Source organism: Spinacia oleracea, chromosome 4 (assembly GCF_020520425.1).
Source record: "Spinacia oleracea cultivar Varoflay chromosome 4, BTI_SOV_V1, whole genome shotgun sequence".
NCBI lineage: Eukaryota > Viridiplantae > Streptophyta > Magnoliopsida > Caryophyllales > Amaranthaceae > Spinacia > Spinacia oleracea.
The window spans coordinates 15689336-15832340 of NC_079490.1; the positions used below are offsets into that span (position 1 = coordinate 15689336).

Below are 143005 nucleotides of genomic sequence, written 5' to 3' on the forward strand. Positions count from 1 at the left end.
GACTTATCATTAAATGCATACTTGGACCAAGGGCATTATATTATTTCCTTCAATATATACTATATAACCCACCCACCCCCCCACCCCACACAAATTCCCAAATTTCTAACCACTCTTATTTCTCAACAAATTAAAAACCATGGAGCTTTTCCTAGATGTTGCTATACACGAATTAGCATACGAAGAAAACACCGCGAATTCATCCAATAAATCGTTCGAAACACATGTTTCGCCTATCAGAATTTGCGTAATATTGAACATGATTGCTAATGTTGCTAATGGAGCAACCCTTGAACAACTTTTCCAATTTTTAAATCTTTAAAGTGTCCATGATTTCAGGGGCGTGACGAAGCAGTGAGGGGCCCTGTGCGATTTTATGAAATTGGGGCGCTAGTTAAATAATTAAAAATATATAATGACGGTATATCCTAACACTTATAACGCTTTGAACTTGATTTACTGTTCACCCAATAGTGGAATACCCACATTACCCTCATTTTATGCTTTATTTTAATTTTTGTCTTATTCTTAATAATAGTGGGCAACCATTTTTACCCTCACTCCTCTCCGTAACATGTGTCCATCTATTCTTGATCACCTTATTAACTTATTTTCCATCGACTTTTGTCCTCACTTTTTGGGTTACATGCCTCCCTCCTTCTCTGGTAACTTACCTATCTTCTTCCTCCTCTCCTCTTCCCTGTCATGGCAATCTGCCATCTTTCTCTTCATCGATTTTCTTTCTCTCCTTCATTGTTCGCTCCCCTTCACCCTCAGAGTCTCTGATCATCTGAATTGTTCGTGAAGGAGACAGCTATATAATGGAGCCATGGAGGCGGTGATGTAGAAGGTGCGTCCGTGACCGAGGTTTTGCTATCTCTTTTCCTCAATCATCAAAATTGTTCTAATTTCGTAAGTTAGTGTGTTTAATTCATCAATGAAGCTGCTTTGTTTGGTCGATTTCCAATGGAATTTTGCCAGATTTATTGATCATGATGGTAATATTATAATCTTTGTTAAGAGTTATCATATTAAGTGGTTTACATTCAGATTATGAATTCATTGCGATGTTATTGTAGTATTCGTGGCCCTTTCTGTTAGTTTCACGGAGTTCCTCAAGAGGGGGGGTGAATTGATATTTTACGTATTTATAAAAATTAAACTATACGGAACAGAAACAGTAAAATATGCAAGCAAGATTTAGCGTGGAAAACTCTCTAGGCCCAATAGAGAGGAAAAAACCACGGCCCCTTTGGGGACTTAAACACTTTCACTAATTAGGCAAAACAACTTAGTTTCTTTACAAACCTAATCTACTCGGGCCACAATCTGCCAATCGCCTCTGATTGCAGATGACTAGGAACAACCCTCTTTGTTCCTTCCCTTATGGAAACAGTCCCTCAACTGTTCCAACTCACTGATCTCTTGTGAGATCTTCTCTCCTGCTCAAGTAAGCCTGACTCAGGCTTAACTTACAATAACTCAACACTTTAATCAAACGTATAAGAATTAATTAACTACTTAACATACGATATAAGACCAAGTAACAAATACTGCTCTATATGGGAACAGGAACAGACTTCTTCAAAGATTAAGACTTTAAGGATGATACCTGAAAGCTTCCGGTTGATGTAAATAAGTCTGATAAAAAGTTTAGCAAAGAACAAAGGTTGTATTTATACGAATCCAAGTGTTTAACCTAGATTCAAATCCAACCCAGTTTATGACTCTTTTTAATAGATAGATTTTCGCAAATCTTACTTCAAACGCGTTTTAGGAAAATCAATCTTTTCGTATTTTGAGAGTTATATGTTAACTCAAATTCAAGAGTATAACTTCAAACAGTTTTGTAAAATCAGTTTAAAAACATTTGATGTTTATCTTTTTGTAAAAGCAAAACTGTTTTATTTCGTTTCACGATATAACTAGGACTCTTCAAAATACTCTGTTCCCATACTAAGCATGTACTAAATTACATTGGTCTTATACCTTTCGACCCTTATAGAATTTGCTTGACTTAATCCTTGATTTAATCTTGCCACGTACTTTGAACTTAATTACTTCAAAGTTCCCTTGCTTGCTTCGGTTGTTGCATTTGTCCTTCTTTTAAATATTAACCTGTTCCTGACATTCTCCAAAATAAACTATTAGTAGAAGGTTAGCTTGTCATCATCAAAACCAGGAATCAACAATTTCCCCCTTTTTGATGATGACAACCTTACAACTTGATAGGAGTAAATAACTTAAGGAATGAGATATGTAACCTGACAATCCAGAGTCAAAAACTTAACCAGGAACAGATGAGTCGCTTGGGTGGTGAACCCAAGTATAAAAACAAATATAATGGAACACAAGTTGTCCTCTCAATATCTTCCCCCTTTGGAATTATCAAAAAGGGAGTAGGGAAAAACGCAGAACCAAAGGAGAAGAAGAAGAAGGAGAATATAGGAATCATATTACCCTAGCAAGCAGATAGTCATCATGCAGCTCAAGTCGGTCAACGATTTTGACCGCACCCCTGCAAGCAGAACAAGATAAACGCAACATATAGCACAATACAAGCAAAAATTCTACAAGTCAGAGTGGGGCAACTATCAGAACGTAGGAAAAGCGCACTAATGAGCATTAGTCATAAACTTGGCGCATCCAAAAACCAAACCAAAAAAAAATTGTTTAAAGAGCCAGCAAAAACAAAATAAAATGTTTGATGGACAGCAGATTATATGGGGTAGGATAAGCAAGGATTTTGTAGCAGGGTCAGGTTTGGGGAGATCCAGGAGCAGCATCCTCAGCATGTGTCACCTCCTCGACGATCATGTCAGCAAGGCGTTCTGTCATATCATTGAAGAACTCTGCCTGGTCCTGCTGCATCTTGTGAATGAGCTCCTGCAAGAAGTAACAGCTGACAACAGAACCACATTGTCCAGCTGCAGTTGATCCACTTTAGCCACCAAGAGTTGCACTGAACCGTCTGGAGAGGGAGCAGCAGATTGGGTTTCACCATCTTTGTCTGATTCTGAATCCTCGACCCTGTAGACCGGAGGAATTCCCTTGGAAGAGCTGGCTAGACGGCTACTGCGACGGATAGGCTGATGAGATGATGTGGTTGGAATGTTCTTGGGAGAGGAGGTGGCTTTGATTGGACTTGCCTCCTTTGGACATAGGTCAACAGGAACACCCTCTGTCTGACCCTCTGTCTCATGGCAAGGAAGTGGTGCCTCCTCTTTCGCAGCTGATAGTTCATCTCCCTCATCAAGCTCCTCTTCTGCTCCTTCTAAATCATCCTCCTCCTCATCGACATCTTCTTCTCCCTCTTCCTCCTGAGGTGTAGTATCTCCCACATTCGTCTTACCAACACAGACGACTCCATCCACTACCCCCAGGCTAATCCCATTCAAGCAAGCTTTGTTAAGAATATGGGCAGGGGTAAGAGGTTCAGCTGAGTAACGAGTAAGGTCAACCCCAACTTTTCTCATAATGAAGGTGAGAAGAGACCCATACCCAATCATATTGTTCTGAGAGATGGAGTGAGTGAGATGGGAGATAAAAACGACAGGAAAATTTATTTGACGCTGAGATTCGAGGAGAAAGATGTAGATCAGATCTAACCTGCTTGCCAAGGCACGCTTGTCATGACGCGGAACAATACCTCGTCGGACCACATTAAAAAGGACCTTTTGAAAAGGAGTGAGGACAGACTGGTTGAGAGCTTTTGGGTGTTTCCCTTGACCACCAAAATATGAGTAAACTTCCTGCATTGTTGCACCCCCGAGCTCAATTGGACCCTTTCCCTTGTGATAGACCTCCTCCCCTAAAACTGGGACTTTGAACCAAGACCCTAATTTCTCAGAATCGAAGCTAAATTGTTTCCCATTGACTTCAGAACTACGAATTCCCTTGTTATTGACAAAGTTTGAGCAAAATTCCCCCATTGCTTCTTCTTCTCAGCTGGAAGATGAGGTTCCCCCTGAGTCAAAGCAGCAACTTCCTTCTTCAAGACCAGTTTCCGTTTGGTGGAGAGTTTTGTAGTTGATTTTGTGGCTGGTGGTTTTGGTGTGGGTTGTTTGGGAGGCATCGTTTCCGGATAAATGGCTTGAAGAGGTATGACGGTGATGATGGGTGTAGAAGGAGAAGATGAATTTGTAGGGTTTGGGAATTGAAGTTTGTAGAGGGTCATGATTTTATAGGCAGGGCTGTTGCGATTTACTAGGAGAGATAGGTGAATTTTGAATTTTAAAATTGGGAATTTGATAAGAAGGAGGGGATGTACCGAGATTTTTATAGGCGGAATGATTAGAATGGGAAGAGTTTTGGTGTTGGGAATCGGAGTGTGGGAAGCGTGTTTAAGTGAGTAAATATGGAATAGTAATGCATGCACCAGATTTTGTAAGATTCGATGAATCAAATTAATTGCTTTCCATTCATTTTTAGAATTCCCACTTAGACCTCGAATTGAATGCAAGTATTGGGAAAAAGTGCGATTACCTTAATAATGTGCAGACGTGGCTGTGGTAATGCACAGCTGGTTTTTGCAATCCGAACCTGGTTGTTAGTCCATTCAGAAAATATGGTGCATAACAAAAAAATGAAGAACATGTTTTTTTTTTTTTTTTTTTTTTTTTTTTTTTTTTTTGATATTTTCCAGTGAGGTTAGAAAATGTTAAGGACAACCGGTGTTATTGTATTCGTATCATACCGAGTTCTAACCTGAGCTTGTCGTGTCTGTCCCTGTTAAGTGGTTTGGTCAAGATGTCAGCTACTTGATCTTCTGTGGGACAGAACTCAAGTTTGACTAGTTCCTTTTCCACATAATCTTTTAAAAAGTGATGTCGAATGTGAATGTGTTTGACCCTTGAGTGGTGCACTGGGTCTTTTGATATGCAGATTGCACTTGTGTTGTCGCATAGAATAGGAACACACTTTAATTTCATACCAAAATCTCTAAGTTGTTGTTTGATCCATAGCATTTGGGAACAGCATGAAGCCGCAGCTACATATTCAGCTTCTGTTGTGGATAAAGCCACTGTGTTTTGTTTCTTTGAAGCCCAGGAGACTGCACATGCTCCTAGGAATTGAACCATCCCTGATGTGCTCTTTCTGTTTACTAGGTCACCTGCATAGTCAGCATCTGTGTATCCTTTGAGATCAAAGTGATCATAGGTAGGGTACCATAGGCACAAATCGTCTGTTCCTTTTAGATATCTTAGAATTCTTTTGACAGCTGTAAGGTGAGATTCTTTTGGATTTGATTGGAAGCGGGCACAGACACCTACACTGAATGCAATGTCTGGTCTGCTTGCTGTAAGATAAAGTAGGGAGCCTATCATACCTCTGTACCTTGTTTGGTCTACACTCTTACCTTCTTGATCCTCATCCAGTCTCGTAGTTGTTCCCATTGGAGTGTGGTTGCTCTTAGCGGACTCCATTCCATATTTCTTGATGAGATCTTTTATGTATTTCTGTTGATGTATCATGATCCCTTGTTCCGTTTGCTTGATTTGGAGGCCTAGGAAGAAGTTGAGTTCTCCCATCATGCTCATTTGAAATTCTTGCTGCATTAGGTCAGAGAATTCTTTGCATAGATCTTCGTTAGTTGCTCCAAATATAATATCATCAACATAAATTTGAACGATTAGTATGTCTGTATTTCTTGACTTAAGGAACAGAGTTCTATCAACCTTACCTCGATTGAACTTATTGTCTAGCAAAAAGTGTGAGAGACGTTCATACCAGGCTCTTGGTGCTTGTTTCAGTCCATACAGTGCCTTATCTAGTTTGTAGACATGTGCGGGGTATTCTGGATCTTCAAAGCCTGGAGGTTGTTCCACATAGACTTCTTCCTTGAGATTTCCGTTTAGGAAGGCACATTTTACATCCATTTGATAGAGTTTGAATCCCATATATGATGCAAATGCTATTAGTATGCGTATTGCCTCCATTCTGGCAACTGGAGCAAAAGTTTCTTCAAAGTCTATTCCCTCTTGTTGGTTGTATCCCTTGACAACTAGTCTGGCCTTGTTCCTGGTAATCGTAGCATGCTCATCTTGTTTATTTCGAAATACCCACTTGAGACCTATTACTCGATTGTTCAGTGGTATAGGCTCAAGATGCCATACTTTATTTCTTTCGAATTCATTAAGCTCCTCCTGCATAGCAATGATCCAATCAGAATCAGTTAGTGCTTCTTTGTAATTTTTAGGTTCAATCATGGATAAGTAAGCATAGAAAGCACAAAAGTTTTTGAGTTGGGATCTGGTCGTGGTTCCTCGTCCAAGATCACTGATTATTTGGTCAAGGGGATGTGAGCTTTGATGTTTCCAAGGTCTGGGTTGGAAAGGTGTGTTTGTTTCCATAACCGACTGTTCAACTTGCTCATTTGTTTCTGCTTGATCTTCGGCTTGTGCTGGTTCCTCTTCAACTATGTTATTTTCAGAAGTTTCTTCGACTTGGGTTTGTTCTTCTGTTTGGGAACTTTTCCTTATCTCTTCGTCTTCTGTTTCTCTAGTGAGTCCTAGTTCGAAGTTTCCATCAGAAGTTGTACCTGCAACATAGTTTTGGGAGTCAGTTTCATCAAATATAATATGTATACTTTCTTCCATGCACATGGTCCTTTTGTTGAATACTCTATACGCTTTGCTGTTTGAGGCATATCCTAGGAATATTGCTTCATCACTTCGTGCATCAAATTTTCCCAGTTGATCCTTTCCATTGTTGTGGACGAAACACTTGCAACCAAAGATTCTAAGATGGGTTATAGAGGGTTTTCTTCCTTTGTACAGTTCATATGGAGTTTTGTTTTTGATAGCTCTAATTAGCACTCGATTGAGTACATAGCATGCCGTATTTAGAGCTTCGGCCCAGAAACTTTTTGGAAGTCCACTAGCAATCAACATAGTCCTTGTCATGTCTTCAAGAGTTCGGTTCTTTCTTTCTACAACACCGTTTTGTTGAGGTGTTCTGGGAGCAGAGAAGTTGTGATCTATTCCTGAATCTTTACATAGATCATCAAATCTTTTATTTTGAAATTCTGTACCATGATCTGATCTGATGTGGACCAGCTTATGATTGCTTTGTCGTTGAACCTTTGTGGCGAAAGACAGAAATTCTTCAAACGTCTCTTCCTTGTTGGATAAGAAGATCACCCATGTGTATCTTGAGAAGTCGTCTACAATAACGAGTACGTACTTCTTTCCGCTTCTGCTTTGTGTCCTCATTGGTCCACACAGATCCATGTGGATCAGCTCCAGTGGTCTTGTAGTGCTGATTACCCCTTTTGATTTAAAGGACGTTCTTACTTGCTTTCCTTTGATACAAGCATCACAGACTGATTGTTTTGCAAACTTTGTTTTTGGGAGACCTGTGACTAAATTTTTCAATTTTAATTTGTTCATTAGAGAAAAGCTAGCATGACCAAATCTTTTATGCCATAACAAAGGATCATCTTCAATAACACTGAGACAGGTTAGATTGGAGTGAGGGACCGAGTTGAGGTTAACCACATATGTGTTCCCTTTCCTCTGTCCCTCTAGGATCACTGTCTCTGTGTTACTATTGATGATCAGACATTTATTTGAGAAGAATTTTGCATAATTGCCTTTGTCACAGAATTGAGAAATACTTAATAAGCTATGACCTAGTCCTTCAACCAGAAACACATTATCGATGGAATGAGACTTTGACTTACCAACCTTACCAATGCCAATGATGTTACCTTTCTTATTGTCGCCAAAAGTCACAGTTCCACCTTCGTAGGTCGTGAGTGAGAGAAATCTATTTCTGTCTCCAGTCATGTGCTTGGAACAACCACTGTCTAGGTACCATGTGTTGTTCCCCCTCACTTCGACCTGCATGAAGTTTTTAGTTAGAGTTTTTAGGAACCCAGCATAGCTTGGGTTCCTTACTTGGAATCAAATCATTTTTCTTTACCCATTTAGTTTTGGTGAATTCGATGTTCTTTTCCAAGTACTTTTGGTTTTTCGGGCAAGAAACTCTATAGTGACCGATTTGACCACAGAAGGTGCATACTATGTCACTGTATAAATCTACTCTGGTTTTTCTAGGATGATGCTTTTTGTGGTTAAAACCTAAACCTTCTGTGCGTTTGGTTCTAGCTTCTTCTATCCACTTTGGTGTTCCCTCTATTTTGTGTCTGGTCCTTTTAGTCAATTCACTTTCTAGATGGGTCTTTTCTTGGTGAATTTTCACTAGTTCTAACTTAGCTTTTTCTAGTTCTTCTTTATAGAGTTTCTTGGTTTTGGCTATTTTTAGGTCAATCATATCTTGTTTTAGCCAGGAGTTTTCATTGCGTAAGGCTTCACACATTTCTTTTATATGAAGGTTTTGATCAAAGAGTTTAAAGAAACGATTGTCAATATCTAAGTTTGAGTTTCTGGTCCATTCCAACTCCTCTGTGAGTTTATTGACAATGTCTTGGTGTTTCCTGTCTGAGTCTAGTTTTTCTTTTAGGAGATCCTCATAATCACTAGTGAGACAAGAAAGTAAGTCAAACAGTTCTACTTTAGACATGGATTCAAGCCTACTTTTAATATGAACAAGACTTGCCTGGAATTTATCAGATTCTGAGTCGGATTCTTCATCTTCATGTTCAGCTACAAGACACAGGTGAGCAATTTCTTCGTTGGGTTGTTCTTGTTCCTCATCAGAAGAAGTATCTCCCCATGCAGCAATCATGGCTTTCCTTACCTCAGTTTTGGAAAAGGAGTTTCTGTTGTCTTTGAATCTGTCTTTTGTAGTTTCCTTTCCCTTTCCTCGTTCTTGATCCCATAGAGGACATTCCCTAATGCGATGTTCCAAGTTTCCACACTTATGGCATCCAGTGTCAGTTTTAGGGAACTTTCTATTTGGTTTGCTTCTGTGTTCCACATCTTTGTAGTTCCTAAACATTCTTCTGAACCTCCTAGCAAACAGAGCTGTCTCTTCATCTTCTTCAGAGTCTTCATCATTTTCGGTTTTTAGAGCAAGAGCTCTATTTTTGGTGTTCTCTGAAGGTCGCGCGTTTAATTGAAGTTCATGAGTCAGGAGAGATCCAGCCAGTTGTTCCAGGTTAAACTTTGTGAAGTCTTTAGTTTCCTGGAGGGCTGTGACTTTAGCCATCCAGGGATCTTGTGGTAGACTTCTTAGAACCTTCCTGACTTGTTCCTCAGGAGTTATGATTTTGCCAAGAGAGTTTAGTTCATTGATAATGTTTGTGAAGCGAGTAATCATGTCTTGAATCGTTTCAGATGTCTTCATGGTGAACAGCTCGTATTGGTGCATTAAGAGATCAATCTTCGATCTTTTAACTTCGTTTGTTCCTTCATGAGTAACCTGGAGCAGATCCCAAATCTGCTTTGCGTTCTTGCAGCCCATAACTCTGTTGTGTTCATTTGGACCTAGTCCACAATGAAGGATTTTGACAGCCATGGCATTGAGTTCAAGCTTTTCATAGTCGGCTTTGTCAAATTCATCAACAGGTTTGGGAACAGTTTCTCCAACGGAGTTCAGCTTAGTGACTTGGAAGTCTCCAACTTCAATCACTCTCCATACTTGATAGTTTTCAGCCTTAATAAAAATCTCCATCCTGTTTCTCCAGTAGGAATAGTATTTGCCGCTAAACATTGGAGGTCGTTGTGTTGAGTATCCCTCTTCTAGTTTCTCCGTAGTGTTCATAGCTTCAGAATCGTTTTTCCCGTCAGCGTTACCTGCAGTTTAAAGGGTTCTGGCTCTGATACCAATTGTTAGTTTCACGGAGTTCCTCAAGAGGGGGGGTGAATTGATATTTTACGTATTTATAAAAATTAAACTATACGGAACAGAAACAGTAAAATATGCAAGCAAGATTTAGCGTGGAAAACTCTCTAGGCCCAATAGAGAGGAAAAAACCACGGCCCCTTTGGGGACTTAAACACTTTCACTAATTAGGCAAAACAACTTAGTTTCTTTACAAACCTAATCTACTCGGGCCACAATCTGCCAATCGCCTCTGATTGCAGATGACTAGGAACAACCCTCTTTGTTCCTTCCCTTATGGAAACAGTCCCTCAACTGTTCCAACTCACTGATCTCTTGTGAGATCTTCTCTCCTGCTCAAGTAAGCCTGACTCAGGCTTAACTTACAATAACTCAACACTTTAATCAAACGTATAAGAATTAATTAACTACTTAACATACGATATAAGACCAAGTAACAAATACTGCTCTATATGGGAACAGGAACAGACTTCTTCAAAGATTAAGACTTTAAGGATGATACCTGAAAGCTTCCGGTTGATGTAAATAAGTCTGATAAAAAGTTTAGCAAAGAACAAAGGTTGTATTTATACGAATCCAAGTGTTTAACCTAGATTCAAATCCAACCCAGTTTATGACTCTTTTTAATAGATAGATTTTCGCAAATCTTACTTCAAACGCGTTTTAGGAAAATCAATCTTTTCGTATTTTGAGAGTTATATGTTAACTCAAATTCAAGAGTATAACTTCAAACAGTTTTGTAAAATCAGTTTAAAAACATTTGATGTTTATCTTTTTGTAAAAGCAAAACTGTTTTATTTCGTTTCACGATATAACTAGGACTCTTCAAAATACTCTGTTCCCATACTAAGCATGTACTAAATTACATTGGTCTTATACCTTTCGACCCTTATAGAATTTGCTTGACTTAATCCTTGATTTAATCTTGCCACGTACTTTGAACTTAATTACTTCAAAGTTCCCTTGCTTGCTTCGGTTGTTGCATTTGTCCTTCTTTTAAATATTAACCTGTTCCTGACATTCTCCAAAATAAACTATTAGTAGAAGGTTAGCTTGTCATCATCAAAACCAGGAATCAACACTTTCCTTTTCAAGTAGGATATTTGATTTACTAATGAGCTATTTTTCATTCTTTTAGGTGTTGTATTGCCTTCATTTACATTGGGAGATGGATTTGTTTTAGATAAACTCCCTTTTGTATCTCTTATATTAGATATTGTTGCATGTTGTGGGTTTTTAACTTTTTACAAAGATTCCCCTGAAAAAATAAAAATCTAATTGGTGGTTTAATAAGGGGCAAAATCGCCAGTTAATTTTAGCACAGGATAACCACACTGTTGGCCACATTTTGAAATAAAAACGTCAAATCATTTTGAGGGTTCCGTCTTAATTCTGTGTTATGGGATAAGGCAATTTTGAAAATAATCTAGCTTGGAAATTGGGGCCATTTTGATGGTTTCGGCTTCTGTGTTATGGGATAAGAAATTTTTTGCCTATTCTACTAGGATGGATAGTAAGGAGCTCAGGGAGTTTGGTTAGGAGGGAGATAAGAAAGGGTTGACGGGACAATTCTTATTTGAAAGTTGTGGTTGCTTTGAGATTACCTAAAGAGGTTATTAGTATTTAATGGAAGATCTAATGCTATTGATGATTTGAACAGGTGGGTTTTCAAGCTGGTCCTTGGAAAATTCGGTTATTGATCGACCATTTTGTTGTTGGAGTTGTTGTCTGCAGCTCCATAGAACAATTTATTTTAGCTCTATTATTGTATTGTTGTACAAAGACAATCATTTATCTATTTCGTTGACTTCATTGTAACCCTTAAGTCCTTAACCGGTCGCGTTCGATGATTTACCTGTGTATGAGATGACGTGAACCTTAGAATCAACCTACATGTTCTCATGAATAATTTTTAATCTACTTAAAGCATTGAAAACATTAGCATACTAAATGTTATTACTAGCTAATGAGTGACTGTGTACCTTCTTTATTTCAGGGTAATGAAAAGACAGTCCCAACCGTGAAGGAGATGCTTCGTATTAAACATGTCTTGGTCGAGGTAGGACTGAAACAACGCTCTCCAAGGGAAATGCGCTCTGGTGGTGTCTTAAACAAGTTGCATTAAAAGAGGTGGCGTTAGAGGGTGATGACGAGGAGGCTTTGCCGCTTTGGGGGTTGCTGTCGAAGAGTAAACACTTTCAGAAATACCTCCTTTTTGTATGTGTACAAGCTCATGATCAATATTGAGACAAGTAGTACCAAAACCATGCACGTCTTTTAAGAGGCGGCGTTATAGTTTAATGTCGAGGAGGCCTTAGAGGTTGCGGTCGAAAAGTAAACGCTTTCAAATATTTCTTCCTTTTGTATGTGTGCAACTCTGTTAAAATCAATATTATGTATGTGTAAAACACAAGTAGTACCAAAATCATTTACATTTTTTGTACCAACCATTTTTTATGTTGTATAACTTTAGTGTTTAAACTACCTTATGTGATGGAGTCTTTTTTAGAGGAACGCAACCCTTGTGATTTTATGTCCTAGAAATAATCATCAACTTGTTGGATCACTTGTTACTTTTGTATTAGGGATTTCTATACAACCTATATTAAATAACTAATTATGTTTCTTATCCTCTATTTTATTCATGCTTTTAATGGAGTATTTTAATAGAGTAATTAGACTCATGTTTTGCATAACATTTCGGGAAATAATTTTTTATATCTTGGGGGATCGTGCGCACTAGCGCACGGTCCAACAACTAGTATAAATAAAAAAGATTTACTTGAATAATTCAATATATATAAGAGAGAGAGAGTGTGAGAGAATTCGCAGGGGAGGAGGGAGGAAGAGAGAGAAAGAAATTCTGAAAATTGAGGAGTTGGGGGAGGTCATTCAACGCGAGTAAATTACCATTTTACCCTTACTAATTTTGAAATTTCGGGTAGCTTTACAGCCATTAGATTCAATTGATCAACGGCTGAGATTAGTTCTCAGTTCTCATCTTAAGGGGTGGTTCTCACCAGATCCTGATTATATATCTATATATATATATATATACTTCGTATTAGATTTCTATTTTCAGTAGAAAAGCATTTTAAAAATTAATTGGGAAAGTTATTTCTATTTTGGAAAAAAAAATACAATTAAAACCAAGTGCAATTGGAATTAGGAGTTTTATCTTTATTATCTTTTAAACAAAGACACTCTTGTCTTTTTTCATCATTAAACCATATCTTCAAAACCTATAAATATAGGTGATCACCCTCAAAATCCCTCGCAAATATTCATTAAACACAAAAGAAAAAATCTTATTTCACTTCTCTGCGGTCTTTTTTAGCCAAAGATCCCTTCTTCAAAGTTATAGATCTTGAAAAGCTATTGAATTTTTCCTCAAGAATCGTTTGATTTCGAGTTACCTATTAGGAACTATGGCCGTTTCAAAATTATTGCCAAATCTTTCACTTATTGCCTACACAATGCCTTTGTACTTTTTTTCTTCATATTATCTTATTGGTTTCATTACTTGCAAATTATGCAATGACTTACAACTTTACCAAAAAGTCTCAGTTTAATGTTTAAAACAATGACTTACAAGTTACAACTTTACCAAAAAATTTCAGTTCAATATTTAAAATTGAGGATGTGAACGATATGTCCCAACTTCGAATATCCCGTCCACCATTTTGGAATTTGTTAAAAAAAATTTTGCAACTTTGCAAGATAATATTTTTATCTATTCAAATCCCAAAATGTATTTTTCTTTGATTTTCTTGTTCAAAATTCCAACTCCTTCATTATTCATATGAATCATATGTGAAGTTGATCCTCCCATAGTCCCATGGCGTACTCATTGACTCTCGTCTCTTAGACTTCTTGAGCCATTTCCCTTTTGATGTTCTCCGTTGCTCGTTGTTTCACCCACCTTCTACGCTCTGAACTCCTGCACCCCATCAAACACTCCCTAATCAAACTCTTCTCACAATCAACCCCACAAGTTTCAATGTCGTCCGAAACCCCAGAACAATTAAATTCAACTTCAATGGAAGAAACCCAATTGGCAAATGACCCCAAAACCCCATCAATCTCCCCTTACCCGACTCCATTATCCCCACCATTGCCCCTAATTTCCAAAGAAATCGAGCTTAGCAGAGCCATGTCCGCTTCTTCTAAGGCCACCACCTTTTCTCTTTCCAGGGATGACGTTATCTTTGAGGATCAATGGTTGCTTGTTGTCAATAAACCCTTTGGGATTTACTGTGAGACTGTCTTGTTTTCTGTCCCTCATCTTCTCCAACAGTCTCCTGGTTAGTTTGTTATTCTCTTGAATTAACTGGTTATTTATCTGATTTATTGAAGTTTTGGAATTTTTTATCAGATTTATGAGTTTGTTATTGAATTTTGTGCATAACCTAGTTGCTACTTGCTGATGTGTTTGTTAAATTTAATTTAATTTCTGCATCTTTTATGCTAGGAAAGGCTTAAATTAGGGATGTTTGATTGGATTCTATATTGTTCTATACTTATTGAGATATTGATATTTGCGCAGCCTGTTTGGTAATGAATTAGAGGAAATGGGCATGCAAAATTGTGCTTAAACTAGGAGGTTTTATCTATTTTGATGTCAATGTATGTAACATGTAACAAAGAAATTTACTGTCTCCGTAATTTATAAATGTGGATAGTTGTGGGTGTATTAGGGATTTGAAATGAGAGAAGATGATATCATGTTTGCTTTAGGGGATACATTACCTTGGAATCTTTGATGTTTGAAGTGGTTTTAGATGATATTATGGGCTTTTACGCGTCTTATCACATTTTCTATGAATTTATGTCTCGAAAAAGGTGGTCTGTAAAGTACCGAGGAAGGCAATGATGACCTGAATTTTCGTTCATCGGAGAGGATGGTTATATTATATGACTACATTAGATTTAGTATTTTTCCCACCCCCAATAAAAAACATTAAAAAAATTAAGACAGATCAGGTGGATCGTTTAGTATCAAGCTTCCATGGGTATAATAATTGTCTTGAATCTTGATGTATGGGGAAAGGCTTTGCATTAGTTGTTGTTGGTGTTGTCATAAATGGCTGACAAACTTAACCTTCAAGTAGAAGTTAAAATTATTGGCAGTTTAGCATGATGGAATTTTGAAATTTGGAGAGAAGATCATAAGGCTGCATTTGGAGTAGGGTTTCTCTGAAAAGGCTTTCCTTTGGACGTGGATACCTGATAGTCTGATACTCCTGAATGTTTTGAAACAGGAGTGTTACTGATGGTCTTAATCTTAAAGAGGTTTGACGTGTGGAAGATTATCTTCATTAAAACTTGGTTAGCTGACTTAGCTCCATCAAAATTTGGTAACATGCTGGATGTCAAAAAAGCTCCAATCAGCTGACAAGTGATAACATTGAACAATAAGTTTTCTGTATGGCATATATTAGCTGCTAACCTGTATATCCGCTACATTTCATGATTTGCATCATAACTTTGTGTTCCATTGTACTGCGTGGTTTCAGATTCAGTTGAAGCTTCAGAGTTCCACCTTGCTAACAGGCTGGATCGTGATACAAGTGGTGTAATGGTTATAACCAAATTACACAAAGTAGCTGGCAAGCTTGTCAAGGCCTTTACTGATCACAAGGTCCAAAAAACTTATATGGCTCTTTGTGTAGGTTCTGCACCAAAATGGGACAGGATCAGGTTGCAATCTGGCCATGGTAGGTCTAAATATGGTGCTTGGCGTGTATATGCTTCATCAGTTGTTGGACGGAAACTACCTGGTGGATCTGCGGTGAAGCACATGGAGACTCTTTTCGAGTTATTATCAGTAAATAGGACTGTCCATTTTATAGAGCCATCTAAATGTGCAAAAGATCAAGAAAAAACTGTGGTAGTTGAGGAGAAATCATCAACAGATGCTAACCAAGGAAGGGATGAGATATTGGTCCGAGCTTTTCCAAAGAGTGGAAGGACACATCAAATCCGGCTGCACTGTCAGTACCTCGGAATGCCTATAAAAGGGGATGTAAAATATGAAGGTGTCTGTGAATGGAAAGGGGAGATTTGTGATGGCCATACCCTTCATGCAGAGAGTTTATCATTGGAACACCCAGTTACTGGTCTTCCAGTCAAATTTCATGCACCATTGCCTCTCTGGGCAACCCAAGCTATGCAATCACGATGATTTCACATAGGGGTGAACCAAGTCACACGCCAATATGTTTTTCGAGAACGCCGAGAGATGGTTTGATTGGGACATTTGGATTGGGAATGTGCATTTAAGTTCGGGAAGTGACAGTTCTTATAATCTACTTATCGTGGACTGAAACAGACTTTGTTTCAATTCCTACAACTTGAGCTGTTGAGATACCTTTGACTTGGTCTGCTAATCTTGTTTCTGAGTTCCAATTGATTTAACGAGTTGCGGAATCATACTGAGTTCTGGTTACTCTAAGAAACTACTCAATCTCTGTTTGGACATAGAAATGAAGCTTCTTTGTGGGAGAACTGGATGTTAAAGAACTTTTACGCAAACTCCCAGTTCGAGAATTAGTGCAAGAAACAAAACTGGCATTTGCATCTAATAGTAAACATCATGCAATTAGTCATATGTGGAAATTGGAATTGCTGCTTGTACATTCAGCACTTCTTATTGTGGCAATCAGTACAATCACGTTTCCCATCCTTTTATGGGTTGCTTGCTTGGGTGGTCTTTGCTGGTAAAAGCTTCCCTATTTTGATGGCTTCCCTTCTCATGGTACAAAATTCAGGTTCTTGGTTCTTCTGCTTGCAATGATGATTAGAAGAGGATGGTGAAAATCCAGTGTGTTGGAAGGTGTTTTCCATATATCATCCAGTATGTAATACATAACTTTTATTGTTATAGACTTATAGTGATTACAGCCACATGTGATCTTTTGAAGCAAACTTGCTGTGTTGTCAATTTTAATATGTAGGTGGATTTCGAATAATCAGTTTCAAAATAAAAGTTACAGATGGTTCAAGTTATTGGAAATTATAGGGCACCTTATTTGAGGTCTTTGAATTTTCAATTTTGTTATCTGAACTTTGAACTATCTTGTTTGAAAGTCAGCTCTAATTGGAAGATGTTGGCACTGTCTGCTGCAGAAAGCGGGTAATAAATGGACGGACAAATCTTCATATTTGGACCACCATTCAACAAAAGTAAGCTACTGTAACTCAAAATTTAGGTCTGTATAACAACTTGTTTGAAAATCCAACAATTATTCAATTGTTTAGCTTGCATTGATTAGTTGTTCTTTGATGTTGGGATAAGCTACTAAGTTTTGCATTTGGTTGTGTCAGCACACATGGAATAAACAAACAGGAGAGCTAGCTCCCTGGATATTATATTGCTTATCAGAAACTGCTAACGTTTAGAAAGTATGGCTGTTTAAAAGGAGTCTTAGAAGTTAGAACATATGTAGTATATATTATGGAGTAAATAATAATGAAGAAACCTAATCAAACTGGCCACTGTAAAGAAAACCAAAATCTATTCTATATATTAAAAGGCGTCTATAAGAAAGTATACGTAATAATGAATCTTTTACCACTAAGCTATTACATGTTTCATGTTATCATTGCAAAGAAAATATAAGTAAATGTGAATGTTATTAATGGAGTAACCCGGGGCATCGCCCGGGCCCAACAACTAGTTACTCATCAATACCTGTTTTTCCACCTATCAACTATCAACCCAATGCACCAACTAAGGAGGGAAAATTCACAACTGTAATACGGAAATGCAAAAAAGGAGATGAAAGAATTAGGCAGTCACTCAGTAAACATTAACTGATTTCATTGAGGATTTTAGTAAATATTTTTACGTATTTTTTAACACAAAACCACTGCACATCCCACGGCACAGTATTTCTCCACGTTTCATCAAAGAAGACTTCTGTACTTGTTTTTCTACTATGACCATACACATATTTCCTTGTTCTGTTGCACTAGTTCTTTGACTTCTTTCAGCTAAACTTGCCTAACTTTGCGATTCTGCTGGTTTTGGTTTGATATGTTGTTAGGAAATGTCTAATGAATGAAGCTTTGTCTGGCTATTTGTTTCTTAACTTCGGTTTGATATGCTTGGTATATCTGGTCAACTGATTGAGAAATTTCGAGTCGATTTTATATGGTCATTTCATGGTATCATATCTCTAGAATTCACCATATCCCATGAAAATTACTTATGTTTTAAAATCATGCAATGAACAATGAATACATCTTTATCTCCAATAGACCCTAGTTTACTTATCTCCAAACTTCATTTCTGTTCAGGAAATATCTCCCATATTTATGTCTGTTTTTGGTACTGTCCTTATGCTTGGTTCTGTGAAGGACTTCAGTCTTGAAAATCATCTATGCACTAAAATTGAGGGTCATATGTGCAAGTCAGACCTTGCCATAGCTATTTTCAGTACAATTGCATTCACACTTGGGCACTAGGATTCCCTGGAATGAAGATGGCGATGCATGCCAAAGTTAGAAGCAAGGAAAGGCATTTATAATGCTTTCAAATCTGATGCGGTAATGGGATTCCTTCTTGCTGCCAATGGACTTCTAGTCCTGTATGTCTCAGTTCAATCGGTTTGTCGAGGTTTTACTATGGCAACAATTGGCAGCGATACGAAGAGTCTATTACTGGTTATGGTCTTGTTGGTTCATCCATGGCTTTGCTTGGAAGAGTTGTGCTGACTATGCTGGTAAAGTTGAAAGAAATCTCCCCAAGGGTGGTTCTAGAAATCCAGCTGTAATATGTCAGTATCTCACGTTTGTATTACGGTTTTTCCATCATCCTAGACATTTTTCTTCTGAATGAATGACGGCTGATCCCAATAATATTTTCAGGTGCGACAATGTAGAAGATATTGCTGGGTTGGCCTCTGACTTGTATGGATCCTGTGCTGAACCTTCTTGTGCAGCACTCTTTGTAGCATCAATATCCTCCTTTATGCTTCATCTTCACGGCTATGTCCAATCTACTGATGATCAGCTCCATGGGAATCTTACTCTGCTTGATAACCACACTTTTTGCAACTGACATGTTCAACGTCAAGAGTGTGAAGGACAATAGGACATTGAGCCCTCCTTGGAGCGCCAACTTATTTGAGTATCGGCTGCTCTCATGACAGTTAGACATTGCCGTGGGTACTTTGTTCACTTTTTCTCTCTGTTCAATTTTATGGACATTATGATTGTGAAGATCCGGCACCTATGTTACTTTTAACTCTGGTTGGAGGAAGGTGTCGGATCCTCCGATCCTTCGACATGACTTGACACCCAAATATATAGTGCCCTTGTATGAAACCTAGTACATCTAGACTTCTAGAGTGTTAGAGGAATGTCAGATCCTCCGATCCCTTGTCGGACACGACACCCACATAAGAGGCTGAGCAACATAGTCCGTCACCTTGATGTTTGGTGTGGCAGTTGGCTAGTGTGCTGGGCTCGCCATTTGTTGAGCGATGAAGTACTGCAGGAGTAATGCTTATCGATCAATGAGTCAGTTTTCATTTTGAAATTGTGGTTTATGCTGAATTCGTTCATGTTAATTCTAGATGGGATTGCTTACCCGTACCCAGATGATCTACTTACGGGGTAGCATGTGTAAGGCTGTAAGGTCTTGGCCTAGCCTCATCAAATCCCAGGTATGAGCATGCCCTTCCAACTTCAAAATCTGTTCATATCAGCCTTCACCCCATACCCAGAATACCTACACACAAAAAGATAGGATTTGCATAATTGCATGTTCTAATAATTGTGTTAAACTATTTTCATTGTAGGTCATGTGGCTGAGGTATTCAGGACAAGAGAACAAACAAATGCGATTTTGGTTTGGTTTGGTTTGGTTTTGGGTTATACTTATATTAGGCCATCCGAATACGCTATTGCAGTAGCTATTTATGTAACCGTCAACGGCTGGTGTGTATAGGATTGCAATGGTTATTTGGTTATGCTCAGCTCCGTTACTTTACTGGCCTTACTATTGATGTTTATGGTCCCGTACACCCTTACTCCATTGCTAAATTGGTGCCATGGGATCGGGAACTGATGCTCTTGATTCTGCTGGCATGGGTTGCTGTATACACGCTTCAGAAGCAGGAGGTGCATAATGCAAAGAGATACATCATTACATTGAGGTAAGCATTTTGGTATCCTGGAAGATTTCTGAATATTCACATTGATTATTGATATCTTAGGAAAAGAGTGAATGCTTTTCTTATTTTACAGTGTGGCTTTCAGCAGGCTGGTACTACGGATCATGTCAAAATGCTGGGTCAGAAGGGTCAATCTCACACAAGGCTGCAGTCATTGGCAACACCATTATAAACAACCACCTTCGGTCCTGCACTAAACATCCTCGTCAAATTCATGGCAGTTTATTCGTTCTTGCTCCGGTGGAAGTCCGCAACTTGTCAGCATGTATATCGAGAAGTTAATCAAGTTGCCTATTTCATTACAATTGTGAGCCATCATATTTTGATCAATATTGGGCCTTGTATAATCTTGTACAACTATGAAATAAACTAGGATTAAACCCGGGCTGTTTTTTTTGGTTCTACTACGAGGAGTTCCCACCGCTTTCGGCGAGTGGACTAATCTCCCGCGGGAGTTTGTGTGGGTACTTCGATAGGCAGCATCCCTCTCAGTTGAGGTTTTTTCTATTCCCATGGCTCGAACTCGAGGCATTTGTTAAGGAACAAGAGACCCTTGGTCTTAAACCCGGGGTTGTTGATCATCACATAAGTGTAATTTGTCCTCTACTCATTTAACAGTAGCAACCAAGTTGGGAGTAGTAGGTAACTTGTACCCGTAATTAAAAAAAACAGATAAAAACGGAAGTGCAGATCATTCGCTTCTTCAGCTGGTTTTTTTTACTGATACCATGTCACATGTCACATGTGTGTTCTTACATTTTGTCAAGCCGAAAATGGTAAACTACTACTCCACTACTGGAGTACGGAGTAGGTTTTATTCAGACTTAAAATAGAAGTCTTATGAATCGAAAAAGAGAACGATACGAAATAATCACCAATAAAAAATCACAGTTGCTTTATTTAGAATTCTTTCATTTTTTCTTTGGCTTCAAACTTAAGCATCTACAAGACTACAAATGGGCATGTTCTCAATATGTAAAGATTGTGGGCCGTCATCATCACGGTTCTACCAAGTCTACCATGGAAATTTCAAATTAGTTATCACGTTTGAGGGGTAAACTATTGTTTAAGTCGAATTATGTATAGTTCATCCCGTTTTTATAACTGCAATCTGTTTTATTGACACACACTTTGAAAGTAAACAAACAAAAGAAATTAACATCGGAAGAAGAAATTGAACCGTTGTGGATTACAGAACGGAAAAATACATACTTAACCTAATCCAAAGTCGACTAATTAAAAATTATTTAATCATATTAGCTTCCATGGATGAGATCCTATGTCCCCCACATACATTTACAATTATTTATGATCACAATCCCTTAGATGTGCACATGCGCAACTCACGTGATGATTCTTAATAAAACCCTTCATCCAAAACAAGCAAAACCCAAAAACCCAAATGAGTGGCAATTTCGCTAAATAACACGAAAGCCAAGGGCAAAAACTGAAATCAAGACCCCTTCAGTTCGTGAAAACTCCCAATAAGAACCTGCCACGTCAATCCAGTGACACTCATTTCCAACATGTCAATTCATTATAGGTCCACGTTAGTAATTAATATCCTATTAGGACTAACCAAGTGTAAAATCAATACTCGTTAGAAAAAGTCTAATCTCTCTTGTTATATTTAGCCTCGATTTACTACTGGTCATTTGTACATTTCTCACCTTCCTCAGTTTCTCTCTCCTCCCTCACACTCTCCTCGGAGTTAGCTGCAATGGAGCTTCGGAGTCGAAACCCTACCGCTTTCTGTCTCCTCCTACTACTCTCTCTCTTTGCTATCGCTTCTGCTAAAGTGTTCTTTGAGGAACGCTTCGAAGGTATATCGCACTACTTCGCATTTTTCTGTTCGATTCAATTTTTCGATTTGGACTCTGGATTTGAGTTTTTAATTTTAAGTTTGTTAGCCATTGATTTCTGATTAGATTGATTGATTGATCTTAATTTAGCTGAATTTTAATCCGGATCATGAATTTTATTGATTAAAATGACGATTTTTTATCACTAGAATTTAGCTCGATGTTGTGTTGATCATACACCATTCCAATTGTATTTGATTTAATTATCAATTTGATGTAATTGATGTGGTTTTTGATACGATTTCGTACGGATCTGCTTTTTTGTGTTTCTTAGTTGTTTGAATTCTTAGCAGATCCGTGCAAAATGTGATCTATTTACTGTTTTTCGCTGTTGACCGTGCGATTTCAGATTTCTCAGTGAATGAAAACGACTAATTGTGAATTATAAATTACATATTAGTCAAAGATTTAGGATCAAGCCGTCACCGAGATGTCCTTGTCTCGTATCCATGAAGAAATGACACAGAAATGGTGTATGTGTGGAGTCTGTGGACTACTGTTGTACCGCCTTTCGATTTAATAGGTTCATGTATTTTAATTTAAATGATTGTTTTGGCCTCGTCCAGTGATGCTGATTCCTTATACTGGAAGTGATTGCTACACCATATAGAACTCTGTTTAATTGTAGTCTATACTTGGTTTATCTTAACTCATATCAGAAGGTGTTGAGGATCTGAGTATTTAAGTTTAAAAGAAGAGTCTGAGTAACATTGTTTGTAGTTCGTCATCATTGTATGTAGATAAACTTCCAAGCTGATTCAGGTCTTAGAAGACTAGTAGTGGAAATTTGTTTCCCCCTGCAATCCTCGTTTCAGTTGATTGATAGGCTGTTAGCCATTAACATTTGGGCATGTTATTTCTCACTTTATAGTACACGGGATTAGGATTGTCTAGTACGGAGTAATTCCTTATAAGAACATGAAGTTTAATGACAAGCATGGATATGATATTTTAGAGGTGTATTGAGTTAAGAAGTTTGCATCTCAATTTTTTCTTTTGTATTGATCTCATTTCTTTTGGCTGATGAAGATGGATGGGAGAATCGTTGGGTTAAATCTGACTGGAAGAAGGACGAGAACATGGCAGGAGAGTGGAACTACACCTCCGGCAAATGGAATGGAGATGCAAATGACAAAGGTAAACTTGATGATTTCTTTACCAGTATATGCAAACGTTTGATTCTTGAATTTTGCTACTCGATGTTATAACTTATTTTACCCATATAATGCAGGTATCCAGACTAGCGAGGACTACAGATTTTACGCTATCTCTGCTGAATTCCCAGAATTCAGCAACAAGGACAAAAACCTAGTTTTCCAGTTCTCTGTTAAGCATGAACAGAAGCTTGATTGTGGAGGTGGTTACATGAAGCTACTCAGTGGTGATGTTGACCAGAAGAAATTTGGTGGGGATACTCCATACAGGTAACTATATCTTCCAAGTTCCAATGGTGAAGGATTGTGCTTTTGCAATCTTGATTTTACTGATTTGAAATGTATAACTTGTTGGCGTTGCAGCATTATGTTTGGTCCAGATATCTGTGGATACAGTACTAAAAAAGTCCATGCCATTCTTAACCACAATGGAGAAAACCACTTGATCAAGAAGGATGTCCCTTGTGAGACTGACCAGTTGAGCCACGTCTACACTTTCATTCTTCGCCCAGATGCTACCTACAGCATTCTTATCGACAATGAGGAGAAACAAACTGGTAGTCTATACGATGACTGGGATCTCCTTCCTCCTAAGAAAATCAAGGATCCTGAAGCTAAAAAGGTATCTGCTTTTTGAGCAAATCCAATTCTGTTTTTTCCGTTCCGTTTGGACAGGCTGCTGAACATTTACACTAATTGCTTTGATGGTTATTTGCTTTTTAGCCTGAGGATTGGGATGACAAGGAGTACATTTCCGACCCCGAAGACAAGAAACCAGAGGTAATCATATCATTTTTCTGCTGATTCTTTTATGATATTGGATGAAAACGAGATTGTTGAATTTATTTATCCATATTGGAATGGTGAACTTATTATTAGTCTATTGTTTTAACAGGGTTATGATGACATCCCAGCCGAAATTCCCGATGTTGATGCCAAGAAGGTAATGTGAATTTATATCTGTAATATATGTTCTGTCAGACTCTGCAATTGGATACGGCTGACAGCCTGACAATCTTACTTGTCATATGATTTTCAGCCAGAGGACTGGGATGATGAGGAAGATGGTGAGTGGACCGCCCCGACCATTCCAAACCCTGAGTACAAGGGTCCATGGAAGGCAAAGGTTAGTTTGTTTTGTTTTCTTTGTGGAGTTTGTTTTATTTTCAATCTTCTACTATGATTATTAGTAAGTCGCATAGCATAAGCATATAGTTAACAAGTTTTATAAATTGGCTACAGAAAATCAAGAACCCCAACTACAAGGGCAAGTGGAAGACACCCATGATTGACAACCCAGGTGTGCACTTGTTTCCTCTTATATATATTGATGCTTGATTGCCCCTTGCCAATTTTCCCGCACAGAAAGCAGATGGCTGACCAGAATGCTTTTGTTTTTCAGATTTTAAGGATAACCCAGAACTCTATGTTTACCCCAGCCTCAAATATGTCGGTGTTGAGTTGTGGCAGGTAACTGCACTTCTCGTTGAGTTTTGGTATTCGCTTAAAGCTAACAAGATAAGGATATTGATAATGTGTTCCACCTTTCTTCAGGTGAAGTCTGGCACACTCTTTGACAATGTCTTGGTCTGTGATGATCCCGAGTATGCCAAGCAGCTGGCTGAAGAAACATGGGGCAAACAAAAGGATGTAAGTTGGTTTGTTTTTCCTGTTAGGAATTGATTATTTCCAATCTTCCAATATCTGGGAATTTGAATTATTCTGACATTGTCTTGCATGTCTGTTGCAGGCTGAAAAGTCTGCCTTTGAGGAGGCAGAGAAGAAGAGAGAGGAGGAGGTATGAGCATCATCTTTTTCCCTGATTTTTATTTTTGGTGCTTATGAAGCTTCTTGTACTCTCCCTAGTGACATCGCTTTTTGAGTCCCCTTCTGCACATCTTCTGTTGGTAACTTTTAGTAAAGTGGGATGGGAGGAAGGGGATAGTGATACATCCAGTTGAAAATTATTATACTGCTCCAGTTAATTTTACTGCCCGTCATGAAAATAAACACCAAATGTTCTGACTCAATTTTAATATCTTAAACAGGAAACCAAGGACAATCCCGTTGAATCTGATGTAAGTGCCAAATCAAAATTCTCTGCGGTAACCTATCAATTTCTTTCTTTTAAAAAAATGGTGGCCTAAACCCTTGTCTTTTAATGCTTTCTTCAGGCCGAGGATGAAGATGAAGCTGATGCTGACGACTCTGACGCCGATGCTGATAAATCAGATGACAAGGATGAGGACCAACATGTAATGTCCTCATATTGATATCTCTCTTGTGTATTTTGCTTAACAATGTATTATGGCATTACTTTCTACAAGAATATTTCCTAACTTTGGTCATTTTTTGTGGTGTGTTTTACAGGATGAACTTTGAGGACGGGAGCAATATGAAGTCTTTAGATGAGAATTCTTATTCAGCCTCATTGTTCACTAGCAATTTTCTCATGTCAATTTTTAGCATAGGTTTTTGGTAATAGGTTAAAAAAGACACCAAAGTGAAAAAGCCTGTATGACAGATTGGTTTATCTCAATATTAGGCTTGTTTGGTGGATAATAGCAGAAGGCCAACAAAATTCCCAGCTTTTCCTTTAACAATTTAAACATTATATAGAGATTCTGGAATGGCAATTGAGCTGAGTTACGACTATTTTGTTGCATTTCTCTATAACTTATTGTTGTGCAACTCAATTAAAAAAATCACAATCGTATAAAAGGACTATGGACACATGCACACAACCCTTGATTAGCTTATAAAGCGACAGCATTGGTTGCGAATAGGCGGGGGCATTTTATTTTGGCATCTTTACGACTAGAACAGGGCAGCTCGCATTTTGAACGCAGTGATGGCTCACACTCTTCATTATCGCCCTGAAATACATTATACGTAGTGTTTTTTAAATAAAGTATGGAATAGAAAACGAAGCATGTTTTCCATAGTAGAGTATAATTGAAGTAGTACCTGGTGAACTGACCATAGCCGTGGCATCCCATGACAAGCAAGTCAGCCTTCAAAACTTTCACCATCTCACATATTACATCCCCTGGATCCCCTTCTTCAACCTTCGTCTCGACCTTCACCTGAAAACCGAACTCACAGGGGAACCTATTAGAGTCAAGTCAAAGCGATTTTGACAATAGATGGGAGATATTGTTGCGAATCTAGTATCATTCGAGGAAAGATTATATATTCCACCTTTTTAGATACTTAAGAGAGTTTAGTTAGAAGAATAACTCACTTCATGCTGTAAGCAAAGCTTCTGAGCCCTCTGTAGGACCCAACATGCCATTTCGTTGTCCCTCCTATCTAGTGATGATAAAGCATCATGGGAGCACAAATATGCTGGATTTTCAACGATAACAAATACAAACTAATATCAAAACATTCCCCTCAAAAAAATAAAATAAAAATAATATCAAAACATACTCCCCTACATATTCGATAATAGAATACGAAAATTATAAAGGTCGCAACATGCGACATTTCAGCCGTGTCACAAGGATGACATGTCATGCTCATGTGTCATTATTTAAAATGGAAACTAAAATGTTTAACTTATATAACCTATTATACATATTATAAAAAAAAGGTAGAAAAATCTTATTATTCTAATTTGTTTCCTTCTTTATATCGACTACCTTATTGTGCGCATAGCCTACTGTTCGGGCCCTCCCTGTGGGACCCACTTTATACACAAATTACCAAGATACCCTTTCAGGGAAAATTACTGAAAATACCCTCAAACACAAACCTCTTGATGGGCTCAGACCAGAAGTTAGGGGCCCATATCTCAGCCCCCTACAGGCCCAAGATTCCATACCCCTACACTTGCCTATATTTACTAATAATGCCATCCTGCATTACTATAAATATGCTTCACCTAATCATTACTGAGGTATGCAATTATTCCCACACTGACTCTCACACTACTTTCTCTCTCTACAAGAACTGACTTGAGCGTCGGAGAGGGTTTTCTCGGGAACCCCCCCGAGCCAGTTTACGTTTGCCGTTTTTGTAGGACAAACCACAACCGATTGGAGGAAAACGACAGCCTGGTTGAAGAGGCTTCCCCTATTTTCACACTTAGCATTTTCTTCGCAGAAACAGTTGGCGCCGTCTGTGGGGAAGTCAACTACAAGCCATGGTTAACACTCGACGAACCAGGCAACACTCCTCCTCTCATCGATCAGAGTCCCATCCCAACTACGTGTTGATGCCTACTTCGAGGAACGGAGATGATCACGATGGTGATCAGGACCATGAGAATCAACAGCCCCATGTCGAGGGTCACCCTGAGAACTTGGTCACCCGAAAGGATCTAGAGTATTTGGCTGCTCAAGTCAATGAGGCTATCCACAACCTCCAAGGAATGGGAGAAGGACCTTCAAGGAAACATCCAAACCACCCTACCAGCTCAAAGGTGAGCACAACATCTCATACCATCCACAGGGCACAGTCCCGAAGTGTGAAGGACAGGCTAGGTGACAGGGGTGGGGCACAGCCTCGCCCTCGCCAATCAAGGGCCAGCCAAGATGCACGCCGGGTAATTGAAGATCGACAACTGCACAGAGGAGACCTTGATGCTCGAGACCTCTTGCACAGAAGGCGCCTCGAACAAGCCAGAGAAGCCATCATGAATGATAGGATCACCCGAGGTCTATCCCCCTCTAATGCTAAGACTACGGCCTCCGCACGAGACCACCCCACTCCTTCAAGACAAGTCAGACCGATCGAGGTCAGCTCTCGAAGGACATCTCTCAGGAGGCACTCACCTTCTCCTATAAGGAGATGTCACTCACCCTCTAGCCGGGCTAGAGGCCGTTCCCCCAGGACAAGGGTTTCACCCCTCGATCAACAGCCAGGGGCTCATTCATCTTCTCATCGCCCAAGGCATCGCTCACCCTCAAGAATAGGAAGGATCCCTCCACGCCGTGAGCGAACATACTCGCCTCTCCCAGAGAGTAGAGGTAGGCATACCTCCCCAAAAGGAAGATGGAACTCCCCTCCACCAAGAACTGATAGGCACAGACATACCTCGTCATTGCAAGAGGCTCTCACTCCCTTCTCCCAAGAAATAATGAACACCCCCCGCCGAGACAAAGTGAAGGTCCCTACCATCGAGCCTTTCGATGGAACTACGGATCCAGAAGAACACATGGCCGCCTATGCGGCTCAAATGAACGTTCAGACTGGATGCGGAGCTACTTGGTGCAGGTACTTTCCAACCACCTTGAAGGGTCTTGCCCTTATATGGTTCAACAAGCACGTACCAAAGGGAAGCATCAAGAGCTACAGTGAGCTTGAAAAGGTTTTCATCAGCCAATTCGCGGCGGGTCGGAGGCACCAAAGGACAAGTGTCAACTTAATGGCAGTCAGACAGGGAGAGACAGAGACCCTTCGCAATTATATTAAGAGATTCAATGAAGAAGTCCTAAAGATACACAATCTCAAGGACGAAACCAAGTTCGCAGCCCTCTTGGCAGATCTTCAGCCAGATGACTTCAAGTTTGAATTGGTTAAGTCCGGGGTGTCCAACCTCGAGGAAGCAATGGAGAAGGCCCAAATGCACATTCAAGCCACATATATTTGTAAGATCAATTGGGGTGGTGAGAGTGGAACAAGGCAAAAACAAAAGCCAAGACCTAACGGCGGCCACGACCAAACTCAGCCCTCCCTCAAAAAGTCGGTTATGGTTGATGACCATGGTGGGGATCAGAGGTACAACCGCAATAGGCGGGAGATTTACCTTGATCTTAAAGGAAAAGACATCCTCCCTAAGCCACCTACAATCCGTACGCCCGAAGCAAAGCGAGACAAGTCACTTTGGTGTGAGTTTCACCACGAGTGCGGGCACACCACAAAGAACTGTAAGGAGCTGAAAAAGGCACTGGATCACTTGGCTGACAAGGGCAAGCTGAATAATTACTTAAGGAAGAATCCTCCCCCAAAAGCAAAAGCCAAAGAAAAGGAGTCTCTTAGTGATGATACGGGAGACTACATTGGAGTGATAGCCGGAGGCTTGGCAACAGGAGGGTATGTGAGCAAGGCGAAGGATAGCTTATGGGCACTGGAACATCAAGCCCTAAAAGTGGCATCGGCTTCTCAAATAGCCCCGGTGATGACATTTGGTGGGAACACTAGCCATCCAATTCAAGAGTCCCATGACGATCCGCTGGTCATCGAGATGAAAGTCGCTAACTCAACGGTAGGGCGAGTGTTAGTGGATAGTGGATCATCCGCCGACATCATTACTCTAAAGTGTCTAGAAGGGCTCAAGTATTCCAAAGATGATCTGAAAACCATCTCCCAGCCACTCATTGGATTTGGAGGTCAAGCCGTCCATCCTCAAGGCACCATCAAGCTACCTGTCAGGTTGGGTCCTAAAAACAAGGGAAGACGGTTGTTGGTAGACTTTCTTGTCGTGGACATCTCCCTACCATACAACATCATCTTAGGCCGACCTCTACTAAGCAAAATAAAAGCCGCAATCTCTGTGTACCAACTTCTCATGCAGTTTGAGTTGGAAGATGGCTCCGTGGGAAAAATCTTTGGGGATCAACAAGTGGGCAGGCGATGCTATGTTAACAGCCTCAAGAGAGGGACAAGTACCCCCCATCCACTGGCCAAGAAAGCCAAGCCAGAAGCCCCTCCCTCGCCCATGGAACGCCGACAACCTTAGAAGGTTTTATGTTCAATCTCCTAAGAATTTCTCCCTTTCTCAAAAGTACTTAGTTTTATAGCTCACAGCCATAGTTTTCAATGATGAAAGTGGGGGTAAGATACATGTAAGCCCGCCATAGGCTAAATAACATCCCATCATTGTAAACAAAGCTTTATATCTTCATGGCAATAGTAAAGAGCTCGACCAGTAATATTACTTAGCAAATTCGTTTCTAGAATGTTGTAAGTAGAAGCCAAACGTTGTCCATGCAAGCGCAGCACACGTCAAAAGGAAAAGACAAGCCAAATTCAAGCACATGAACTCATACTTAGTGAAATAATCTAAGTCATTTTCAAGAATAGCGCATCATCGTTCGCCCAAGCATGGGGCTCATTAGTCCCTTTGGAGAACAACAGCCCATTCCCATACTTAGCAAAATAATCTAAGTCATTTTCAAGAATGGCGCATCATCGTTCGCCCAAGCATGGGGCTCATTAGTCCCTTTGGGGAACAACATTCCCATTCCCCCCGGCTCAGGGGGGACCAGAAAAGGCCCTTCGTTTTCCCCCCTTCGTCGGGGACCCGGCGAAGAATTTCAGCCAGCCCCATACTTAGTGAAATAATCTAAGTCATTTTCAAGAATGGCGCATCATCGTTCGCCCAAGCATGGGGCTCATTAGTCCCTTTGGAGAACAACAGCCCATTCCCATACTTAGCAAAAATATCTAAGTCATTTTCAAGAATGGCGCATCATCATTCGCCCAAGCATGGGGCTCATTAGTCCCTTTGGAGAATAACAACCCATTCCCATACTTAGCAAAATAATCTAAGTCATTTTCAAGAATGGCGCATCATCGTTCGCCCAAGCATGGGGCTCATTAGTCCCTTTGGAGAACAACAGCCCATTCCCATACTTAGCAAAATAATCTAAGTCATTTTCAAGAATGGTGCATCTTCGTTCGCCCAAACATGGGGCTCATTAGTCCCTTTGGAGAACAGAAGCCCACTCCCATACTAAGCAAAATAATTTAAGTCATTTTCAAGAATGGCGCATCGTCGTTCGTCCAAGCATGGGGGCTCATTAGCTCCTTTGGAGAACAACAACCCATTCCCATACTTATCAAAATTTATCTAAGTCATGTGCGGAAAGTAGAAGCCATGGCACCATAAGTAGAAGCCATGGCACCGTCATGTGTATGACAAGTAGAAGCAGAAGCCATGGCACAATCATGTGCGGCGAGTAAAATCCACGACACCATCATGTGCGGCAAGGAGAAGCCATGACACCATAAGTAGAAGCCTTGGAACCATCATGTGCGGCAAGTAGAAGCCATGCACCATAAGTAGAAGCCATGGCACCATCATGTGCGGCGAGTAAAAGCCACGACACCATCATGTGCGGCAAGGAGAAGCCATGGCACCATAAGTAGAAGCCTTGGCACCATCATGTGTGGCAAGTAGAAGCCATGGCACCATAAATAGAAGCCTTGGCACCATCATGTGCGGCAAGTAGAAGCCATGGCACCATAAGTAGAAGCCATGGCACCATCATGTGCGGCGAGTAAAAGCCACGACACCATCATGTGCGGCAAGGAGAAGCCATGGCACCATAAGTAGAAGCCTTGGCACCATCATGTGCGGCAAGTAGAAGCCATGACACCATAAGTAAAAGCCACGACACCATCATGTGCGGCAAAGAGAAGCCATGGCACCATAAGTAGAAGCCTTGGCACCATCATGTGCGGAAAGTAAAAGCCATGGCACCATCATGTGCGACTCTCTCTCACGCACCGCACCCGACATCGAGCGACAAAACAACAGCCACGCCAAGAGAAAGCATCAGCCATCATCCTACCCACGTACATACGGCGGAAAAAAAAAGGGAGCAGCCACGCCGAGAAAGGAACAGCCACGCCTGCCATGACCTTCCTCCGCCAGCCTTCGCCAAAAAAAAAAAAAAAAAAAACAGGAGCAGCCACGCCGAGAAAGGAACAGCCACGCCTGGCATGCCCTTCCTCCGCCAGCCTTCGAAAAAAAAAGGAGCAGCCACGCCAATCGGCGCCTCTTGCCCGATTAACAAAGAGCAGTCACGCCGAGTCATAACAGCAGCCACGCCGCTCAACCATTCCCGCGCCCTTGGCGGAAAACAAAAGCCAAGCCCAACCTTGTGCCCGCGCCCTTGGGGCGGAAAACAAAAGCCAAGCCCTGCCTTGTGCCCGCGCCCTTGGGGTGGAAAACAAAAGCCAAGCCGAGCCTTGTACCGGCGCCCTTGGGGCGGAAAACAAAAGCCAAGCCCAGCCTTGTGCCCGCGCCCTTGGGACGGAAAATAAAAGCCAAGCCGAGCCTTGTGCCCGCGCCCTTGGGGTGGAAAACAAAAGCCAAGTCGAGCCTTGTGCCGGCGCCCTTGGGGCGGAAAACAAAAGCCAAGCCGAGTCTTGTGCCCGCGCCCTTGGGGCGGAAAACAAAAGCCAAGCCGAGCCTTGTGCCGGCGCCCTTGGGGCGGAAAACAAAAGCCAAGCCAAGCCTTGTGCCCGTGCCCTAGGGGCGGAAAATAAAAGCCAAGCTCAGCCTTGTGCACACGCCCTTGGGGCGGAAAACAAAAGCCAAAGCCCAGCCTTGTGCCCGCGCCCTTGGGGCGGAAAACAAAAGTCAAGCTCAGCCTTGTGCGCCCGCCCTTGGGGCGGAAAACAAAAGCCAAGCCCTGTCTTGTGCCCGCGCCCTTGGGGCGGAAAACAAAAGCCAAGCCGAGCCTTGTGCGCGCGTCCTTGGGGCGGAAAACAAAAGCCAAGCCTAGCCTTGTGCCCGCGCCCTTGTGGCGGAAAACAAAAGCCCAGCCGCGCGCGTCACACCCATACCTCTCTCAGCACAAATTTGAAGCAACCGCCCAATGTGGAATGTCTCAACTAGGCATGACCTTCGCCAAGCTCACAAACATTGCTAGCCAGCCGGGCAAGCAACCCATGTATACGTAACAAAAGCCGGAGGGCTGAGTTCATTCCGCCAAACTCCCGAGTCTTTGACCAGAACTCGCAAATTTGGCGTGGGGCTAATGTTCGGGCCCCCCTGTGGGACCCACTTTATACACAAATTAACAAGATACCCTTTCAGGGAAAATTACTGAAAATACCCTAAAACACAAACCTCTTGATGGGCTCAGACCAGAAGTTAGGGGTCTATATCTCAGCCCCCTACAGGCCCAAGATTCCATACCCCTACACTTGCCTATATTTACTAATAATGCCATCCTGCATTACTATAAATATGCTTCACCTAATCATTACTGAGGTATGCAATTATTCTCACACTGACTCTCTCACTACTTTCTCTCTCTACAAGAACTGACTTGAGCGTCGGAGAGGGTTTTCTCGGGAACCCCCCGAGCCAGTTTACGTTTGCCGTTTTTGTAGGACAAACCACAACCGATTGGAGGAAAACGACAACCTGGTTGAAGAGGCTTCCCCTATTTTCACACTTAGCATTTTCTTCGCAGAAACACCTGCGTATCGCTATATGTACCAATTAAACTCCGACATGTAAGATTACGACAACTAAATATTATCATAACTTGCGACTTTTATCATCACTCGATAGAATGTACCCAAACAATTAAGAGAAATAAGCTTTTAAATTGACTAGTCCCTTTAAATTCTAATTGTATTTTGTACCAAAAGAATACGCTCAGTTACGTAGTTACTTTGTTAGCTAGTGACCTTTCGTCATAATGGCATGATATTAGTATGATACCCACCCATTGGCCCATTGGGCATATTTATGAAGATTGCAATTCGATCACTTGTACGGATGGCGAAGGTGGCCAAAGAGAGACGAAGTATTCGATCTACATTGTAGAGTTGTTGTCAATCCCCCTAATTTAATGAGCTTTTTGCTATATATTGTTTCTAAACAAAATTTATTAGCTTTAGTGATGATAATTTTTTGTTTAGTTGATGGTAACATGAAACATTATTATAACAAGTACGTAGTAATGGAGTAACTTATTTCAAAAAAAAAAAAAAAATCACTTATAGGTTTAGAAATATTTAAAAAAAGAAAAGAATTTTAGGTTTTGAAAGATGTTCTACCTACGAAGTATGTTGGTATTGATTATTTGATTGAATTGGTTATGTGGATGTCAACTAAACTAGTTTAGTTAGTAAAATTTCGAGGAGTTACTTAAAAATTGGGTTGAACCCCGTCTACACCATTTATCGTCTTACACTTTGTACATCTTTCTGCACCCAATGGCTAATTTCCTAAGGAAAAATCATCACGAAATTCGGATGACAAAAGTTTCTATTACTTCGATGGTCCATTAAACGCACCAAGAAATAGTTTAATTCTGTTCATTCGATCAAAATGATGAAATATAACAATTACTTTTATCAATTAGGAAAATTTGGTAATATTAATCCAACCTTTGGCCGATTTTCTTTTATTAATCCCACCTACGACATATTTTTTAATAATCCCACCTTTACTACCCGACGACTTTTATTGGGCCTAAGTGGCCGATAATCGATGAAAAAGTCAACGAGATGGTGATGAATTGATGATGATGACTGAATATATCGAGAGAGTACTGCCATGTAGAGAAATAATGCCGCTTACAACAGTTTTATGACCTGTTGGGCCCAATAAAAGTTGTTAGGTAATAAAGGTGGGATTATTAAAAAATATGTCGTAGGTGGGCTTAATAAAAGAAAATCGGTCAAAGGTTGGATTAATATTACCAAATTTTCCTATCAATTAAGTAGCAAAAATATATCCATGAATTGTATTTGCTAAGACGATGATGAAATATAAATACCAGATTTATCCAAGAAAGGGTACACAACAGTGGGTCGCTTGGCATGGAGAAGCACAAGGGCATCTTGCAAATTTTGCGGTTGTTGTTGTAGGATGATGTTTTTAAGGCACCATGTCAAGGCGTACATGCTCTCTTCACTCTCATCCACCGCCACTACTATCTTCCTTGCCTCGCCGTCTGCAACCACGTCACCACCACTACCCATTATTCCAAATTTCAACTTAATTCTATAGTACTACTGCTAGTGGTGAATAATAGTGATATGTTCTTTTTTGTTGGTGTTATGACAATATAGTTGAGGAAATGAGTTTATATAATATAGTTTTGGAATATGTATGTTGTACATACGTCGTTGGCACATCAAAGCAAATGGTTTTTATTTTTATTTTTATTTTTCTATGTTTTTTTGTTTTTTTAGTGTCAAAAGACGCAGAAACTTAGGTTTTGTTTTAATGGTTAAGACAGGGATTATATATGTGTATAGCTCATAAATTTATATTTTCTTTTTTTATACGGATTTTTCATGAAATACCCTTCAATTTTCACGAAATTCACCAAATGCCCCTCAACTTTCAGAAATTCACCAAATGCCCCTCACCTTTACTATAATACTCAAACTACCCTTACTAATGACGCGCTGTTAGTCTGCCGTTAGCCTTACTTTCTAATTCACCAAATACCCCTATAATGTAACTTATTTCACCAAATACTCCTATATTAAAATATAATTCACCAAATGCCCCAATGTAAAAATTACCTTCTTAAAGCCCAACGGCTGGATTTTGGGATCGACCTGGTACGGTGTATGTGCTTATTACAACTACAACACAAGGACTCAACAAGAAGCAGAAACTACAATTAACATCCTGCAAATCTGCAACCATCACTACAACAGCAAGCATGAAAGAAGCAAACTTAACCAGCAAGCTTGCATCCTACAAGAGCATCACATAAGTAGAAAAACACAACAAATGAGCAAGCTTGCATCCTGCAAGAGCACCACAGAAGCAGAAAAACACAAAAATTGCACAAAGCAACCAGACTACACACAACAGAAGTCTGCAAATCAGACTGCAACAACAGAACCTGCAGCCATCATACACCACAACAGAAGCCAGAGAACTATAGGAGCAAGCAGAAGCAGCACCAACAAATAAATCACCAACAAATATTATGATTATAAAACAAAGTAACCGGGCTTACTCTCAACAAATAATTACGAAAATAATGAACAAAACCAAGTATGCACAGCAACAAAGGTCTTCATTAATTTAGTTCGAAGTCTTCCAAATAAAGCCATGCTCAAATTAAAAATACAAACTATCATTTAGCACAATAATTCTGTCATCTTGTTAACACTGTCACACTATAGGAGCTTCCAATAACGGAACATTTAAGTCAGACTTTCCATTGACACGTACTGAACCTAAATTTTCGATCTCCAACCCTGGTAAGAATCAAGAACAAGTTGATAAGCTTTCCTCCTGAACTTGAGTAATGGATGTCATAACAATCAATAAAGTCAACATTTTAAAATATTATTATTAAGGTTTTGATCCAGTTTCAAACCCAAAATTTGTTAACCAAGTCAACTTGCTATCCACATCACAAGAAGGAATATTGAACTAAAAAGCAATGATCTTCTTGATAGATCAAATTTAGCTCAAAAAAATTAATCAGCTCATACATTAAGTGAATCGAGTTATCGTTTTAATTGATCATAAATGAATCAAATTCATGCACCAATTTGATTTCTAAAAGCCTTAATTACTCCTGAAATTGCAAAATTAGAGCTTCGGAACCAAAATTTACCCCTCAAATTGCATAAACCAATTCAATTCAACAACACCTAAAATTCAACGCGCAAAACATAAAAAGTGCCTAAAAATCAAGTCAAATTAGCGGACTAACTAGATACCACACCATCAAACTCCATGAACTTAGATAATTATTTAAATTCCAGAAAATTTACAACAAAAGTGAAATAACTATGATGCAAAAACTGAACGAAAATGATTGAGCATTTATAAATGAAATTTACCTCAATTTTCCCGAATAAATTGAACACTGAAATGTTTCGAGTTCTAGAAGAACAATTACAGAAGTGAACAAATAAAATTAGGGTTCCGAGATTCGAAGGTTGGCGGTGAATTTGGGGATGAGAATGAGAAATTTGGCAAAGTTTCGTAGCCACGTCGCTTTTGCACTCAGAGAATCAGGGTGCACCAAAATTTTGAAGGTTTTTGAGTGATTGATGAAGCAGTAATTGCGGTTGAATGTTGAAGAACAGGGGAGAGAGAGAGAAGAATTTTGATAGTCGCGTTTTTTTTTAACCGTAAAGAAGGAAGTGGTTGGGTGAGGCGCAAAAGAAAAATAAGGGCAAAAGAGTAAAAAGCAGCTAACGGCGACTTAACGTCCGTTAAGTGTAAGGGTAGTTTGGGTATTATAGTAAAGGTGAGGGGCATTTGGTGAATTTCTGAAAGTTGAGGGGCATTTGGTGAATTTCGTGAAAATTAAGGGGTATTTCATGAAAAATCCGTTTTTTATATTTGTAATTTTATATTGCTCTTATGACTTGAGTCACAACGAAAAAGACACAGACTATTAAAATAAAGATTGCATAAAGTTGTGACATTTTAATCGATGGACGACTAACTATCTTCCGCCCACAATTATGCTTTTGTGGTTTAAGGAAAGGATTAGGTATGTTTTTAAAAGGGTCTATAAAAGCCTAGAAGGATAGCTTATGCAAATATCTGTTGAGTGTAATTCAAAGAGAATAATGCTTTTAGCGCTTTTAGCTCTTGTTTTTTTTACTAGGAATAATTCTAGTAGTGGTTTTGTAGTTTTCGGTCTCTTTTATTTAACTAGTTTTTACCCCGTGCGATGCACGAGTTTCTTAATTTAAACATTCTGATACATCATTTATTTATGTAATATAAGATAGGATACGCAAATTTTGAAGTAATAATTAAAATGTGAAGCATTTGGAGTATTAAGAAATTATATTTGGAATGTGAAACAAATAAAAAAAAATTGGAATAAAATGAATATCTAATTAATTAAGGAGAAGATTGAAAATGATGAATATAAATGATGATTTAACAAAAAATAAAATAATATAAAATAGATGACACGTGGCAGAGATGACATGTGGCATCACTTCATGCAAACATTGTGTTTTAAAATATTAGAATAGATAGTGTTTGCCTCTTTTGCGTTTCTTCAGTACTTTATCCATATTTTATTATATTTAATTAATTTTTTTATTTTGTTTTAATATTTGTGTAAATAGTAACCCTAAAGATTTTTATGAAACAGAGATAATAACTACCAGTAGTAACAAATTAAAGACAAATCAAGATAAATTCAGATAATTTAAAATTATGGTGAAAAGACACAACTAACTAGTTAGCTAGTTAGGCTAGCATTCTTTTAAATTGTAAAGTTGGTAAGTTCTTTGTATTTGGAAAATCACTTGAATATTTACTACACATAGGACAATTCTTTTAGAAATATTAAAAGAGTAAAACTAGATGATATTAGTTGATATGAGTAGGTTTCTAAAGTGTGAGTGGGGGAATCTAATTCACCAAGTTGCTTCTTTGCGATTGCGACCTTTCAAATAAAACTATGAGATCTATGACTTTAGGTTGAACTTGAAAAATGTCTTGTTATTCTAGAACCTAAATTTAAGACCATTCATCAAGTTAAAGTGGCATACGGATTGGAAATTGGAACGGAGAATAGTTTGACAATAAGTGGAGGATCGGATATTCGTGCGAATACGAGGTCTTGGTTTGGTGGGTAAGAAGTACTTAAGACTGAAAAATTATAAATATATTATACAATAGGTTACATAATCAAATACCCCTTCCACTTTTGTGATTAATGTTTATGCGTGTGTGGTATTTGTAATTAGTGTGTATGCCTTTGTAATATTTGTTACTAGTATGTGTTTATGCATGTAATGCATGCGTGATATTTCAAACGAAAATGATTTTTTTATGGAAAATAATTGTTAAGCAAAAAATCATGAAAAAATAGTTTTCTTTTATTTGTTTCTTTACAAGAATAGTTATACAAAAAAAAAAAAAATAGAAGTGGAAAGGAGAGATGTGTTGGTGTTTACTCACCTACTGCCACTGCTTCTCTTCTTCTCTCTGCAGTACTACACCACAATCGTCTAAACAGCTCGAGGCAACAACACAACAGCAATACAACATTCTAGAAGCTTCATGATGACATCACAGCTCTAACAACTTTCTCATTCAGTTATAGATTCTGTTATGCATCATGTAATGACATCACCTTGTAACTGATTCTCTCCTAGCTTGTAACAGCTGATGTGTACATATAAGGCCATCCTATTGGTCAGGCCCGGCCATAGGGAGGTCTGGTCGGATCCACATCACAGGGCCCCAAAATTTGGGGGCCCAAAAATAATTTAAACACTGCTGGGCTAAAACTTAAAATAAAATAAAAAAGGAAAATTTGGTAATATTAATCCAACCTTTTGCCGATTTTCTTTTATTAAGCCCACCTACGACATATTTTTTAATAATCCCACCTTTACCGCCCAACGTCTTTTATTGGGCCCAACACGTCATAAACCTATTGTCGGCGGTAATATATCCCTACGTGGAAGTACTCTCTCTAGATGTATTCAGTCATCATCATCAATTCATCACCATCTCGATGATTTTTTCACCAGTTATCGGTCACTTAAGCCCAATAAAAGTCGTTGGGTAGTAAAGGTGGGATTATTAAAAAATATGTCGTAGGTGGGATTAATAAAAGAAAACCGGCCAAAGGTTGGATTAATATTACCAAATTTTCCAATAAAAAAAACTTCCCTTTCCCATACTTCTCCCTTCCCCGTAACTTCTTGAAACAATGAAACAAGGAAACCAAAAATAACTCTTCAAATTCTCTCTCCTTCCCATGGTGATTTGACTGATTTCAAAAAATTAGTCAATTACAACCTTCATCAACTACTCAACGGTTCAATCTTCGACCTACATTCCTTTTCTCGTTCCTTTGAGGCTTTGAATCTCACTTTCTCTCTCTTCCGTTCAATGCTCTCTACCAGGTAATTTTCTTATGCTAAAACCTCAAGATTTGATTGTTTTTATGTTATTGACTTGTTGCTCTTAATTGTAATTCTTCTATTTCAATTTTCGATTAAATTAGGGTTTTGAAATCGAATTCTTCCCAGAAAATTTGTCGAAGTTCGATGGCAAGGCGGTGTATTTCGATGGATTGGAACTCCGAGTAGAAACGAACAAGGTGGAATTTGGTCAATTAAGTAGGGTTTGTTGAAGATTTGGGTTTAATTTTATTGATTTGATTGTTGTTCATGTATGTGGAATTTGGTCAATTAGGTAGGGTTTGTTGAAGATTTGGGTTTAATTTTATTGATTTGATTGTTGTTCATGTATGTGGAATTTGTTCATTTTAATTGAAAATTGAAGCGTGTAGTATGTAAATTTTGAATTAATATTGTTCATCTTTATTTTCCTATTTATTATCCATTTAATTAAATATAAAAAAAAAACACATAAAAGTTATCCATGGAAGAGGGGAAATTTGATAGTTTCTTGTATCTGTATCTGACAGTTATTATTGGAAGCAAAGAGGGCCTCACATGAACTTCATTGATAAGCTTAACACCGGGCCACCAAATCGTCGGAGCCGGCCCTGCTATTGGTTGAGCCACATCATCACACTTGTATATATATATGATGCTTGCTGTAAATCATTCAATTCAATTCAATAAAAGCTTTAGCTAATTCTGTTTCCTAAATCTCTCTTTCTCTTTCTCTTTCTAATCAGCAAGCTGATATTCAGCTTGTGAAGAAATCAACCCAAAGTGGTGATTTCTGATATGGTATCAGAGCAGATGATCGTATGATCCTGCTGCAATTCTTCTTAGCTTTGTTCACAGTTTGATCAATTGATCATAAATTTTTCTGATCAAAACTCTTCAAAGAAATTGTGCATTTCTGTCAGCAAAATGCTTGCAGATCAGCAAGAACCTTCTTAGAATCCTAACTCTGCCTATTATCTTAGCAATAGTGATTTGAATGCCACAAAATTAGTAGGCATTGAATTCGAAGGAAAATGTTTCAGTGATTGGAGGAGATCAATGATGATTGCACTTTCAGCCAGAAATAAATTGTGTTTTGTTGATGGCAGTTTGAATCAGCCAGCACCAAATTCTGCAAATCACAGAATATGGATCAGGTGTAATGATCTAGTAATCTCTTGGATGCTAGCTTCTCTTGAACCAAAGATTGCTAGGAGTGTTCTTTATCTCAAAACTGCAAGAGCAATTTGGCTCGAGTTGGAAGACTGGTATTGCAGGGAATCTGGTCCTCAATTGTTCTCAGTTCAACAACAATTGAGTGAGTTAACACAAGGAGATGAAGAAGAAGTAGCTAGTTTCTTCACAAAGATCAAAATGCTATGGGACCAGCTAGATGGACTGGAGCCATTACCTGTTTGTGTTTGCACTGGATGTAGCTGCACACTCACACAACAGTTGCTTAAAACACAACAGAATCAAAGGCTAATTCAGTTTTTAATGAAGCTGAATGACAAATATGAGCATCCTAAGAGCACTATACTTATGATGAGTCCTTTGCCTACAATTTCAAAGGCATATGGACTGCTCCTTCAAGAAGAACAGCAGAAAGAAGTACACAATCACAAACATCAGTCACACACAGAGTCCACTGCATTTAATGCTAGGAGATTTGACAATAAACCTTACAAAGGACCATACAATAACAGTCCTAATTCTCAGCATACAGGAACTGGAAATCAATACAGGAATTTCACCAACAGAAACAACCTATATTGTGAACATTGCAAGATGAGAAATCACACAATTGACAAGTGTTGGAAGCTACATGGCTATCCTAAAGATTTCAAGTGAAAAGGAAAAAGAATAGCAGCAGCAGCTCAGTTAGATGAGTACATTCCAAAAGAAAACAAGACAGATGAAGGATCAGGAGTAGTTCATGCTACTTTTACTGAAGATCAGTACACTCAGCTGATGCAATGCCTGCATACTCAACAAGTTGCTAGTCAAGCAGAGAATTCTAGCTCTCACTCTCTTGGTCTAGCAACTACCTATCAACCTCAAGGTACATTCTGTCTCATGTCTAAATTTAATAGAAATTGGATTTTAGACAGTGGAGCCAGTGATCAAATCTGTTCTGATTTGTCTTTATTCAAGTTTTTTGAACCTGTGATTGATGGCAAACATTCAATAACTATACCTGATGGTACTGAACTCCAAGTGAAACATAAAGGTATCATTAATCTGAGTGGAGGAATCACACTCAGAGATGTTCTTCATGTTCCAACTTTCCAGTTCAATCTGATTTCTATATCAAAATTGTGTCATGATGCAAACTGTTCAGTTTCATTTACAAGTGGTGAATGTCTTATCCAGGACCCTTCCAAGAACAAGCATACTATGCTTGGTAAATTGGAGAAAGGTCTATACAGTTTAAGTGAGGAATTCTTGGTGACAGAATCCAATATAGCATCTCCTAAGTGTGCACTTTCTTCTACCAGTTCAGCTGAAGTTCAAGAAGCCAAATTATGGGACCTAAGACTAGGACACATGTCATTTGGCAAAATAAAAGACCTTCAAGGTGTAAATGTATAGGGTTGTATAGCTGAATCTTTCTGTCAGATTTGTCCTCTAGAAAAGCAGACTAGATTTCCATTCCCAAATAGCTGTATTAAGTCTACTAGACCTTTTGAGCTATTACACATTGATGTATGGGGGCCATATTCAGTTTTAGATTTCTCTGCATGTAATCAGTTTCTTACTATTGTTGATGATTACACCAGAATGACTTGGACATATTTCATGAGAAATAAAATAGATTCAGTCAAGATTATGTCTCAATTTTTCATTGATGTTGCAACACAGTTTGAACTATCAGTCAAATATATTAGGTCAGATAATGCTCTTGATCTTACTGAAGGAAATATGAAGGATTTATTTCTTAGCAAAGGCATACTACATCAAAAGGGTTGTTCTTACACTCCTCAACAGAATGGTGTTGTGGAAAGAAAGCACAAACACCTCCTAGAAACTGCTAGAGCATTAGCTTTTCAATCAAAACTACCTGACAGACACTAGAACCACTGTATTCTTACTGCAACATATCTGATAAATCGAATGCCCTTGAAAAGCATTGATTTCTGCACTCCCTATGAAAGACTATAGAAAACCAAACCTGACCTTTCTCATTTGAGAATATTTGATTGCTTGTGTTACATAACCACACCTAAGATCCACAGATCCAAATTTGACAAGAGGGCAGAACCATGTGTTTTCTTAGGCTATCCACCAAACCAGAAGGCTTATAAAGTCCTAAATCTAGCTACCAATAGCTTGATCATTTTCAGAGATGTAACCTTCTATGAAAAACACTTCCCTTTCCATTATTCTTCTTCTCCCAAACAGGCATATTCTAACCAATTTTTTCTTCCTATTACCACTCCATTTACAGATTCTGATCCCATTTCTTCTCCTATACTAGACAACTTTCATTCTCCATCTGCTTCACCATCCCCAATATCAACATCAATATCAACACCTTGTTCTCCCACTCACACTTCTGAACATTCTCCACCTCATAATTTTTCTCCCACAGAACCACCTGAACAACCTCAAAGAAAGTCAACAAGAGTTTCAAAACCACCTTCTCATCTCAATGATTTTGTGTGTTCAAAACCTGTGAAACATTGGTGTAATTTGGTTGCATATGACAGCCTCCCTGAGCAACAGAAGACACTTATTGCTGCTCACATGGATTACATTGAACCAACTTCTTATCAAGAAGCAGCCACAGACTCCAACTGGTTGGTTGCTATGGAAAAGGAAATCACAGCATTGAACAACAATCATACTTGGGATTTTGTTTTGCTTCCCAAGGGTAAGAAAGCTATTGGCTGTAAATGGGTGTTTCGAATTAAAAAGAATGCAAATGGCACCATTGAAAGGTACAAAGCCAGATTGGTAGTTAAGGGTTTCACACAAAAATATGGTATTGATTACCATGAAACTTTCTCTCCTGTTGTCAAAATGTCAACTATTAGATGCATCATTTCTCTTGCTGCCAGCAGAAACTGGAAATTGTTTCAACTTGACATCAACAATGCTTTTCTACATGGCAACCTAGATGAGGAGGTTTATATGAAAGTTCCTGAGGGTGTTTCAGCTCCTACTGGTCATGTTTGCAAGCATACAAAATCTTTGTATGGTCTAAAACAAGCCTCCAGGCAGTGGTTTGCTAGACTACTTGATGAATTGAAATCCCAAGGGTACACTCAGAGCAAAAATGACTACAGCTTGTTTATCAAACATGATTCTTCTGATATCACCATAGTTGCTGTCTATGTTGATGATATTATTATCACAGGATCAAATGAAGCCACCATTGCTGCTCTCAAAGCTCATTTGCATCACACTTTCAGCATTAAGGATCTTGGTCTCCAAAATTTATTCCTAGGGATTGAAGTTACTCACACTGCTGAAGGATACATTCTTACACAAAGAAAGTATACAAAGGAAATGCTTAGTGACTGTGAACTTGATATCTCTAAGCCTGCTGTCACTCCTTTTCCCCTCAATCTCAAGCTATCTACTGAAGGTCAAGCATGCCCCAATCCTGATCTTTACAGGTGTTTTGTTGGCAAACTCAATTTTCTCACTCACACCAGACCTGATTTGGCTTTTGTTGTTCAGTCTCTCAGCCAATTTATGCATGCTCCAACCACTTCTCATCTTGATGCCCTCACTCATACTCTAAGATATGTCAATCACACAGCTGGGCAAGGTATTCTCCTAAAGGCTACTGAACAACTCACTTTACAAGCATTTTGTGACTCTGATTGGGCTGCTTGCCCTACCACCAGAAGATCTGTCACTGGTTACATTCTTCTTCTTGGAAACTCACCAATCAGTTGGAAATCCAAGAAACAATCTACAATTTCCAGGAGTTCCTCTGAAGCAGAATACAGGGCTATGTCCCAAGCAGCTAGTGAAGTGATTTGGATTGTTAGATTGCTTACAGAATTGGGTATTCATAATCTGCAACCAGTTCACCTTCATTGTGATAATCAATCTGCCTTGCATATTGCCAAAAACCCCATTTTCCATGAAAGAACTAAACACATTGAAGTTGCCTGTCACTTCACTAGGGACAAGGTTCTTGAGGGCTTAATTCATCTAAGTTATCTTCCTACTTCTAATCAATTAGCTGATATTTTTACTAAAATCCTTCCTGGTCTACAGCATAGGGTTTTATCCTCCAAACTTGGCATGGTGAATGTTCTTCCCACCCCAAGTTTGAGGGGGGGTGTTGGTGTTTACTCACCTACTGCCACTGCTTCTCTTCTTCTCTCTGCAGTACTACACCACAATCATCTAAACAGCTCGAGGCAACAACACAACAGCAATACAACATTCTAGAAGCTTCATGATGACATCACAGCTCTAACAACTTTCTCATTCAGTTATAGATTCTGTTATGCATCATGTAATGACATCACCTTGTAACTGATTCTCTCCTAGCTTGTAACAGCTGATGTGTACATATAAGGCCATCCTATTGGTTGAGCCACATCATCACACTTGTATATATATATGATGCTTGCTGTAAATCATTCAATTCAATTCAATAAAAGCTTTAGCTAATTCTGTTTCCTAAATCTCTCTTTCTCTTTCTCTTTCTAATCAGCAAGCTGATATTCAGCTTGTGAAGAAATCAACCCAAAGTGGTGATTTCTGATAAGATGCATGGAAGGAGAGAAAAATATCGAAAGGTATGGAAGAAGGGAGGAAAATGTGACATCCATTTTTCAACAAGGAATTTGTTTTCTACCTTTTGGAAAATAGTTCTCCACCCTTAGCTAAACAAACAAAGAAAATGGGAAAATCGTTTTTCGAAAAAATATTTTCCGTCAAAACAAACAGAGCCTAAATGTAGGATCATATCTGACTAGTGAGATCTTGACCTAGTGATTAAATCTGATGAACTATACATAATTGATCACATATTCAAATACTCTTTCTACCATTTATATAGATTTGTGTTGCCTTTGTCTCATTCACACCCAAAAAACCATCAATAAGTGGAGGATCGTAACTTAGGACTCTGGAGAATGTACAGGTGTGCAACAAAATTGTTGTTGTGAAGTTTGTGACATGTTCATTTTCCTAGCCAACTAGCTTTTGATCCCGTTTAAAGAACGGGCAGTTATATAAGGATTGTTTAGACGTCAGCTTTTAAAGTTCTAATTTTAATGAGGGTTGTTATTTTAGTTGGAGTTCATGATTTAAAAAGGTGTGGAATTTAAAGGCTGAAATATTATACTTCCTCCGTTCCGTATATATCGCACCATTTGTTTTTTTTTTACACTATTCACATTACGACTTTGACCATTTTTTGTCATTCATACGTAAGAAAATTGTTGTCATGTGGGGTCACGTTAGATTCGTATCGATATATATTTTTTTTACTAAACATCAATTTTTTATAATTTACTTAGGCCCTGTTTAGTTCACCTTATTTCTCCTGATCTGATCTGATCTGATCTGATCTGATCTGATCTGATCTGGTCTGATCTGGTCTGGTCTGATCTGATCTGAACTTATTTTTTCTGATCTGACCTGATCTGAACTTATTTTTTCTGATCTGATCTGATCTGATTCTTCAGAATTAAGTTTAAACAAAAATCTACATTTATTAATATTAAACGACTTACGTGTAAAATAAATGTTACACAAATTTATAATATTGTTATTATATATTTGACTTTGTTCATGATTTAACTATTCCTTATATTAGATAGACCTATACATGATCTTGATGGATCAGTTATGATCTAGACATATAAGTTCTGATCTGGATATGATCTGTACAGATCGGTTCTGATCTAGACATGATTTGTACATATCAGTTCTGATCCGGACATGATCTGTATAAGATCTGTACATATTAGTTCTGATCTGGACATGATTTATACAATTCAGTTCTAATCTGGACATGATCTGTACAGTTCAGTTTTGATATGGACATGATCTGTACAGATCAGTTCTGATCTAGACATGATTTGTACAGACCAGTTCTGATCTAGACATGATCTGTACATATCAGTTATGATCTGGACATGATCTATACATATCAGTTCTGATCTGGACATGATCTGTACAGATCAGTTCTGATTTGGACATGATCTGTACATATCAGTTCTGATCTTGGACATGATTTGTACAGATCAGTTCTGATCTAGACATAATCTGTACGTATCAGTTTTGATCTGTACAGATCAGTTCTGATCTGGACATGATCTGTACATATCAGTTCTGATCTGGACATGATCTGTACAGATCAGTTCTGATCTGGTCATGATCTATATAGATCAATTCTGATCTGAACATAATCTATATAGAGTCGATATCTAGACCAGTTATAATTTGGACATATCGATTCTAACATGGACATGATCTGAACAAATCGATTTTGATCTGAACATATTGGTTCTGTAAGGATCGGTTCTGATGTAGACATGATCATTGCAGATTTGAACATGATCTGGACATGATCATTTATGATCTGGATAGTATCTAAGACTATAAGTTTTGGTCTAGATATATAATGGTTCTAATCTATAAAAATCAGTTCTGATATGGACATGGCCTGATCATATCGTTTCTGTGGTTTTAATTTGGACATGATGAATTTGAATGTTTTGTAAATGTTCTTTGATGCCTTAAATAATAGATTTTAATTGCACCGACAACAACATTATTTTTTATTAAAGCAATAATAGTAATAAAATATTAAATATAATAACAATGATATAAACATATACCAAAAATAATGATAAAAAAATAATAATAACAATAATAATAATAATAGTAATCTGGTCTGATCTGATCTGGTCTGGTCTGATCTGATCTAAACTTATTTTTTCTGATCTGATCTGATATGAACTTATTTTTTCTGATCTGATATGAACTTATTTTTTCTGATCTGATCTGATCTGAACTTATTTTTTCTGATCTGATCTGATCTGGTCTGATCTGATCTGATTAAATCTGAAATAAGTAATAAGGTCCTGAAATAAGGTGAACTAAACAGGGCCTTACACCATATTTAAGATATTAAAAGTCAAAGTAATGTGTTATAGGAGTAAAAGTCAACCATGGTGCAATATTTATGTAACGGATATAAATTTAATAGTAAGTTCATATCTAGCGTTAAAGAGGGAGATGGGGTAAAAATGTTGAATGACTATAAGTATTAAATAGTGAATTGATGTTGAATGAAAAAGATGAAGTGGAAGAGACGTGGGAGTTTTGAAAAACGAACAACGAAAGGGAAAATTGAGAAAATACCAAATTGATTGATGAAAAAAGGAGATGGCACTTGACATCTAATAATCTATTATTACACTTTTTAAATACTAGGTATATATTAGTGTCATTAGTAACAGACTTTAATTAGTTTTGTAATTTACTATTCAAAATAGTAGAAGCCAAAATCTATAAATGTTAGTTGTATTTTGAATTGACAACATGTTGGAAGTAAAGCTTGGAAAAGATATTTGCCATAATAATGTCCTTCGTATTCTCTATGAGTTGGTTATGACATATTTGTTCTTGCCACGGGTTGGCCGCGGAGGAGGTTAATCAATTGTAGCAAATAATGTCTTTTTTAAGCTCACTTTTTTTTTTTTGGTGCAAATGGGCCAAGAATGGCGGGGATGAGAATCGATCTCATGATCACCTGGAACCGGGAGGGAAGCTCTAACCAACTGAGCTATCCCCCACTCTCTTTTTTAAGCTCACTGTGGGTTGGCCTTAGCCAATTTCTTCTTTGTTACCGGTTGACCGTGGAGGAGGTTGATTAACCCTTTTATTTGAGTTATTTTTGTCTATTACAATTCTCCTTTTTCATCATCCATAATTATTGTATTTAATGGAGTTATAATCCTATTTTATGAATTATTTTGGTGGTTATTCTACATGTTAATAGAGATAATATAATCCTCTATCGCAATTTGGATTATACACCTGGGTGCACATTGCTCATTGTGCACCCTGTTGAACATTTATTGAAAATCTAAAGAACATTGAGAATGATTTCAATGTACATGTACTATTGAAATATTTAAACTATATGTTCTATGGATTTGAACTATATGTTAATTGGCTATATGTTCTTTGGGTATGAACAATATGTTATTTGTATTTGAACTATATGTTCATTTAAAAACAGGGTGCACAGTGAGCATTGTGCAACCAAATGTATAAACCATATTTTGATCCTCCATGGTTATGAGTCAATAATAGAGATGTACTCCGTATTTTTTTTTTTTTTTGATGCATAAGAGGCAAAGCCAATTAAAGAAGAGAAAACAAGTACAAGGAATAAACGCAACAAATAACAAAAGAAGAACAACTACAGCTAAAACCTAACGAGGAACCAGACGTGGAAGAGCCACGCCCTGAACATCCTCTTCTAGTATCCTACGAAGCTCCGCCGGCGGTTCTTCTAGGACCTCCATCTCCTCCCCTTGCTCCACTCCCCGGTTCGCCAACCAATCCGCTGCGCGGTTTCCTTCACGGTAAACATGGACTACCTTTGCTTCCCATTCCTCTCTATTAATTAAGCTGATGCATTTTCTTATGAGGTGGGTACAACCACCGCAGCTAGTGGTGCCAGACCGAATAGCTTGCACACAAGTTAGACTATCAAGTTGGATCAACAAATTGCTTATTTGTAGATTTTTGGCTAGCTCGAGCCCTCTAATAAGGGCAATGGCCTCGGCACGAAAGGCATTACAGTGCCCAAACTTCATGGATATGGCTGATGTGAAGTACCCATTGCTATCTCGAATCACAGCACCTCCTCCAGCCGGTCCAGGGGCTCCTCTAGCTGCCCCATCAGTATTAAGGACGTACCACCCAGGAGGGGGTCTTTCCCAGGTGATGCATTTCTCCACGCGTGCCACTGGACCAGCAATGGCTATTCTCATAGTATTTTTGTATACTAATCAAGGAGAATTTCACAATTCTATTATCCTAACCGTTAATTCCATTTCATTTTAACAAGTCATTAATCTTTTTAGACCTTTGAATGTTTGGTTTTCCCACTTGTCATAAGTAAATGATTTGCCACTACAAAATCACAATACTAACACATACGGAGTACTCCGTAATAACTAACAATACAAAATACAATGGTGTGTGTATGGCATGCACCTTTCAGTCAATAGTCTATACCATGCATGGTTAATTGGCCAAACTGGAATAGTACATGATCATTTGCGACAATGATTTACTAAGAGATAAATAAATATATGCATCTTAATGAGTTGCACATATAAATTATGTACCTAATTCCAAATTGAAAATATTAAGTATGATGAAACATCACTAACACTGACCAACAAATTATCTTCTTTGCGTATATAAAGATGGGATAGGGCTGAGCCAACACAACACAAATGCTGCATGAGGAAGACACGTCACAACAAATTATTGGTATTTGTCGAACCATGACCCACACGACCACAAATGAGTCACAACATAATAATTGAAATTTAATTAGACATGTGCTTAAGTTGTAGCCACTGTCAAGTAGGGATGACAACGGATCGGATTCGGGTCGGATGAAACTTCACCCGTATCCATCCGTTTATCAATCCGCTCCACTCGCTTAACCCGTCATCCATATCCACCCATCCATCATCCGCGGATGAAGCGGGTGGATCGGGTGACTAACGGATGAATGTTTTATATTAATTTTTTTTTAAATCAACATCAATATATATTTATTTTTATCAATAAAAATTATTTTGTATAATAAAAGTTATAAAAATAAGAACAATTGGTTTGAAAAAAAAAATTGCAACAAGAAATTAAATTATTTTCTTAAATATTTAACATTTTTATTAAAACTTTGGAGAGAAAAAAATTTAAACAGGTGGATGAATGATTAACGGATGGAGCGATCCTTATCCATATCCGACCCGATCCGTCACCCGCTTTACCCATCATCCGCATCTCATCCGTTTAGTTTGGGTATCCATCCGTTTATAATTGCGGGTAGATCTGATTAATGGATTCCCATTTCATTGCCATCCTTACTGCCAAGGCTCATGGCTATCCTCTTGCTTACAACATAACCAGAAAAAACAACTAGCCGAACATCTGATATACCGAGCCATAAAAATTTGGAGTTGTGGCCCATTGAGAGACTTTGAAGCTTCACCTTCTCTCTTCGACGAATTCAGTCAGCCTCATAGCCGTCCATAACAGTGCACAATTTGCACATCGGCTAACAATGGCGGCGTAAAACTCCTGTTGACATTTCCAAATTCATCTCTACTCAAATTCAGCCATCAGTTCTCTATTCCTCTACACTCCAATTTCTCAGGTACTTCCTTCAATTAACTTCTCATTTCTGAAAATTATTTACTTCAATTACTTTCAATTGTTGCCCCTAATTGATGATTGGTGCAATTAGATATTTCCCTAATTTAAAATTTCATATAATCTGGCACTAATTTTATCAGTAATTAATTCTATGATTTTGACATAGCCAATGCTTCATTTTGAATTTATGTGCTTTGTTGGTTAATTTTGGCACCGCTGTATTGATTTGCTGATCTTATGTACTTGTTTAGTTAGTTCTCCAGTTGTAGAATCTGAAATACATTAGTTGGAAGAATGTGAATGCTTTAATCAATGTGCTAATTTTTGTACAATCTGAACATTTTGCAATGATGATTAACGAATTGCTATTTGCAACGATGCTATCTATTGATGGGTTCTTTGCTCATCAGGGTTTTTTCTGTTAATTACTGTAACTGTCCTCTTGTGGTGGTTCTAAAAGCGCTTTGCCTTCTTTGCTCATCAGGGGCTTTGCCATAGGACTGACCTCTAGTTTATTCTTGCTGTTTTCCTGTGCCTGTATTCGTGTGTGTAGTATAGCAACCACCACCAACTGTGTGGAGTATATTTTAGCATGAAAGGTGCAAGAGCAAGAATGTGATGGAGGTGTTTCCCTTTTAGAATTGCATTGGTGTATATTTTTCTGTTTTGGAATGGGATTATTGGGATTTTAGAAGAAGTCGAGGGAGGCCAAAGATGTCATGGATGGAGGGAGGTAAGAATAAAATGAAGTAATTGGGTCTGCAGGGGCATATATGACATGATATAGAGGAAAGGAGGATCTTTGTTTACAACTGTTGGAGATAAAATCATTGACTCACGCAGCCAATTCTGTCCTATTGGGATCGATGTTGTTGTTTTGGACTTAGGGTCATATTGTGATAGCTTGTTGATTACGACAAAATTTATTTGGACAGTCACGCCTACATATGATATAGAGGACCAAGAGTTGAACTAAGACGATGACGACTCCACTGAGAAGCCCTTAACATGTATATTGGCATCTTAATACTTCATTATCTGTTCCTTTCGTTTCAACAACGGTTACATTGCTTCTGTAGAGTCACAAGCAGAGTAGAAAATAGTGTAAAAGAACGCAACTGGAGAGGCCAGTAAGTTACATGGTAGAATCACACACCTCACCTAGAAACATACACCACCTGAATATGTACTCCTCTCTTTCTCCTTCTTTATAGTCAAATTAAGCAGCCAAGAACTTGTAGACCTTGAACATTACTGCTAGACCTGCCGCAACTCCAGGCCCAGCTACCACAAAATTCTGAGTTTTTTTGCATTAGGGTATTTCAGATTTAAACTTGACTAGGCATATTAGGTCTTGGTTGAGTTGGTAGTTTAAGTAAATATCAATGTTTAACTGTTGGGTTGATTTATCAATGGGGACTTCTTTTTGTAGGAATGTCCATTTCCGATGGAGCCAAAGATTCATTTGTTCTTTTGGCTGTGGGATGTAATGGACTAAATTAAAATGGCTCTTAAAACCTCTTCGTTTCCTTTCCATGAAGTAGAAGATGGTCTTCCCGTTGTCGTCCCGTTATCGCTTTTAGGTCAATTGAAAACAACCTCTCTGCAATTGCAGGGGTAAGGTTGCGTACACCCGACCCCCCCCTTATCCCGCTTCTTGCGGGAGCCTCTTTGAGGCAATGGGGTAATGATAATGATAATGATGAACTTTTTTTGTAGGAACTTGAGGTTTTAGTTTATCGTGTAATGTGCTTGGTAAAATTTTGGAACCTCTAGCTAACAGGCGATCTAGAACTATTTGAGTTTGTTGTATTCGTTATTGTAGTTCTCTAATTAACATATGGACTGGGTGTGTGTTCCTTATTTCTCCTTTTTTTGTAAAAAAAAGAATTTAGATTTAGTTGGTGCCAACTGCCCAACAGTTTCTGTCATATGTATCCTTTTCTCATTTGTAGTTGCCTGGCAAGTATATGCTTGATTGTTATTTGCCTAACTTTACTATATTTTCTATCTTAATGAGTTATCTGCTGTTTAAACTTTAGATGGTATCAATATGTTGCTTAACTGTATCAATTTTGTTTCTCCCCCTTCCAGATTGTTAGCATTAAAAAACTCATCAAGATATGTGGGTTTCTAGATTTTCTGGTCTGGGAGCTCATGCTATCAGGAGATTGACTCAAGGTATTTTTTTTATTACCCAAATTTCCATGCTATCCATATTTCTAATAATGGTCGACTGGTTGCACTTTGTTAATTCTTTGCATCTATCTCATGTTTGGTATAGCTAGATTGAACTTTTCTGTGTCTAGATTCCTAAGATGTAATATGAGGCTTTTCTTTCTGCCTTATTCTTCAATGCTGGAGTTGTACGTACTCATGTTTCTATACAGTTCCTTTAGAATAAAATCTACCTTTTGAGATAAAAAAATTCAATAGGAGGTCTGATAGGATAATGAAATATTTTTAGGGGCTTTAGGAAATTTTAACTGTTTTTTTTTTTTGGGGGGGGGGGGGGGGGGGGGGGGGGGGGTTACTTGAAGAATGGAGGCTATTTTGTGCCATGGATTAGAATTTTGCTTCAACAAGTTGTTAGTAGTCTTTAGTAGAGATTGAGAGCATTAATTTAGAAGTTGTTACACATATTTACAGCTATGGAAAGTGTAGATTGATACGATGTGGGGAACTGTTTCTTAACCATACTTCTATGATAAAAACTTCGGCAAGTTAATTGTCAATTGCTCAGGCATGCATCAGACTGAAATGTGATACTGAGAGCTGTGAGATTGGGAATAGCCTCAGCTAGTTGGGCTGTAAAATAATTGTATATACAACCAAAATAATGGTTTCCCCCTGTATTTTGTTTTTGGGTAATCTGGGAAAGATTTAACAATAAAATCATCATCAATTTGATGGTCATAAGACTCATAATGCAAACCAAAATAGCAGAAACTTCAGTTAGACGTGAGAAGAAAATATTGTATAGACAAAGAGAAACAATGATTTGGCAGCACTGTATCGCCGTATCGGTGCATCTTAGAGTTGTGTGTGGCAAGGTAAAGCTGAGAAGGTTTCTTGTGGTAACTTTTAATAGTATAGAAAAGAAAATAAGATCAATAAGAAAATTATGGAAGAACATTAGAACAATAGTCAGTCGTATTCGCTGCAATTAAATCACCAAATAGAGCATTCAACCCCAGGCCTTTGAGTGGCTGGTCACTCACTCCCTAAACAAAGCTAACAAAGTAAAATAAAACGTCAATCCAATTTCTGCTTATTTTTCTTCTAGCTTATCATCTCTATATGTATAGCCTACTGACTTCCTTGATCCTTTCACTCAAGTCCTCAACATACTCACTGATCCCTTCCCCAAGCTAACTATTGCACTGCCTAAAGTGCCCTTTCCAGTTTCCCCTAAACCCGACGCAGTACATAACTCCTGGTAGCTGGTGCTTGCTGCACTTTTCTAGGGCTTGGATGGTTGCATCTTAAAACGCCTGCAATTCTTGTAGCTATCATGAAATGTTCTTAGTAGTCAATTTTTTTGTCGTTTTGCGGAATATATTGTATGAGCTGTAGCAGAAATAGGAAAGAGAATGCTCTGGTGATTCAAAGAATAAAGTATTATCGCATAGAAATATTTGTTTGATTTCACAATAAGCAATCATGAAAACATTTTTTCGTTAGTGTTTATGACAAGTTTTCATTAAAAACCCATGGGTTTCCTATCAAGATGAAATAATGTATAGTTTTTTTAATCTAACTTTTGATACCAAGTTCTTTATTCTGTTAGGGAAGTATGCTCTCGTGCCAAGGACTCCATATATGCATGTTTCTTCTTGCCGGATAAAATCTCCTCTTCAGCTTCCTCCCCAGGTATCTGATATCCGTAATTTGTAATTACTAAATGTAGTACCAGCACAGACATGTGTGATTATCAAATAGCTGAAAAATAATGTACTCTTTCCTTTACCTATAGCAAAGGCTGGTTTTTATTATTATTATTATTATTTATTTTTATGGTAGAGATTCTGTTGGGTTTATGTGAAAAACTTTTCTGGTAATGAAATCCTAAGATTAAGCTGGGGAGATTTTCGTAGTTCACTGCAGTCACGTAATATAGTAAAAAAACTTCTAATATCATATCTGCTCATACCTGTCTGCAGTCTCCTACTATGATTATAGATGTAGTCTGTAGTATTGTAATATTGTTTGTAATGTCATATCTGCTCATATACATATGCTCTTTTGGCAGACACATCGATATCGTTTTACCACTTCTGCTACTGATTCTTGCGAGGATGGAAATGAAGAGGAGCAAACGTAAGCATCCTCATCGTATACATTTACCAGCCTCTGCAGTTGCATTCTTTTACTCTATTGTTTGATGTTCTTGTAACACTACAGAATAAATGTAACCTTTGTTGAAACGGATGGAACACAGAAACACTCTAAGGTTCCCGTTGGGACTAACATGTTGGAAGCTGCTCTTTCAAATGACATTGAACTAGAAGGTAAGCATTTGGAAATGCCTGCTTGTTTTCTCAGTGTAGTTTTTCTTTTAACTTTCCTGGTTGTTCGTATTTATCAAGTACTCCCGTGTTCTGCTGTATGTTCTCTCAAACTTTGTTAGTACTAAACATCATTTTTTTTACAGGAGCATGTGAAGGATCTTGTGCATGTTCCACATGTCACCTTATAGTGGCGGTAAAAATATCTTCCTTAATCCTTACTGTTACCTCATTTGCTCCGATTGCCTTCAAATTTTGATTTGTTTCGTATTACAGGATGTGGATTACTACAACAGACTGCCAGACCCAACTGACGAAGAAAATGACATGCTAGACCTTGCCTTTGGACTTACGGGAACGTGAGTTTATCTACTCTACTTTGTTTATTTAGTTTTTAAGTTGCCTCTTCTGGTTCTATATCTCAAATCTCAATGATCACTTGTTTAGGTCTCGTCTGGGTTGCCAAATCGAAGCAAAGCCTGAAATAGATGGGATTCGTTTTGCTCTGCCTGGAGCCACCAGAAACTTTGCAGTTGACGGGTACAAACCGAAACCACATTAGATGGATTTACATGTTTTGATGACCCTGATACAGAGGTATTACAACAGATTTAGTTGGACGGATTACCAATCATGTTATTTACCTACGGAGTAGTCTATATTCACAGAATAATTATTCAATTGAGGTATAATACGGATTACCAATAATGTTTGATTATTCTTTATGTAACATTAGGCTTGCAGTTAGCATACAACTATAGAGCTATTATTCCAGTTTTGTCGCATACTTATAAATCCTACTGGAAAAAGTACCGAAAATATGGAGTCGAGTTTTCCTCGTGTACGGGGCGTGATACACCGCTGTCACCCAACGGATTTTCGTCCCCGAAAAAGGTGGCCCACTTCTTAAATGAATGGGTGAAAGTGTTGTTAACTTACTATATATTGTCAATGGTTATTTAAGTATTGTCATCTATACTAATATATTAAAAGGCGTTGTGAAAAAAGTCTATGTGCCACGTAGTACTCTTCTATTTGCGCCACATCATTCACTCATCAAGTGGTATGTCATGTCATGGACAACAAAAAATCAATACAATGAGATTTGAACTCCAGACCTCAAATGTGGATGACAACACTCATTACCATCTTAACCAACCACCAATTGTGTTTTATCTTTTCACATTAATTTATAAATAAATGGATAAACATAAAGAAACATGATGTCATAAAGTCTCATAAGCATCACTTATAAAAAATGTCTTGCATGGCTGTATATATCTAATTTGGTGTTTACTAATTTGTAGCAGATAGTTCAACTAGAAAATTAATTATACAATTTGAAAGATGATCTAATTGAAAAATTAGATGGTATGATAAATGACGTAATGCATGTGCGATGTGCCTGTGTAGTTGACGAATTTAATGTATCCTTTATGGTATACATGTCTTTTGCAAATATTGAGCTCTAATCTAAAATTTTAACTATTCAATGTATCAATCGAGGCATCGCCCGAGCCACACACTAGTTGTTATATTAAAATATGTCATAATCACCCAAAAGAAAGAAATAAAATGAAATAGAAAAAGTAAAATGACCACTTAAATGAATAGGTAAAAGTGTTGCATATATACTGTCATCGTTTGTAAAAATATTGTCATTATTGTATTAATTATTGTCATTGTTGCCGATACTTAGCACTTTGTTTGACTTTTCATTACATGAAGCGAAAATTTAATTTTACCCCTTGATATATGCGACAAATCCGTTAGGGGAGCCGCCGTGTATCACGCCTCCGTCGTGTACAATGATATCAACGACAATTTTTCTCACGAGTTACTCTTTTTCATGTATTACGCACATCAGTTTCAACTAAAATTTTCACGACCACCTATCAGTCTATCACCCTTTTCTTTGATAGTGTAATTTTGGGTGAATATTGATTCCTTCAAATGCTTGTTTGATTTACATAGAAATTAGGAAATGTCTATTCTCTTGTTCGGTGGGCACTAAGGCATTTGCAGTTTGCTAAGGAGAGGGTGTGTAAGCCACTTTTCATTTCTCATTTAATCATTTTCATGTCAACCAAACAACTATGTCGAATAGGCAATTCCTAGGAAGTTGAAATTTTCCCTCTGTTTGGTTGCAATCAAACATGAACCAAGAGCAAGGGGCCTAGTTTTAAGACTTTCTTCGAATGTCATGTTATCATTTCATAAATATTTAATAATTAAATTGTTGTTAAGACTTTTTAAGATTCAATCAAATTTAGTTATTCACTCCTCAAATTCATTTAAGACTTGTTAATTTATGTACAATATTATATTTGTTATTTAATTCAACTCACACCCCGAGTCTTAAGTTGAGTCTTGAAAAACCAAGATTTAATTTAATACTTTGTCTTAAATCATCCACTTCAATACTACAATTTTCCTTGTCTGTTTTTAGACTAGATGAGTTTTATGTCATATCATCACAACTCCAGTATCAAAACTTGGGGATGATCATGCTATAAGCGAGTGCGAATTTTATTAAACTTTGAAAAAAACAATATATTTGTGAAAAGAAAAAAAAAACAAGTGGTGCATTCTTTAAAACCACCTGATGAAAATTACCCAAAAAAAGGAAAACCAAACAATACAAAGAAAGAAGTCAAAGAACACGATTAGTAGATGGTATAGAATTGGAAGGATCAGTTCAAATTATTCAAGTAGATGGTTCGTGGAAAAAACGAACTCAAACTGCTGGTATGGGTTGGTTCCTTGGAAATCACCAAATATCTGTAGATAGAATCTTGGGGGGGGGGGGGACAAGTGGGAATAGCGGAGTCCGCTCTACAAGCTGATGCACTCGCTTGTTTATGTGCTCTCCGATGGAGTATTGAAGCTACTCTTCAACGTGTTACAATTTTGACTGATTCTCAAACATTGGTTGACATGTTACTACATCAGGATACTTGCAACATCCAAGTTCTCTGGAGTTTGATGGAAATACGAAGATTAGGCAGTACAATGTGCATGATCTAACAAACAAAGCAGCTTCGACTTCTATTTCCTTTTCGTGCTTTCCTTAGTTGTTGTTTAGTTTGTTTAAGCATATATCAAAAAACAAAAAAAAAAACAAAGAACAAAGAATACAATTAGACCAAGAGGTCTTAGCACTAGTGATTATAGACCGTTATAGCTCGAACTTTCCGTAAAAAATGCTTAAAGATGTCGAAAAAATACACCTCTTTTTAACGTATTCTCAATCTACCGTGACGTCATCAATCTATGTTAAAAAATACGGAGTAACTTTTTTCTAGGTTCAACAATGAACCGCCATTTTTTGTTCTCACGTGGTTTTCCTTGGTTTAGACATGGTTAGGGAATTTGAATAATGTCCATTTTCTATGGAAATGGCTCATTGCAGCTCAATTCTTTTTTTTCTTTTCTTTTTTTCATTTTAATTTTTAAAAAAGGGAAATTACGAAGGGAAGTAATTTATGGACTGCTTTGGCTTTTAGCTGTATGTGGCACATAGAAGATACGAGTATAAGAAAGTACGGCTTGTTTGTCTTTTGCTTTTTCATCATCTCTCTCTGTCTCTTCCTCTAGGGTTTGTTCATCGCTCTAGAATCTTTTCTTCCCTAATTTACATCGGATTTTTCTTTCCTTGTGAAATTCCGTCGTTTCTTCGCTTCGATTCTCGTACCTTAGAATTCTTTGTTTTTGTTAATTGAGTTGCGATAAACGATGTTTTTGGTCGATTGGTTCTACGGTGTTCTTGCTTCACTTGGATTATGGCAGAAAGAAGCTAAGATCTTGTTCTTAGGTCTCGATAATGCCGGAAAAACCACCTTACTTCATATGTTGAAAGACGAGGTTCATTTCTATTCAATTTTATGCTTTCAATTTGAATTCGCTAATTTGGAATGAAACTTTTTATTTTGTTGGTTTCATTTTTAATCAGGGTTTCTGGACCTAATTTTTTTTGCAATAATTCTAGTTTAAATGAGTGAATTAAGCTATTCTTTTAATAATTTTGTTTATGTGAATTGTGAATTTAAGTGGGGTTTATGTTTTTGGTGATTGATTGATGACAGAGATTGGTTCAACATCAGCCAACTCAGTATCCAACATCTGAAGAACTCAGTATTGGTAAAATCAAGTTCAAGGCCTTCGATTTGGGAGGACATCAGATCGCTCGTCGCGTCTGGAAAGATTACTATGCCAAAGTAAATATACTCCCTACCTCCTTGTGTATTTAAGTATCTTGCTGTGTTAATAGTTCTATTTGGGGATTGATTGATCGTGCTCTGTATCAAATTTTTGGGGTGGTTTGTCTATTTGTGCCCAAGAATTGATTATAGGGTTCAGTTGTTTCATTACTTTATTACTGCATGTTGCTCAAACTGAGAACATTAACCAGACCCTCATAGTCTGAGATAAGAGTTCCAGTTTTTATCTGATTCGGAGGGGGGTGTTGCAATGGAGTTATTTGGAGTTCGCTGACGGCACCTCTGGTGTTCAAGGTGTTCTAATAGTAACTTTTCCAAACATTCTTTCGTCCAAACCTAATTGTAATTGCGTCTACAGTTTGATGAGATTTCAAAAACATCTTTAATTTTGTTGCTGCCTTGGCCTAGGCACCCAGGGTTGTCTTTTGTTAACCACTTGATTGTTTAAAAGCGATTTTTTGCCTGAATTTCTGTCCTATAAGTTAGTTATCTGTTCGGAGATGCATCTGTTTATGGCCAGTGTACTTTTGATATATTATATGCGTGACCCATGTGGTTAAATCTGCTGTCTGTCCATAGTTTGGAGCTTTTCGTGCTGAGTTATTCTATAATTTCATTGTTAAATTTTCTTCGAAATCCTTCATTGACATCTTTTTTAAAGGAGGAACTGGTAAGGTCCTGATGTGTGTCACTGTGTACAGATAGTTACTGTTTTATATCAAAGGGAAGAGGCTTATCTGTAGTGTGACACCAATTGAGCCCTTATAATCTCATATCTAACTTTTAATTTTATGTGGTTTATGGTATCCCATTATCTCTAAGGTTACTATGGGACCTCTAGTGTATAATCAGGTGATTTATTGGTGTGCTTTAACTTCTTGGATATCTACGTAAGGTAGGTGTATGCAGCCTTAACCTAGCAATTGCTGAGAAACTGGTATCATCATAATCACTCAAAAAGGATAGATCATCCTATTGGAAGAAAACCTTGAGCTACTTGGTACTCATTTCTATGTTTGTCTGTGTATTGCCACTCTTCTGTGAAGTTAATACAAATTGCCTTTTTCATCATTTCAAATAGACCAAACATCTATCTGAATCATCAAAGGCAGATATTGTCATGCAGAGCTATTAGTAGAGCACCTTGCTATTTCGTTGAGTTGCTTGAATTTTATGATTTTATCTGCAGACATTTATTCCAAATCTCCGAGGTTTTAACTTTGTCACATACATGCTATTTTGCCCACTAATGCAAGTTTTGGAATTGAAGGTGGATGCGGTGGTTTATTTGGTGGATGCTTTTGACAAGGAGAGGTTCGCTGAGTCCAAGAAGGAGCTGGATGCTCTCCTCTCTGATGAAGCATTGGCCAGTGTTCCGTTCCTGATTTTAGGGAACAAAATCGACATACCTTATGCAGCTTCTGAAGATGAGTTGCGCTATCATCTTGGTCTGTCCAACTTTACCACTGGTAAGGGGAAGGTTAACCTGGCAGAGTCCAACGTCCGGCCTATGGAGGTATTCATGTGCAGCATTGTCAGGAAAATGGGTTATGGGGAGGGCTTCAAGTGGCTTTCGCAGTACATTTAAAATAGGTTCTTCTTAGCTTTTTGTATGCCTTACAAGTTACAAGTTTAGATGCTATTCCCACCTGAATTTAAGCTGTATGTGTTGTGTAGTTTAGATGGATGTTTTCAGTTGCTGGTTGATTGGCATTATGACAAATTGACTAAGATAGGCCAGTTTTTCATATATGGGTGTGCATAACGAACGTTGTGATTGTAACAGTTTTATTTAGTTAAAAATTGCTGCTGAAGTACATTTGTATGCGATTATAGCACCTATTTGTTTTAGTGTGCCACAGTGTATATACAAAAAATATTTGCTCGCAGCGGATCATTGGAATATAAGATTGGTTCAGTGTTCTAGCGATCTGGTGAATATATTTCGTAGGGCCATATAGGGATATCCGAACTCCAAACTATCAACTTTGGTTGTTGAGCATTTTGTTACCTTCTTTAAGGGATTTTTTTCACGAGGTATCCTTGTGGTTTTAACAATGTAAAGCGGACGTTAAGTCTTGTTAGTCTGTTACCGTTAAAAGACCAATGGTGGCATGGTGCCCCCTTATGATGAGAAATGGCGCCATGACTCCAAAAGCAGTTAAGGCGTTGTTTTTTTGGACTTTTTTTTGCAGTTCCATTAAGTTCAGTTCAGTTTAGCTCCATTAAGTTCAGTTCAGTTCAGTTCAGTTTCATTAAGTTCAGTTCAGTTCAGCTCCATTAAGTTCAGTTCAGTTCAGCTTCATTAACTCCATTAAGTTCAGTTCAGCTCTATTAAATTCAGTTCAGTTCAGTTCAGTTCAGTTTAGCTTCATTCAGTTCAGTTCAAAAAATCGGATTCATATTTCTTTGTAATTATTTTTATTCTTGATATTGCAATTAAAATTGACATTTATTACTTATATATATAATAATTATTATTATCGTTATTATTACTTAAATGTTACTATTATTATATTACTATAATTATTGTTATTAACAAATAGTTATGATTATTGTAGTTATTATTTGTTATTATGAGTATTGTTATAAATATTAACATTATATCAATTATTAATTATTAATTATTTATTATTTATTATTTATTATTTATTATTTATTATTTATTATTTATTATTTATTATTTATTATTTATTATTTATTATTTATTATTTATTATTTATTATTTATTATTTATTATTTATTATTTATTATTTATTATTTATTATTTATTATTTATTATTTATTATTTATTATTTATTATTTATTATTTATTATTTATTATTTATTATTTATTATTTATTATTTATTATTTATTATTTATTATTTATTCAGTTCCATTCAGTTCAGCTCCTTCAGTTTAGCTCCATTAAGTTCAGTTCAGTTCAGTTAGTTCAGTTCAGTTCAATTCAGTTCAGCTCAGCTCAGTTCAGTTCAGTTCAGCTCAGTTCAGCCAAATAAAGTTCAGAAGAACAGGGCCTAAATCATATTATAGAAACTTCAAGAAAATATCATCTTCTCTCTCTTCTGGTCCACTCTAAGTTAGATTGGTGCTAAAGCAAATGAAGCTGATCTTGGTGGTTCACATGATGCGACCTCACAACTTACTTCAAGGTAGCTTTGCAAACGAGCAGAGCCGAGTACTATCATGTTCATGTTCATGTTCATTTAATATAAGCAAGCTCGAGTCAGAGCCCGAGATATCAATCGAGCTCAAAAATCTGTGTAAATATCTTTCTGGAACATACTAAAACGGAAATCATAAAGAACTTTCAACAATGGAAGTAGTATATAACGTAGTTTAATAATATATAATGATGAACTAATAACTAGTAAAATTTATCACTTCATATCAATGAAGCATTTATTGATGAATTAATAACTAATAACGTAATAATTAATATTTGATAATGGTGAACTTAGCGGGTTATGGTTGTTTATGGTTCGAATTAAACGGGTTACGGGTTATCGATGGTTCAGATTAAACGGGTTACGTGTTGTAAACGTTTCGGATTAAACATGCTATGGGTTAAAAGCAGTTTGGGTTGTAAACGGTTCGGATTAAAAAGATTTTCTTGGGTTGAAACGGATCTGGTCATTAGTGAGTTTCATATCCGTTCAGTTCAAGTTGAAGTGGATGGGGTTGCCGCTGAACATTTTGTTATCGGTTTTCGGATCTTAATCGGTTTAATATTTTAGGATTAGTTTAGGTTCGTGTTGAAAATAATCGGATCTGATTGGTTCGGGTCTTGGGTTATAGCTTGCGAGTTATTAATGATTTGGGTTATAAACGATCGGACTAACACACCGAATTCAACGATTCGGTTCGAAAAGTAACAGCCCGGGAACGGACATGTTCTCTTTAACCTCTCAACGTAACCAAACCAGATGTTAAGTTAACCCGCTCCAAATTTGTCATTTCTGAGTCTTCTGACCAATTACCATTTCTGAGTCTTGAGCAAGAAAACAGGACAGCGATTTCCGGATCAACTCGTACAAACTATTCTGTGCAACCTGGTCGATTTAATGGTGTTGGACTTGACCAATATATGGAAAGGAGAGCTGACACATGGGATAGAAATGTTCACAATGCCTTACAAAGAGACCTGACTCAACATATTTGGCAAAATTGTGCCCCGTCTACCGATGACGACTGATTATCTATATTATTGCAATATTTTTAAAAAATATAAATTGTATGGTTTCATGTCTAATTTCATCTATGTTTCTTTAATGAATTTATATTGTTTTATTTCTAAACCAAATTACAAATCTTATTATTTAAGTATTTATTTGTTCCAATGATAAAAATTATCATCAACATCAGCGCGATTAATGATTAAATTAACGATCAAATAGCAATTAACGATTAAATTAGTGTAATTAAAAATTTCGCTTTTTTTTTAACGTACTACAATTAATTATTTAATCCGATTAATTAAATGATAATTATTTAATTATAATTAACAAATTTTTATTTAATTAATAACAAATCTTATTTATTAGATTAGGTAATGGGGTATGGAAAAGTAGGAGAGAGAAGGTAAATGGGGAGGTTAATGAGTGTAGGTATGAAATTGTGAAATGGGAAGATTATGTGATAAAGTTAGTGGAAAGTGATATGGACCAATGAGAAGAGGGGAGAGAAACTCATGAGTGTTGAAATCTATATTAAAATCTATAAGTAAGAGAGGTTTGGTTCCTGATATTATCACATACAACGCAGATGGATATTGTTTACATGGTGAAATGGATGAGGCAGAAAAGCTCATGGATTTGATGGTAAAAGATGGATGCCAACCTGATCTTGTTACTTTCAATACTTTGATCAGTGGGTATTGTAGAGATGGAATGGTTGATGAAGCACAATCTATATTAAAATCTATAAGTAAGAGAGGTTTGGTTCCTGATATTATCACATACAACGCTCTGTTACATGGATGGTGAGATGGATGAGGCAGAAAAGCTCATGGATTTGATGGTAAAAGATGGATGCAAACCTGATCTTGTTACTTTCACCACCTTAATCAACGGATACTGCAAGTCCCGAAAGCTTGACAAAGCTCTTTGCTTGTTCCAAGAGATGCACCTTAAAGGATTATCTCCTGATATTTTTACATACAACATTCTTATTGACGCCTTGTGCAAGGACAATAGACTCACTTTTGCATGCAAGCTTGTTAAGGAAATGGAAACCCACAGACTGAAACCTAATGTGATCACTTGGAATTCATTACTCGATTGCCTGTGTAAAAACAGACATATTGACGAGGCAATGGCACTGATGAGAGGAATGGAGAAAAAGGGAGTGGTCCCCGATATTATAACTTACAATATCCTAATTGATGGGTTGTGTGAAGCAGGGCAACTTGAAGAAGCTTTGGATGTCTTCTCATCTCTCATTGATAAGGGCTTACAACCAAATGTGCGTACTTACAATACTGTTGTCAAAGGACTTTGCAAAAGTGGTTTGCTGAATGATGCCGCTGAACTGTTACTGAGAATGGAAGACAACGGATGTCCTCCAAATGAATGTACCTACAATACAATAATTAAAGGGATTTTAGAAAGGAAGGATGTCAGCAAGGCTTTGGAAATTGTCTGCACCATGAGAAGCAGAGGCTTTGCAACTCAAAATCACAACATTGTTTTATTTGTTAGCTTACTTACCGACTGTGATGTTAGTGATTCGGACAAGGCATTACTTCAAAATTTTCTCAAGATGTGATAAGAAATTTGTGTTTATGTTCTTCACTTGTATGCTTATCTATTCCGTAAGTAACATCACTAGCATGAGAAGATTACTGTCCTTTGACTTATTTTCTCAAGTTTTGCCATATTCGATTTTATTTACAGTATGCAAGATGTGTACTTGATGACTTTGCACTGTCGCTGTTGTTATAGTTTATCATGTGAAATAAGAACTCTGGTAACAGGGACAGAAATTTGACAAAAATAGCTTGGTATTGCTTTGTTCTTCTGCTTACTAATTACAGATTAAAGACAGGAGTAACGAAATTATCAGCTACGGCTACACAGATGCACAACCATTCTACCACCGATGGATAATATCATCTGTCATACAACTACCAGAACAGATCTGTATATTTTTGCACTTTCCAGCAGGGGCAGAAAGCATCATATTTCTTCCACCAAATAAAGTCATCATATTCTCCAACCAACTTGGTGTTTGTTGATCATGGAATATATGTACAGCTTCTGAAGAAATGTAACTCAGCTGCATCTCTGAGTCACCTGTACAGAATAGTTATATGTTCATAGAAGCAATTTGTGTTTCCCCTGTGGCTTTGTTGGAGCTCATGTTCATAGAATCTGTTCTGAGTCAGGTCATCTCCAGGACTGTGTCGCTCTACTGAAAACTGTCATAAAAAACAAGTAGAATAATCTTCATTTTTGAGAATTCAGTACCATCTTTTACAATGTGACCCTAAAATTAACTCGGGGATACTACTGCAAAATGATTTCCTTTGACGCTAACATGCAACCGCAAACTTCTTGATACTTGTAATGAGTCCTCCTCCATATGAAGCAATGGTCTGATAGTTGAACTCATATACAGTAATATAGTTATGTTTTAGTCTTTAACCAACAAACCCAGAGAATTGAATAAACTGATGGTAGAAAAACTAACCGAGTGATGCATTCAATAACAATTATTGACAGAATAGTTCATATTACAAGTAGGGGATGTAGCTCAGATGGTAGAGCGCTCGCTTAGCATGCGAGAGGTACGGGGATCGATACCCCGCATCTCCATTTTTTTCATTAATTCTTTTTTGTCTTTTTGATAGTGTTCATTTGTTTTTTTTTTTTTTTTTTTTTTTTTTTTTTTGCGAGTAATGCTCCGTGTTTTGGAATTTCTTTGAGTCGGTGCGGGGCCCATTTCTCATCAATATGAATGACCTTGCAACAATTGGTGGCTCCTAATTAAACTCCTTATTTCAAATGGTGGTACAACCGTACAACTACACTTCAATTATGTGTCAAACTTGTCTGTCTCTCCAAAATCCATTATAATGTTATTTAGGGACGAGGCTTAATTGGGGCCTAAATAGGCTATTGTCCCCTTCAAAGACCCAATTGAATCTCTAAAAATATTATAAATTCTGATTTTAGTTTACTTATGCTATGGAACTTCCCTCAACAAAAATAAAAAATGCTATGGAACTTCAATGAGTTTATATCTTTACATTGAAGAGTTTTTTTCATTCTTCACTTTAACTTCTGCTTAAGTTAAATTCTATTTTCTTTCCCCAATTCTATTGCTCCACAACTTAAATTTTAGGCACTTAATGCAAATTTTATCACTCATTTTGTTCCTTATTTAAGATTTGTTGCGTAATTATTTACAAATGAGTTTAAACAAAATATTTTGTATCCATACAATAACGAATAAAATAAGTTCTAATTAACACGCTAATTTCACCCAGAATAAGTGGAACCAAATAGAGCAAGGGCCAAGGGGATGATGTAAAAATAAAAACCAGTTTACTCTAGTCTCAAACAAGGACAATGATGTAGACGTCGTTCGATATCAAGTGTTAGATACAACGTCCGATCCTAATCTATTTGACATCCATACATCTATTGAAGCTTGTACATTATCTTTTGGGTTGATATAGATTAATGCTTCTTAAGTAGGCACTACCTAATTTTCTTTCCTTATCAAAAAAATTTAAAAAATATTAAATTGGGTTTTAAATTTAGTATCTGACACACGTAACTTGATATTTTCAGGTGTGAATAATAAACAGTAGGGGATGTAGCTCAGATGGTAGAGCGCTCGCTTAGCATGCGAGAGGTACGGGGATCGATACCCCGCATCTCCATTTTTATTACATTCCTGTGTAATGTTTTTTAAAATCCGGTACTGTTCCCTTTGAGATTGTGTTGTTGGATTAGTCTAACTACCTTCTCTCTGTTTAAGTCTGTAATCTTATATGTTCTCAACGACTCAACTACAACATAGTATTAACTGCCCCATCGTTTGCAACATAAAAAAATTAAACACATACTAAAAATGGCATTAACCACTAATTAGTTGAGAAAATTTGAACACATAAAATTGATATCATTTTCTTACCAAAAAGCAGCAAACTGCAGGAAAATAAGAGATGGAAGATTTAAGTTATACTATAAACCAATAGGTTTTTTGACCAAACGAAAAGCCAAAACACAACTCAGATGTTTCATTTCATTATATATTGCGAATGTCTATACGTTACAACTACCACCAAGATACCATTGATTGTTAATCTCCGAAGGGAATAATCAAATCTTGCGTGTTTAGTTAGCCATTCCTTTCCTTACGGCCTTCTGTAATGGCAAGCCGCGCACTTGTTTATGCCGTTCTGATTGTCATGACTTCTGCAATTAGTTGCAGATCAGGTTAGCATAGTGGAGAACACATCTCTTTGTTCTAGGATTTAAAGTACTACATGATTTCTAGTTTCTTGTTTGTAACTTTCACTTATGGTTGTTCTTTATAAACAGGATATGCACAAGATCCGGGACAAATTCTTATAAAAGCACTGTCATGCTTCAATGCAAACAAAGTAAGCAAGCTCAAACCTATACTGCATGATTGTACTTGAACGAAAAATATGTTTATCTCATGTTGGTAGAGAAACATAAGTTAATCATTTCAATATTCAGGCACTGTTCAGAAAACTAGAAGAAAAATTCCAAACTGTGAGGCTCTTCTTCAGTACACCTAAGAAGATGAAAAAATTAGTATTTCTGAAAAAACTTATTTCCATATTGTAGAGTATAGATAATGCGACCTTAAATTAGGTGCCTCTTAAAACAATCAAGCTAAAAACTGAAGAGTTTTCAGAGTTTTAAAAACCCTCAGCCCAAACAGTTGATGAAAATCTTTAGCAGTCTATAGACATATACTTTCTATGAAATAGATGTAATTGTGTGTATTTTACAACATTATATATTCTCTATCACTGATGAAATGTTGTGGATGCAGATCTATACTAGGTGCACGGAAGCATACAGACTAACGCAGAGTGGATACCTCAATATACCTTCTGCTGCAACAGATCAGTTCTGCTATGGCCCTTGTTTGGCAGAAACACACCTTGTCCTTGACTGTGTCGACCATTCCCTGTCCAAATTTGTATTCTACAATAAGGCCACAAGTAATGACATACGAGCAACACTTCAAGCAGCTTGCAGCCATACACATGAAAGAGGTAAAAATCTTTCTAACTCTCACAGAGTCACAGGCCACAGCATAAGGAATGTTAACAACCTTCAAAAAATTAGTAGCAATATATTCATAACCCCATAATTTCCTGTTTTGAATTTTTGATTACTATTTGCATAATTTGTGGTATTGTAACTTATTGCGCAGGAAACTTCGACGTGGGAGAATACATGCAGGAATATTTGCGGGATGAATGGAGCAGTGCGAACCTACCTCCTCTACCAAACAACCTGTTCACCTTGATTTCTGTTTCTTCAGCATTAGTTCTCATGATAAGAGAAGCTCTGTGATGCCCTGTCTGACAGAAAGGCAAATACTTATTAGAAATACTAGTACTTCAGAAAAGAAGTAGATTTGCTTCTTTCTATTGGCAACTAAATGAATGCGAGAAGCACCCATGTCAATATGTATACCCTCAATATCACGCCAACTGTAATTCCACTACTATAAAATTATGTATACTGGTATATTAAACTCACAGAATAATGAATGAGAGAACGACCATGTTAATATGAAGTATACTCTCACTCTCTCAGTATACAACAATGACACTGACCAAACATATGCAATAATGAAAGAAAATATGTTAATAACAGAACATAAGAAGGCAAGAAGTTGGCTGAACATTGATCAACATTTTTCATGATAAATACTCTGTATATATGTTAGTTAACCCCAAATAAGAGAACCTTGACCATCCTCCGAATCTCTGAGATTGAATAGCACCTAACAATTACAGATGCCCTAGCTCACAAGACAACAAAGCAGGTGACTCTCATCGAAATCAGATCACACGATAATGTGGCTACTGTATAACAGCTTAACCTTTTCTAATGAATACAATACAGAACCGCAAAAGTAGGCTTTAAGCAGCAACTTCTGCTCCCGGCCCCCTCCAAATCCCACAAAACACATTTGCAGATACTTCAGAAGATTAAAGGAGCAAAGCCATGAGGCCCATGACATGCACGAAAGCAGATAATTCAATATTATGCTATCTGTTATCATATTCATAAACTCAGTATACTTCTCATGATTTTTCCATACAGCCTTGTTGTGCATATATCTCCCTAGCTCCCTAGCTCAGTATATAACTCAGTATATTATGATGCTCATTACGAGTGTCAAGACTCGCGTGTGCATCCAAGAGTACGACAAGAAAATTTCTTAACTTGAATAATAGGACATAGTTATGAGTGTCCAATGTTACAATATGGACATGGGGACATGGAAACTTCCTCTGTTACATACGTATTAAAAAGGAAGGAATTTATTTTCTTGTTTTGGGAAAAATTGAAGTGTCACAAGTCTCACAACTCACAAGTGTTCATACGTACCCATTAGGAGTTTCAACTGTCAAGTATCCGTCTATCCAGCCATGGTACTTGAGCTAGCACAAAGATCCCTACATCAAAGCTTGCAACTCCCTACCGGAAGTTGATCACTCCAGATTCCGTATAAAACAAAAGAACCTTAGCCTAAATTTTCCAGCTGAGGTGCCATTATCCAGCCTAATGAATAATTTTACGCTATGCTCTCCCCGAGACACTTCTTAGGCTCTAGCCAACATCATCCAATACGTGCCTGCACCTGAGGCTCCACTACTAGAGGAGCCTTTTGAATCTAAATCTTCATCCAACCAAGCTGTGACCAATGGACTTTTTGACACTTCTTTCCTTCATTAATACTCTTAACTTGTCAACTTCATCCCATTTCCCTTCTTCTGCGTAGATATTGGATAACAATACATAGTTACCAGAATTCCATGGCTCGAGATTTATAAGCTCTTTAAGAGCACGTTCTGCAAGTTTAACATCACCGTGATTCCGTGAAGCACTAAGCAGGGAACCCCACAACACAGCATTTGGCTTCATCGGCATGTTTTTTACCAGGTCACTTGCCTCCCTCAGACATCCACTTCGCCCGAGGAGGTCTGCCATACATCCATAATGCTCAAGCTTGGGCAGAATTTTGTGCTTGGCAGTCATTAATGAGAAAAAGTGCCGACCTTTCTGTAACAATCCAGCATGGACACAACAGGTTAAAACCCCTACATAGCTTGAATCATTAGGCTTTACACCTCTACTTAGCATTTCCTCAAACAAATCAACCCCAAGTTCACCTTTCCCATTAAAAGCCAGACCTGAGATCAGGGTGTTCCAGGAAATCACATTTTTCAAGGGCATTTCACAGAAGACACGGTGAGCTGTTTCCAAGTCTCCACATTTGCAATAGAAACTCACTATTGAATTACCCACTGTGATGAAATCTCGAAAAAGTCCACTAGATTGAGCATATGTGTATAACCTATTCCCAACATCAAGAGCACCCAAACGAGCACATACAGGTAGAACAGTGACCACAGTAGCCTCATCTGGCTTAAAACAACCATCAATTTGCATCTCATTGAAGACTTCCAAAGCTTCCCTATCCCTCCCACTCTTGGCCAACGACGATATCATCGAATTCCATGACACTATGCTCCTTTCCCTCATCTTCCTAAACAGAAACAATCCCATATCAATATCCCCCGTCTTGCAAAACCCACGAATCATCAAATTCCAAATTATTACATCTCTCTGAAGCATTTCATCAAACACCTTCTTTGCATTCCCCATCTCCTCACAATTCGTATAGAACTCAACAATCCCAATCCTCACAGCATTATGCCGCTCTAGCCCGAGTTTCAAAATCTCACCATGAACACACTTTCCAACCTTTGAATCACTGACATTACAACAAGACTTCATCAAAGGCGCAAATGTATACTCATTGGGTAAAACCCCATTATTCTTCATAAGAGAAAAAATTGATAATGACTTCTCAGGTTGGCCAGAAACAGAATAACCCTTAATCATGGAATTGAAAAGGGGGAGATCAGGGGACTGGGCTTGCTGGAATACAAGCTCGGCGTACCGCATTTTGCCGTGCGCTCGACAAACTGCTACGAAATGAGCGAGAATTTGATTGGACTGGTGGAGCTCGTGGCGGAGAAAATGGGCGTGGATTTCGAGAAGGCGGGTTTGACTTCTCCGGTCGTGAAGATGACGGAGGATCCGCCGCTCAACTTCTCGGCTTGTTCTACTCATTTCTGTGTGTTTGCTCTGTGCGTGTTTGATGAAATAACTGAGAATTTAGTTGAGAAACTTTCAGGAATGAATTCTTTAGTTTGGCGCCAACCAAGGGACTTAACTATAATTTAAACTAGTTATTAATATTTTTTACTCCCTCCGTTTCTTTTTGTATTCGTTTCCTTTTTAGGCGTTTCATAATGTTGTATCCACTTAGAATCTATTCTATTTTTTGACATACATTTTATCCTAAAATACCCTTACATTTCAATCTAATTACCAAAATACCTAAATATTCTACCCATATTCCCACCTAATTTTCCCCACCCATAATATTTTATTCATTTAACCCACCCACCTCCCTTATTAAATTAATAAAATCCTAACGTCACTCTCAACTCTCTCTCCTTATAAACCGTCCCTCTCACCCTCTCTCTCCTCATTCTCTTCGGATCCCTTTCTTTTTCTTAACTCCTCCTGTCTCCCTCTCTCTCCTCAAGAAATCTCCCTGTTTCTCTAAAAACCCTAACCTTCTCCGCCCCTGTTCTTCGATTTTTTTGGTGAGATCTCTCAGATTTTTGGGTTTTTCGCTCAAATTTGTTCTCAAACTTTAACCGGAACCACATTCCGGTGAGATCCCCTCTAGTTTTGTCCCCTTTGTCGTCCCAAATCCCGGTTGGTAATCGATTCTCTGGTGAAATTTTTTGGGGAGATAAAATCGGAGTTTTATTAGGGTTTTATTAATTTCTGAATGGGATCCTCTTCCTCCAAATATCTTCCGAGTAATTCGATGGGTACTTCTGGGCAACGAATTCCTGACCCAAACTGTGATTGAGGCTCGAAATGCATTTGTCCCAACAACGACCACTCGTATTCTGGCGAGTATCTGAATAATTTGAGGTTGGCCCAGAAGGAGAACACGAGTACCCGAAATTATCTCAAAGCTTGGTTTGAGAAAATGGAAGTGGAGCCTAGTGAAGAGGTGGAGTCCAAATACGACGATCGAGTCCCCACACCAGCAGATCTGAGATTCTTTGGAGGAGACGAATCTGATGAGGTATATTTCCTTAGTTTTGGGTTGTTTTTCTGATTTTTTGAGTTAATTAGGGGTTACTCTGTTTTTGGGATTTTTTGTGTTACTTGGAGAAAATCTGTGATTTTTGGTTGAAATGTATGTTTTCTAATGAAATTAGGGTTACTCTGCATGTTCTGATTTATTGTGATTTTTTGTGAATTTTTATGAATGTTTGTGATTTGTTGATGATTTTTGGTTATATTTTGAGATTTAACATTGGTTCATTTGTTTTCGGTTTATTTCAACATGCATGTTCGAAAAATGTTGATCTTATGGTATTGTCATGAATTAGTTTGAATTAACATGCATGTCAGAGATCCCTTGATTTTTTTTGTTAAATGATGAAGTTTTCGAATTGCATGTCAGAGATCCCTTGATTTTTTTTGTTAAATGATGAAGTTTTCTAATTGCATGTCAGAGATCCCTTGATTTTTTTGTTAAATGATAAGTTTTCGAATTGCATGTCAGAGATCCCTTGATTTATTTTGTTAAATGATGAAGTTTTCGAATTGCATGTCAGAGATCCCTTGATTTTTCTCGAATTTTATGAGTTTTTTAAATTGCATGTTCAATACCATGAATGTTGGTCTGCTTCGGTTGATTTGGATGTTCAATTCCATGATTATTGTGATGATGTTGTTCTTTGATCTTGTTAAGTTGATCTAGTTCAGTTGCATGTTGCATGTTCTTTAAATTGCATGTTGAATCTCGTGGTTGTTCTTTGGTGATGTTGTTCTGTTCACACATGTATGATGGTCTTCGTATGATGATCTTGTGACTTGATCTTTTTATGATGATCTTGTTCAGTTTAAATAATAATTCCCATGAATGTTTGTGATGATCTGAAATATATTAAACATATTTTATGTCCCCTCTTGATTGCAAGGAACCCAATCAATCTGATTCATTCGACCTATAGTATGTGGGTGAGTGTGAGAACACAACTGCTAGTCCAGAGGTTTCTGATGGGCAATGTTCGGTTTCGTCCCCAAACGTGAAGGAAGATGAAATAAAAAAAAGCCACCTAAGGGTGTTGATGATGCTTAGAGATAAGTGTGTCTTCTATAAACCCTCTTTTAATTATATTTGGATTGCTGGTTAGCTGTGGAGACATAAGGTGGAGTAGCCAACAACTGTGATCTGTTGTTGGCAAGGGGTGTTGTTGTTTTGTTGATGATGTTATAGGGTTTGGAGTGTATTCTTGTCCTCTATTATTGCCTTGTTGCTTGAAACATGTTGCCTTGTTGATTGCTGAATGTTGCCTTGTGTGCTTGCTGGTTTAAAAAATGTTGCCTGTTAAAAATTGTTGTGATATTGGTATAAAACCTTATGTACCCACTGATCTGTTTTTTGGTTAACAACTGTGATCTTTTTGTTGATTGTCAACTGTGATATGTTTGCTGGTTGATTAGTGTTGCCTTGAGAGGGGTGAAAGCATATGGGATGGGTTTATGAATAAAATTTTAACATGTGATTGAAAAAAAACAGTTTCATTAAAGTCCCCTCTTATTGTTTGCCTTTCCTGAGTGCTTGGTCTGTGATGTTAGGATTTGAATGAGGTCTGTGATGAGTCTTTCAGTGCTGAGAAACTATCCATGTTTCATAAACCACAGTGCGCCATTAGCATCCAGCCGTAGGCTGCATGAGGCTTTTGTGTGCTAATGGTTTGTGAACATGGTGTGCTTCAATGAAGCTTGGGGACATCTGAGACCAAAATTAACATGATTTGTGATGGCTTTCCGGTCTTTTGCCAGTTTTAATGTCCTAGGAAACAATGAAATTGAATCATTTACATATAAACTGGCATTAGACGGGAGAGGCAATACATGTCTTGTATATTTAGTTTTTAGTTGTCCCCTTAAGTACCTTCGTTATGTTACATCGATGATGAGTCTTTCATATGCTGAGAAACAATTCAAGTTACCTACACTCACTCGTGCTGCCATTAGTATCAGTGATGATGCTGAAGGAAATAATGCCCTTGGTCCAAGTATGCATTCAATGTTAAGTCTAATAAATGCGGTTCAGTATTAATTAACAAGTTAATAATTCAGTGAGATCAAGTGAGCTGAATGCCTAGCTAGAGGCCGCTTCAGTTCAAGTGGAATTAATGATATTAATCCACAGCTTACTCTTGACTGAACCCGTAGGGTCACACAAATAGTACGTAAACGGATCAAGTATTTAATGGCATTAAATACTCCATCTATGGATATTCGGAATCGACGGATCTTGGTTTTAGTGGGAGCTGAGATCGTCACAGGCAAGAAATGAATACTCCGGAAACGATGATATTACCGGAAACGGAAATATGGATCGTATCGGAAATATAAATATTATCCAAGTCGTAGATGTTGCCGGAAACGGAAACATGGTACGTATCGGAAAATATTATCGGAAATGGAAATATTGCCGGAATCGGAAATATTGCCGGAAACGGAAATATTGTCAGAAACGGAAATATTATCGGAATCGGAAAATAATTCCGGAAACGGAAATATTAAATATTTGTTCGAAACGGAAATTAATTCCGGAATCGGAAATATTAAATATTGTTCGTATCGGAAATAAATTCCGGAATCGGGAATTTAATCGAAAGCATATCGTACGAATTAGCATCGGACGAGGCTCGCTAGACGAAGGCCCAGCACGAAGCCAGGCCATCGCCCAGCAAGCCACACGCATCACCAACACACGCCAAAGCCTCGACCAGGCCCAGCGCAAGCCAGGCCCAGCCGAAGCCATGGGCGCGCGCGGACAGAAGCATGGGCCGAGCGCTGTGCGCTCAGCGTGGGCCGCAAGGCCTGCGCGGGTGTACGGTGCTCGTGCGATGCTCGTGTGCGAATCCTAAAGCTATCGGGATTCGATAAAAGATTAAATCATAAACCTATTAGATAAAGTTTATTTAAATAGAGTCCTAGCAGGATTCTAATTAAATAAATTAGTATCCTAATAGGATTCCAATTCTTTTTCCATACCTCTATAAATAAGGGCCTAGGGTCATTATTTATACATAACTTTTCAAGTATTCAAAGCTAGGATTTTTAAGCAGAAAAATCAGCCATATCTCTTGCCCATTTAGCCGAAAATAAGTAGTACCTTAAGGGCGATTCTAGTTGGTCAATCTTAAGGCGGATCCGGACGTGCTGTGGACTATCTACGGAGGGACGACACTTGGAGTCCTAAAGACTTGTTCTTGTTCGGTTCGGGCGCAGCTAGGGAAGGCACGCAACAAAGAGTATGCATCTAAACTATGCTAAATGATTATGTGTAAATAATATGTTTTCCTGGCTTTATGGTTTTTCCGCATGATTTATGAATTGTCATATGTATCATAACCTAACAGTGGTATCACGAGCCTCTTATTATTTTCATAATCTAAATTGCATGAACATGGTTAAATATTACAAATTTGCAAGAATTAAAAGGGGTGATTAATTTTCGTAATTGTTAATTAATTGCAAATTGCGTTTATTTAATTATACGTACGCAGTTTTTCGGCAGTTTCTTCGTTACTCATCCAAATCGAGTGATTTTTGTGTCAATTCCGCATGTAAAAGGCATTCTAAAATTTTGACAAAATAAAAATTTTTCGGCCGAACCCAGAATTCTCAAATTCGAAGCCTAACTATGACTTTTCGGAGGTTTTAGTTTTTCGAATGCAAAATTTCGTAAATTTAAGATGTCAAATTAAATATTTGCGATTCTTGTTGATAAATCTTGAATTTTTGATTGACCTACTGTATATGTTTAACCAGTTTGAATGCCTAGCCTTGTTAGTTATGCAATCTAATTTGTAATTATGATTAATTTGTTGAAAATTAGAATAATTTAGAATTAATTTGATTTTCATAATTAATTATAATTTAATTAGATACCTATGATTAAAAACCACCATAAAAATTGTAAATTTATGTTAAATTTTAAATTTTTATGACCTAGACTTGAATCCATGTTAATCGGAAATCAATTGAATAATAAATTTTCGATTTTTCGCCCTAAAATTATGAAATTAATATTATTTATTAATTTGTCATTAATTTTGAATAATAAATTTAAAATTTTATGCGATTCGCTCATATAACTTGCACGCACAAAGCAATGGACGCTACGTGTTACCCTTAAGGGGTGTTGTATAGTGCGGGCATGTGACGACGAGCAAGGGAGCTCGTCGCCCATGCGATACGAATGCAATGAGCAAGGCCATGGTGCACGAGCACAAGGCAGCAGCCCTGCCTTGTGTCGTGGGCTGTGTGCAATGGGCAAATGGGCGAGGGCGAGAGCAAGGCACGAGCAGTCGCGTGTGGGCAGCAAGCGAGCTGCGCCACAGCGCGCCCTGCCTCGCGCGCAGCGAGCGTAAGCTCGCGTGCCACGAGTGCTGCGCCAAGCATCGATCGCTCGCGCGCAGCGAGCGCTGTAGTGCGTACGACGAGCGCTGCGCCCAGCGATGGCGTGCGAGCGCTATTGTGCGTGCGACGAGCGCTGCGCCCAGCGATGGCGTGCGAGCGCTATTGTGCGTGCGACGAGCGCTGCGCCCAGCGATGGCGTGCGAGTGCTTGTTGTGCGTGCGACGAGCGCTGCGCCCAGCGATGGCGTGCGGGTGCGTGTTGCGACGTGTGACGAGCGCTGCGCCCAGCGATGGGCTGCGGCAACATGCTCGTGCGTCGAGCGCTGGCGCGCGCAGCGAGCACCATGCGTGATGCCTTGCGATGGTGAGCAACAGCGATGCGAGGCAGCGCATGGGCTGCGCGCACATTGGCAGCGATGGCTGTGTGCGTGTGGCCCATGGGCGTGCGTTGCGTGGGATTGTTGCGTTGCGATTAGATCGTTTTGAAATTTTAATTTGAAATTTTCAGTTTACGTAATTTTAATTAATTTTAAAATTAATAATTTAAATTATTTTCTTGGATTTTAATTTTGAATATTGTAATTATAATAAATTTTATTTATTCTAATTATTTTACTAAAATTAAAATCATGAATTAATTTAAATACGACTGAAATTAAATTAAACTTTGTGGATTCAATTATAAATTTATATGAGCTTTAAATTTTAATTAAATTTGTATGTTTCCGGTTAGACTAGAAATACATTTTTATGTTTAAAATTAGTAAAGCATATGAATTTATTGGTTTAAGTGGGAGCCCCTTTTAGTCATAAACTCTTGATTAGGTCTACAAAACCTTAAGGTTAAAACAACTTGATTAGAATTAATAAGGACTGAATAATTTGTAGATTATTGGTGCCCTTGATTAATTGATGCAAATGTTTATGTGATGCATAATGTATTTTACTAACCAGCTATGTGGGCCATTCATGATAATGAATGGGTGAATGGTATATATTGTATATGTACTGTTTTGCAGGTTATGAAGTGACTAGTATGGCCCAAATAGGATAGAAAATATGGTCTGCGTACCATTAATTTGAATGTAATTGGTCTAAAGTACCAAATTGTTTTTCAATTCAAATATGGTCTGCGTACCATCAAATAGTTGTAATTAGTTTTAATTATAGCTTATCCTATTTGAAGAAAATGGTGCCTCCCACGGAGATTTTCAAGACAGACTTTGAAGTTAAAGCTTCAAGATGAAGTCGGGCCATACTAGATTACATTTATCTTATGCATGTTTTAAGTTATTTATTGCTTTTAAATATGTCTTAAAATGCATGAGATCAAAAGCTTGATTATGTTGCATGATTAAGGATTTTAGTTCACTTAAAATCTAACCAACATAGTAAGAGCCTTAAGTTCCAAACTTAAAAATTGAGTTAAAAGGTGCCATGCCAAAATATACACTTGCTTGGATATCCTTTACATCAATCTAGTAATAGTTTTCGCTCAGCGAGGTGTTACTTATTGGTCCTAAAGGGGCAAGGTACACAAATAATTGTGAGTACATGTTAGTTTCGGTGAAACTCAACGATATAAGTAAGGAGTCCTTTTATGTCGTGGCAAAATCGATAGGTTTACCTAATAAGTTCTTAGACGTACCTATCAACCCAGAATAGTTTCTAGACTATTAGCAAAAGGCTTTTGCTTACCTAAGATGTTTTAGGATTAAGTCGACAAACTGTGCTTAGTTCTTCAATGATTTTAGGATCTTGGAATCATTTTATTCACACCTGCCGGAACACATAATTCGAATAAAATGCTAATGACTTGTTTAAATTGCATGATTGCTTTCATTTTCAAGTTATTATTCATGATAAATGTTTAGACTTTGCATGTTTCAATGTATATTTTAATTATTGTTTATAATTAAATATCTTGCACTGCAATAAATCCTTTTAGAAAGGTAACAGTAAATTTCCTCGATTGGTAGTGAATCCAAGAACGATTCACGGAAATGAGAGAAAATGAGCAATTTAAAATGTACGTTTCTTTTCGCGACTTTTATGGTTGTTTTCGAATATCAAAATCGAATGGCAAACCAATTGGTGCTTGTGAATTCAAAATACAATGTAGTTTTGAGATCATAAAGCATTGAGTTTAAACGCTCAGCTTTACCAATGGTTAACAACCTAAAATCTTTTTTCCATTTAATTCTCGAATGAGTCTAGTCCCTAGACATTCGAATAGATCGATGCTTAGAGAACTTTAGAAGCTTCTGGTAAGATCATCTAGTTGAAACAAAATATTCAACATAAATTAAAATGGTAAAGAACCTTGTTGGTGACATTGGACATGTCTAACAAAGTATAAAAGTCAACACTAAAGAATTCAATTCTTAAGACTATAAGAAAGGGTACAAGAAATAGGAAAACAAAGGAACAAATGAAAAGAATTTACAATTCCGTTTCTACCTAAAAGTTAATGTTTAAAGAAAAGTGACCTAGCAATCAAACTTCCTTGGTATCATATACCGCTTGAGGTTCTTACTTCGGTAATAACTCAAACAATAGAAGCTAGGCTACACTAATGACCTACAAGTGGGAAATGAAGCATGGCAATGCTACATTAGTTGTAGGGTCATCTAGTTTGTTTTAAGTCCTTTCAAGGCTGGAACTAAATGGCTATTTTGTTCCATAATCAGCATACCTAAATTTCTGCTTCAAACACAGAAAGACTCACATTCAGAAGAACAAAAACAATGTTTGTTTGTTTGTTTATTTGAATAAAATGGTCATTTACGGGATGAGTCAATATGCTTGATTAAAACAAACAACTCTTTAACAATAAAAACTTTAGTAGGTTCAAATCAAACCCTTGATTTGAGTTCCATTAATCTTTGGCATTGTTGCTTAGACCATATCAACAAGTTAACATTCACAAACTCTATTTTAATGGACTTTTGAAAGTTGGTTGATTTCTAGATCAACTTAAGACAAGCTAGTCTTACTTGTTGAAAGTAACAAAGAATATGAACTATTGTTAGAACGCCTAGACGATAGAGTTCAAAGCTAAAGAAAGGTTTTATGACTTTATTATTTCACATGGATTTGAGTGAATATAGGTTTATTTACTCAAATGTGATATAAGTTGAATCTGTTTGGCTAGTTCAAAGATTCAGAAGTATAAAATCCACTTGGCAAGAAATCATAAAGATCTAGGTTAGATCATGTTGATGATTACTTGGGACTAAATATGATCATCAATGATTGTGTGTTGTAATTTCACAATCTAGCTCCATAAGATATGGCATATCTACGTTGGAATAATCGAAGTCAATTAGTACTTGATTCGATCAATGATGAATCATAAAGACTTTTCCTATAATTTCTAAAACAAAATGCTCAACTACCACCAAACTAAACCAAATTCGTCAAAGCTATTGAAAAGTAATTTCAGAATAACTTTTCATAAAATATATCTAAAGAGTTCCTAAACTCAGTGGGAGCTTAGTGTTTGTTATTCAACAAACTAAGGCCCCAAGTATAGATATATGTTTCATTGTGATTTATTCAAATGAGACACAAGGGTATTGTTTCTACCACGAATTTTTGAGAACATAATGTTTGTTTGCTCGAAATGATGTCCTTTTGGAGATTCGTTTCCAAAATGACAAGTGGGAGAAAATAGACCTCGAAAGTCTTCGAGGCGAACAACAAACATAAACGGACATTCCGGAGGCTTTTCGAAGTGCTTCAGAAAACCCGAACTTGTTCTTTAAGGACTTTAGAAGTGGCTTTAAAGAATAGACTTCTCTTAGAAGACTTTACAAGTGCTTCAAGGAGAACAGAATATTCAAAGGACTTTCAAGTGGCTATTGATATTCTGTTGTTTGATGTTCTATACCCAAGTAGGCATAGAGTTCAAATCACTGAAACTATGAGATTCTTCTATAGTGAAGAAACATGGAGTTCAGGTCACTGAAACTATGCAATTCTTCTATTAGATAGTGAAGAAACCTACAACTTACAGTCAAACTATTATCATGTAGATTAATGAGTTTGTGACCTGTAAGAAAGCTATGACGAAACCCAGATTCCCTAAAATGGTTAGAGGCCATATATAGACTCAAATGTTTTAAATGGTTAGAGGCCATAAAACATACTCAATGTTTTGATGACAAAATTGAAATTTTGTTGATTTGCAAGAATAGTTTCACACCTATTGGTTGCAAGGATAAAAACCATCAAACCTGAAATTGTGTTCACACACTAAGCTAGATTAGTTGCTAAAGGTTACAAGCAAATTCACGGCGTGGATTGTGTTGAAACCTCATGCATAATCATAATGCTCAAGTCTATAAATCAAGCAATGATTGCATATTGGTACATACGGCAATTGGATGACAAAACAAATTCCTCAATAAAATGTTGGAATAAACTATGTACAGGGTATGTCATAGGATTTGTGGATCCAAATAAATGCTTGAAAAGGAATGCTAGCTTATGAAATCTAAGTACAGATTTAAGCAAGCAATTGGGAATTGGAACTGTATTTTAGTGAAACTAATAAGTATTTTAGTTTCATAAAACGTACATAATTCTTATAGATATATAAGAAGTTTAGTGGGAGTACGTAAAACTTAATTGGTCCTATGTGTATCACACACATATCTCTCTATTGTAAAATAACATTCAAATGCTAATGACTTAGATTTGAGATTATTCATCAATGATGGACCATGGCGAAACTTAGTACATACTGGGTATTAAGATCTATTTACAAAGATCTTATGATATTGTTTTGGATTAAGTAATGGCATTTACTAAATCAAACACGAAAGTCTCCATTGGAGATATTCGACCCATGTGAATAAATCTAAGTAAAGGATGTTTGAACTATGTATAAGCATTTACTAAGTTAAATATCAAAGAGGCTAAATGAGATTCTTAACCTATATTATATGTCAAAGAATTTAGCTGAATTTAGTATCTACTGAAACTAGATAAGCTAAAGTTACATGAATAGAATTCAATTGGGAATTATTCTGCAAAAGAATTTATCATGTATGATATAATATGAGGATCGCCAAAAACGTATCGTTTGACTTTAGGCATGACGAACATATACCAATCTCTATTGATCTAAGTGAAGATCAACTAGATTGAGATCAAGAATACTTATGGTACTTGAAAAGGTACATAGGAATAGTTCTTGATTCAAGGAAATAAAGATATGCTAAATATTGATGCTACACGCATAAACACTGGCAAAGGATCAAGCAAGACCCTTTGGAGTTAACCATTGATAAGGACGAGCTATAGAGCATCGTGTTTTGAAATGGCAACATGGATTGGAGACCATGAGTTGTTGCGTGGGATATTAAAATATTAATTTCTATGTTCTAAGATACAGCTGGAAAGTATTCCACATATCTGTGAACTGCTTGGATAAGTAATTCCAAACAAAGCATCACTAGCAACCTATAAAGTTGAAGTAAAAATACTTATTGCCTAAGAAGCAATAAAACAGGGTTGTTTATGTTAAAGAGTTCTTCACTGAACTTGGGTAGATCACATGTCTGCTGGCTTGATGGTTCTTCATTGAAAAAATGCGTAGAACCACTCTTGAAGCAAGAAAAGACTAGATCACAAAATAAACATACTCAAAAGATCTTATCATCTATCTCGAAGAACATTCGATGAAAAGGATATTAAGATTGGCAAAGCATGATAACTAAACCTATGCAACAAGTGAGAAACAACACTCACATTGTAGCACTGGAAATCAAGCATAGCTTTGAATTCCATGAACTGTTTTAGAAGATGGGTTTGAGGCCCATGGTGGTAAAACATTGGGGTTGAACATTTATCATATATGAAATGAATTTTCATATTCCATTTAATCTTGGTTTAGTATTAAATGATGAGTCCCTTCAATTTGACGATATATTCAAGATAGACTGTCAGGACCAGTCCTGTGACTAAGAAATGTCTATCAAGTGAACTTGAATGTCAAAGGTTGAAAATAGTCCCTAGTCGGAGTTTTCTATAAAATTGGACGCATAGAAAACGTTAGACGATTAGAATGCAAGATGACTAGTAGTTCTGTTTCTTGAACTATGTGGACATGGCAATGTCATAATCATTTGCATAGATACTTACTTTGGGAAGACTAGTATCGGACAAGACCTATGAAACTTTACTGTAAGAGATGAAAATCTGTCATAAGTAAATTTCATTAAAATTATTAGACACTAAATCCTCAATACCTGAGTGATTTGAGATTACTTGTTTGAGAACTGGTTGCTTTGACGTTGACCAACCGTCGCACCGTAAAAGGAGGCTATAAAGGCAACGCTCAGGTAATCACCTATCAAACGAAGTCTAATCTCAAGATCGCAAGATTGTGATTGTCCTCCCATAAATCGGGATGAGATGCTTAAAAGTTGTACAAGGCCACTCGGAGAGCTAGAAACTGTGAAATGCATGGCCGTGCTCGGATGAATCATAGGCTATGATTATCTGTTTATTTGATCAGTTGAACTCTGAAACCGAGGAACACCTCTGGACATAATAAGGATGACAACTCTTACCTTATGTTCAAGAGCAAGCATCGAGCGACAAAGGAATTAGGAAATGCACACTTGTCCCTAAGGACAAGTGGGAGACTGAAGGAAATAATGCCCTTGGTCCAAGTATGCATTCAATGTTAAGTCTAATAAATGCGGTTCAGTATTAATTAACAAGTTAATAATTCAGTGAGATCAAGTGAGCTGAATGCCTAGCTAGAGGCCGCTTCAGTTCAAGTGGAATTAATGATATTAATCCACAACTTACTCTTGACTGAACCCGTAGGGTCACACAAATAGTACGTAAACGGATCAAGTATTTAATGGCATTAAATACTCCATCTATGGATATTCGGAATCGAAGGATCTTGGTTTCAGTGGGAGCTGAGATCGTCACAGGCAAGAAATGAATGCTCCGGAAACGATGATATTGCCGGAAACGGAAATATGGATCGTATCGGAAATATAAATATTATCCAAGTCGTAGATGTTGCCGGAAACGGAAACATGGTACGTATCGGAAAATATTATCGGAAATGGAAATATTGCCGGAATCGGAAATATTGCCGGAAACGGAAATATTGTCAGAAACGGAAATATTATCGGAATCGGAAAATAATTCCGGAAACGGAAATATTAAATATTTGTTCGAAACGGAAATTAATTCCGAAATCGGAAATATTAAATATTGTTCGTATCGGAATAAATTCCGGAATCGGGAATTTAATCGAAAGCATATCGTACGAATTAGCATCGGACGAGGCTCGCTAGACGAAGGCCCAGCACGAAGCCAGGCCATCGCCCAGCAAGCCACACGCATCACCAACACACGCCAAAGCCTCGACCAGGCCCAGCGCAAGCCAGGCCCAGCCGAAGCCATGGGCGCGCGCGGACAGAAGCATGGGCCGAGCGCTGTGCGCTCAGCGTGGGCCGCAAGGCCTGCGCGGGTGTACGGTGCTCGTGCGATGCTCGTGTGCGAATCCTAAAGCTATCGGGATTCGATAAAAGATTAAATCCTAAACCTATTAGATAAAGTTTATTTAAATAGAGTCCTAGCAGGATTCTAATTAAATAAATTAGTATCCTAATAGGATTCTAATTCTTTTTCCATACCTCTATAAATAAGGGCCTAGGGTCATTATTTATACATAACTTTTCAAGTATTCAAAGCTAGGATTTTTAAGCAGAAAAATCAGCCATATCTCTTGCCCATTTAGCCGAAAATAAGTAGTACCTTAAGGGCGATTCTAGTTGGTCAATCTTAAGGCGGATCCGGACGTGCTGTGGACTATCTACGGAGGGACGACACTTGGAGTCCTAAAGACTTGTTCTTGTTCGGTTCGGGCGCAGCTAGGGAAGGCACGCAACAAAGAGTATGCATCTAAACTATGCTAAATGATTATGTGTAAATAATATGTTTTCCTGGCTTTATGGTTTTTCCGCATGATTTATGAATTGTCATATGTTTCATAACCTAACAGATGCTTCTCAGGCGCTAAGTGTGTGTAGGTTGAATTTGTTTCAATGATGCTTGGGGACATCTGAGATGAATTTTGATGTCATGCATGTTTCACTTTTTTTAGTTAGGTGGTCCTTCAAAGGGGATTGACTTATTGTTAAATATCCAATGCGATAGTTCACAATTTGTCAATTTCCTTTGGAAGGACCACCATGACACTTAAACAACATGTTTGATTGTGGTGTTAATGATAATTAATGATGTTATAGGTTGATATCCTGAGATTTATGTTTCAATACTTGTCCTTTAACTCCTTTTGTCTAATGGAGTGATTGTCTTTTCACATGATCAGTAGTGAATATCAATCATTGCGTTAGGAAAAAGGATGTTAAAGTTGAGAAAATATTGATACAATAGATCAATGATGTTATTCAACAACTCTGAGATTGAAACCCTAATGTTTGCTAATGTCCCATGTGTGAGTTTGATCATTGTGATCTGTGGTGTACTTGTTGATTATCTTAGATTTTGGTTTCTAACATATTCCCTCGTCCCCTTTTACAAAAGGGGATAAATTTCATTTCACAAACGAAGAAGTGATCATGTAATCCCTTTTGTAAAAGGGTGATGAGGTTGTTAAAATTTAGAAACATACTAAATATATGATGTAAATTAACCTAACTGAGATTGTTGTGCCTTGTCCATTGCTGCCTTGTTATTTGTTTTGAGTCATCTATGATGAGTCTTCATTTGCTGACACTCAAACCCTATATTCCATTAACACTCATGCGCCATTAGCATAAATAATGCTTCTCGAGAGCTAAGTGTTAGTGGATGGGGTTTGTGTGAGGGATGCTTGGGGACATTCTAAGATGGTTGTGTGTACTTGCTTCTATGTACTTGATGCCTTGTTCTTGATGCTTTGTTCAATGATGAATTGGTTTAAGCATATCGAAATTTACTTTTGTTGACGCATCGGTATCTAAGTGGGAAGATTTTCCATCTGAAAATGATGTGATATGCATTCTTTCCATTTAGATGTCGATGTGTTTAGAGAAGTGATTTTGCATATGACTTTCTAAGTATGTTGTAATTAACTACCTTGCCTTTGCTGCCTTGCTCATGCCTTGTTCTTGATGCTTTGTTCAATGATGAATTGGTTTAAGAATATCGAAATTTAATGTTGACGCATCGGTATTTCCATCTGAAAATGATGTGATATGCATTCTTTCCATTTAGATGCCGATGTGTTTAGAGAAGTGATTTTGCGTATGACTTTCTAAGTATGTTGTAATTAACTACCTTGCCTTTGCTGCCTTGCTCATGCCTTGTTCTTGATGCTTTGTTCAATGATGAATTGGTTTAAGCATATCGAAATTTACTTTTGTTGACGCATCGGTATCTAAGTGGGAAGATTTTCCATCTGAAAATGATGTGATATGCATTCTTTCCATTTAGATGCCGATGTGTTTAGAGAAGTGATTTTGCATATGACTTTCTAAGTATGTTGTAATTAACTACCTTGCCTTTGCTGCCTTGCTCATGCCTTGTTTTTGATGAGTTGTTCAATGATGAAATGGTTTAGTAACTCGAATATTACATCTTTTGACGCATCGGTTTCGAAGTGGGAAGATTTTCCATCTGAAAATGATGTGATATGCATTCTTTCCATTTTGAAGCCGATGTGTTCAGAGTTGTGATTTTGCATGTCCTGAGTTTCCTAAACTTTTAGTATCCTCTGTCAAATGGAGTGACTTTCCTTTCCCATTTCTGTTTGTGTTAGTCATTCACTCCATTTGTGAGGAGGATATTAAAGTATAGGATTCAATGATGATGAACAAATACAAACTGAGAACAACATGTCCCCATGCTTTGCCTTGGCTTGAAAATGAATTCATGTGTTGCCTTGAAAACATAAAGATGTCCCCTTCATGGTTTCAGGAATGGCTGACTGATTCAATTGATGTTTTGTGTTTCAATTACAACTAGAAATAATAAACATGATTGTGATTATGGTGAACAATCAATATAATCGAATAATTAGATTCAAAAGATCTTTCCGTCTTACATGATTCTATAGAATTGTTTTGTCATTTCCATTTAATTTATGAACCATTCATTCGCTATAAACTAAAAAATTATGAAATATTTATCTATACTAAACTAAACTAAGATTGTGATTACCTAGTTATTGTTGCCTTGTGCATTGCTGCCTAGTTATTGTTGCCTTGTTCATGTTGTCTTGTTCATGTTGCCTTGTGCATTGTTGCCTTGTGCATATATTGCTGCCATGTTCATGCTTCCATATACATGTTCCCTTATGATTTTGCATGCCCCGAGTTCATATGTGATTATGCCATGTACATGAATAAGTACATGAATGTGAGTATGATGAACAAAAACTAAAGATTAACAACAATAAATTGATTTCATTTGATATGTTGCTTCCAAAATGTTTTAAATACATGTGATGCTTTCATTCAAGCTTACAAAAGTGACATTCTATTTGTTCTTGTAACTTTTAAAACATGTTCCCAAAACACAAAAAGTAATCTCTCGTTCTTGCTCTATACTTCACTGATTTGCTCTCCATTCATCAACAAGTTGTTTGCATTCATTCACAGCCCACCTTGGGGCCTTAACTTGTTCTGGCAGATTCCCCTCATCTTCTAAAATCTTTTTCTTGTTGTGTGGGAGTTGGTAGTTGTTGTCCCCCTTGTGTTTCAAAATTTCATTTCCAACATATTGAAGTGACATCCACACATTAGATAGAGTCTTTGCATGCAGATCATTATATGCCTCAGTCACAGCACCACTTAAATCTTCAACTATTTTAGGCATCTTTTTGTGCATAAGTGATTGAATTGACCTAAAGAACCCCAAGTCTAATATGTTACAATCTGGACTGTTTGCTGGCTGCTGAGTCAATATCAATGTAAACCCATCTTGCTTGTAGTGTTGCTGCCATTCTTGATCATTTTGCAAAATGTGTGCCTTTGCATTGTCTTGAATGATGTATATCACCTTTTCCCCCTCATGTGGTGGTCATTTCTCTTTAATTGTTGGGATTAGGTAGTTGATTAGCATGGCCCTAGTTGCAATCTGATTCACTGACTTGATTGGTTTAGTCTCAATTGTCCCCTTCACTCTGTTTTTGGGTGTTCTCTTTGCTGCCACTGCATCTGTGAATGGAAATTTACCAAGTTTCCCATCCCACTCACATTACCCATCTTGTCCCCACCTTGGCCTTGCTACTGCTGCCATGAACATGAACTTTGGAATCTTAGTTCTTGATTTTCCCTTCCTGTGTGGAAATGGTTCATTGTTTGCTAAATAAACTCTTTGACTTTTTTGTGTAAGATAGAACCATTTCTCATCGATGTGAATGAAATCATACATGCTGTAATATGTGGGATCATTTGATATTGAGTAGTCCATTAAGAGACCAAGTGCCCACTTCATCCTTGCCATCTTGCATTCTTCTGAAATGCCTGGATTCAAGGGACTTGAATGTGGTTTTATCTGTTTTCTTTTCACCATTCTCCAAACTGTTGTGGGACTCAAATTAAGCATCCTTGCAAGATCAATAATGGTTGTTCTATCCCCCATGCCTATGGATGCTATAGTTTCATATGTTACTTGAATTCTCTTCCTCCCACAGTTGTGATATTTGCCATCATAGAAATACGAATCCATGGCTGCCTTATGTGCCAATGCTCTCTGCCATATTAGTCTTATTGTCTTCCTTGTGTAACCAAACTTTATAACAGCCTGCCTATTTGTCCCATGAATGAGTTCATCTGAATGCTTTTCTTTTCTTAAGAGAAGGAACAACAAGATTTCTAACCTTAATTCGTTGTTAATCCTTGGGGTTCTAGGCTTATGATGATTTTGCTCTGTTTCTGTTTGATGAATTGGGGATGGTGGGAACTCTTGTTGTACTGGCATGTTCAAATCAAACAAAAATGGAACTGAGTGGTTATCTGATATACCTGATGTATGTTGTGGTCCCACTTCAAATTCATGTGCATCTTCTTGTCCCACTTCATTAAGATCTGGCAATTGTTGGTTATGCTCAAAGTCCCCAATGTGATGAGCATTTACTTCACTTTCAGCATTTTGTGCCAGAGACTGTGTTGCCTCATCATCATCATGATCTGAATCAGAGTTCGTGTCGTCTCCTTCATCATCGAAAAAACCGAGGAAATCGTCCTCCTCTTTATCTGAAGCCATTAATGTCCCCTTGCTGATTAATTTTAGTGTATTTATTGCTTTTGGTTTTTTGTTGTTGTAACTGATCTAAAAACAGTTGGAATTTATGAGGGTTTTTTGCTAGAAAGGCACCCCTGTTTATAAAGGGTGTGTGCTTAATTTAGAAAGTTTGGAGGGAAAAATTTCAGCCAAAAAGTTTGGAGGGAAAATTTTGGAAGCTTTCTGTTTTTGGAGGGAAGTGTAAAGAGGGAAGTGAACTTTCCCAAAAAGGAAAGGCTACCCTCCGTTTTTGTATTAAGGTATCTATTTAATCTTTTAAAAAATGAGTAAAGTTATTTTGGTATACAATAAATTTATTGTACACCTTACACGTGCAAGACATTTATATAGAAAATTACATTCGAAAACATAACTTGGGCAAACACTTCTAAAATGCTTTAAATAGCTCACGAATAAACAACACACCAATTTATTTCTCCTCAATAATATTTTACCAATAATACTTAATACCGGTGCACCGTATACATAATACATGAAATCTTACAATCAACGAAACATAACTCAATTTATCATACTCCAAACAAATTAAAACATAACTTTATTTGATTAAACCCCAAACAGAACATCAAATAAAAACAATTGCCATAAGTCTAAACTTTTGTGTGTATAGTATTGCATGGGGCATGGCACGTATGTTGATTTTAAACATCAAATATATAATACTTATATACTCTATATTTTTCTTTGTATACTTATATACTCTGTATTTTCTTTGTCTAATTTTCACGTTGATAGTGTGAGACCCTGTTCTTTTTAGCTGGACTGAACTGAATTTCCGTAACAAAGAAAACTAATGTCCATATTGAGCCTTATAATCAGACCAAAGTTGATCAACACTTTTACCCAACAAATCCTGAAAAAACCCATCACTATAACCATCTCTCATCTTCTTGTTAAGCTGCGCCACAAATCCAGACATCAAACTCTCGCAGTAGTCTAAGAACCTTGCCGTAACACTATATCCCGCGTCCCATTTGTCACCATCCCCTGGTTGAGCCCACCCATTGACAAGGTACCCAGCCTTCAACCTCACAAAATCAGCTATACCTTCGATTAAACCCAAGTTAGCTTGCCCATTACCATTCCATTGCCAAACATGGGTCATTTCATGGTAAATCACTCCATCAAATCCGTTTTTAACGTTGTCAGCTAGAAGAGTCAGTACTCGATAAGTATTCAGCTGAGTATTGGATTTGGTTGTTGAGGGTTTCGGCCACTATTTGTGGTGGCAAAGTAGGGACTATGATTAGGCTAACTTGATCAACTGATTTTCTGTCAGCGTCAGTGTTTTCTTGCAGGATTTGCCAAATGAAGTTTGTTGAAGTCGTGAGTGTTTGTTGCGCATGGTCTTGGCCTATTTCGTTGGTAAAGACCGTGCCACCGGATGTTGAGGGTGCATTGTTCGTGACTGTGTAATCAACTGCTAGGATCCCTCGTGATATTATTGCTAGGGTGGTGAAGGTCAGGGATAAAACAACTAAGCTATTTTGGCTCATTATATGCACCATTTTAATTTGTGTATGGGGTAATTGTTTTTGGTTTGGTGTTTTAAGTTGTGATTTGGTGAAGCTTATATAGAGCGATACAGAGTCTTCTTAAGTCCTTAACTTGCATTTTACTCCTATATTTTTACAAAATGGCAACTCCAATAAATGCATGTTGGACCAACAATTCAAAGTTTTGAATTCTACGACGTATTATTTGGGATGGTATGACTAATCTGACCATGGTGTAAAAACTCGCCCGAGTTAACTAGGTTTTGGAGGCTGGCGATACGAGATATCCCGAGTTGTAAAAGTGTTTTTTAAAAGGGCGAGATCTCGGCTGGTTCAACCGATCTGAACAAATTTTGTGCGCATTAAACGTTATTAGCCTCACATCTCGGTTTTCAGCCCAATTCCCCATGTTTTCGACAAAAAGAAAGGGAAAAAGGAAAGAAATGGAGAAACTCCACCGATATAGAGTAGAGAACTCCATTTTCAGATCTAAGCAAGAGAGAAGAGAGAAGGTAGACAAAGTAATTCATTTAATTATGTCACGTGTACGGTTTAGGGGAGGGAGACTAGGGTAGGTAGTGACTGGGAGTAACATGGGGCTTCTTTTTCAAATTCCTCTGCGACAACCGCGACATGGTCCGCGACTAACGCATCATTTCCGTTACCGAGACTCCACGACCGTGACCGATACCGCATTTTTTATCTATGCCCATGACTAACCAGTACACCGTTTGATTAGCATAAACTACTCCGTACTGTTCTATTCACGCCATGCGTGCTAGTAATTTAAAATACATATAAATAATATTTAATTGGTATTATTTCCTACTCTTTATTTTGATTTTTTTTTTCTAGTTTTAGCTGCTAGCGCTACTCTAAGTCTCTAAGTGCTACCCGCTACTCAACCCTTATTCACTACCGCTATTTTTGCGAACAAGGCCATAATATGTATGGAGTATGAAGAACTAGCCAGTTTGCGAAATAGTACCACTTAAGTCCTTATTATATATTGACATAATATTAGATTGATCAATCTAACTTTTAAGTTACGTTCTATTCACTTAAATTTTCACTTTTTTTTTCTGAAATTATTAGAAATTATCAAAAATTATTTTAATTATGAGTTATATTTGATTAACTCTTATGTTTATTGAATTTATATGAACTTATTATCCTGAAATAAGTGGAAATAAGAATAATAAAACAAAACCTTTATTGCTCTGCACTAGGTTGTGTTTACACGATTTTATGCTAAAGTAATTACTGAGAAAATCTTGTTTGTTTGACTGATTGCAAATATTTGAATGAGATTGGTTGACATACGATACGAAAGTGACTTTTGAGTCTTGTGAGTTGTGAACATCGAACAAGGAATGGCAGAAACTTCAAATGCAGAAATTTCCAATGTGGAAGACTTGGCTATTTGCATAGACTTTATCAATGAATTTCGCTTGAATTTTGCATTGCATGAGAATGGGATTTTCTTCTTGCACGAGTTGATTGTTCTTGGGCTGGGCTCGTGGCAATTGTTTTTATTTGATGTTCTGTTTAATACTCCCCGTCCCAGATTAGTTGTTACACTTTCCTTTTTTGTCCGTACCAGATTAGTTGTTACACTTCTAACTTAAGAATGACCCCACAATTATTATATTGTCTCTCTCTTCCCACTAATGTTTTTTGTCCCCACACCCTCTCTCATTCAATTAAAAAAAATACCCCACTAACTTCTATCACATCTGCTTTTTCAATAAAATAACAATTGATAACCAAACAACCACTTATCATCTAAAACTTTGTGCAAAGGAAAGTGTAACAACTAATCTGGGACGGAGGGAGTAAAATAAAGTTATGTTTTAATTCGTTTGGAGTATGATAAATTGAGTTATGTTTCGTTGATTGTAAGATTTCATGTATCACTACAAAAATTGTACTATTAATAACGGGAAATCCCGTCGTTAAAGGCCAATAATTGTTGATTAATAACGGGATTTTTCGTCGCGAACCCGTCATAAAAGAGGGTCGTCGTTAATGGAAAATCCCGTCGTTAACCCGTCGTAAAAGACATTTGCGACGGTCATTCCCGTCTTTGTTGGGTTGTTATCCCCGTCGCAAAAGCCCTTTTACGACGAGATTTTTACCAGTCGTTATTAGGTTGTCATAAAATATACAAATTCTTCTAGTGTTATATTATGTATACGGTGCACATGTATTAAGTATTATTGGTAAAATATTATTGAGGGGAAATAAATTGGTGTGTTGTTTATTCGTGAGCTATTTAAAGCATTTTAGAAGTGTTTGCCCAAGTTATGTTTTCTAATGTAGTTTTCTATATAAATGTCTTGCACGTGTAGGGTGGACAATAAATTTATTGTATATCAAAGTAACTTTACTCATTTTATAAAAGATTAAATAGATATTCCCTCCGTCTCTTTTTGTTCTTTACGTTTGGTATTTTTCACGCGTTTTAACGATTATTAATATGCGTTGAGATTCCTCTAATTTTTTATTTAAACGAGAAAAATTACGTTTATTTATAATGTTTTCACTTTTATCAAAATTCTGGTAGTGGGAATATGAGAAAGATTTAATGTCCAAATGGAAAAGTGTGATAGATTAAATGACTCAATGAATTTAATTGGTTAAAATAATTATTGGACACATATTTTGATAGAATATTAAATAATTTATGTCATAATATAAAAGGAAATGTAAAGAACATTTTGAGACACCCAAAAGGAAAAACGTAAAGAACAAAAAGAGACGGAATGAGTACCTTATATTATTAAAAAGAATAGGATTTAGTGATTTAAATTAATAGTTTTTATTTGAAAACATTTATCACTAAAAAATACTCCTTCTGAGTTCTGTCCCAAAATGTTATTTACATTTCATTTTATATTATCACATAAATGTTTTAGTATTCTATCAAAATTTGTGTCAAATATTATTTTAACCAATTAAATTCATTTGGATATCTAATCTCTCATACTTTTCCATTGGGACATTAAACCTTTTAAATTCATTTGGATATCTAATCTCTCATACTTTTCCTTTGGGACATTAAACATTTTTCATTCCCCCAATGTAGTTCGCTTTTGTTTAAATAAAATAATAAATGAATCTTAATATACATTAATTAGTCATTAAATCGAGTGCAAAATAACAAATGTAAAGAACATTTCGGGACGGAGGGAATAAATAACTTACGTATATCAAGGTAACTTTTAAGCATTTTGAGTTAACTTTTACTCTCATGTATAATTTATATTGTACACTACTTTTAAATAAGAATGCGTAAATAAAAGAATTGGAAGATGGTACTTCTATAATGGTTTTCAATCGGCTCATTGTTGAAGATGATGATGATGATGATGACGACGACGATGAACATGACTCCGTATCTTGCAGTTAAAAAAAAGGAAGATGAGGAAATGAATTTTTGTACACAGGAGGCTCTAGGAACAAATAGTGGGCCAAAGACTACAAAGTTGTTTCTGCTTTTCTGAAGTCCTTCTAAAAATAATTAGCCAAACAGTCCACAATTTCTCCGGAAACAGTTTCTAAAGTACTTCTAAGAAGGAAAAACTGTTTTTCAGGAGAAATTTTGAGTTACTCTCAGTGATTAGGGAAACTTTTCAATCAAATGGCAAATTCGTAAATATTTTGCTGGAAAATTATAGGCAATATAATTTTATTTATAAACTGTATATTAGTAATTCTTGATTGTATATTAATTGGTGTAGATTGTTTAGTATTAAGTCGTTGACTGTATATTCTATGAGTGATTATGTATTACTAAAATTCAATGTTGTTCATTGTAAGTGATTGACTGTATTTTTATAGTTGTTGATGGCATATTAATGGATGTTTATTGTATATTGCTAGTCGTTGACGGCATATTACAAGGTTGTTGACGTATTCCAAAAAATATAATGTTAACTGTATATGGGCACACATCAAATAGCACGTGACTGTAGTTAGGTCCACTTTTAATGGCATTTTCGTAATAAAATATTCATTTATTTACGAAAATGTCATTTGATTGGGACAATCAACGAGATTAACTCGGAAAAGCTCGTTTTTCAGCCAAACAGGCCCAAGCCGGAAAGTCTTACAAAACTCCAATTTACTGCAACTTTTTCTTTAAACCTCTAATTCAACGGGATTTAATCAGATACATAAAATACAATGTGACTAAGCTAACAGCAACAAAAGTTGATCCCTACGCAACGTTACAAAGACAACTCAGAGAAATGGCTGATTCAACCTTCTCACTTTTTGGAAGACCCGAAACCACCAAATCCCATCATAGCAGCCACTTCAATATCCGTCTCGGGCTCGTCCACAACAGCCTTCTCTTTCTGGTACCACAAAACAACCATCAATGAATTTCAGAGTTGTGTTGAAGACTCGAAAGCCAAGGACTCTATCAAGAGGGATAATAGTGAGAAGAAATACCGAAACTTTACCTTTTTTTCCTTCTTCCTCTCCCTACGCTGTCGTTTTATCTCCTCCTCCTCTTGTTGCTGCTTTAAAATTCTTTCGTCAAGATCTGAATGAAAAAAGCACCACCTACATTAGTGCACAATAACACTGACAAGCCCCATGTATGATAGGCTATCTGTTGAGATAAATTCTACTGGGATTTTACCAATTACACAAATATCTCATGTACTCTTACCTTGCTCTGAAAAACTGCCGGGAGTTTTTCGTTTCTTGAGAACCTCAAATCGTTGTCGCACCTGTGATTAATAAGGTAACATATCGTCAATCCAATAGTAACCAAAACCAGCAAGTACAGTACAGAAGTGTCTCAAACCAAGTTTCGGCCCCTTCACTTTAGTATTAAGACAGGACAAGCTGAACAGGCAATACTGAGTATACTTAGCAGTTAGCACCAACTTACAGTAAAATATTTCCACGTCTACTTCGTTTTCTTTTCTCCTTTGTTCTAATGAAGAAAATTATAGGTGCATAATATCAAAGCCACATAATCTTCTTGTTCAACTAAAACAAGTATTATTAAATTTTAATGTCTTGGTTTCAATGGAAATCTATCATAAAGACATAAACTTCCCTATCCAAACACACTGTTTAAATTTACAAAATAGCACTTTCAAAAATATGGGAGCCAAAATAATTACAAGAACAATCAGGAACCCAAAACAAGGAGCAAAAATGTGGATTGAAACTGGATAAGGAAACTGACTCTCCTAAGTTGTCAAGAAACACAAAATCGTGAAATAGCTCAGATGATCCAGTCTCCACAAAATACATAAGGTATTCCATCTCCCCTTTCCTCTCCGTCACAAATACATTGATTGCCATATCCAGGTCTGCTGCATATATCAAAATACGAATGCGAGATGTGACCAGGGAGGCCTGGAGACTAGCTAAAGAGGACCAATTACCAAATACTAAGATTTAATAGTAAATCCTAACCTTGACCTACAAAGCCAGAACAATGAAAATAGACCACTAGTAGCAATTGTCTGACATCGCCAAATGTTTATCTGTTCTTGTTACCAACAAATGAAGCCAGTGGCCTGACAACCGCTGAGAAGTGCATGTAAATAGAAAGGAGCAAAACAATATATTCAGAGGCAAGTAACTAATGAAGTGTACAACGACGTATAACTAAAGTCATAAAGCAGATTAACATGAAAAATTATGTAATCAAACACAACAAAACAAGTGGAGTTAGCACATGTCCAGCTATTTCTTGACCACAAGTCCCCAACACTCCACTTGCATGGTTATATGTTCTTACATGATGATTCAATTATCAAAAATAATATCTCTATCCCCATTTATATAGATCCTCCCCAATCATATTGCACACTCTTTTTACCAAAAAACTAAAAAGAGAAACTAGTATCAAAGCTTACCTGATCCAGAGTTGATCGTTCTGATCGCATAGACATACCCAAAGCCCTTTGATCTGAATGGAAACAAGCATTCATGACAAGTGAGATCCATGGTCGAGTGTGAAAGTGAAAAAAAAAACAATAGAAGGAACATAGAGAGTGATCAGCAGACCCCCAAGAGTAGCTTACGTTTCTTGCCATTGATGTGGTCCAAGTAATTTGCAGAATCCTTTACCACACATTCACAAACTGAACAAAAGTAACCAGCCTGCAACAAGAACGCTTAAGTGAGAGCACAAAAACTGTCAGAATGAAGGCACCAATGTTTTAATTGACAGAAAACCACCAAACAACTGTGTTTGAATTGAGAAGTTACACATGATCACACTCAAACAAACATATTGCTCATGGATGGAATAACACCAATATAAAGAGGCAGCCACGGGCCACCCTTAAAACACAGACCAGTAAGCAGATAAGATTTCTACTCATAAATCCATTTCAGAAGCGTCTAAGGCATGTCTAATTTCTACAAGTCCATCTTTCCAACAAATATTTACCGTGGTTAAGCTAAAATGAGCAAGCTTTTCCTTTAATTATCACTGCCTAGAATTTTGGATAACAATAGAAAGTTGAAACAAAAAATGTGGGCAACTTCCAAAATAGTAGAGTTTTGGAACCCTTACAACACAGAGCAGTAAGCAGACAAGATTTCTACTCATAAATCCATCTCAGGGGGGTCTAAGGCATGTCTAATTACACGTTGATCTTTCCAACAAATATTTACCGTGGTTAAGCAAAAATGAGCAAGCTTTTCCTTTAATTATCACAGCAATTTTGGATAACATTAGAAATAGAAAGTTGAAACAAAAAATGTGGGCAACTGCAAAAATAGTATAGTTTTGGAACTAACCACCTACTACAATTCCATTTAAAAACAACTACTCCCTCCGTTCCTTAATGTTCTTCCCAGTTGGAATCGGGGAGGGGATTAAGAAAAATGGAATCTTGGTATAATTGGGTGTAAGAATAATGATTGGTGTAAGAGATTTAACTTTTTGGAATAAAGGAAATAGAGAGAAAATAATAAATAAATAAAGGAAAGGGGGATATTGTATTAAAAAATCATAAAATAAGGTGGGTGAATGAATTGGGGAGTGTGAATGAATTAAATAAGATGGGTGGGGAAATCAATGGGAATAATTGGGTAGGTGAATGGAATAAAGGTAGGATACGGTAGGAAATTAAATTGTAGAATGAGGGTATTTTGGAGAAAAAAAAAATTCAAAAAAGGAAAACATTCACAATGGGAAGAACAAAAAGGAACGTCAATTCAGGAAATGGGAAAAACATTTAGGAACGGAGGGAGTACCTAACAACGCTTTTAGTGTTGGTGGCAGTACCAACTAACAGCAGATGTTAGACATTCCAGCGAAGGGACCCACTTCTTAGCTTTTCTCCCTTTCCCCACCTTTCTTCCCTCCAATTTTCAAATCCCTATACATTATAACTCTTCAGACCCTAACAAATTCTCCCTTAAACAGAAACTGTACTTTACACAAACTAACAAATTCCTTTCCAAGCAAAACCTATCAGGACTTTGAGCGCAGCAATAGATAATTAACTATAACAATAAATTGAATGTTCATCAGTTTTCAGACAAGAGTATTCGAAACTTTGGTAATTAACTATAGCATTAGCTTGAGCTTTTTCACTTCACCTTCTATTCTCCACTCAATTTATGGGTGGCTGATGAATTTTCAGTCTTGGGTTTTTGGTTTTAAAAAAGAAGTGTTGTACAGTGTCTAGACTACTAATTGTTTCTACTTTTCCCCCTATTTTGTACATACACTTGATATTTCCCAAGCCATCCGCAAATCCCAAACAGAAGGCAATGTTCAGCTAAGCTATATACACACATCCAATCTCCCAAATGCAAAGTAGTTCATGTAAGGCCAAGAGAATGGAATGAATGAACCAGCGTGAGGTTGAAAAGAAGAACCAAGCCTGCTTAGCTTAAAAAGGTAGCTTTGAACAGCAGATCTTTCCTGCCCCAATCAATACAGATATCTCATTTGTCCCACACTACTTCATCAGAAATACCTTAATGGTAAAGCATGGCCTTGATAAGGCTGAGGGAGTTGCCAAGAGATATTCTTACTCAAGCTCTGAACAGCCTTGATAGTCACTAAAACCAATCCTTACACCAATCAAGTTTGTATTTAGCTTTTAGGATGATCAAACAGTAGGCTATTTATCTTAATATTTCCATAGTTCTGAGTGTCGAACAATAGCAGTTTCTAGTTGGTACTTCGTACTTGGTAGTTGATAAAGATCTGACAAAAAAAATAGGAACCTGGAAGCAAACCAATGTGACATTGTCACAAAAGTCACTTCTGATTTCATTCATTTGTTTTGAAACTGCAGGGTTGACAAGTTCCGTCACAAAAAGAAGTCTGTCAGGGCGATTAAAGCATCATATATCCCACAAAAAGAAGATGCAACCCAAAATGGTTAACTTCTTGTCACTGACTTTAAAGGGAAGTTTGTGGAGGAGAACTACCTAATATACTTCGAGTTTGAGCAAACTACGTAATTAATATTCTTTTATAACAACTACCTAAGATCAAGTTTTTCTATCTTGGTAGCACTGCCAACAGATGTCCTGTCGTCATTTGGTAGTGCTCAAGCTACAACAGCAAATGCTTGTTATTAAGATTATTTTGTAGGTAGGAGATTTTTAAACATGACATATGTTAGGTGGTTCAACACAAATTTTCCTTAAACATATAAAATGATTAATCACATATAACTCCAAGCCACAACTTAACCGCACACCAATTAACAGCTAAGTGTGCATCCGCCATTGGTTAGTTTTACTAATCACAAGTATCACATACCTAGCTAAATAACTACTCCGTACAATTTTTTAAATGTCCCTTCTTCCTAACAAAATATAAAACAGAGGTGCTGTGAACCAAAATCAATTTGGCTCATACGTGAAATCAGATGATGATGTTCTTTTTCTATATCTTTCACCCTCGAGTTCAATAGAGAATCATACAATTTGACGTAAGACTTCAGAAAGTATCTAGTTCAACTTATATCTCGGATTTTTCATTACCTACTAGTCAACTACAAACCAAGTCTAGCATGAACCTAAACAGTGTCTACACAAGAATCAATAAACACCATTTGCAAGCAGTTGACTATAATTAGCACACGTAATACTAAATAAAATGTTTACCATTCAGTGGAGACACCTATATAAAGGGGGAAATTCAAGTATATGCTCCAGGCAAGCAATTTTAAAGCCACTCTCGTTTGGTTTTCCACTATCCTACCCTCCCTACCCAACCCAAAAGAAAAAGGAACCAGAGGGAAATCTAATCCATGTACAGTATTATCAGACCAATCAACAAAAGATATGCCCAAAGCATCAAACATGAACAGAACATAACCGAACCCAGAAGCAAAACAGCAAGAAATTAAAATAGGAAATAAAGAGAGAAAAAACAGTAGGAGAAATGAAGATCATACCTGCTGGCTAAGTGGTGCAATTGGAGTGACAACCTACAAAAACAAAATTACAACTATTGTCTATCAGTACTGGAAAGAGAAAATGTAAAGATAACCCTTACAAGTTCCTTACCAGTGAACTAGGAGCTTCAGTAAATTGCTTAAAGCAGTAATTTTTGATGTACTACATACTGAATACAACTATTACTCAGTATTTGGCTGCAGGAGAATGTATCCAAAACTCATGCACAGTAGGCTCAGATAAGGTAATTTTCTAGGACTGTTGAGGTGTTCAATTTAGTTTAGGAAGTACAGACATCAAATCCGGTCATATATTCATATTGGAAAGCCAAGTACTTCACATTTGAGATGTCCAATGTCAAAGGACACAAAAAAATGTCCATGTACATATATATGTTAACACAAAACAACATTATTTTCAAAGGAATATAAAAAGACATCGACCCTAAATGTAACTACAGCAACACAACAAACCCCTAGCCTTGTTCACAAAGAGATAGGGTAGGTTGCATGATCCGAGAGTCTATCTCATGTGACTATCCGCAAAAATCTTGCTCCTCCATTTGCTTCTATTTAATCTACACCATTTTTCACTTTCTCCATGTCCTTTTTTAACTCCCTCCATCCAAATCATCCCTTTTTTACCACGTTTGAGATCTCCATTACACCAACCTCCACCTTCCTTACCGGTCTATCTAGTGGTCACGTCTTACATGCCCAAACCATCGTAACAGATTCTCCCTTATCTTATCCTCAATATCCGAAACTCCATCTTTCCTCCGAATATTTACATTCCTGATTCTATAGGCTCAGATTACGTAACTTTCTAGGACTGAGGAGGTATTCAATTTAGTTTGGGAAGTACAGCTGTACAGACATTAAATCCAGTCATATATTCATATTGGAGAGACGAGTATTTGAGATGGGGAACTTTTGCCAGAGTCCAAAGTCAAAGTAACATAAACTATGATTCATTGACCCAAAAAAAATGCCCATGCACACATACATGTTAACATAAAACAACATTGTTCTGAAAAGAAAATAAAAAGTCATCGGCCCTAATTGTAACTACAACAACAAAGCCATAGCCGTTTTCTCAAAGAGATGGGGTAGGTTGCATGAACAGAGACTCAGAGAGTCTATCTCATGTAACCATCCACAACGATCCCCCTCCTCCATTTGCTTCTATCTAATGCTACATCATTTTGCAAGCCATTTTCTTCATGTCCATTTTAACTCCCTCCATCCAAATCATGTTTTCCCTTCCTTGACCGCATTTGAGATCTCAATTACCCCAACCTCCACCTCTCTTAATGATCCTCTTCTGGTTGACGTCTCACAAGCCCAAACCATCGTAACATATTATTCCTTATCTTACCCTCAATATCCGCAACTCCAACTTTCCTTCAAATATTTACATTCCTGATTCCATAATACCATACATAAAAGGAACGGAGTAGAATATTCTGGACAGTAATTTTTGAATTCTGATACAATGAACCACCAGGTATAGAAAAGCATCCCCCTCCCCAAACAAGATATTATTAAATTAATAAATAATCTATGCTGAGAAAAAAGAATCATGTGACGGAGGATTAGCCCCTCTTCCCGACATAAGAAGTCCCACATCTTTATCTATCAGGCCTTCAACCTCCTCCTCTCCTCCATCAACCCCCCAAAAAAAAATTATATATAACAATAAAAATACTTTATCCAGTCACTCCTCAAGTCATGCTTTGTCCACCCGCTTCCTAAGTCCTCTTTCTCAAAGTCACATCCAACCTAACAACCTCTTCCCTTCTCTAGTTGTTCTTCATTGTTTCTGCCAATATAGCTCCATAAGTCCATAGAAATGGAAACAAACTCAAACATATAGGACAGGCTGACAGCATAGATGCACAGCAAAACTCTTGCTCAGACTTTTGGCCAAACTATTTAACTTCTAATTACACGACAAAGCGGCAATCATTTTCTTGTCAATCCCCCTCAAGAATGGGGGAAAAAAAAGAAGCAATCATACTATGGCCGAAAGAACAGATCTCATCAAATAGTTGCCACCAAAACCATATATAACACCAAAGAAAGTAAGCCCCTATTGTCTAGACCGCTGAGCAAAGGATAGAATAACTAGCACAGAGTGACAGAGTCCCACCAACTTTCTCATCTGCATTGCATTTCCAGACAATACAGCTTGCACTAAACCAAATGGGAGGTTCAGATAAGTCAATAATCAATTAAACATAGTGTATTAACATTATAGCCTGAACAACACAAAGCTTTTTAGAATTCTCTAACTCCTACATCATCCAAATAATTCTACACATAGAAGCATAACATCAGCAATGCCATAATAGTCCTTTTAGCAAAACACTTTTGCAGTACTGACTTCGACGAACAAATACATAAATTCAATTATAGTCCTAAGTTAGGAAAACCCAAATCAAATTGTGAAAGTCAGGGAAACTATACTGACCTGAGTCTTCCCCAATCTGGACTCGAGATCGACTTCATAATCCCTATGCTTCAATGGCTGCCTCTGCACAGGAGGTCCTTTCGCTGCACAAACATATTCAATAATTCAACCAATTATTCCATCAGATATCCCAAAATCATTTTTTGAAAAAATCAATCCAGTAAATCATAGTATTAAAGAAAGCGCCCAACTTACATTTGGATTTCGCCCTTCCATCTTTCTCCTGTAACAAAAAATTCCGACAAAAAAAAAAAAAAAAAACGAAAACAGTCAGAAAACAGTTAATCAGAATAAAATTAAAATCCATAAAAAGGGTACTCAAAAATTCAAAATTCCGTAAACCTTTTCTTCACGCTCACGAGCTCGCTGCAAATACTCTTCACGATCGAATTTCTTCCTAAACGTGTTATCAACTCCAGCTACCTGCATAATTCCACCCCAGAAGAAACATCAAATACCAATTAATCAGTTTTCTTCAATCATTACTAATTCTAGTTAACAATTAATTTCTTCGAGCTTAATTAAATTGAAACAAATACAAATAAATATATATATATATGTTGAAGGAACTTACTTGATTATTCGATTCAGACATATTGGCAAAAACCAATTAAAACCCTAATTTAGTTAGCAGTTGCAAAATCAATTAATTGATGTAAATAAGCAGGGAGAAGAAATCTGCTTCTTGAGGATTTGAATATTATTGCGGAGTTAAAAGTATGAAATTTGAGAGTGTTTTCTGTATCTGCACTGTAATCTGAGAGATGAAGAATTCAAACTCACTCAGAGCCTGCAAAATTTTCTGGGGAGTTCTTTGCATAAAATTAAACGAATAATAATATTAAATTAATTTTGTAATGTGGAAAAATCGAAACGAATAATAATATTAAATTAATTTTGTAATGTGGAAAAATCGAAGCAAGTTGGGTGTTTGGTCTAGTGGTATGATTCTCGCTTCGGGTGCGAGAGGTCGTGAGTTCGATTCTCACAACACCCCTATATTTTAGCCTCGGGGGTGTTTCCGACCCTTTCGTATGTGTTGAAGATCTTGCTTGAATGAGTCGAGTCCGAATTCACCTGCACAAGACCAAAGTCACTAGCCTCGGGGGTGTTTCCGAGGAAAGCCCCTCCGATGCCTAAGTAAGAACGATGCTCGGATTCTAGAGAGAAGTTCTCTAGAAGAGTAGTCTTAAGGCGATAAATTGGACGTACCTTGAGGTGTGAGCCTTGGTGGCCTATTTATAGTGTTTGCATAATAAATGCCCATAGGTCATTTATTGCTATTGGGCCTTGGGCCTTAATGGATGGCTGAATAGCCATAGTGGTAAGGTTTGATGCTGTTGTTTAGAGCCATTGGGCTTTGGACTTAGTGGCCCAATTGAATATCAATTGGGAGCCCAAACAACATGCCCCCCAGACCCGGTCCATTTAGAATTAAATGGGTGGGTTTTCCAGTTGTCAGAAGTCCAAAGATTCCCTCTCTTTTTTTTGAAAAGGGATGATTTGCATTGATGACAAGTGTTGGGACTTGTATTGTGTCGTGAAGATCGTGGGTTTGAAAAGAAGTTGATGCGCCTCCTTTTTTTCTATAAATACTGGGCGCTTAGATCTCTTCAAACTTTACTTTCTCTCTCTTTCAAACACGTTTCCTCTCTTTTTCTGGCGATCGCAGTTTTCGAGTTTCTTCAGATCTACGGAATTCGGTCAGTTCTGGACTTCGGGAACTTGTGTCGTTCGCTTTGTCGGCGAATTCCGCTTCGGAAAAAGGTAACTTGCTTCTGAATTTTCCTTGCTTTTTCGCTCTTTCCTCTACTCCTCAATCTAAACCCTAGACCGAGAATTCGCGATCATGGCAAAGAATAAAGGAAAAAGTAAGTTCGTCGTTGATATTCCAGTAGGAACACTGACAAGAGGGGGGGGGGGTGAATTGTTTCGTTGAACTTAGGGTGTTCCTTTGCGGAATTTAGAAATTAAAGGAACAACTAACAAATTAGTACGAAGAATGTGAAAACTGAGGAAACTTCTTGATCCTTATCAAGAAGCGAAAACCTCAAACTCTTTTATATATTGTAATCGCTCGAATACAACACACTCAATAACTCGAGTTCCACTTGAACACGAGTTCCTCACAGCAATCCCCGTTGATTACTGTGCTTGCTCCTTTCACACTCTCTCGCTGACTTGACTCTAAGTCACTTTAAGGATCACTCAACCCTTACACTCAAAACTCAAGGATCACTTGATCCTTAACCCCACAACTCAAGGATCACTCGATCCTTAACCCCACAATTACAACTCGAATTATGAAAACTCTAGTATTCAATAAAGCTTATGAATAATAAAGGAACTTTAGGAACACGCTCTTTCGCAAACTGACTTTTTATAAAAACTCTTAAGTTCTTTAGAAATATTGCACGTTGTCAGTTGTGATTTGAGAAATGAAAAACCTTTTCCTTTTATAGAAGAACTTTCTTGGTCAGTTTCCCATGTTCCCCTCAACGGCCACTAACAGTTACTGGGAGCAGTAACGTGCACGTTGATTGAGAGAAACAGGGAGACTTCTTCAAACCACTTTTAACACGTTCAATTTTAGAGAAAATAGTGGGAGTAGTTTTAGGAACAAGTAAAAACCTTTTCTTGGAAAACAAGGAATTCTAAATCAGAATCCAATGTTGATTTTCTCAAAATCGTTTTATTTATTTTCCAAAAGATTTTCCTTTATAAAACTTTATTTTATTTACAAAAACTATTTTCTCAAACATATTAAAACACACGTGTTCCTTTTGTTCCATATTATGCATAAACGTTATTAAAATACTTACATAAAATCTAAACATAAACTCATATGTTGTAGCTTCTATGTTGGCACCTTTTGAAGCTTCGCTTGAACGCTTCATGCATTGTTCCTTCTCCGGAACATTGATGATCCTTATAATATATGAGGAACACCTTAATAACTTGCTTAGGATCAGTCGTTGAGGATCAGCCTGCTTTAGGAGCAACCGTCTTTGGGAACAGCCGTCTTGGGAACAGCCGTCTTGGGAACAGCCGTCGTGGGAACAACCGTCTTGGGAACAGCTGTTCCCGCTGTCTTGGGAACAGCTGTTCCCGCTGTCTTGGGAACAGCTGTTCCTGCTGTCTCGGGAACAACTGTCTTGGGAACAACCTTCATATGCAGACTTGATCGATTCTTTAGAAATTCCATGCATTGCTTAGTGTTTGTTCCACATGCTTAGTTTGTCCTACTCAGGCACTCCCTAACTTAGCATTCCAAAAACACACTTAAACAACGATTAGGAAGTTTGCGTTGTCATCATCAAAACTCAGAATCAACAATATTCCCCCTTTTTGGTGATGACAACATAAGCAAACTTTTACCAAAAAAATCGAACTTATTTGCAATCTTAAACAAGTTTTTTAAAACACAAAAATGGAAATGAAAAAATTTACGGAAAAAAAAGTGAAACAAATTGAAAACTTAAAACAAAAACTTACAGCAGCGAGAAGTGAGGCAATGAGGGACATGGAGACAGGTAAGATCAAGTTAAAACAAAGTTTGCATTCTTTTCCCCCTGTTGGCATTAACAAAAAGAGAAAATACAAGGCAGTAATAGAATATTCATAGCGCCCCACGATCAACGTTTGGCAAACTAAGTTAGCCTCAAAGTCAAGTCTCAACATATATGCATAATTAATTGTAAACATAATATATAACAAAAGAAATCAACCAAGTTTTAGAGATGCAAGCTTTAGGTTCCACATGTTCTAAAAATAAAAATAATGATGATGTCACCCAAACTGAGGGTTACATAAAAAATAAAATAGAGAAAAAAAAATTGTTCTAAACAAATAAAAAACCAAGGTAACAATCAAAGTAGCGGATCAGGTTTAAGGGTGAAGGGTTTAGTCTTAGGAACAACATCAATGGGTTGAGGGACTTTGGATGCCTGTTCCTTTTCTTTTATAATATCCTCCTCACCTTGTTCCCCCTCATCATCCTCATCCTCACAAGAATTTCAACAAACAGAGAGTTGTTCACCCTAGGAACCACGTTGTTAACCTTTTTTTTTTTTTTTTTTGGTATAACAACGTTTTCCCTTTAATATAGTACATAACCCATGAATCCTCAATATTAATTGCACACCTCGTCATCAAATTTGCATCATCAACCGGAATAAGGTAAATCCCCCCTTAGAACAATCCGTAATTCTTTTTTTTTTTTTTTTTTTTTTTTTTTTTTTTTGCAATAACCACACCACCCGACTGCCGCGGATTCTTCGCGGGTTGGTGGTGGTCCTCTTTGTTTTCTTCGGCGACCTGAGCAGGAGGGGTGGTTGATGTGTGGGCGACCGTCGGGGCTGGGATAAACGTGTATTTGTTGGTGTGGGGGTTGAGTAGTTGAGATCCATTGGGATTGTTTCCATTGTTTTCTTAGATGTTGGGAACAGGAAGAATTTGAGGATTAAGAAATAAATTTGTGAGGTTTATGTATGTGGAAGATAAACAAAAAAAATTCGGAAAGAAAAAATTTCGAGGAAAAAAAAGATAAAGATAAAAATAAAAATAAATGATAACTGAAGAATTGGAGAGAATACAGGAAAAATGATAACGGTAAACCTGGTTGTGGAACAGCTTATTTTTGCATCTCGTATTATTGATTCATTTATTTAATCATGTATTATGCACTTTCATTATGTAGGTCGATCCCTAACGATGGTAAACTTCAGCTATGCTTTCGCACGTAAAATTATGAATATAATATTAAGGCCAGGCATTTAATATTAAAGTTTATACCTTTAGAGGATCTTCCTGCTTCCTTATCTTAGCTTGATCATTCCCAGTTCCAATCTCATTTTCTCGTGCTTCTCTCTGCTTAAAGGTTTAGTCAAGATATCTGCAATTTGATTTTCTGTTTGACAAAAATCCAACTTAATTAAACCTTTTTCTACATTATCTTTAAGAAAGTGGTGTCTAATATGTATATGCTTGACCCTGGAATGGTGAACTGGATCTTTAGAAATACATATTGCACTAGTATTATCACAATAAATAGGAACACAGTCATATATGATACCAAAATCCCTTAACTGTTGTTTTATCCAAAGGATTTGAGAGCAGCATGCAGCAGCAGCTACGTACTCAGCTTCAGCTGTGGATAAAGCAACAGTGTTTTGTTTCTTGGAACCCCAAGAAACCATGCAGGGACCTAAGAATTGAAACATACCTGATGTGCTTTTACGATTTACCAGATCACCAGCATAATCAGCATCAGCATATCCTCTTAAGTCGAATGTTCCACTTCTTGGATAGAACAAACATAAATCGTCTGTTCCTTTGAGGTATCTGAGAATCCTCTTTACAGCAGTCATGTGAGACTCCTTTGGGTTTGACTGGAACCTTGCGCATAAGCCTACACTGAATGAAATGTCAGGTCTACTTGCAGTTAGGTAGAGCAGGGATCCAATCATTCCTCTGTATCTTGTTTGATTCACACTTGTTCCTCTGGGATCTTCGTCTAATCTTGTGGTTGTTCCCATAGGTGTGTGATTCACTTTGGCAGTTTCCATTTCATACTTTTTGAGGAGTTCTTTCACGTATTTCTGTTTGTGGATCATGATTCCTTCTTTGGTTTGTTTGATTTGCAAACCGAGGAAGAAATTTAGTTCCCCCATCATACTCATTTCAAATTCACTGCTCATTAAATTTGCAAATTCCTTGCATAAAATTTCGTTAGTTGCACCAAATAATATATCATCAACGTAAATTTGTACAACTAACAAGTCTGTTCCTTTTGATTTTAGAAATAAGGTTTTGTCAATTCTGCCTCGTTTAAAATCATTTTGCAAAAGGAATTTAGATAATCTATCATACCACGATCTAGGAGCTTGCTTCAACCCATAAAGAGCTTTATCAAGCTTATATATGTGGTTGGGAAATTCAGGATTTTCGAAACCAGGAGGTTGTTCCACATAGACATCTTCTTCTAGAAAACCATTTAAAAAAGCACATTTGACGTCCATTTGGTACAGTTTAAAACCCATAAAAGCAGCAAAGGCAATCAAGATTCTTATAGCTTCTAATCTAGCAACAGGAGCAAAAGTTTCTTCGAAATCAATACCTTCCTGTTGATTGTAGCCTTTGACCACTAACCTTGCCTTGTTCCTTATGATTGTTGCATGTTCATCTTTCTTGTTCCGGAACACCCATTTCAGTCCTATCACTTTCTGGTGCTTAGGTTTGGGTTCCAGGTGCCACACCTTGTTCCTTTCGAACTCATTTAGCTCTTCTTGCATGGCTGTTATCCAATTAGCATCTTCCAGAGCTTCGGTGTGATTTCTTGGCTCTATTGTGGAAAGGAACGCATGAAAGGCACAAAAGTTTCTAAGTTGAGACCTTGTTTGAATTCCCTTTCTAATGTCGCTGACAATTAGTTTCATTGGATGGGAGCTTTGATGTTTCCATGGCTTAGGTTGAAATTGAGCCACAGGAACATCCAAGGTTGCTTCCGTCCTTTGAACGCCTTGATTATCTGCTTGTTCCTCTTGCATAGGAACACCTTGATTCTCTACTTGTTCCTCTTGCATGGGAACACCCTGATTTTCTACTTGTTCCTCTTGCATGGGAACACCCTGATTTTCTACTTGTTCCTCTTGCATGGGAGCACCTTGATTTTCTGCTTGTTCCTCTTGCATGGGAACACCCTGATTTTCTGCTTGTTCCTCTTGCACAGGAATTCCTTGATCTTTCTTATGTAGTTCAGCTGGAGAATCTTCCTCATCATTATCTGTAAGGCGAATTAAACCAATATCGAAATTCTCCTGCTCCTGAACTTTATCAATATTATCAGTTTCATCAAGAATAGTATGTGCATTTTTAACTCTTCCAAGAGAGTCTTGGAGAGAGTTGTTCCTGTCAGGCAATTCCAAGAACCTACCTTGTACCTCATATCTAACATTATTTAGGTAGGTCATGTGATCTTTATTGGGCTCCAATGCCTTATTACTTTGTTCCTTTACTACACTAAGCTTTTCAAAAAATACTAGAGTTTCAATTGGTGATTCAATTAACCTGTTATTAGACAAAGATTGAGAGGTTGTGGAACTTACCTCGTTTGATGGATCTTGCATTGTTCCATCAATCTTTGCCATGAGGCACAGGTTGGCAGTTTCTTTTTCTGGTTGGTCATCATCGTCCTCCGAGTCTGTAACATCTCCCCATGCTGCAATCATTGCCTTTTTGGGTTTGGAAAAGGTGGGTTTGTTGCATCTTTCTTTGAGCCGATCCTCTCCTTTTCCTTTTTCATATTTCCACTGAGGGCACTCCCGGATTTGATGGTCTGGATCACCGCATTTGAAGCATCCTTGGCCGGATTTGGAACCAATTGTTCTTCTTCCGGAGTTCCTTCCTTTTTGATTTCCCGGTCTGAGGTTTCTGTATAATCTTTTCATCCTTCTGACCAAAGTGGCAGCCTCTTCTTCATCCGGTTCTGAATCCTCCAGTTCCTCAGCCTTGAGAGCAAGACCTTGGTTCTTGGGATTCTCAGGAACAGCTGATCCTAGATGTAGTTCATGTGTCATTAAGGATCCTGCCAGCTGCTCAATGTTGAATTTGGTGAAATCCTTGGTTTCAAACAATGCAGTGACCTTGGTTCTCCATCGATCATCTTGAGGCATGCTCCTTAGAATTTTCCTAACCTGTTCATCAGAGGGAATAATTCTTCCAAGGGAAACAAGTTCATTAGTAATGTTAGTGAACCGAGTAAACATCTCCTGAATTGTTTCTTGTGGATGCATTTCAAAACGTTCATATTTAGACATCAGTAAATCAATTTTAGAACGTTTGACCTCATTTGTTCCTTCATGTGTTACTTGAAGGAGATCCCAGATTTGCTTTGCGCTCTTGCACCCCATAACTCTATTGTGTTCATGAGGTCCAAGGCCGCAATGCAAAATCTTAACAGCCATAGCGTTGATTTCATATTTTTCAAAATCTTCTTTCACAAATTCAGAAATAGGTTTAGGAACTACCTCATTTTCAGCATTGGTTTTTGTTACCTCGAAGTTACCGACTTCTATGACTCGCCAAACTTGATAGTTCTCTGCCTTGATAAAGATCTCCATTCTGTTCTTCCAATATGTATAGAATTTTCCATTGAACATTGGAGGTCTTTGAGTTGAATAACCTTCTTCGAGTTTCTCGTGAGTGTTCATACTTTCCAGGAACTTTTTCTCAACAGGGTTTCCTGTATTTTTGTGAGATCCCGCTCTGATACCAACTGATATTCCAGTAGGAACACTGACAAGAGGGGGGGGGGGTGAATTGTTTCGTTGAACTTAGGGTGTTCCTTTGCGGAATTTAGAAATTAAAGGAACAACTAACAAATTAGTACGAAGAATGTGAAAACTGAGGAAACTTCTTGATCCTTATCAAGAAGCGAAAACCTTAAACTCTTTTATATATTGTAATCGCTCGAATACAACACACTCAATAACTCGAGTTCCACTTGAACACGAGTTCCTCACAGCAATCCCCGTTGATTACTGTGCTTGCTCCTTTCACACTCTCTCGCTGACTTGACTCTAAGTCACTTTAAGGATCACTCAACCCTTACACTCAAAACTCAAGGATCACTTGATCCTTAACCCCACAACTCAAGGATCACTCGATCCTTAACCCCACAATTACAACTCGAATTATGAAAACTCTAGTATTCAATAAAGCTTATGAATAATAAAGGAACTTTAGGAACACGCTCTTTCGCAAACTGACTTTTTATAAAAACTCTTAAGTTCTTTAGAAATATTGCACGTTGTCAGTTGTGATTTGAGAAATGAAAAACCTTTTCCTTTTATAGAAGAACTTTCTTGGTCAGTTTCCCATGTTCCCCTCAACGGCCACTAACAGTTACTGGGAGCAGTAACGTGCACGTTGATTGAGAGAAACAGGGAGACTTCTTCAAACCACTTTTAACACGTTCAATTTTAGAGAAAATAGTGGGAGTAGTTTTAGGAACAAGTAAAAACCTTTTCTTGGAAAACAAGGAATTCTAAATCAGAATCCAATGTTGATTTTCTCAAAATCGTTTTATTTATTTTCCAAAAGATTTTCCTTTATAAAACTTTATTTTATTTACAAAAACTATTTTCTCAAACATATTAAAACACACGTGTTCCTTTTGTTCCATATTATGCATAAACGTTATTAAAATACTTACATAAAATCTAAACATAAACTCATATGTTGTAGCTTCTATGTTGGCACCTTTTGAAGCTTCGCTTGAACGCTTCATGCATTGTTCCTTCTCCGGAACATTGATGATCCTTATAATATATGAGGAACACCTTAATAACTTGCTTAGGATCAGTCGTTGAGGATCAGCCTGCTTTAGGAGCAACCGTCTTTGGGAACAGCCGTCTTGGGAACAGCCGTCTTGGGAACAGCCGTCGTGGGAACAACCGTCTTGGGAACAGCTGTTCCCGCTGTCTTGGGAACAGCTGTTCCCGCTGTCTTGGGAACAGCTGTTCCCGCTGTCTTGGGAACAGCTGTTCCTGCTGTCTCGGGAACAACTGTCTTGGGAACAACCTTCATATGCAGACTTGATCGATTCTTTAGAAATTCCATGCATTGCTTAGTGTTTGTTCCACATGCTTAGTTTGTCCTACTCAGGCACTCCCTAACTTAGCATTCCAAAAACACACTTAAACAACGATTAGGAAGTTTGCGTTGTCATCATCAAAACTCAGAATCAACAGTCGTTGGTTCCTCTAGTGAGAGGGAGGATGTGCCCTCGGGAAGGGTACAGAAGAATTCAAGGGGTGGACCCTCGGAGAGGCCGGTGGAGAAACGTTCGACTGGTTGGGATGCTTCCAAAGATGGTGCTGTTGGCGGGTCTGGTGTGTCTGAACGTGCTACTTCTGGTAAGAAAGATGGTTCTTCGGGTGTACGCCGTTCTTACCCTGAGTTTCCAGTTCATTGGACTGAAGCTGATCCGAAGGGCAAGTATGCCCCGATCTTGCATGAGACCACCAAGATCGATGGTCCGTTGGAGAAATCGGTCAGTGGTGAATGGTTGGTGGAGGCGAAGCTGGGGAACTACCATCGGAGGGCCGAGGAGCTATACGGAATCCAGCACGCCTTGGGGTACTGGTGTGAGCTTCCCGATCAGGAGCGTCCTCGGGTGACTCATCCACCGAGGGGGTTCATCTCTGTGTACACTCATCACTTGGAGAACGGTCTCCGTTTTCCCTTGGATCCATTCATTTCCGAGCTCCTGGTGTCGTACAACATCAGTTTGGCCCAACTTACACCCAAATCTATGAGGCACATCATCGGATTTAGATGGGTGTGCGACTTTGTTAACTTCCCCTGCTCTGTCGCCGTTTTTCGGGATCTCCACGATCTGTCTTTCAATCATGCTTCCAAGGGTGATGGGTATGGTTGGTGGACCATCATCAACAAAAGGTCCCGAAGGAGAGGGGAGCCGAACTATATTACGGCATACCCTTACCTCAGTTCTGACCATAATTGGAAGACGGAGTGGTTGCTTGTTCGCGTGCCGACGGATCCGAAGCATCCCAATTTTTATCGCCCTCCGAAGTGGTTTGTGACTCCTGATCCTGATATGGGAGGCGTGGCTGCTCCGGATCGGAACCATCACCACTACGTGGATCTCCTCCAGTGGTTTTTGGCTCGGGAGGATAACTATAAACTGCCGTCTAGCTGGCTCCCGAACCTCAACTACATCTTGCGGGAGGACATTCTTGCTGTCGCCGGTCTCAGCAGGATTTTTGACAGGGGTAGGTGTCTTTCGGCTGGGACCGTGTTTCAGTGAGTTTGTCCTCCTCCTTCTTCCCTCGTTTACTGACTCGTTTTTGTGCTTTGTTTTTGAAGAGTACGGCTTTAGCTGTCTTGATCCTGCGATTTTGGGCATCTCTTTGGATCTGAAGACTATTCACGACTCGGCTCCTGATTACAAGTTCGGGAAAGAGAATCCTCGTAATCCTCGTTTGAAGGATTACGTGTTGTCTCCTTCGGGTGTTGCCCGGATATCCGAAGTTCGAGCTGGTCCGTGGGATTCTGCCTCCTCTCCCGAAGCTGTTCCAGTGAAGGTCGTGCTTCCTGATTTGAGGACAACTTCAGATCCGGTGAGTGTTTCTATAGGCTCGGTTTTTGTTTGTCTTTTCTTTCTCTTTGGTTGGCCGTCGGCTAACGTCTTGGTCCTGGACCATCTTTCTAGGGTCCTGGGACTGACGCTGTGCCGCGTGCCGTTCCTTCGGTTTCATCTCCGGCTCGGATAGATATCTCTTTATCTAGGAACCGGGTACTTCACCTTTTTTCTTTATTTCCTCCTTTGTCTTCCTCTAAATTTATTGACCCTTGGTCTCCCTTTTTAGGATCAAAGGAAAAGGAAGGGTAGCACTCTTCTGAGGTCTTCCGCGCATCCGAAGAAGGCGAAGGCTTCTCAGTCCTCGGAGAAGGTATTTGCTCTGACTTGGAGGTTTTCTTGTAGTCCGTCTTTCCCTTTTTCGAAGCTGATCTTTGAACGCTTGTTTTGTAGGAAACGGTTTCGGAAGACATGCCTCCTCCCAAGAATCTCCTTCACTTCATGCCCTTGCCAGGGCAGAAGTTAAAGAGTGTGGTGGTTGCGGAACCGCCGCCCGTGGATCAACCGTTGGCCGAGGAAGATACCATCCCCTCTCCGCTGAAGCCGTCTACTGCTTTAGGGATCGAGATCCAGGATATCACCAAGGTGATGGAGGCGATTGAAGCCGACTTTGTTCCTGGCTCGGATGCCCCTATCGTGGCCGAGGAGAAGAAGGAATCTGCTGACGTTTCTCTCGAAAGAGAGAGAAGTCCAGATAAGGAGATGGTGGATCTCACAGGCCCCGATGTTGAGGTTCCCGAGGCTGAGAAGGATGTTCCCTCTGCTGAGGAGGAGCAGCCCGAACAGGGTTTGACGAGGAAGAGGCGTCACTCGACTTTGGGTTCTACTTCGACCTCGGCCCTGGATAGATTGATCCATGCTGACCCTTGCTCGGATGTTCCGCTGAAGCGGATCCCCGAGGAAGTAAGGGAGGTGATGGCTCGATATGCTAGGGCTCCGGTTTTGGGAGAGAATCCCATGGCTCACGTGGGATCTTTGGTGGGTCCCGAAGCTGCTCGGGAGAATCTTCTTCGGGCCAACCCGCAGTGGAGGGTTCCTGGAGCTGAAGAGAGGAACCCGGCTATGATGGCCCAGTACTACCTGAATGAGGTAAGTGTTGGATTTTCTCTTTGAGTTGTGTTTTTGTTTTATGTTTTTCCTACTTCTGCTCATCTTTCCTTCGCTCCCAGGCTGTTTTCTGGTCCTCGTTCGCTTCCGAGTGCAGCTCGGTCGAGGAGAGACAACTGAGGAGATATCAGGAGGCTTATGCTCGTGATATTCCTATCTTGGACCAGAAGGCTGGGCAGCTCTTCTCCGAGCTTGTGGAGGTCAAGCAGCTGTACCTTCAGTACAGTCGTGAGGCTAGAGCTTCCGCTGAGCAGATCGGGGCCGAAGTTGGAAAGCTCACCTTCCGAGTCGAAGAGGATGCTGAAAAAATAGCTTCCTTCGACAAGGAGAGGAAAGATATGGCCGCCAAGTTTGCGAGCGAACTTGAAGAAAAAGACAGACTTCTCAAGGAGATGACGTCTAAATTTGAGGCGACCGTTAAGCAGAGCCAGGATGCGGAGGCGAGGCTTCAGCAGTTTGTCAAGCATCGGGAGATTATTCAGAACCAAGCCGACAAGGTGCCTGTTCTCCAGCTGAAGATCCGAGAGAAGGATGCGGCCATTCGGAAGTTGGAGCAAGAGCGAGTTGACCTCTACACTGCTGATCAGTGTAGAGAGCAGTATTGGAATGGCATCCTGGGTGCTCGGCGCATGTTTGCGAAGCATATGCCTCATTTCCCTTGGAATGAGAAAGTTCCTCTCTGGATGCGGGCCCAGGATCACTTGGTGGAGTGCCAAGCTGATCGAGACGAAGCTGAAGCTGAACGCCAAGCTGCTCTTGCAGAGGCTCGGGCCCAGAAGGCGAATTCCGAAGGTGACACTACTGCTGGGGGTTCTTCGAAGGATGCTCCCCTAGGGGCTGCTCCTGAGACTCTCAAGAGTTAGGGATTCGGGCAGTCGTCTTCTTCAGAGTCGGTCGGTTCCAGTTGAGGACTTCCGAATGTGTGCTTGCCTTTCCCCCTTTTGCCTCGGCGCTGCGTTGTACTTGTTTCTTTTTGCTTTCTTAGTACTTCGGTAGGCCGGTATTGTCTGTTGATGGCTGCCGATTTTAACTGTTTCATTTTGTTTTCAATTTTTGAGGGTCCTCGGGTATGTACCGAGCTGTTTGATGTATTTGTACTTCCCCCAAATATTGAATGAAAAATGAATGTTTGTTACTTGGCTGCCTCTTTTCAATTTTTTGCACTTCCGAAGTTTTAAGTCTTTGAATCCGTAGATTTTCGAGCTCTTCAAATCCGTAGATCTGTTAAGAGACTCTTTAATTTTGCGAGTTCTTCAAATCCGTAGATCTGTTAAGAGACTCTTTAATTTTGCGAGTTCTTCAAATCCGTAGATCTGCTAAGAGACTCTTTAATTTTGCGAGTTCTTCAAATCCGTATATCTGCTAAGAGACTCTTTAATTTTGCGAGTTCTTCAAATCCGTAGATCTGCTAAGAGACTCTTTAATTTTGCGAGTTCTTCAAATCCGTAGATCTGCTAAGAGACTCTTTAATTTCCAGACGGCGCCAAATTGTTCCGGTGTTGTAAAGATGGAAACAATGGGCTTCGAATGAAGGCCCTTTCGTATGTGTTGAAGATCTTGCTTGCTTGAATGAGTCGAGTCCGAATTCACCTGCACAAGAGCAAAGTCACTAGCCTCGGGGGTGTTTCCGAGGAAAGCCCCTCCGATGCCTAAGTAAGAACGATGCTCGGATTCTAGAGAGAAGTTCTCTAGAAGAGTAGTCTTAAGGCGATAAATTGGACGTACCTTGAGGTGTGAGCCTTGGTGGCCTATTTATAGTGTTTGCATAATAAATGCCCATAGGTCATTTATTGCTATTGGGCCTTGGGCCTTAATGGATGGCTGAATAGCCATAGTGGTAAGGTTTGATGCTGTTGTTTAGAGCCATTGGGCTTTGGACTTAGTGGCCCAATTGAATATCAATTGGGAGCCCAAACAATCCGTATTCCCTTGCTTTTGCACATCTGAAGGAGAAGTGATAACCTAACCCGTACCTGCGAAAATATCAAACAGCTTGCCGTTTTTGGCGATCTTCTTCAATGCCCCATCTGTAATGATTGTTGTTGGAGGGAGACCCTCAGACCTTCCTATTTTCAAGAATGAATAAGAAGGGTCATGACTGTGAAGGTTAACAGAAACGGGACCCAACTGGGAAGCCGTGACTTCCAATCGAAGAAGACGGATTTTGTGATAAAAAAAATCTACCGATGGCTAAAGCTCGCACGCTCAAAAACAATCTCGTTATGATGAATCCAAATGCACCAGAGAACATCTCCCCTTCACGCCCCCTAGGATTACGAGACCAAAAGTAGTATTAACCCGGGTACTTAGCGAAGGGTAAAAAGGCCCCAATTTGAATACCCAAGTCCGAGGCAGCTCATATTCTTCTAATATTCTCGCATTCCCACAGCATATGTTCTAAAGATTTCTCCTCCTTGTTACAAAACACACAACGCACATTCAACTCGACTCCTCTTCTTTGCAACCCCAATTTCGTGGCCCTCCACATGATCTTCCAACCAAAGAGTTTTACACTTTGACATTACTTTCATTTTCCAAAAATTCTCCCAAAAAAGATCCTCGCAAGTCACATGCTTCTCGTGTCTGAGGAACGAGCAACCTAACTTGATGGAGAAGACACCCGATTGATGACCCCCAAAGTAGCACAATAGTCGTGACCATCCTTTCTCAAGTGAGTAGCAAGAATGTTCCGAGCGATATTAGGCGGAAAAAGCCTCCAAATATATATATATGAGGCTCTCCAAGTATTATCTGAAGAAATAAGATCATAAACCATCACCGGTTGCTCGGTCGTGATCCCCATGCCATGATTTTTAAACACCACTCTTACACTTCGTAACCAAATGTCTTCAACAATCTTAGTAGACCTGTTGTTCCTAATGATACTAACCATACCCGGAGAAAAATTATTGGTCGCATTACACAAACTTTGGTACCCCCAAGCTGAGAGACCAAGTTTTTTTTCGGAGTTAGCTTTGTCGATAGGCATCTTACCATACTTTCCCTTCAAAACCCGACTTACCAAGGAGCTAGGGTTCTTTTGGAGACGCGGAGCATTAATGAAAAGGAATTAGTGATTTGGATGAAAGATATTCCGCAAACCAACGCCACCCTCTGACTTGTGCATTTGCAAGACCTCCTTGCTTCTCCAGTAAATGGGTTTGCGATCCATCGAACGAGCCCACCAAAATTTAGGACAAAGAGACGAGATTCTTCCTATAACTGATTTAGGTACCTGATAAACTCCTAACATATGAGCCGCGAGAGACACTAGAACCGAGTTTGTAAGTACCAATTTACCTACCTGAGAGAGACAATAGAACTTGAGGATGAGATTTTACTAAGAACTCGATCAAAAATAAAGTCAAACTTCATCAACGACCGTCCGACAATTTCCATCGGGCAACCAAAGTACGTACCAAGTTCCTGCTTGTTCACAACCCGGCGGGTTACTCATGAAAGAACAACCCTGGACGAAGTGTTAGGACTTAAAATGACAAAGGATTTTTCCGCACTAACCATCTCACCTGACATCTCACATAAATCATCAATTGTTTTCCGAAGCAAGGCACATGATTGGGGGGGACGACTTGAAGAAGAAAAGAGCACCGTCCGATAAGAAAATATGATTAAGATTGAGTTGGAGCTGATCTCCCCAGGCGTAAACCACCAAGACTACCCTGATCTTGAAGAGCAGTAAGTTGTTTGGACAACACTTTCATGCACAAAATAAACAGATACGAGGATAGGAGGTCTCCCTGCCTTAAGCCCACTAACGATCGAAAGAATTCTGACGGTTTTCCATTGATGAGAACCGAAAGAGAGGTTGAGAAAATACATTCAAATATCCAAGAAACCCAAATGTTCGGGAATTGGAAACTACGAAGAACCTTAACAATGAAATCCCACCTAATACGACCATAAGCCTTGTGTAATCACCCCCCTTTCTTTCTATGATTCACTGAGTGCATCATCTCATGGGCTATTAAAATATTATCTAACATTAAAGACATTCTGGAACTCGCTCATGATGTCTGAAAATACCGGTTTGAGGAGGACCATCATGCACTTAATGATAATCTTATACATAGTATTACAAAGGCCAATGACCGAAATTGACTTACCATTTATGGTCTCTCACCTTTAGGGATCAAGGTGATAAACGTGTCATTTAATCCCTTTGGTAGAGACCCTGAATCAAAGAAAACTTTTACCGAGTGAGTAACATGGGGACCTAAAATATCCCAGTACTTTTGGAAAAAAATGGAGGGACACCATCCAGCCCCGAATAAACCTTTTACTAAGTGAATCCCCTCTTCAGAGAATGGAAGAAGAAGAAGCGCCCAATGAGAGGAATCAATAGGCGAGATGTTGGAGTGTCACTCATCCGAAATAGAAAATGAAGGACTTTCATCATTATCACGAACCGAAGTGGAGGGTTGGCCTGTGGATCGAGACGGGCTGAGTGAGAATCCCGCCATTAAAGGATTATGTTGTTGGTGTACAGCATGCTGCACAAGAAGCAGAAGCCATTCCTTGTTCAAGCTCATTAGCATGCTGACAAACCTCAGCATATTCTAGAAGCCATGACGTCAGCTCTAACTACCTATCCTATATTCTAGGAATTCTGTTAGCAGTCTGTTAGTACATCTCAGTTGTAATAATATTGCACTGATAATTGTAATTGCTGATGTGTAAGTTTGTAGCTCTCTCATTGGTTGGAACACATCACCAATCACATTGTATTTATAGATTACTCAGCTTCTGTAATCAATTCAATTCATTCGTTCTGAAATAAATAAAATTCTCTCTAAAGTTCTCTGATTTCTCTTTCTCTCAATGCTTACTGATGATCAGTCTCAAGCAACAAACTCAACCTAAATGGTGAGTTCTAACATGGTATCAGAGCAGTGATCAATCGATCCTGCGTTCTTTCTCTTTTTCCTGTTAATTCTTTAATCAAATCTTCAGAGAAATTGTGATTTCACAACAACAAAATGCCTTCAGATCAGCAAGATTCATCACAGAATCCTAATTCTGCTTACTATCTCAGTAATAGTGATTTGAATACCACCAAATTGGTGAATATTGAGTTTGATGGTGAAGGAAAAAGCTTCAGTGATTGGAGAAGATCAATGATGATAGCATTGTCTGCTAGGAATAAGCTTTGCTTTGTAGATGGCAGTCTGAATCAACCAGCAACTAATTCTACAAACTACAGAATGTGGATCAGGTGTAATGACTTGGTCATTTCATGGATATTGGCCTCACTTGAAGTTTCAGTTGCAAGAAGTGTTCTGTACCTCAAAACTGCAAGAGCAATATGGCTCGATTTAGAGGAAAGATATTGCAGAGAATCTGGACCACAACTATTTACTATACAACAACAGTTAGGAGACTTAACACAAGGAGATGATGAAGCTGTTGCTAGTTTCTTTACCAAGATCAAACTTCTGTGGGATCAGCTGGATGGACTAGAACCTTTACCTGTTTGTGTTTGCACAGGCTGTAGTTGCACACTCACTCAGAAATTGTTGAAAACACAGCAAAATCAAAGGTTGATTCAGTTCTTGATGAAATTGAGTCAAAAGTATGAACATACTAAGAGTACTATATTGATGATGAGTCCTCTACCTACGATTTCAAAAGCCTATGGTCTTTTACTTCAGGAAGAACAGCAAAAGGAAGTACATAATCACAGAGTTCAAGTGCAATCAGAGTCCACAGCATTCAATGCAAGAAGATTTGACAATAAAATCTACAAGAATCAGTACAATTCAAGTTCCAATCCACAAAGTTCAGGGTCTGGAAACCAGTATAGAAGCTTCAACAACACCAGGAACAATTTGTTCTGTGATCATTTCAAGATGAGAAATCACACTATTGATAAATGCTGGAAACTCCATGGTTATCCAAAGGACTTTAAGGGTAAAGGAAAGAGAATAGCAGCAGCAGCTCAACTGGATGAGTTTAATTCCAAAGAAACTCAAGAGGAGGCAGATGCAGGGATGATTCATGCTACTTTTACAGAAGAGCAATACACTCAATTAATGAAATGCCTACAAAGCCAGCAAGTTGCTAATCAAGTTGAGAATACTGGCTCTCACTCACTTGGATTAGCAACCAGTTCCCAACCTAAAGGTACATTTTGTTTTCTGTCTAATTTCAGAAGAAAATGGATACTAGACAGTGGTGCCAGTGATCACATGTGTTCTGATCTGTCACTTTTCACTACATTTGAGAGTGTACATGATGACCAACACACTATCACTATACCTGATGGAACTGAATTAAGAGTAAAACATAAGGGTACAATACAGTTAAGTCAAGACATTGTTCTCAGAGATGTTTTACATGTCCCAAAGTTTCAGTTTAATCTGATATCCATTTCTAAACTCTGTTGTGACACTAAATGTTCAATCTATTTTACAAATGGTGAATGTTATCTTCAGGACCCTTCCAAGAACAAGCATACTCTGCTTGGTAAGTTGGAGAGAGGTCTGTATAGCCTAAGTGAAGATCTCTTTGCATCAGACAAGATTCCAGGTTCACATAAGTATGCTTTTTCAGCAGCCAAACCAGCAGCAATACAAAAAGCCAAGTTGTGGCATCTCAGACTTGGTCACATGTCTTTTGGAAAAATAAAAGGTCTCAAAGGTGTTGATGTACATGGTTGTTTAGCTGGATCATTTTGTCAAATCTGTCCACTAGCCAAACAAACTAGATTTCCATTTTCATCTAGTTGTATCAAAACCACTACACCTTTTGAACTCATTCACATTGATGTATGGGGTCCATATTCTGTTTTAGATACTTCTAGATGTAATCAATTCCGTACAATTGTTGATGATTACACTAGGATGACTTGGACACATCTTATGAGAAATAAAACAGATTCAGTTCAAATCATATCTCAGTTTTTACTCTATGTTGAAAATCAGTTTGGTCTAACTGTGAAACAAGTAAGATCTGACAATGCTCCTGATCTTACTGAGGGAAGAATGAAAGAATTATTTATTGAGAAAGGTATTCTAGGACAGACTAGTTGCAGCCATACACCTCAGCAAAATGGTGTTGTGGAGAGAAAACACAAACACCTTCTTGAAACTGCCAGAGCTTTGTTTTTTCAATCCAAGCTTCCTGACAAATACTGGAGTGCTTGTGTACTTACAGCAACATATCTCATAAACAGAATGCCTCTAAAAAGCATAAATTTCTCTACTCCCTATGAAAGGTTGTTTAACAGCAAGCCTGATCTTTCTCATTTGAGAGTGTTTGGCTGCCTATGCTACATAACCACTTCCAAAGTACAGAGGTCAAAGTTTGATCCAAGAGCAAATCCATGTGTCTTTATTGGCTATCCCTCAACACAAAAGGCTTACAAAGTTCTAAATCTCTCAAACAATAAAATCACCACATCCAGAGATGTTCTCTTTCATGAACATCACTTTCCTTTCCATTATTCTTCTAATCCCAATACAGCTTACTCAACCAAATTTTTCTTACCTCTTGTGACTTCTTTTTCAGATTCTTTTTCAGTTTCACCAATCCAACCACAAGAACTTCAACATCCATCACCTGAAATTGAATCCCCCTCTAATTCTTCTACTGATATCCTTTCTGAAGGAGTTTCTGAAGAACCAACACATTCCACTTCTCCTTCACATTCTCCTATTGTTCCTATAGCATCTTCTGAACAACTCTGCAGAAAATCCACCAGGATATCTAAACCTCCCACACACCTTAAAGATTTTGTGTGCTCCAAACCTGTCAAGCACTGGTGTAACCTTGTTGCTTATGACACCCTTCCTGACACACACAAAGTCTTGATTGCTGCTCATTTACATCATATTGAACCAACTACCTATAGGGAAGCTGCTACTGATGATAGATGGTTGGATGCCATGGAAAAAGAAATCACTGCATTAAACAACAACCACACTTGGGATTTTGTTGTTTTACCTAAAAGAAAGAAAGCTATTGGGTGTAAATGGGTGTATAGAATTAAAAAGAATGCAGATGGTTCAGTTGAGAGGTACAAGGCCAGACTGGTTGCCAAAGGTTTTACACAAAAATATGGCATAGATTACCATGAAACTTTTTCTCCAGTGGTAAAAATGTCTACAGTAAGGTGTTTGATCTCTCTTGCTGCTAGTAAAGGCTGGAAATTGTTTCAGTTGGACATAAACAATGCTTTTCTTCATGGACATCTTGATGAAGAAGTTTATATGAAGGTTCCTGATGGTGTTCATGCTCCTACAGGTCATGTTTGTAAGCTCACAAAATCACTCTATGGTCTCAAACAAGCTTTTAGGCAATGGTTTGCCAGATTGCTTGATGAACTGAAGTGTCAAGGCTACAAGCAATCTAAAAATGACTACTCCTTATTCATTAAACAAACCTCTCCTCACATTACCATTGTGGCTGTGTATGTGGATGATATCATTGTTACAGGTTCTGATGAAACTGAAATCTCTTCATTAAAGGCACATCTACATAACACCTTCAGCATCAAAGATTTGGGTTTACTCAATTACTTTCTTGGGATTGAAATCAGTCAGACTACTGATGGTTATATCCTTACTCAAAGAAAATACACAAAGGAAATGCTAACTGACTGTGAGCTGGATATTTCCAAACCAGCAGTCACTCCCTTTCCTCTGAATCTTAAGCTCACACCAGAAGGAGAGGATTATCCCAATGTTGATCTGTATAGGTGCTATGTTGGCAAACTGAACTTTCTTACCCATACCAGACCAGATCTTGCTTTTGCTGTGCAATCCCTCAGTCAATTTATGCACTCTCCTAAGCTTGATCATGTTCAAGCTCTCACTCATACTCTCAGGTATGTCAATCATACAGCAGGCCAAGGAATCCTTCTCAAAGCTACAGATCAACTAACATTACAAGCTTTTTCTGACTCTGATTGGGCAGCTTGCTCTTCAACCAGAAGATCAGTCACAGGCTACATTCTTCTTCTTGGCAATTCCCCAATTAGCTGGAAATCTAAAAAGCAGTCTACAGTTTCTAAAAGCTCTTCTGAGGCAGAATATAGAGCTATGTCTCAAGCTGCAAGTGAGGTTACTTGGGTTGTTCGATTATTGGAAGAGTTAGGCATCACCAATCTGAAACCAGTACAACTAAACTGTGATAATCAATCAGCACTACATATTGCTAAAAATCCCATCTTTCATGAAAGGACAAAACACATTGAAGTGGATTGTCATTTCACTAGGGATAAAGTGCTTGAAGGACTTCTCCAACTCAATTATCTTCCCACTCAGCATCAGTTAGCTGACATTTTCACAAAGATTCTTCCTGGATGTCAACACAGGATTCTTTCTTCCAAACTTGGTATGGTTCATACCTTTCCCACACCAAGTTTGAAGGGGGGTGTTGGTGTACAGCATGCTGCACAAGAAGCAGAAGCCATTCCTTGTTCAAGCTCATCAGCATGCTGACAAACCTCAGCATATTCTAGAAGCCATGACGTCAGCTCTAACTACCTATCCTATATTCTAGGAATTCTGTTAGCAGTCTGTTAGTACATCTCAGTTGTAATAATATTGCACTGATAATTGTAATTGCTGATGTGTAAGTTTGTAGCTCTCTCATTGGTTGGAACACATCACCAATCACATTGTATTTATAGATTACTCAGCTTCTGTAATCAATTCAATTCATTCGTTCTGAAATAAATAAAATTCTCTCTAAAGTTCTCTGATTTCTCTTTCTCTCAATGCTTACTGATGATCAGTCTCAAGCAACAAACTCAACCTAAATGGTGAGTTCTAACATATGTCGCCCCGCATAAATATCTTTGAAGAAGGAGACAAACTCATGTTTTATACTCATTATATTCTAAGTCCAAGAACCATCCGATAGCTTGATCATTCTAATAAAGTTTCTAAGTTTCCGCTGTTTCAAAGATTTGAACAAGAAAGAAGATACTTGGTCCCCAAGATTATCCCAATTCGACTTCGATCTTTGTTTCCAATACCACCATTGAATATTTGCTTCCTCTTAGAAAAGTTTCTTGGTGTGAATATCAATAGAGGCGGAATCAACTATTTGACAATATCGATTGAATTTCCAGCAGCTCCGAGTTAAAGACATCCCATCGGACCCCGTCTTTCTTTTTTCGTAGTTTCAAAAGTTGATGCAAGCTTTTGTAATCCTTGGGATTAAGGGATACATTGTAGGGTTTATCTTCTACTCTAGTATTAAATTGGTTCAACAGTTAAATTTATATATATCATGGTTATCTTGTTTTGAGTTAGCTTAATTAAAACACAAACTAGTCAAAATCTATATCTATGGTATTTCATCTTGACAACTAGAAATTGTGTTATGAATCTTGACAACTAGAAATTGTGTTATGGATAATATATTTTAAACTAAATACATTGATGTAAGTTGTGAACGATGAGTTAACTTCAACATGTTAATGATGTTATGGCTCGAATATTAAACATGTCCTCTAATTATATGAAACTTTATATTGATTTCGATGAATTAAGAAAATCTATTTTTATCATGGTCTATAAGGCCTATAACCCTAAACCAAAAGCAATCTTAAAACTGGTAATAAGGCCAGTCTTTGGCCAAGGATGACAGACAACGATATACTGTAGCAGATACAATTAAGATTGGATGTTGTTGAATCATTTTAAATATTTACCTGGTTTTAAGAGATAATACAAACATCTCAATGATATTGCACTAACAAAAAAATCTTGTATGCTTGATGCACATACAATGATATAACATGTTGGCACATAAAACACACACAATAATGAGTGTGGGTAGCCGACTTAGTTAGTTAAGTATAGAATCGAAACCAGAGTACGCCATTTATACTTGGAAGCTCTATTCACGTACACAGACACACACACACATTATGATCCATACGCATAAAGTTATAAAAGTAGATAATCTACATACTCTCGTATAACATTTAAACATAATCGACTACGTGATTTCTTATAAATTGAGATTTTATGGTCAAACTTATATATAAAAAATTTATCCAAAACAATTGTACTACGTAATTGATCGATTAAGAGACGTGGGGGTATAAATACTTTCTCAAAACTTTTTGGCAATTGTATCATCTAACCTTTACATTATTCGTATGTTTGCCATCATTTAACAATCTATTAAGATCTTTTATATGAGGACAAATATATTTGATATTCCAGTAGGAACACTAACAAGAGGGGGGGTGAATTGTTTCGTTGAACTTAGGGTGTTCCTTTGCGGAATTTAGAAATTAAAGGAACAACTAACAAATTAGTACGAAGAATGTGAAAACTGAGGAAACTTCTTGATCCTTATCAAGAAGCGAAAACCTCAAACTCTTTTATATATTGTAATCGCTCGAATACAACACACTCAATAACTCGAGTTCCACTTGAACACGAGTTCCTCACAGCAATCCCCGTTGATTACTGTGCTTGCTCCTTTCACACTCTCTCGCTGACTTGACTCTAAGTCACTTTAAGGATCACTCAACCCTTACACTCAAAACTCAAGGATCACTTGATCCTTAACCCCACAACTCAAGGATCACTCGATCCTTAACCCCACAATTACAACTCGAATTATGAAAACTCTAGTATTCAATAAAGCTTATGTACAATAAAGGAACTTTAGGAACACGCTCTTTCGCAAACTGACTTTTTATAAAAACTCTTAAGTTCTTTAGAAATATTGCACGTTGTCAGTTGTGATTTGAGAAATGAAAAACCTTTTCCTTTTATAGAAGAACTTTCTTGGTCAGTTTCCCATGTTCCCCTCAACGGCCACTAACAGTTACTGGGAGCAGTAACGTGCACGTTGATTGAGAGAAACAGGGAGACTTCTTCAAACCACTTTTAACACGTTCAATTTTAGAGAAAATAGTGGGAGTAGTTTTAGGAACAAGTAAAAACCTTTTCTTGGAAAACAAGGAATTCTAAATCAGAATCCAATGTTGATTTTCTCAAAATCGTTTTATTTATTTTCCAAAAGATTTTCCTTTATAAAACTTTATTTTATTTACAAAAACTATTTTCTCAAACATATTAAAACACACGTGTTCCTTTTGTTCCATATTATGCATAAACGTTATTAAAATACTTACATAAAATCTAAACATAAACTCATATGTTGTAGCTTCTATGTTGGCACCTTTTGAAGCATCACCTGAATGCTTCATACATTGTTCCTTCTCCGGAACTTTGATGATCTTCATACTATATGAGGAGCACCCTTAATAACTTGCTTTAGGATCAGTCGTTGAGGATCAGCCTGCTTTAGGAGCAACCGTCTTGGGAACAGCCGTCTTAGGAACAGCCGTCGTGGGAACAGCCGTCTTGGGAACAGCCGTCTTAGGAACAGCCGTCTTAGGAACAGCCGTCGTGGGAACAGTCGTCTTAGGAACAGCTGTTCCCGCTGTCTTGGGAACAGCTGTTCCCGCTGTCTTGGGAACAGCTGTTCCCGCTGTCTTGGGAACAGCTGTTCCTGCTGTCTCGGGAACAACTGTCTTGGGAACAACCTTCATATGCAGACTTGATCGATTCTTTAGAAATTCCATGCATTGCTTAGTGTTTGTTCCACATGCTTAGTTTGTCCTACTCAGGCACTCCCTAACTTAGCATTCCAAAAACACACTTAAACAACGATTAGGAAGTTTGCGTTGTCATCATCAAAACTCAGAATCAACAATATTCCCCCTTTTTGGTGATGACAACATAAGCAAACTTTTACCAAAAAAATCGAACTTATTTGCAATCTTAAACAAGTTTTTAAAACACAAAAATGGAAATGAAAAAATTTACGGAAAAAAAAGTGAAACAAATTGAAAACTTAAAACAAAAACTTACAGCAGCGAGAAGTGAGGCAATGAGGGACATGGAGACAGGTAAGATCAAGTTAAAACAAAGTTTGCATTCTTTTCCCCATGTTGGCATTAACAAAAGAGAAAATACAAGGCAGTAATAGAATATTCATAGCGCCCCACGATCAACGTTTGGCAAACTAAGTTAGCCTCAAAGTCAAGTCTCAACATGCATAATTAATTGTAAACATAATATATAACAAAAGAAATCAACCAAGTTTTAGAGATGCAAGCTTTAGGTTCCACATGTTCTAAAAATAAAATAATAATGATGTCACCCAAACTGAGGGTTACATAAAAAATAAAATAGAGAAAAAAATTGTTCCAAACAAATAAAAAACCAAGTTAACAATCAAAGTAGCGGATCAGGTTTAAGGGTGAAGGGTTTAGTCTTAGGAACAACATCAATGGGTTGAGGGACTTTGGATGCCTGTTCCTTTTCTTTTATAATATCCTCCTCACCTTGTTCCCCCTCATCATCCTCATCCTCACAAGAATTTCAACAAACAGAGAGTTGTTCACCCTAGGAACCACGTTGTTAACCTTTTTTTTTTTTTTTTTTTTTTTTTTTTTTTTGGGTATAACAACGTTTTCCCTTTAATATAGTACATAACCCATGAATCCTCAATATTAATTGCACACCTCGTCATCAAATTTGCATCATCAACCGGAATAAGGTAAATTCCCCCTTAGAACAATCCGTAATTCTTTTTTTTTTTTTTTTTTTTTTTTTTTTTTGCAATAACCACACCACCCGACTGCCGCGGATTCTTCGCGGGTCGGTGGTGGTCCTCTTTGTTTTCTTCGGCGACCTGAGCAGGAGGGGTGGTTGATGTGTGGGCGACCGTCGGGGCTGGGATAAACGTGTATTTGTTGGTGTGGGGGTTGAGTAGTTGAGATCCATTGGGATTGTTTCCATTGTTTTCTTAGATGTTGGGAACAGGAAGAATTTGAGGATTAAGAAATAAATTTGTGAGGTTTATGTATGTGGAAGATAAACAAAAAAAAATTCGGAAAGAAAAAATTTCGAGGAAAAAAAAAGATAAAGATAAAAATAAAAATAAATGATAACTGGAGAATTGGAGAGAATACAGGAAAAATGATAACGGTAAACCTGGTTGTGGAACAGCTTATTTTTGCATCTCGTATTATTGATTCATTTATTTAATCATGTATTATGCACTTTCATTATGTAGGTCGATCCCTAACGATGGTAAACTTCAGCTATGCTTTCGCACGTAAAATTATGAATATAATATTAAGGCCAGGCATTTAATATTAAAGTTTATACCTTTAGAGGATCTTCCTGCTTCCTTATCTTAGCTTGATCATTCCCAGTTCCAATCTCATTTTCTCGTGCTTCTCTCTGCTTAAAGGTTTAGTCAAGATATCTGCAATTTGATTTTCTGTTTGACAAAAATCCAACTTAATTAAACCTTTTTCTACATTATCTTTAAGAAAGTGGTGTCTAATATGTATATGCTTGACTCTGGAATGGTGAACTGGATCTTTAGAAATACATATTGCACTAGTATTATCACAATAAATAGGAACACAGTCATATGTGATACCAAAATCCCTTAACTGTTGTTTTATCCAAAGGATTTGAGAGCAGCATGCAGCAGCAGCTACGTACTCAGCTTCAGCTGTGGATAAAGCAACAGTGTTTTGTTTCTTGGAACCCCAAGAAACCATGCAGGGACCTAAGAATTGAACCATACCTGATGTGCTTTTACGATTTACCAGATCACCAGCATAATCAGCATCAGCATATCCTCTTAAGTCGAATGTTCCACTTCTTGGATAGAACAAACATAAATCGTCTGTTCCTTTGAGGTATCTGAGAATCCTCTTTACAGCAGTCATGTGAGACTCCTTTGGGTTTGACTGGAACCTTGCGCATAAGCCTACACTGAATGAAATGTCAGGTCTACTTGCAGTTAGGTAGAGCAGGGATCCAATCATCCCTCTGTATCTTGTTTGATTCACACTTGTTCCTCTGGGATCTTCGTCTAATCTTGTGGTTGTTCCCATTGGTGTGTGATTCACTTTGGCAGTTTCCATTTCGTACTTTTTGAGGAGTTCTTTCACGTATTTCTGTTGGTGGATCATGATTCCTTCTTTGGTTTGTTTGATTTGCAAACCGAGGAAGAAATTTAGTTCCCCCATCATACTCATTTCAAATTCGCTGCTCATTAAATTTGCAAATTCCTTGCATAAAATTTCGTTAGTTGCACCAAATAATATATCATCAACGTAAATTTGTACAACTAACAAGTCTGCTCCTTTTGATTTTAGAAATAAAGTTTTGTCAATTCTGCCTCGTTTAAAATCATTTTGCAAAAGGAATTTAGATAATCTATCATACCACGATCTAGGCGCTTGCTTCAATCCATAAAGAGCTTTATCAAGCTTATAGATGTGGTTGGGAAATTCAGGATTTTCGAAACCAGGAGGTTGTTCCACATAGACATCTTCTTCTAGAAAACCATTTAAAAAAGCACATTTGACGTCCATTTGGTACAGTTTAAAACCCATAAAAGCAGCAAAGGCAATCAAGATTCTTATAGCTTCTAATCTAGCAACAGGAGCAAAAGTTTCTTCGAAATCAATACCTTCCTGTTGATTGTAGCCTTTGACCACTAACCTTGCCTTGTTCCTTATGATTGTTGCATGTTCATCTTTCTTGTTCCGGAACACCCATTTCAGTCCTATCACTTTCTGGTGCTTAGGTTTGGGTTCCAGGTGCCACACCTTGTTCCTTTCGAACTCATTTAGCTCTTCTTGCATGGCTGTTATCCAATCAGCATCTTCCAGAGCTTCGGTGTGATTTCTTGGCTCTATTGTGGAAAGAAACGCATGAAAGGCACAAAAGTTTCTGAGTTGAGACCTTGTTTGAATTCCCTTTCTAATGTCGCTGACAATTAGTTTCATTGGATGGGAGCTTTGATGTTTCCATGGCTTAGGTTGAAATTGAGCCACGGGAACATCCAAGGTTGCTTCCGTCCTTTGAACGCCTTGATTATCTGCTTGTTCCTCTTGCATAGGAACACCTTGATTCTCTACTTGTTCCTCTTGCATGGGAACACCCTGATTTTCTACTTGTTCCTCTTGTATGGGAACACCCTGATTTTCTACTTGTTCCTCTTGCATGGGAGCACCTTGATTTTCTGCTTGTTCCTCTTGCATGGGAACACCCTGATTTTCTGCTTGTTCCTCTTGCACAGGAATTCCTTGATCTTTCTTATGTATTTCAGCTGGAGAATCTTCCTCATCATTATCTGTAAGGCGAATTAAACCAATATCGAAATTCTCCTGCTCCTGAACTTTATCAATATTATCAGTTTCATCAAGAATAGTATGTGCATTTTTAACTCTTCCAAGAGAGTCTTGGAGAGAGTTGTTCCTGTCAGGCAATTCCAAGAACCTACCTTGTACCTCATATCTAACATTATTTAGGTAGGTCATGTGATATTTATTGGGCTCCAATGCCTTATTACTTTGTTCCTTTACTACACTAAGCTTTTCAAAAAATACTAGAGTTTCAATTGGTGATTCAATTAACCTGTTATTAGACAAAGATTGAGAGGTTGTGGAACTTACCTCGTTTGATGGATCTTGCATTGTTCCATCAATCTTTGCCATGAGGCACAGGTTGGCAGTTTCTTTTTCTGGTTGGTCATCATCGTCCTCCGAGTCTGTAACATCTCCCCATGCTGCAATCATTGCCTTTTTGGGTTTGGAAAAGGTGGGTTTGTTGCATCTTTCTTTGAGCCGATCCTCTCCTTTTCCTTTTTCATATTTCCACTGAGGGCACTCCCGGATTTGATGGTCTGGATCACCGCATTTGAAGCATCCTTGGCCGGATTTGGAACCAATTGTTCTTCTTCCGGAGTTCCTTCCTTTTTGATTTCCCGGTCTGAGGTTTCTGTATAATCTTTTCATCCTTCTGACCAAAGTGGCAGCCTCTTCTTCATCCGGTTCTGAATCCTCCAGTTCCTCAGCCTTGAGAGCAAGACCTTGGTTCTTGGGATTCTCAGGAACAGCTGATCCTAGATGTAGTTCATGTGTCATTAAGGATCCTGCCAGCTGCTCAATGTTGAATTTGGTGAAATCCTTGGTTTCAAACAATGCAGTGACCTTGGTTCTCCATCGATCATCTTGAGGCATGCTCCTTAGAATTTTCCTAACCTGTTCATCAGAGGGAATAATTCTTCCAAGGGAAACAAGTTCATTAGTAATGTTAGTGAACCGAGTAAACATCTCCTGAATTGTTTCTTGTGGATGCATTTCAAAACGTTCATATTTAGACATCAGTAAATCAATTTTAGAACGTTTGACCTCATTTGTTCCTTCATGTGTTACTTGAAGGAGATCCCAGATTTGCTTTGCGCTCTTGCACCCCATAACTCTATTGTGTTCATGAGGTCCAAGGCCGCAATGCAAAATCTTAACAGCCATAGCGTTGATTTCATATTTTTCAAAATCTTCTTTCACAAATTCAGAAATAGGTTTAGGAACTACCTCATTTTCAGCATTGGTTTTTGTTACCTCGAAGTTACCGACTTCTATGACTCGCCAAACTTGATAGTTCTCTGCCTTGATAAAGATCTCCATTCTGTTCTTCCAATATGTATAGAATTTTCCATTGAACATTGGAGGTCTTTGAGTTGAATAACCTTCTTCGAGTTTCTCGTGAGTGTTCATACTTTCCAGGAACTTTTTCTCAACAGGGTTTCCTGTATTTTTGTGAGATCCCGCTCTGATACCAACTGATATTCCAGTAGGAACACTAACAAGAGGGGGGGTGAATTGTTTCGTTGAACTTAGGGTGTTCCTTTGCGGAATTTAGAAATTAAAGGAACAACTAACAAATTAGTACGAAGAATGTGAAAACTGAGGAAACTTCTTGATCCTTATCAAGAAGCGAAAACCTCAAACTCTTTTATATATTGTAATCGCTCGAATACAACACACTCAATAACTCGAGTTCCACTTGAACACGAGTTCCTCACAGCAATCCCCGTTGATTACTGTGCTTGCTCCTTTCACACTCTCTCGCTGACTTGACTCTAAGTCACTTTAAGGATCACTCAACCCTTACACTCAAAACTCAAGGATCACTTGATCCTTAACCCCACAACTCAAGGATCACTCGATCCTTAACCCCACAATTACAACTCGAATTATGAAAACTCTAGTATTCAATAAAGCTTATGTACAATAAAGGAACTTTAGGAACACGCTCTTTCGCAAACTGACTTTTTATAAAAACTCTTAAGTTCTTTAGAAATATTGCACGTTGTCAGTTGTGATTTGAGAAATGAAAAACCTTTTCCTTTTATAGAAGAACTTTCTTGGTCAGTTTCCCATGTTCCCCTCAACGGCCACTAACAGTTACTGGGAGCAGTAACGTGCACGTTGATTGAGAGAAACAGGGAGACTTCTTCAAACCACTTTTAACACGTTCAATTTTAGAGAAAATAGTGGGAGTAGTTTTAGGAACAAGTAAAAACCTTTTCTTGGAAAACAAGGAATTCTAAATCAGAATCCAATGTTGATTTTCTCAAAATCGTTTTATTTATTTTCCAAAAGATTTTCCTTTATAAAACTTTATTTTATTTACAAAAACTATTTTCTCAAACATATTAAAACACACGTGTTCCTTTTGTTCCATATTATGCATAAACGTTATTAAAATACTTACATAAAATCTAAACATAAACTCATATGTTGTAGCTTCTATGTTGGCACCTTTTGAAGCATCACCTGAATGCTTCATACATTGTTCCTTCTCCGGAACTTTGATGATCTTCATACTATATGAGGAGCACCCTTAATAACTTGCTTTAGGATCAGTCGTTGAGGATCATCCTGCTTTAGGAGCAACCGTCTTGGGAACAGCCGTCTTAGGAACAGCCGTCGTGGGAACAGCCGTCTTGGGAACAGCTGTCTTAGGAACAACCGTCTTAGGAACAGCCGTCGTGGGAACAGTCGTCTTAGGAACAGCTGTTCCCGCTGTCTTGGGAACAGCTGTTCCCGCTGTCTTGGGAACAGCTGTTCCCGCTGTCTTGGGAACAGCTGTCTTGGGAACAACCTTCATATGCAGACTTGATCGATTCTTTAGAAATTCCATGCATTGCTTAGTGTTTGTTCCACATGCTTAGTTTGTCCTACTCAGGCACTCCCTAACTTAGCATTCCAAAAACACACTTAAACAACGATTAGGAAGTTTGCGTTGTCATCATCAAAACTCAGAATCAACAATATTCATGTGAGATACTTTTAACTTAATCTTGATAATATAGTCCAAAACATCAACTTTTACTCAAATAAATTAGTTTTTAGCCCGTGCTTTATACGATTTATATTTTTTAATCAAAATTTAAAAGGTACAACTTGAAAAGATAATGAATTTAGGTAATTGAGCATCGATGAATGGAGATGTTAGGAATACTAATAGTTTTGATTTAGTTGGTTATTTTAAGTTTCTTAAAAAGTAAAAAGAGATTTTAAAGAGGTGGATAGTGGCAAACAAATTTCCGAGTTTTAAAATTTAGTATAGATAATATTAGTGTTCAAAGTTATACGAAGTAATAATATTGTAAAATGTAAAGTCTAATTTTTTTTAGGTGTACATAGAAGTCGATAGGGGCAAGCTGAAAACGGTGTAAATGAGATTCGATCACAGGTCTTTGGTACCACCTTTCAAGACTTTACCAACTTATCTAGTTGGTATCGCGTAAAGTCGAAATTATGCAATTAGTAAAAAATGTCGGTGGAGTAATTACTTTCCATACGAGCATGTTACAAGCCCTCATTTAGTTTATGTTATATCCGACTTATTTTCACTTGTTTCAGATAAAATAACTTCAGTTAAGTTCATAAAGTAAATTTATTTACCAATTGTCTGTTGGTTCAGTGGTGGAGGACCCCGTGTTCGATCCCCGCAATAACAATTGGAAGGGAACTGGAACATATCCACTCACAACTCGCCCCGAGTCTGGATTAACCCTATAGGTTGAACCGATGGTACACCAAAAAAATAAAGTAAGTCTATTTCAGCACCAATTCTTAAATGGACTTGGTTCACACTAAATTTATTGTGGACCATGCTTTAAAATAAAGTCAACAACTTGGTTCTTAATTTATTTTGGCCTTTTTACTAAGATTATTATGAAAAAAATATCAAATTAGTGTCGTTGATACATGTTGTGCTTGAATAATGTGATTTTAAGTCACAATTCGCTTTTAAAAATACTAGTTGTTGGACCGCGCGCTAACGCGCGCGATCCCCCAAGATATCAGAATTAGTTCGTATAATTAATTAGCGTATAAGCAAAATTTGTACGGGGAAAACCCGAGGGAATTAGGTAGTCCAAAACAACTACAAGGGATAGCATTCCTTATTCCAATATCGGGTGCTTGATCTGTTCAAATAGCAGGTTAATGCAAGCTAGATAGTACATTATAGGAGTTCATGTTAGAAAAACAACATTACATATTCCTGAAATCAGCATTGCAAATCAGAACATAAAGAACTCGGCATAGTGCCCGAGTCATAATATGTACAAGAGTAATTATGTTCATGTTACAAAATATTTAAGGGGTATTTGTTGAGAACACTGCACTACGAGCTTGTTCCCTTCAAAAATCTCTAGGTAATGAGCCTACATTCCCACCTTCTATACTATCGCAACAGAAACTAATTTTGTTGGCAAGAAGTGTAGGAGCCATAAACATATTACGTGCAAATACTAAAGGGTTCGATTCTAGGCTAAGCATAAGGCTACCTATATCTTACAAGTACCGATTTCAAGCACCATTCAAGAACACCGTTCTTTGAAAGGCTCCTTTGGGCCAATTTCCAGCAGAAAGTGGGTGGACTTGAGCATCTCCTGGACCTTTTCAAAGGTCGCTCCATCATCCTAAAAATAGAGGTGTTTGTTAGCTTACAAACTGCATAGATCTATGCTTTAGCAGAGAAGAAATTTTGCACAATCATGAAATAATGACTTCTGCATAGATCTGTGCTCTTTGCTCTTTTAAAGCTACATTTTATTAGTCTTAAATTCTACATAAAATGTGTCTCAGATTATGTCAATTGTTATGACTGTAACCTTCTTTCTTTTAGCTTGATGATTGACCATGGATTTTATTTACAACAAATGAATAGTTAAAAAGTAGATCAAGCTCTCTAAAACTATGCAGTTGAGAAACATTGATGAATAATTCAAACCAGCAGATTTTTTTGCAGAGGGACGAAATCAATCCTGATAAACACAAACAAACATATATTAATCATTTGCAAAAGGCATAAATTATCAATATTGGTGTTAACATAATAGATCATCCGAAATACCATTCACAATTCACAATGTTTTTGCTTTTCCTGATTCCTGAATTAGTTATTGCCCCAACTAATGAATCTTGACAAATAACATTACAGTTTCACAACAAAAATTGGATGTTATACAAACAAATATCCAACAAAGGACCAAGTAGTGCACATTCAGTGGTCAGCATCACATGTCCATAGATCGTAGGAGGATTTTCGTTAAAGGCAAGCATTTTTTATAGTAGATCATATGTCTTGGGATACGAAATAGAGAGTTTACATTAGATTAGAACACAAATGGGCATCGAGAAGCAACATACCAACCACTCTAATTATGTGAGTTAACATGAACACATATCTAATCTTAACCTTGGTAGTAGTAAAAGGGTGAAAAGTAAAATGTCTACTTTTCCAAATAAAGAAAACGAAATGGTGAAGCAAAACTCTAACAAGGAAAGATAACCCCCATCCCTTTATATAGAGCAATGTAATTCTGGAAACAAGCAACTCTACAAAAGGATTTTTAACAAAAGGGAAAAATAAAATAAAGTACAGCTCATAAAATCCTACAACACACAGCCACAAAAAAAGGATTTTTTTTTAAAAAAAGGCAGTATGGTTTGATTTTCTGTAAGGGGGAGGTTGTACTATCCCAGGAAAACAGGAATGTGGACAAGGTGAGCCCAAAAAATAGGGTTGCCTTATAAAGCTAATTTAGGGGAAAAAATACCACAGTTAACAACCCAAACGATGCGTAAACATGTAAGCAACCCATTCAAAGCAAATTTAAAGCAAGCAAACATTTTTACAAGCAACAACAAAACGAACCTAACTTGATCAACAAAGCAAGAGGATTAATTAATGCACCACAATTAACAGTTTACAGATGCTATCAAAAAAGAACTACTTCAATTGGAGCCGAAACACAAAACCCCGATGTAAGGATGGAAAAAAGAAATGATAAGAATACAACATACCTGCTAACAGGCTACTTACTAGCTGTCGATCAAACCTCCATACTAACCGGAAATCATTCAAGCATGTGGAAAAAAATGAATTATTGACCCATTGAATGATCAATTAGGAATTAGGATTTGCCTAACTAACCAATTAATCACAGAATAAGCAATTCAATTCTTCCCACAGACAGGAAGGGTTCCGGTCGTCGTAGACGAACACCGGCGCCGCACAAAAGTAAAAACCGAGTAAGGGGAAGACGAATAAACGAGCAGAGAAGCAGAGGCAAAAGGAAAAAGGAAAGGAAAACCAGAGGAGAGAGGAATGTAATAAATTAGGAGAAAGAAACAAATTTCTTAGGAATCAGAAAACAAAAAAGATAGTAAGTGAAACAATAAATGTGGAAATATGCAAGCAACAAGGTTTGAACCTTGGTTGATTGAACAAGCATTATAGAGCTTGCAAAGGGAAGGAATGCAAAAAATTTCCTTAGGAATAGTGAATTTCATGTATTTGTGACTCAAAACACTATTACTAAGCATAGTGTTCAAAATGTGAGTATTTTAAAGGTTAGAGATAGGGTTATTATGCTTGAAAAAATAGTTACTATGTCTAAAAATTTTGGTGTTTAATTTATTATAGTTACTATATGAACAATAAAGGTCACTATGAGTATAAAAATGGTGTTAGAGAAAACTATTGATTTTGAGTCTACACTAATATTATTGTGAACCAGATCCACGCAAGAATAATCCCTATTTCAGATAAAATAAGTCAAATAGAACATTACGGCCAGCAGAAGTGTCTCAACCTTGTGCTGAAATGACACATGGCATCATTTGAGTAGTGGAATAATCTAAATTCGTGTCATTCATTGCCATCTTGGACTGACTTTGAGATTACGACACAGCCCCAAATTCAAAACTTTAATACCAGGTATTGTTTATAAAAGGACCATCGCTCAACTGCTTCACTACCGGTTCTTTTTCACATTTTGAAGATTGAAAACTCAAGAAATTCACAGAAATGGCGAAATCTCAGATCTGTTTCTTCATCGGAACCCTAGCTCTGCTCCTCGTTTCATCAGCTTTCGCCGATGATGTCGTTGTGTTGACCGAGGAGAACTTCGAGAAGGAGGTTGGTCAAGATCGCGGTGCTCTCGTCGAATTCTACGCTCCTTGGTAAATCCTCCTTTTCTCTCTCTAAATTTTCTTCCGATTTTGATGTAATTTATTCCGTTCAGCTCAAATTTGCTTAATATTCATTGTTTTTAATCTTTTAATCGATAGCGAAATGATCTTCGGTGTTGGATGATTTTCTTTATTTCTGTTGATTTATTAGATCTGATTGTTTGATTAGTTAGTAATGTGAAAATTATGAAGTGCGATTTAGGTTTTGGTTGATATTTGGATCTCGAAATGCTTCCTGATATTTTCTTTCACTACTCTGACTGTGGAATTCAGAAATACTAAGCTAAATATTTGGCCATTTTAAGATTAGAGTCAGAATGGGCTAAGTATAAACGAAATGATATTGCACGTTGAATGAGATAGGCTGGTACGAAGTATATTGATTGAGTCATCTTTTTCTTATGATAATGATTGGTGTATATAGTAACAGAGAGCTTCGTTTGCACTTAAAAATAGTTTGCAATTCCAAATGATCCTTTGAAACCCAGCTGTTTTGTCAAACCGGTAGTCACATCCTCGTAGGTTTAAATCGGTATTGATGGTATAATTGATGATTCAATAGTATAGTTGATGGAGATTATGGTGTAAGCAAAATCGTAAAAGTGTGAATGAGATAGTCTTGTACGAAGTATATCGATCGAGTCATCTTTTTCTTATGATAATGATTGGTGTATATAGTAACAGTTTTTTAGAGCTTCGTTTGCAACTTTGCACTTAAAAATAGTTTGCAAATCCATATGATCCTTTTGAAACCTACAGCTGTTTTGTCAAACCGGTAAAAGGTTTATATTGGTATTGATGGTATAATCGATGATTCAATAGTATAGTTGATGCCTTGATGGAGATTATGGTGTAGGCAAAATAGTAGAAGTGTGAAGTTTGTTTTTAACAATAGCGCGGTTGGTGGTAATTGTAATTAAAAAAGAGCTATTATCGTTTGGCATTTTGTCCATCAGTGGCCAATATTAGAAATGATGCCGACTTTATCAGTTTCTATGATTCGAATTGCTACAATATAAACGGTTATCTTAATCATTTGTCATGCATATATATGTTGGAGTGAAATCTAGATAATGTCAAAGATTATTCTATAGCTAGAAAGCTACACTGTGTTTGTCTCCAGTCTTTGTGAGAGTGGGTGTTTTCACATAATTAAAGGCTTGATGTATTTAGCGGCGGCCCTTTCTTGATGTACTTCAACGGTGATTGTTCAGCTCTCTGAATGCATTCGATTGTATCTTCTGAATTCTGATGACTTGTTTTCAAATTATTCTGTGTTAACACATTTGGGCTATGATAATTCTGTTTTATTAATATTTATTGTTTATATAACTACTTACGACCTCTCTTCATATTACTATCTATCTTCATATGAAGAGAGGTGGAGAGGCAATTCCTCCTGTCCACTGCTTGGTGCTTCATCTTTAATTTTGATCTAATTACTACTCATGGCCTCATGGGAATTACAACCTCAAGGTTGCTGGCTACCATGGTTGATTGTGCCAAAGTGCATGTTAGCATGTCTAACCATTGTTGCACGGTGAAAGAAAGAACACGATTTACTGATTGACTGCGTCTCCTACAGGTGTGGGCACTGTAAGAAGCTTGCCCCGGAGTTTGAAAAGCTTGGTGCAAGTTTCAAAAAGGCCAAATCTGTTTTGATTGGAAAGGTTAGATATGAATGTTGCAAGTCTTTTCGCCTCGAGTTTACTTTTGTGTATTATTTTAATCAAACAACTATGTTTACATGGAGATATACTGAAGAATGAAGAGTTGATGTTCATACAATCTTCTGAAAGCAGACGTGACAGGCTATATTAATATTGATTGTATGAAAACATGCTCTTTAGAGTGATGTTGCTGTTGTTGTTTCTGTGAGAACTGACTGGGAGTAGGGAATGATGCAGTTGCATTCATCGGTCAATCGTGCCCAGCTCATTGTTGCTGCTTTTCTGTTTTAGAACTTCTATAGTCCAAATCATGACATTAAGTTTCTAAACAAAGTGTTTGGGAGTGCACATTTATAACTGATAGGTTAATTTTCCTGATATCTTGGTGGTTAAGTTCTACATGTATATGGTTAGATTGTGACACAGGAGAACTTTAGGTCCAATATTAGGAGATCAGTGCTCCGAAAATGCACCTACATGAAGTTCCATACCCCTCAAACTTTCTGGTTGGAGCATATGAGATCAAAGTCTTTCATGTTTAATTAGATTAAGTTGTTCCACTGTGCTTAAATTTTGAGATTTTAGTTCATCTTGTGCTGCATGAACAATTTTAGTTTTTGTTCAGCATCATCTGCATCAATGTGTCTATTGATTGGTGTAGGGAATACATAGTTTTCTAACTAGTTAGTTAATTTCTGTACAGATGGATTGTGATGAGCAGAAAACCCTGTGCAGCAAGTATGATGTTTCAGGATACCCCACAATTAAGTGGTTTCCAAAGGGATCCTTGGAGCCCAAGAAGTGAGTTTGTAGTTGTTCATATCTGAATTATCACCTAAATACTGATTTACCCATTGCTGCGTAATGCTTAAGTGTTCTGTGTACACGTTTTCCTTATCTCAAATTATTCTCTACACGCAGATATGAAGGTGCACGTTCAGCTGAGGCACTTGCTGAGTATGTGAACACTGAAGGAGGTATGTTGCAACTTGATAGTAATTTTCTCAAATAATGTGGAATATTATTTCGAGTTAGTGTTGTTAAATGGATTGTCTATTATAGTAGTTGCTCTTTGGATTGTATGTGGACTTCCATATTTTATCTTTTGTTTGCTTTGTGCACCTTTGCCTAATAGGCTTAGCCAAGTGCATTTGAATCTGCCCTAGTATCTTTTAAATAGTCCTTGCTGCTTGAATCTGGTGGGTCGCTTTTACGATTTTATGTCAAATTATACTTTAGTATCCTGTGCGTAAAGCAGTGAGTATATGGGCTATGCTTGTAGTAGGTATTAGAGTAGTTCATCTATCTGAAATTTCCATGGATGGTGATTGTTATATGGTTCTCAGGTTAGGAATGGCAATTTTATAGAAAGCATCTTATATGTAATTTGAATACTGTCATCTCCTATCCGTTAGTTGGAACTTAATCCGGGTAACCCCCTCTAAAAGATGCCCGTTCCACCTCTAGAAAATCATATTGCATCGAAGTTTTATCATGACATGATGGATTAAAGGCTAGAGTGGTTGCTAAAAGATGTCCCCCCCCCCCCCCCCCCCCCTTTATCCCAAAATAAGAAACAGAAAAAAGGCATGTTCTCTTGCTCTACACATTTCTTTACTTTCCCGAGGATTATCTCACATAAAATTGATGTGCTTTTGTTGTCAATTACCACATACTCCATCCAGTATTTCTAAGGTTTTAACTTATGATAATTATTAGTACTCAGTATAATAAATTTAGATGTGCATGAAATTGAAAGCATTTTAACTTTGAGAGGTCCAATTGGTAATTTCATCTGCTCATTAAATTAGTAATGAAAAACAATGCTCAAAATCAAGCAGATAAATATCAGGTGCATGGTATCTATGCTTCTGATTCCTCTTTCTTACCGTTTTGATTTATTTACTTTTATCAGGGACCAATGTGAAGATTGCTACTGCCCCTTCAAATGTGGTGATACTGTCAACAGATAACTTCGATGAAGTTGTTATGGATAAATCAAAAGATGTTCTGGTTGAGTTCTATGCCCCATGGTTAGTTGTATGCTTTAGTCATTGTACTTTACTAATTCCATTAATCTTTATCAGAATTGTCTTTGACATGTATTGGCTAATGTATAAACTTGTTTATAAAGTTTAGCTTTTGGTTAAAATTAATTGGTTTTTGAGCGGATTTCTATTGGTCATTTTTTAGAACTGCATCTAATTTATGCTTTTGCTGTTGCTCAGGTGTGGTCACTGCAAGTCATTGGCTCCTGTAAGTGCATTAGTTGCTATTCTCATTGTTCTTAGTGGGTTACTTAGCATTCTATATGATTATTGAGCCTTCTATCTTGCGATGTTGTAGATTTACGAAAAGGTTGCAACTGCATTTAAATCGGAAGATGTGGTAATTGCAAGCCTTGATGCTGACAAATACAAAGATGTGGGGGAGAAGTTAGTCCACTTTCTCTTGGCTATCCGAAATTTCTTTCAGTCCTGATTCTTGGGTACTATAATTTGCTTTAAGACTGTATGCCTTACGTCTTGAATTTCATTCAGATATGGCATAAGTGGCTTCCCAACATTGAAATTTTTCCCCAAGAACAACAAGGATGGTGAAGACTATGATGGTGGCCGAGATTTGGATGAATTTGTCA

The 143005-nt window shown here is 37.8% G+C and overlaps 10 protein-coding genes, 1 long non-coding RNA gene, 3 other non-coding genes and 2 pseudogenes across 25 annotated transcripts in view; 12 read left to right on the plus strand and 4 right to left on the minus strand.

The window, feature by feature from the left end:
* Positions 1-13478: 13478 nt before the first annotated feature.
* Positions 13479-20672, plus strand: LOC110792730 (RNA pseudouridine synthase 1). Of its 11 annotated transcripts, none has more exons than XR_008932789.1 (7): positions 13479-14054; positions 15267-16606; positions 16840-16935; positions 18052-18530; positions 18622-19421; positions 19557-19913; positions 20005-20672. XR_008932789.1 is itself a non-coding variant. In XM_056843536.1 (2 exons), the coding sequence occupies exons 1-2, from the start codon at positions 13643-13645 to the stop codon at positions 15932-15934; spliced, it is 1080 nt and encodes a 359-aa protein (XP_056699514.1). In that variant the 5' UTR covers positions 13479-13642; the 3' UTR covers positions 15935-16758. The 11 variants fall into 11 exon arrangements, 1 of the variants encoding a protein (XP_056699514.1); XR_008932793.1 differs by having other exon boundaries at positions 18112-18530; XR_008932795.1 differs by having other exon boundaries at positions 18170-18530.
* Positions 18304-18814, plus strand: LOC130471351 (pyrophosphate-energized vacuolar membrane proton pump). Its single transcript, XM_056841412.1, has 3 exons — positions 18304-18360; positions 18458-18543; positions 18622-18814. Exons 1-3 carry the CDS (start codon positions 18304-18306, stop codon positions 18812-18814), a joined length of 336 nt encoding a protein of 111 aa, XP_056697390.1.
* An 851-nt stretch (positions 20673-21523) lies between the features above and the next one.
* Positions 21524-25602, plus strand: LOC110792731 (calreticulin). The gene is made up of 14 exons (XM_021997562.2): positions 21524-21754; positions 22823-22930; positions 23025-23217; positions 23311-23569; positions 23671-23727; positions 23843-23890; positions 23987-24073; positions 24190-24247; positions 24350-24417; positions 24502-24597; positions 24698-24745; positions 24996-25025; positions 25122-25202; positions 25318-25602. The coding sequence occupies exons 1-14, from the start codon at positions 21652-21654 to the stop codon at positions 25327-25329; spliced, it is 1248 nt and encodes a 415-aa protein (XP_021853254.1). The 5' UTR covers positions 21524-21651; the 3' UTR covers positions 25330-25602.
* LOC110792732 (universal stress protein A-like protein) lies at positions 25515-34732 on the minus strand. Its single transcript, XM_021997563.2, has 4 exons — positions 34422-34732; positions 26192-26295; positions 25915-26033; positions 25515-25823 (listed from the first exon to the last, which is right to left on the minus strand). Exons 1-4 carry the CDS (start codon positions 34624-34626, stop codon positions 25745-25747), a joined length of 507 nt encoding a protein of 168 aa, XP_021853255.1. The 5' UTR covers positions 34627-34732; the 3' UTR covers positions 25515-25744.
* Positions 34733-39271: 4539 nt separating this feature from the next.
* Positions 39272-39944, plus strand: LOC130459333 (uncharacterized). 2 transcript variants are annotated; one of them, XR_008918675.1, is made up of 2 exons: positions 39272-39513; positions 39615-39944. It is a non-coding gene; the product is annotated as an uncharacterized lncRNA (long non-coding RNA). The 2 variants fall into 2 exon arrangements; XR_008918676.1 differs by having other exon boundaries at positions 39640-39944.
* A 10640-nt stretch (positions 39945-50584) lies between these two features.
* Positions 50585-56180, plus strand: LOC110792733 (adrenodoxin-like protein 2, mitochondrial). The gene is made up of 8 exons (XM_056827135.1): positions 50585-50899; positions 52993-53079; positions 54689-54771; positions 55151-55218; positions 55303-55409; positions 55553-55602; positions 55683-55765; positions 55854-56180. Exons 2-8 carry the CDS (start codon positions 53022-53024, stop codon positions 55966-55968), a joined length of 564 nt encoding a protein of 187 aa, XP_056683113.1. The 5' UTR covers positions 50585-50899; positions 52993-53021; the 3' UTR covers positions 55969-56180.
* A 2755-nt stretch (positions 56181-58935) lies between these two features.
* Positions 58936-61477, plus strand: LOC110792734 (GTP-binding protein SAR1A). The gene is made up of 3 exons (XM_021997566.2): positions 58936-59270; positions 59492-59623; positions 60897-61477. The coding sequence occupies exons 1-3, from the start codon at positions 59142-59144 to the stop codon at positions 61212-61214; spliced, it is 579 nt and encodes a 192-aa protein (XP_021853258.1). The 5' UTR covers positions 58936-59141; the 3' UTR covers positions 61215-61477.
* A 2735-nt stretch (positions 61478-64212) lies between these two features.
* Positions 64213-65553, plus strand: LOC130471352 (pentatricopeptide repeat-containing protein At3g22470, mitochondrial-like; annotated as a pseudogene).
* An 816-nt stretch (positions 65554-66369) lies between these two features.
* On the plus strand, positions 66370-66442 carry TRNAA-AGC (transfer RNA alanine (anticodon AGC)). Its single transcript has one exon. It is a non-coding gene; the product is annotated as a tRNA-Ala (tRNA).
* A 1000-nt stretch (positions 66443-67442) lies between these two features.
* On the plus strand, positions 67443-67515 carry TRNAA-AGC (transfer RNA alanine (anticodon AGC)). Its single transcript has one exon. It is a non-coding gene; the product is annotated as a tRNA-Ala (tRNA).
* Positions 67516-67888: 373 nt separating this feature from the next.
* On the plus strand, positions 67889-69295 carry LOC110792722 (uncharacterized). The gene is made up of 4 exons (XM_021997544.2): positions 67889-68074; positions 68180-68241; positions 68664-68889; positions 69051-69295. Exons 1-4 carry the CDS (start codon positions 68008-68010, stop codon positions 69191-69193), a joined length of 498 nt encoding a protein of 165 aa, XP_021853236.1. The 5' UTR covers positions 67889-68007; the 3' UTR covers positions 69194-69295.
* LOC110792723 (pentatricopeptide repeat-containing protein At1g09190) lies at positions 67915-72071 on the minus strand. The gene is made up of 4 exons (XM_021997545.2): positions 70241-72071; positions 69117-69201; positions 68712-68801; positions 67915-68053 (listed from the first exon to the last, which is right to left on the minus strand). The coding sequence occupies exon 1, from the start codon at positions 71990-71992 to the stop codon at positions 70535-70537; it is 1458 nt and encodes a 485-aa protein (XP_021853237.1). The 5' UTR covers positions 71993-72071; the 3' UTR covers positions 67915-68053; positions 68712-68801; positions 69117-69201; positions 70241-70534.
* Positions 72072-89948: 17877 nt separating this feature from the next.
* Positions 89949-91239, minus strand: LOC110792724 (uncharacterized; annotated as a pseudogene).
* Positions 91240-95078: 3839 nt separating this feature from the next.
* Positions 95079-103886, minus strand: LOC110792736 (uncharacterized). The gene is made up of 10 exons (XM_021997567.2): positions 103636-103886; positions 103404-103484; positions 103257-103284; positions 103062-103144; positions 100589-100621; positions 97238-97316; positions 97070-97122; positions 95863-95923; positions 95651-95733; positions 95079-95542 (listed from the first exon to the last, which is right to left on the minus strand). Exons 1-10 carry the CDS (start codon positions 103654-103656, stop codon positions 95453-95455), a joined length of 612 nt encoding a protein of 203 aa, XP_021853259.1. The 5' UTR covers positions 103657-103886; the 3' UTR covers positions 95079-95452.
* Positions 103887-103986: 100 nt separating this feature from the next.
* On the plus strand, positions 103987-104058 carry TRNAP-CGG (transfer RNA proline (anticodon CGG)). Its single transcript has one exon. It is a non-coding gene; the product is annotated as a tRNA-Pro (tRNA).
* Positions 104059-138456: 34398 nt separating this feature from the next.
* The window catches only part of LOC110792737 (protein disulfide-isomerase like 2-1), a 7907-nt gene continuing 3358 nt past the window's right edge, over positions 138457-143005 (plus strand). The window contains exons 1-8 of the mRNA XM_021997568.2: positions 138457-138688; positions 140283-140367; positions 141071-141168; positions 141289-141344; positions 142283-142400; positions 142596-142623; positions 142714-142802; positions 142908-143005. The exon at positions 142908-143005 is cut by the window's right edge and continues 59 nt beyond it. Coding sequence (XP_021853260.1) covers positions 138534-138688; positions 140283-140367; positions 141071-141168; positions 141289-141344; positions 142283-142400; positions 142596-142623; positions 142714-142802; positions 142908-143005 — 727 coding nt within the window. The 5' untranslated portion in view covers positions 138457-138533. The remainder of the gene's footprint in view (positions 138689-140282; positions 140368-141070; positions 141169-141288; positions 141345-142282; positions 142401-142595; positions 142624-142713; positions 142803-142907) is intronic.

Bases quoted from the DNA above. Each gene is read 5' to 3' on its own strand.
- LOC110792730 (XM_056843536.1), top strand. From the start codon at position 13,643: ATGTTCTCCGTTGCTCGTTGTTTCACCCACCTTCTACGCTCTGAACTC. The intron at 14,055-15,266 runs GTTAGTTTGTTA...GCGTGGTTTCAG, and splicing joins TCTTCTCCAACAGTCTCCTG to ATTCAGTTGAAGCTTCAGAG.
- LOC130471351 (XM_056841412.1), top strand. From the start codon at position 18,304: ATGGGATTCCTTCTTGCTGCCAATGGACTTCTAGTCCTGTATGTCTCA. The intron at 18,361-18,457 runs GTTTGTCGAGGT...TTTGCTTGGAAG, and splicing joins TGTATGTCTCAGTTCAATCG to AGTTGTGCTGACTATGCTGG. The intron at 18,544-18,621 runs GTTTGTATTACG...TAATATTTTCAG, and splicing joins GTAATATGTCAGTATCTCAC to GTGCGACAATGTAGAAGATA.
- LOC110792731 (XM_021997562.2), top strand. From the start codon at position 21,652: ATGGAGCTTCGGAGTCGAAACCCTACCGCTTTCTGTCTCCTCCTACTA. The intron at 23,570-23,670 runs GTATCTGCTTTT...TTTGCTTTTTAG, and splicing joins AGGATCCTGAAGCTAAAAAG to CCTGAGGATTGGGATGACAA. The intron at 24,074-24,189 runs GTTAGTTTGTTT...AATTGGCTACAG, and splicing joins AGGGTCCATGGAAGGCAAAG to AAAATCAAGAACCCCAACTA.
- LOC110792732 (XM_021997563.2), bottom strand. From the start codon at position 34,626: ATGGGTAGTGGTGGTGACGTGGTTGCAGACGGCGAGGCAAGGAAGATA. The intron at 26,034-26,191 runs GTGAGTTATTCT...TTCGGTTTTCAG, and splicing joins AGCTTTGCTTACAGCATGAA to GTGAAGGTCGAGACGAAGGT. The intron at 25,824-25,914 runs GTACTACTTCAA...AATGTATTTCAG, and splicing joins GGCTATGGTCAGTTCACCAG to GGCGATAATGAAGAGTGTGA.
- LOC110792733 (XM_056827135.1), top strand. From the start codon at position 53,022: ATGTGGGTTTCTAGATTTTCTGGTCTGGGAGCTCATGCTATCAGGAGA. The intron at 54,772-55,150 runs GTATCTGATATC...CTCTTTTGGCAG, and splicing joins CTCTTCAGCTTCCTCCCCAG to ACACATCGATATCGTTTTAC. The intron at 55,603-55,682 runs GTAAAAATATCT...TTCGTATTACAG, and splicing joins CATGTCACCTTATAGTGGCG to GATGTGGATTACTACAACAG.
- LOC110792734 (XM_021997566.2), top strand. From the start codon at position 59,142: ATGTTTTTGGTCGATTGGTTCTACGGTGTTCTTGCTTCACTTGGATTA. The intron at 59,271-59,491 runs GTTCATTTCTAT...GATTGATGACAG, and splicing joins TTCATATGTTGAAAGACGAG to AGATTGGTTCAACATCAGCC. The intron at 59,624-60,896 runs GTAAATATACTC...TTGGAATTGAAG, and splicing joins GGAAAGATTACTATGCCAAA to GTGGATGCGGTGGTTTATTT.
- LOC110792722 (XM_021997544.2), top strand. From the start codon at position 68,008: ATGGCAAGCCGCGCACTTGTTTATGCCGTTCTGATTGTCATGACTTCT. The intron at 68,075-68,179 runs GTTAGCATAGTG...CTTTATAAACAG, and splicing joins TGCAATTAGTTGCAGATCAG to GATATGCACAAGATCCGGGA. The intron at 68,242-68,663 runs GTAAGCAAGCTC...TTGTGGATGCAG, and splicing joins CATGCTTCAATGCAAACAAA to ATCTATACTAGGTGCACGGA.
- LOC110792723 (XM_021997545.2), bottom strand. From the start codon at position 71,992: ATGAGTAGAACAAGCCGAGAAGTTGAGCGGCGGATCCTCCGTCATCTT.
- LOC110792736 (XM_021997567.2), bottom strand. From the start codon at position 103,656: ATGTCTGAATCGAATAATCAA. The intron at 100,622-103,061 runs GTCAGTATAGTT...TTGTTTTTGTAG, and splicing joins CCAGATTGGGGAAGACTCAG to GTTGTCACTCCAATTGCACC. The intron at 95,924-97,069 runs GTAAGCTTTGAT...TATTAATCACAG, and splicing joins AACGATCAACTCTGGATCAG to GTGCGACAACGATTTGAGGT.